We start from the raw sequence: 144,179 nt of genomic DNA, 5'->3' as shown, positions 1-144,179 counted from the left end.
CCTGTCTATGAGTGTTTAGTTGCTAGATTTGTATGCTGTTTATAAAGTTAGAACAAAAAAACTCTCCAGAGGCCCACAAAGGGAGAGCATGTGACTGTATTTCCTGTTTTTCCTGTGTCTGTATAGGAAAGATGAAGCAGCCTGCTGTAAATACTGCACATATAGAGACACACAAGTGATTTATTCCTGATCTATTAAGCTTATCATATATTGTTCCTGTTTGTTCCTGAATAAAGGAGCTCTGATGTCACACACTTGGAAAGTATCCTGAATTATCCGCTGCCAACGGGTTATGGGCCCAGAGTGACACAGAACCGCAGAGTAGCACAGCAACAGAAGCCCAGAGCAAAAGCAGCACAGAGCAACAGAGGAGATGTCCACTAGCAGCAATCCTGTCAAGTTCTCAGTGCTAAGCCTCACTAACCAGAACTACGAGTCCTGGAAATTCAAGGTGAAGATACTGCTCATAAGAGACGGTATGTGGAAATATACTCAGGAACAAGTGCCTTTTCCATAACCAGATGATTGGCTAGAGAAGGATCAGAAAGCACAAACCACGATCTCCCTCAGTGTAGATGATAATCAAGTATGCAAGTATGCAACTGCAAAGGAGATGTGGGATGAGTTGCAGAAAGTGCATGAAAGCTCAAATCTCAGCAATAAGCTTTTTCAGTCTAAGCTAATTGATGGACAGAATATGCAGGACTATATAAGAAACACCCTAGAGATTATGGTGCGTCTCAGGGGTATTGGAGAAGAAATTAAATATTTTCATGGTGCTGCACTTCTATTAAGTGATCTTACGACACACTCGTGACTGCACTAGATGCACGGCCAGATGATGAGCTGAGAATAGAGTATGTTAAAGGCAAACTTGTGGAAGAATTCAAGAGAAAAATGCAGCATGTAAGCAACAGTAATGAATCCAGAGCAAAAAGATCATTAAAGACACAGGATTACCCTCAATATAAGATCAATCTAAGAAAAACTCGTGAATGTTTTGTCTCTAAAAAATCCAGCCACCTTAAAGCAGACAACAGAATTGGGAAAGCAAGAATGATTAAGCTTAAAAAGAACAGTTATCAAAGGGTTGAAACAGCTGTAAAGGAAGATTCTGTATGTGTTGAAGCTGCATTTAATGCGAGTACAGGCCCATCTGCAAATCATATATGGTGTATAAATTCTGATGCAAGCAGCCATATGAAAAATAACAAAAATTTCTTCCCTGACCTTAATGAAAGCAAGTTAGAAAAGGTCATCTTAGCTAATGGTCACTATATTTCTTCAGAAGGAGTAGGAGACGACTAGCTCTACTGTCCAGTTTCCTCAGCACAAACAAGAAACATCCCAATAAAGGATGTTCTCTATGTTCCCAGCCTTGAAAGCAAGCTTCTGTCAGTAAAGAAGCTCATGCAAAAGGGGAATGTAGTTACTTTTAAAGATAACAGCTGCATCATCTCAAAGAAGGGTCACACTCTTGCAGAAGGAAAAATCCATGATTAACTTTATCAGCTAAAATGCAAAGAGAGTGTACAATGCAAGACAAGATCTGCATAAGAACTGTATCCATGTATGGCCCAGATGTCTTGGGTACAGAGACCCAGAAGCAGTAAGGAAGCTATCTCAACTTGCAAATGGCATTGAATGATGAACTGCACTAGCTGTCTTAAAGGGAAAATGTCCAGAAAATCTTTTTCTAAATTAAGCACCACTAGATCTGCACAGCCTCTGGATCTGATACATAAAGATGTATGTGGTCCAATGAGTGTTCAAATTCCAAGCAAGAAGAGATATTTTCTCACATTTATTGATGACTATTCCAGATATACAGTCATTTACCTGCTTCACAGTAAGGATGAAGTTCCACAGAAACTTGAAGAATATCTTGCTGTAGTGTTTAACTAATTTGGAAGAATGCCAAAAGCCCTGCGTGCAGATAATGGAACTGAATATACAAATGGTAAGGTGCTAATCATTTTGAAAAAGGATGGAATTGTGTTCCAGACTACCATTCCATACAACTCAGAACAAAATGCCATTGCAGAGAGAAAGAACTGTGCTCTCTGTGAAAGTGGAAGAAGTATGTTGTTGGATGCAAATCTACCTACAACGTATTGGGGAGAAGCCATCATGACAACTTGCTATCTTCAAAACAGAGTGCCAGATAAAGTCACAAAAAAAACTCCATATGAGCTGTGGAGCTGCGAGAAGCCTACCCTGGAGCACCTCAGGATATTTGGAAGCAAAATGTTTATGTATGTTCCCAAAGAAATACGTTCCGAGTGGGAATCACATGCAAAGCAAGGAGTCCTGGTGGGCTATAGTGAAACTCAAAAGGGATAAAGAATCCTGCACTCAGAGACCAACGCAGTAACAATCAGCAGAGATGTAGTGATTGATGAAAACTCTGTATCGCTCAAATTCCATGAAATTACACCAGTTATTCAACCTAGGAAGCAATAACAAGAATCTCAATCACCAAACCCAGACACCAAAAAGGAAAACACTGAAGTGTGGATAAGCTCTGAAGCCACCAAGGAAGACACAGATGAACCAAGTCAACCTCTAGTCAGACCAGAAAGGCCAAACAAAGGTATCCCAGATAGATGCCTTTCTTATATGGGCAGAACAATTCCTGAACCAGAGCCACAGTCATGGCAAGAGATGTAAAAAGCTGCCTGTCCACGAGAAGCAGAAGTGGATAAATGCTGCTAATGAAGAGATTGAGTCCCTTCACTAACTCCAGACATGGGTGCTTACTGAGCTACGACAAGGAGTAAGAGCTATCGGATGTATGGTAAGTGGGTCTTCAAAAACAAATATGACTCAGAAGGTAAAGTTCAACGGTTTAAGGCAAGATTGGTCGCGAAAGGGTACTCGCAAAAGTATGGTGAAGATTATGATGCTACATTTTCTCCAGTTGTGAAGCAAATCACATTCAGAACTTTAATGTCCAAAGCTGCAGTTCAACAGATGACAGTGAGACATTTTGACATCAAAACGGCCTTTCTACATGGTGACATTGAAGAAGAGCTGTACATGAGCCAACCTGAGGGATATATTAAAAAGGTTGAAAAGCACCTTGTTTGTAAAATGCAAAAATCTCTCTATAAACTTAAACAGTCGGCAAGAGCTTGGAACTTGAAAATGAGCAAACTTTTGATGGATGAAGGATTTAAAAGATCTTAAGCTGATCCATGTTTGTATATGAAAAATGTAGCGAAGGAGTGGATGTATGTTCTCCTATATGTAGACGATGTGATCATGTCTCATCAAGATGAAAAGGAAATTGCAAAGCTAGGAGAAATTCTCAACCAGCACTTTGAGACTAAGAACCTTGGAAATGTAACATATTATTTGGGAATCCAAATCCAGAGAGAGGAAGATGGGAGTTTTCTTCTCAACCAAAGTTATAAAATTTCCGCAACACTAAACCAGCTTGGAAAGTCAGAAGCCAAAGGTGTGTCAACAACAATGGATCCGTCCTACTTAAAGTTGGAAGGAGAAGAAGATCTATTACCCAGCAACGAGAGTTACAGACAAGTAGTGGGGGCGCTACTGTACATGGCAACCACAACTCATCCGGATATCACAGCCACAGTTGGAATTCTCTACCGACGTGTAAGCAAGCCACACCAAAGAGACAGGAATGCAATTAAGAGAATTCTTCAATATCTTAGAGAAACTCAAAGGCTAAATCTTAAGATATCTGCATCAGGAGATCTCACTCTCAGAGGTTATGTGAATGCAGATTGGGCTGGAGATTCAAGTGATCGGAAATCAATAAGTGGTTACTTGTTCAAGTTAGGAGAAAATTAAATTTCTTCATCCAGCAGAAAACAAGTGTCAGTCGCATTATCTTCTATAGAAGCAGAACATATGTCTGCTGCTTATGCAAGTCAAGAAATAATTTGGTTGAAACAACTTTTGGAAGATTTCAGCAAGCCATTAGCTCAACCAACAGTTACCTATGAGGACAACCAAGGATGCATTAAACTTGCCAGCAGTAGAAGATTAGTGCAAGAACTAAGCACATTGAGGTACAACATCACCACTTACGTGACTTAGTGGATTGTCGTGTACTCGAGTTTGTTTATTGCGAGTCTGACAAGATGATAGCTGATGGTATGACAAAGCCATTATCAAGAGCCAAGTTTGTGGACTTCAGAACCGAAATGGGACTAGCAGGATAAATAGTTGTTGAGTGGGGGTGTTGGAATATGTTTGGTGCAACAACTCCATTCCTGTCTAGGAGTGTTTAGTTGCTAGATTTGTATGCTGTTTATAAAGTTAGAACAAAAAACTCCCAGAGGCTCACATAGGGAAAGATGTGACTGTATTTCCTGTTTTTCTGTGTCTGTGTATGAGAGAAGCAGCCTGCAGTAGATGCTGCACAGATAGAGACATACACATGATTTATTCCTGGTCTATTAAGCTTATCATATATTGTTCCTGTTTGTTCCTGAATAAAGAAGCTCTGTTGTCACACGCTTGGAAAGTATCCTGAATAATCCGCTGCCAACAATATTGTTCAATTTACTGCTGAAAGTGCAGAGTTAAAACCACAAGGTTCCTGATACACCCCAGCATCTATTCTTGTAACAATAACATACCATGCCCTAAGCTGTCTTAATTCAGCCCGTCTTCTTCTGTTCCAGTAACCTTTAAGTGTCAAGATGCTTATTCGGTAATATAATTAGTACGAACATTTCTATAGTCCCAGGGAATTAATTAATAACCTGTTTTTTGTTGTGTTCCTTAGGGAACTTTCACTCACAGAATTACAGCCCAATAAATTTATTTGTCTGAAATTCTATTTGTGCCTCTCACGGCAAACTTATCAAAAAGCACCCAATTGCTACTCAGGCATAAAGCTCTCTTTGCATTAACTTCCTCCACTGCTTTCTTGCCAAATGTGCAAATGCAATATATTTTCTCTATGTATTATTAATTATGTGTTTATTAATGCATGAGGCTACAAGCCATTTCAATACAGAACAAAATGATGCATTTTGTACAATACAACACTCCCGCAGAACGTTAGGGAGCTTAATATAACATGAGGGGGTACATGGGAAGGGGGTGGGGGCTGGAAAACAAGGGGAGAACAGCTGTTCTAAATAATGAATCTCTCACTATATACAGGGAAGTGCTGATCAGAAGCTATCAAGCATTTTTATCTATATGACTATTCTATCAACCTGTAGGTAATGAAACGAGGAAATGTAAATAGGTCACAGTGCTACTTAGACTGCCTTTACTCAAGGCTAATCCTGACCATAAGAGTTCACTTGTGTAATGACACATTCACAAGAGACAAAACAGACTGTATGGGGACAGTGCAATCATTAATACAATCGGTCTGTCCCCATTCTGCATGTATATTGTCAGGAAAACATTTCCTGTTCACATGATGCAATATCAACAAAAATAATTTTTATAACTTAATAAACAACCCCTAAATGATCCAGTCCACTAAAAAAATTAGCATATTGCTTAATCATTCTTGTTTGGGCTACTACAACTCTCTACTAATCATTCTCTGTTACACACCTGTTCCGGGGTCTGGATTCTACTCCTTACACCCCCGTCCAATGAACTTTCTTGCGCCCCATGTTGGGCTTTGCAAGATGACCAGAATGCTCCCATGTCTTCAACTTCCTAGGCCTATACCTGTGTTTTGGTATTAAAATTTTCTAGTAATACTTTTAGTTTGTCTGTGCACAGTTTCTATTATCAACAGTCTCCAGGATATCTCCTGGCTTCCTGTGGTTTTCTGTCATAAGCTCCTTGTCTGCAGCCTTCAATATCACTGCTAACTGGCTAGATTCTCCTGGATGTCTCCTATCTGCCTGTGGCTTCCATGTTTATCAGACGTTCTGGTTACTCCGGTTCTGTCTGCTACCTGTCTTCTAGGACCTCTACTGCATGTCCTACGGTGATTTTCATGATATCTCTTAGCCACCTGTGGCTTCCATGGTATTAGACTTTCTTGTTACTTCTGACATTGTCTGCTACTTGTCTGCGGTCTCCATGACGCCTCCTGTCTGCTTGTGGCTTCCATTCCTTGAGTCTACTTTCAGTCTTCAGTTACTCTTCAGTCTGACTGTAGTTTTTCAGAAACTCTGAAGTCTATCTGCAATGAGTCAGCCTCTTCTAGTAACTCTGCTTTTTTGCTGTCTGCGACTTCCAGTCTCTGAGTCCCAGTCATTACACTGGTTATCTATACACTTTTGCCTATACTCTTTTGAATACAATATAAATTTACCCTCTCACCCACAAAGCTCTCCACAGTTTTGCACTACCCTAAGTCTCCTCCCTCATCTCTTTCTACCACCCTACCCGTGCCTTTCGTTCAACTAAGACTAAAATCCTAAATAAGCCGAACCTCTCACACCCATCTCCAAGACATGTCACATGCTGTGCCAATTCTCTAGAATGCCCAACTCTGCAAATTCAATTAATTTCCCATTCCCACAATTTTATCCACTTAGTGACCAAGCCAATTTTGACCTTAATAACCAAGCCAATTTTTACAATATTGACCACTGTCACTTTATGTAATTCTGAGAATGTTTTTTCATGACATATTGCTCTTCCTGACAGTGGTAAAATCTATTTAATATGACTTTTGTTTATATATATATATAAAAAAAAGGAAATTTGGTAAAAATTTTAAAAATTTTGCAATTTTCAAACTTTTAATTTTCATGCCCTAAAATGAGAGAGATATGTCAAACAAAATAGTTCATAAATAACATTTCCCACATGTCTACTTTACATCAGCACAATTTTGGAAACAAAATTCTCATTTTCCAAACAAAATTTACAAAATCATTTTTTTTTTTTAGGTACCACATTACATTTGAAGTGATTTTGAGAGATTTATATGACAGAAAGTAACTAAAATTGACACAATTATAAAATCTGCACCCCTTAATGTCAAAATGCTCAAAACCACAGTCAATAAGTTTATTAACCCTTCAGTTGCTTTACGAGAACTGAAGCAATGTGGAAGGAAAAAATTAACATTTAATTTTTTTCACAAAAAATTTACTTTAGACTCAAACTTTTTTATTTTCACAAGGGTTACAAGAGAAAATGGACCACAAGCAATGCAGGGATCCACGATACTCTGTGCATACCCGAGCACTCTATGCAAACTCGAGTAACGAGCACTTGCGGTCAAAACTAGCCGTCATATCGTCATCATTTTTTTTTACTTTTGAAATCCTCCAATTCTAACTCCAACCCTAACACAACCCTGATGCTAACACTAACCCTAACACAATCTTATCCACAGCCGTACTGCCAATCCTAACCTCAACTCTAACCCTTACCCCAACCCCATCTCTAACTGCAAAGAATGGAAAAACAATTACAATTTTTTTTCATTTTATACATTTTTTCTATCTAAGGGGGTGACAAAGGGGGATTTGATTTACAATGTTTTTATTTTGATCACTTTGATAGGGTCTATCACAGTGACCAAAAGGAACCAATAGGAAAAAGGGATGAGGGCTAGGGGCACCTAATTTCTCTCTTCCCTGGTATTCTAGATCAGGGTTCCCCAACTCCAGTCCTCAAGGTCCAACAACAGGTCATGTTTTCAGGATTTCCCTAGTATTGTACAGGTGATGCAATTATCACCTGTGCAATACTATGGAAATCCTGAAAACATGACCTGTTGGTGGGCCTTGAGGACAGGAATTGGGGAACCCTGTGCTAGATCATATCAGAAGAGAATGAAGTTCATTTTAAATCTGACTTATTTTGTGATCGCTGTTCAGTGAATACGTGACAGGTGACCTTAAAAATGACCCTTGATCATGTTCTCCAGGGTCTCAGCTACTCCTGGTAACCAAAACCCTGGTGGGTGATATACCCTTTTTTCTCTGCGCTGATAAAACGTAGCGATGAGCAATAAGTACGCTTACTGTAACTGCCGTCGGCGGTTGTTAAGAGGTTATGAGTGCCATAAAAACACATTTCTTTAGAATGGGCTATCACCTCACCTCACTTATCTAACTATTCCTGTTTGGCTCTTCCAGAATTTTCCTCCGAATCTGGTCCTTTTTATTACCTATTTGCACACCCTCCACGCACTTGGACTTGTACAGGTATTGGCTTGTGACTAGTTCATGCAACTTTATTTGAATATATTAAAAACATATGTGACATGCACAAGTGTGAACAAGTCGGTAAGACCATGCTCACACCACCCAATTGCTGAAACACAACAAGAAAACACAAAATGACAAATTTGCAAAAAATACTCTGCAGTAAAAAGCATGACAGTAATCAGTAAGTGCTGTATAACAAATACAGGGTATTTAGTCGATCCATTTTTTGCAAAAAATATATACCAAGCCGCTTCACCACGTCACGGTAACCCTTCACGAAGCAGTCCCTATCTAATGTATTTAAAACCTGAACATGTGAACAGTGTCTAAATGAACAGGATACAGACAGGTGCCTCCTAGTGTATGGGCTTGTGGTGTAAGACAACTCATTTATGTGCATGTCACACAGCAGAGGGGTGGGGTCCCCCAAACCATGCTGAGCAAGGAAAAAACGGATTAAAAACATACGCATACTGCGCACGACCTGCACCCCCTGTGATAAAGATAGGGGACGCAGGGCGCATGCAGCGTCATGCGCCGGTGGGCGGAGCTACTGGCGGAGGCGCGGCAGGGGGCGGGGCTTAGCGGCAGCCGTGCGCAGGCCGTCGCTGCGTTCATAAACGCTAGTGTGAAACTAGCCTTAGACAATGTTCACACCACCTAATGGCTGAAACACAACAAGAAAACACAAAATGACAAATTTGCAGAAAATACTCTGCAGTAAAAAGCATGACAGTAATCAGCAAGTGCTGTATAACAAATACAGGGTATTTAGTCAATCCATTTTTTGCAAAAATATATACCAAGCTGCTTCACCACGTCACGGAACCAGTACCTATCTAATGTATTTATAACCTGAACATGTGAACAGTGTCTAAATGGACAGGATACAGACAGGCGCCTCCTAGTACAGTGGGGAAAAAAAGTATTTAGTCAGTCAGCAATAGTGCAAGTTCCACCACTTAAAAAGATGAGAGGCGTCTGTAATTTACATCATAGGTAGACCTCAACTATGGGAGACAAACTGAGAAAAAAAAATCCAGAAAATCACATTGTCTGTTTTTTTTTTCATTTTATTTGCATATTATGGTGGAAAATAAGTATTTGGTCAGAAACAAGCAATCAAGATTTCTGGCTCTCACAGACCTGTAACTTCTTCTTTAAGAGTCTCCTCTTTCCTCCACTCATTACCTGTAGTAATGGCACCTGTTTAAACTTGTTATCAGTATAAAAAGACACCTGTGCACACCCTCAAACAGTCTGACTCCAAACTCCACTATGGTGAAGACCAAAGAGCTGTCAAAGGACACCAGAAACAAAATTGTAGCCCTGCACCAGGCTGGGAAGACTGAATCTGCAATAGCCAACCAGCTTGGAGTGAAGAAATCAACTGTGGGAGCAATAATTAGAAAATGGAAGACATACAAGACCACTGATAATCTCCCTCGATCTGGTGCTCCACGCAAAATCCCACCCCGTGGGGTCAGAATGATCACAAGAACGGTGAGCAAAAATCCCAGAACCACGCGGGGGGACCTAGTGAATGAACTGCAGAGAGCTGGGACCAATGTAACAAGGCCTACCATAAGTAACACACTACGCCACCATGGACTCAGATCCTGCAGTGCCAGACGTGTCCCACTGCTTAAGCCTGTACATGTCCGGGCCCGTCTGAAGTTTGCTAGAGAGCATTTGGATGATCCAGAGGAGTTTTGGGAGAATGTCCTATGGTCTGATGAAACCAAACTGGAACTGTTTGGTAGAAACACAACTTGTCGTGTTTGGAGGAAAAAGAATACTGAGTTGCATCCATCAAACACCATACCTACTGTAAAGCATGGTGGTGGAAACATCATGCTTTGGGGCTGTTTCTCTGCAAAGGGGCCAGGACGACTGATCCGGGTACATGAAAGAATGAATGGGGCCATGTATCGTGAGATTTTGAGTGCAAACCTCCTTCCATCAGCAAGGGCATTGAAGATGAAACGTGGCTGGGTCTTTCAACATGACAATGATCCAAAGCACACCGCCAGGGCAACGAAGGAGTGGCTTCGTAAGAAGCATTTCAAGGTCCTGGAGTGGCCTAGCCAGTCTCCAGATCTCAACCCTATAGAAAACCTTTGGAGGGAGTTGAAAGTCCGTGTTGCCAAGCGAAAAGCCAAAAACATCACTGCTCTAGAGGAGATCTGCATGGAGGAATGGGCCAACATACCAACAACAGTGTGTGGCAACCTTGTGAAGACTTACAGAAAACGTTTGACCTCTGTCATTGCCAACAAAGGATATATCACAAAGTATTGAGATGAAATTTTGTTTCTGACCAAATACTTATTTTCCACTATAATATGCAAATAAAATGAAAAAAAAACAGACAATGTGATTTTCTGGATTTTTTTTTCTCAGTTTGTCTCCCATAGTTGAGGTCTACCTATGATGTAAATTACAGACGCCTCTCATCTTTTTAAGTGGTGGAACTTGCACTATTGCTGACTGACTAAATACTTTTTTTCCCCACTGTATATGGGCTTGTGGTGTAAGATAGCTCATTTATGTGCATGTCACACAGGAGAGGGGTGGGGTCTCCCAAACCATGCTGAGCAAGGAAAAAACGGATTAAAATCATATGTGACATGCACAAGTGTGAACAAGTCGGTAAGACAATGCTCACACCACCCAATGGCTGAAACACAACAAGAAAACACAAAATGACAAATTTGCAAAAAATACTCTGCAGTAAAAAGCATGACAGTAATCAGCAAGTGCTGTATAACAAATACAGGGTATTTAGTCGATCCATTTTTTGCAAAAAATATATACCAAGCCGCTTCACCACGTCATGGTAACCCTTCACGAAGCATTCCCTATCTAATGTATTTAAAACCTGAACCGACTTGTTCACACTTGTGAATGTCACATATGTTTTTAATCCGTTTTTTCCTTGCTCGGCATGGTTTGGGAGACCCCACCCCTCTCCTGTGTGACATGCACATAAATGAGCTGTCTTACACCACAAGCCCATATACTAGGAGGCGCCTGTCTGTATCCTGTTCATTTAGACACTGTTCACATGTTCAGGTTTTAAATACATTAGTTAGGGACTGCTTCGTGAAGGGTTACCGTGACGTGGTGAAGCGGCTTGGTATATATTTTTTGCAAAAAATGGATCGACTAAATACCCTGTATTTGTTATACAGCACTTGCTGATTACTGTTATGCTTTTTACTGCAGAGTATTTTTTGCAAATTTGTCATTTTGTGTTTTCTTGTTGTGTTTCAGCCATTGGGTGGTGTGAGCATTGTCTTACCGACTTGTTCACACTTGTGCATGTCACATGTTTTTAATCTGTTTTTTCCTTGCTCAGCATGGTTTGGGAGACCCCACCCCTCTACTGTGTGACATGCACATAAATGAGCTGTCTTACACCACAAGCCCATATACTAGGAGGCACCTGTCTGTATCCTGTTCATTTAGACACTGTTCACATGTTCAGGTTTTAAATACATTAGATAGGGACTGCGTCGTGAAGGTTTACCGTGACATGGTGAAGCGGCTTGGTATATATTTTTTGCAAAAAATGGATTGACTAAATACCCTGTATTTGTTATACAGCACTTGCTGATTACTGTCATGCTTTTTACTGCAGAGTATTTTTTGCAAATTTGTCATTTTGTGTTTTCTTGTTGTGTTTATTTGAATATGTATTATACTGATGGCTGGACCTTGTAATATAAGCTCATTTTACCATTTACCTTTTGTACCTTCCCTATTTCCTCATTAACTATAAGCTTGTGAACATGACCTCACTCTTCTTGGTGTCTGTTGAATTATGTGTTATTCTGTAATGTCTTTATTTTTTTACATGTCCCCTCTGAATTGTAAAGTACTGCAGAATTTGTTGGCACATTAAAAATAAAATGTATTATTATTTATTTCTGTAATTTCTCATGGGCAGGGACCTCACTGCTATTGTAGCCGCCTGTTACTTACCTTTGTTAAGTGTTACTTGTTTTATTCCTTGTTATGTATTGTTAAATGGTAATTTTGTAATGTAAGTCTAGTTGTAGTATGTACAAAGCCCTAGAATTTATATAGTATTAACGGTTAAGCAGCACCACAAGAATAATGGTGCAATAAAATAAATAAAAGCAATATTGATAGTTTACATGGGCAGATAATCGGGAACAAATGTTTCTATAGATGCTTCTTCACCGATCATTATTCCATGGAACTTTATAAAGAAAGGCCATATCCACTTTATGTACAGAAACTGCTTGACTCCCTAGTACATCTAGTATTGTACCTGGTAGCATATGTATGGATCTCTTTTTTTATTCTCTGTAAGCAAAGCTTCTGGGGAGAACACCCTTGAACAGTGATGTGTTTAAAACAACTGAGAAATAGCTCAGTACACATAATAGCATTTATTTCCACATACACAAAAGCGATTGGAGCACTGCACATTCAGTTCCAAAGGAAAACATGAACAAGATATCAACTTTTAACCCCTTAATGACCGCCAATACGCCATTTAACGGTGGCAGTAAAACGTACCTAAACCACAGGAAAAAATGTATAGCGCCCCCCAGAGTCGGAATTGGTTTTTACCGATCCCGGGGTTGTGATCGCCGTTATTAATGGTATAACAGCGACCGCAAAAAAGTCCAATTTCCCATTTAATTTCTCTCTCCTCTGATGTGATTGCAGAGTGCAATGTGGTCCCAATACTATTATAGTCCATTATGGGCTATAATAGTATTGTGCAGTTTTTAACTGCTATGATTCAAGTTTTTCTGACCATATGATTGGATTGGCAGATTCAGCTGGTTAGATTTGGTTTGACTGTTATACCTTATCTCTTTCCAGCAATACAATAGCCCGTTTTTTACTAGGCTTTATATTAGGGGACATCTGTGCAATTTTATATTGTTATTTTTGTACTTAATAAAAATTATATTTTAATAGGGTTTTTTTCAGTTAGTCGGTTATAGGTAACCCTTGTTCACATTATACTTGTTAGTTGGTACCCTTGGGAAAAAAAAAAAAAATTTGGGGCGAAAGATCATTTTTGTGGAAAAAAAAGATTTTTTTATTTTCACGGCTCTACATTATAAACTTTAGTGAAACACTTGGGGGTTCAAAGTGCTCCACTGTTTAGGCACATCAGGGGCTCTCCAAACATGACATGCCATCAGATCTCAATTCCATCCATATGGATTGAGAAAGTCAAACAATGCTCCTTCCCTTTCGAGGTCTGCCATGTGCCCAAACAGTGGTTTACCCCGACATATGGGGTATCGGTGTATTCAGGAAAAGTTGCACAAATTTTGTGGTTCATTTTCTCTTTTTACATTTGTGAAAATAAAAAACTGGTTCTGAAGTAAAATGTTTGTGAAAAAAAGATAAATGTTAATTTTATCCTTCCACATTGCTTGAGTTCCTGTGAAGCACGTAAAGGATTAATTAACTTCTTGAATGTGGTTTTGAGTAAGTTGAGGAGTGCAGTTTTTAGAATGTTGTCACTTTGAGGTATTTTCTGTCATGTACATCCCTCAAAGTGATTTCAAATGTGACGTGGTCCCTAATAAAATGATTTTGTAAATTTTGTTGTAATGAGAAATCGCTGGTCAACTTTTAACCCTTATAACTTCCTAACAAAAAAAATTTGTTTCCAAAATTGTGCTGATGTAAAGTAGACATGTGGGAAATGTTATTTATTAACTATTTTGTGTGACATATCTCTCTGATTTAAGGGCATAGAAATTAAAACTTTGAAAATTGTGAAAATGTAACATTTTTTGCCATATTTCTGTTTTTTTTCATGAATAAATGCAAGTCATATGGAAGAAATGTTACCACTAACATGAAGTACAATATGTTTTGAAAAAACATTCTCAGAATCAGCGGGATCCGTTAAAGCATTCCTGAGTTATAACCTCATAAAGTGATCGTGGTCAGAATTGTAAAAATGTTCCTGGTCATTAAATAGCAAATTGGTTCTGTCACTATGGGGTTAAACTGACAATGAAGAAAAAGGAATAAGTTGTTAAGAAAAATAGCAGTATCTGCATTTTCATTTACAAACACAAATATTTACTGTATAAACTGACTTTTATTTATAAACTTAGCTTTTCTGTTAATCACTGAACTAATATTTAGTTGCATAAACGTTATTTCTGATAACAGCTTTACATCTGTTTGGCATAGAGTCAACTAATATCTAACAAATATTTCAGCCCAAGATGTCCGGAATACATTTCTATCACGGGGATATCGCGACAGAGTGGGGCCAGGATATCGCGGCATATGGTTACCTGAACACCTGCACTTAATAGAACTGCTTCATAATCCTATTTAACAGTGCAGGTTTACTTGATGTGCCATGGCAAGGGTTAGTCAGTTCATTTGATCTTTTGCAACTCTCCATCCTGAATTGTCTCAGCTGTTCTGTGTTGGCCATTCCCCTCTGGTATATATGCTCTACACCGGCACTTGGGAGTTGCCAGTGATGCCATGTTTTTAAAGGGACCAAAAGTAATTGGACAGATTAAATAATTGAAAATAAAATGTTCATTTCTAGTACTTGGTTGAAAACCCTTTGTTGGCAATGACTGCCTGAAGTCTTGAACTCATGGACATCACCAGACGCTGTGTTTCCTCCTTTTTGATGCTCTGCCAGTGCCTTCACTGCGGTGGTTTTCAGTTGCGGTTTGTTTGTGGACCTTTCTGTCTGAAGTTTAGTCTTTAACAAGTGAAATGCATGCTCAATTGGGTTGAGGTCAGGTGACTGACTTGGCTATTCAAGAATATTCCACTTCTTTGCTTCGCTGAGAGGCGGGACAACTCCGGGGGCCGACAGAAGGTAAGTTTATCTCTATTTTTTATTTTTTTTATTATTTTAAACATTCTTTTACTATTGATGCTGCATAGGCAGTATCAATAGTAAAAAGTTTGTCACACTTGTCAAGCACTATGCTTGACAAGTGTGACCAACCTGTCAATCACTTTTTCAAGCGATGCTTCAAATCGCTTGGAAAAGTGTAAGCATTCTGCAAGCTAAAAACGCTTGCAAAATGCTTGTGTTTTGCGGGAAAACGCATGCTAATTCCGCATGCATTTTACACACAGCAGGGAGTTGCGGAAATGCTGCGGACATTTCCGCAGCATGCAACGTGGGCACATAGCCTAAAGATTGCAGTAAGGCTCAGCGCACATTTATCCTGCGCTCTGCATTGAGTGATTACACCGGGGTTTCCGTGTAAATCTCTGAAATACATGATTCAGACACAACCCCCACTGGAAGATTCCCTATAATGAGGCACATGGAGGCACTGTGGATGCCATCTGACCTGTGATCCAGTGGTGTCCGTCTTTTAGGATTGCATAAAACTACCGTCGGCCACAGTATTGTGCATTTCTCAAAAGAATGACACCACTGAACAGAGGCCAGACAGAGTCCAGAGTAACTATGCTGCCTCCTTATAGTGAATGGATCTCTTGGGGGGTTCATCTGAATTATGTCACTCAGAGATTTAGATGGAAACCCCAAAGTACTGAGCCTAGAGCGCCGGATAAATGTGATCCCTAACGTTATGTAAAATGTTCCCAATAAAAGCTTCAACTAAATACAAAAAAAAGCAAGTCCCCACTCAGATCTGTCATCTGTTAATGGAAATATAGGGGGTTTCCACGTTACTGGTAGCACAAAGGCTCTGGAAAATTCTGCTCTCCCAAATCCAAATGCCCCCCTCCCTTCTGAGCCCCAGTGTACCTAAACAACATTTAGCGACCATGTTTGGCATTTCTGTAGTGATGAGAGCCCACCTAATTTGCAGGTGCGTGATTCCAGAATCATGAGATGGGCATAATGTACTGGTCACTACAATGGCAGTTTGGAATTTTCACTCAGCAACATCCACTGATACCTCTTTCTGGAAAACACCCATGGAGTCAAAATGGTCACTACATCTGTAGATAAATTACCAAAGGGTTAGAATTTCCAAAATGTGGTCACTTGAGGGGGTTTCCACTGTATAGGCACATCAGGGGTACGCCAAACACGACATGGCATCCGCTAATTATTCCAGTAAATGTTATATTCAAAAAGTCAAATGGCGCTCCTTCCCTTGCAAGCCCTGCTGTGCACCCAATTTAACCTGTTACCCTCATCTGACAGCGTGGGAGTTTCAGCACTCTGACCAGTGGTAATGATCTTATCGCCGATCAAAGGGAGTGGTTGCCGTGCTGTCATTTAATGATAGCATGGCAAACAATGGATGGGTCCTGGTTCAGTGTCGGGTACTGTTCTAGTACCCGAGCTGAACTTTTTTTAACTATTGGGCTGAACCCACCGAACTCGAACATCCAGGGATTCAATAGTCACCTGCAGCAGCTATATAGAGAGGGTACGGTATGGATAGTATTCTGACCCCCTTTAAATTTTTCATTCTTTGATTCATTGCAGCCATTTGGTAAATTCAAAAAAGTTCATTTTTTCTCATTAATGTACACTCTGCATGCCATCTTGACTGAAAAAAAACCAGAACGATAGACATTTTTGCAAATTTATTAAAAAAGAAAAACTGACATATCACATGGTTCTAAGTATTCAAACCCTTTGCTCAGTATTGAGTAGAAGCACTCTTTTGAGCTAGTACAGCCATGAGTCTTCTTGGGAATGATGCAACAAGTTTTTCACACCTGGATTTGGGGATCCTCTGCCATTTTTCCTTGCAGATCCTCTCCAGTTCCATCAGGTTGGATGGTTAATGTTGGTGGACAGCCATTTTCAGGCCTCTCCAGAGTTGCTCAATTGGGTTTAGGTCAGGGCTCTGGCTGGGCCAGTCAAGAATGGCCACAGAGATTTTTCTGAAGCCACTCCATTGTTATTTTAGCTGTGTGCTTAGGGTCATTTTCTTTTTGGAAGGTGAAACTTTGGCCAAGTCTGAGGTCCAGAGCACTCTGGAAGGTTTTCATCAAGGATATCTCTGTACTTGGCTGCATTCATGTTTCCTTCAATGGCAACCAGTCATCCTGTCCCTGCAGCTGAAAAACACCACCATAGCATGATGCTGTCACCACCATGTTTCAATGTTGGGATTGTATTGGACAGGGGATGAACAGTGCCTGGTTTTCTCTATACATACCACTTAGAATTATCACCAAAAAGGTCTATCTTCATCTCATCAGACCAGAGAATCTTATTTCTCATAGTATTGGAGTCCTTCATGTGTTTTTTTTAGCAAACTCTATGCGGGCTTTCATATGTCTTGGTCATTCTGCCATAAAGGCCTGACTGGTGGAGGGCTGCAGTGCTAGTTGACTTTGTGGAACTTTCTCCCATCTCCCTACTGCATCTCTGAAGTTCAGCCACAGTGATCTTGGGGTTCTTTTTTTACCTCTCTCACCAAGGCTCTTCTCCCACAATTGCTCAGTTTGGCTGGACGGCCAGGTCTAGGAAGACTTCTGGTGATTCTAAACTTCTTCCATTTAAAGGGAATCTGTCACCTCATTTTTGCCCTAAGAGATGCGGCCACCACCATCAGGGGCTTATCTACAGCATTCTGTAATGCTGTAGATAACATAACATAACATAGTAACATAACATAGTTTTGAAGGCTGAAGGAAGACCTTATGTCCATCTAGTTCAGCCTATTTTTAGTGCAGCTGTTCTGCATTGTTGATCCTGGGGAAGGCAAAAAACCCACAGAGTAGAAGCCAATTTTCTCCATAGGGAAACAAATTCCTTCCCCTAAGCTGGGTCAACCTTCTACCTATAATATTATGTTATTCATAACCTTCTATACTGTTACTCACAAGAAAAGCATCCATTCCTTTCTTAAATTCATTCAGTGAGTTGGCCATCACCACTTCCTCAGGAAGAGAATTCCAGAGCCTCACTGCTCTTACCATGAAGAACCCTCTTCTATGCTGGTGCAGAAATTGTCTTTCCTCCAAACGAAGAGAATGCCCCCTTGTTCTTGTCACAGTCCTTGGTACAAACAGTTCATTGGAGAGATCTCTGTATTGCCCTCTGATATACTTGTACTTATATATTAGGTCTCCCCTAAGTCTTCTGCTTTCTAGAGTAAATAGACCTAATTTTGATAACCTTTCTGGGTATTGAAGTGAACCAACTCCATTTATAATTTTAGTAGCCTGCCTTTGAACCCTTTCAAGTTCAGTAATGTCTTTCTTGAGCACCGGCGTCCAAAATTGCACACAATACTCCAAGTGTGGTCTGACGAGTGATTTGTACAGAGGGAGAATTATGTTTTCATCTCGTGTCCCCAGACCTCTTCTAATGCATCCCATGACCCTATTTGCTTTGGTGGCAGCTGCCTGACACTGGGCACTCCAATTTAGATTCTTACTGACTAAGATGCCTAAATCTTTTTCCATGTCTGATTTCCCCAGCAGATTCCCATTTAGTAAGTAATTGTAGCATCTGTTTTTCCTTCCCATGTGCATAACCTTACACTTAACTGTGTTAAACCTCATTTGCCATTTTTCAGCCCAATTCTCCAATTTACTCAAATCTGTCTGTAGTTGCAAACTGTCCTCCTTTGTGTTAACTACCTTACATAGTTTTGTATCATCTGCAAATACTGATATTTTACTGTGTAAGCCATCCACTAGATCACTACTAAATATATTAAATAGTAGGGGGCCCAATACAGAACCCTGTGGTACCCCACTAGTAACCCTGGCCCAATCTGAGTATGCACCATTAATAACCACTCTTTGTTTTCTATCACTAAGCCAGCTACCTACCCATCTACACACATTTTCCCATAGCCCAAGCTTTCTCATCTTACTTACCAATCTCTTATGTGGGACAGTGTCAAATGCTTTAGAGAAGTCGAGATAAATGACATTCAATGATTCGCCTTGGTCCATTTGAGAGCTTACATCCTCATAGAAGCTGATCAGGTTAGTTTGACAGGAGCGATCCTTCATAAATCCATGTTGATATGGAGTTAAACATTTATTAACCCTTAGAAACCCTTCAAAAATTTTACCCACAACAGATGTTAAGCTTACCGGCCTATAGTTTCCAGGTTCCCTTTTACACGCTTTTTTGAAAATTGGTACCACATTTGCTTGCCGCCAATCAAAAGGAACAGACCCTTTTTCTATAGAGTCTTTAAATATAAGGAATAGAGGCCTGTCTATCACATTACTTAACTCCCTTAATACCCGAAGGTGAATGCCATCAGGGCCTGGTGATTTGTCAATTTTAATCTTACTAAGGCGGTTCTGCACTTCTTCCTGGGTTAGGCAGGTAATACTTAATGGGGAGTTTACATTATCACTCTGCATTTCCCCTGGCAAATCCTTTTCCTGTGTGAACACTGTTGAGAAAAAAGTATTTAAAACATTTGCTTTTCCCACATCGCTCTCTATGATTTCACCCTCATTGTTCTTTAAAGGGCCGACACCATCAATTTTAATCATTTTACTGTTATTTAATTAAAGAATAGCTTGGGGTTTGTTTTACTTTCCTTAGCAATGAGTGTCTCAGTTTCCACTTTTCCTAAATGTATTTGTTTTTTACACATTTTATTTTTTTCTCTATAACTTTTTAATGCTTCTTCATTGCCTTCTTGTTTTATCTTCTTAAATGCCTTGGTCTTGTTATTTATTGCCCTTTTTACATCCTTATTTAGCCACACTGGTGTTTTCCTGTTCCTAGCCCTTTTATTTCTGTACGGTATGGCTAGCTCGAAGTGGGTGTGTAAAACTGATTTAAATATTTCCCATTTATTTTCTGTGCTCCTATTTTTGATGACATTGTCCCAATCAATTCGGCGAAGGTCCTCTCTAAGCTGATCAAACTTTGCCTCCTGAAATTCAGCGTTTTTGTAATCCCCTTCCAGGGCACCTTACTGAAGGACAAGTGGAATTGTATTATATTGTGGTCACTGTTTCCTTGGTGCCCATCGACTCGTACTTCTGTTATTTTATCTGCCTGTTGCTTAAAATTAAGTCCAGAAGGGCTGTCCCTCTAGTTGGGCCCTGCACAAGTTGTGACAGATAATTATCCTTGGTCACTGACAGAAATTAGTTTCCTTTCTGAAATACGCAGGTTTCAGTTTCCCAGTCTATGTTGGGGTAGTTGAAGCATTCTGCAATGCTGTACATAAGCCATCGATGTTACTGAAAGATAAGAAAAATGAGTTAGGTTGTACTCACCCGGGGGTCCAGTCCGGTCCGATGGGTGTTGCGGTCTTGTCCGGCGCCTCCCATCTTCTAGCGATGACGTCCTCCTCCTTATTTCTGCCTCGGCACCTGCGCAGGCATACTATATCTGCCCTATTGAGGGCAGAGTAAAGTACTGTAGTACGCAGGTGCCGGGAAAGGTCAGAGAGGTCCAGCGCCTGCGCACTGCAGTACTTTACTCTGCCCTCAATAGGGCAGATGTAGTACGCCTGAGCAGGAGCCACGGCAGAAGTAAGTAGGAGGACGTCATCACTAGAAGATGGCAAGCGCTGGATCGGACCGCGACACCCATCGGACTGGACCAAACCCCCGGGTGAGTATAATCTAACTCATTTATCCTATCTTTCAGGTTACTTATCTACAGTATTCTAGAATGCTGTAGATAAGCCCCTGATGATGGTAGCCGCATCTCATCGGGCAAAAATCAGATGACAGATGCAAAAATAATTTTTTTTTCTATAAAATATTTTTTATTATATAATACACACCGTGTAAAGTTTAGGGTCACTTAAAAAAATCCTTATTTTTTAAATAAAAGCACAGTTTCTTTCCAATGAAGCTAACATTAAATGATTCAGAAATACACTCTATACATTGTTGGTGAATGACTATTCTAGCTGCAAACGTTTGTAATGCAATATGTTCATAGGTGTACAGAGGCCCATTTCCAACAACCATCAATTCAGTGTTCTTATGGTAAAAATATAGCAAAGTGTTTGCTAACTGTGTAAGAAGGCTAATGGATGGTTAAACTACCCTTGAAAACCCTTGTGCAAGTATGTTAGCAGAGCTGAAAATAGTTTGGCTGATTAGAGAATCTGGAGCATTACATTTGTTGGTTCCATTAAACTCTTAAAATGGCCAGAAAAAAATAACTTTCATGTGAAACTCGACAGTCTATTCTTGTTCTTAGAAATGAAGCCAATTCCATGTGAGAAATTGTCAAGAAACTGAAGATTTCCTACAATGGTGTGTACTACTCCCTTTAGATTAGAGCACAAACAGGCTCTAAAAAGGATTATGGAGGCCACTGTGCTCTTAGGAACCTTGAGTACTGCAGAAATTCTTTTGTAACCTTGGCCAGATCAGTGTCTTTTCACAATTCTGTCTCTGAGCTCCTTGGTCAACTCATTTGACCTCATGATTCTCATTTGGTCTGACATGCACTGTGAGCTGTGAGGTCTTATATAGACAGGTGTGTGCCTTTACAAATCAAAACCTATCAGTTTAATTAAACACAGCTGGACTCCAATGAAGGAGTAGAACCATCTCCAGGAGGATCACAAGGAAATGGACAGCATGTGACTTAAATATGAGTGTTTAAGCAAAGGGTCTGAATACTTATGACAATGTGATATTTCAGTTTTTCTTTTTTATTGAATCTGCAAAAATTTCTACATTTCTATTTTTTTTCAGTCAAGTCATTTCTACATTTCAAAATGAAATGGGGTACATAGTGTACATTAATGAGAAAAAAATGAACTTTTTTGAATTTACCAAATGGCTGCAATGAAGCAAAAGTAAAAACTTTAAAATGGTCTGAATACTTTCCGTACCCACTGTACCTTACTGGCCATGGTGGATAAAAAACAAATCTGAACTGAGAAAAGTAAGTTAATGTGTATGCACAATGTAAGTGCATATTAACACATGACCATCCAATCTGGGAAAGCCATCCAGTCTGGCCTAAGCTGTTACTAGTGGTTCAGCAGCTCGATCCTTATTCACATTCACGTCACTTGGCAAGTGAAAAGGTTTTAAATACTAGAGTAGGGACTGTCCCACAAGGGTTGCCGTGACGTGGCGGGATGGCTTGTACATTATTTTGATCAAAATTAGGTTTACTAAATACCCTTATTATTATTATTACCTTTATGCATTATTTGCAGTATATATTTTTTACTTTTTAGTTCAGGGTATTAGTGTTTTTTGCTTTTTGTTTTCTCTGGTTAATGTTCATGTGTTAATATGCACTTACATTGTGCATACACATTAACTTACTTTTCTCAGTTCAGATTTGTTTTTTATTCATTTCATTGTGCATTCAGTGCATATAGGGGTGTGACCGCCCTTTTTCTGAGCTGGGAAAGCCATCCAGTCTGGCCTAAGCTGTTACTAGTGGTTCAGCCGCTCGATCCTTATTCACATTCACGTCACTTGGCAAGTGAAAAGGTTTTAAATACTAGAGTAGGGACTGTCCCACAAGGGTTGCCGTGACGTGGCGGGATGGCTTGTACATTATTTTGATCAAAATTATGTTTACTAAATACCCTTATTATTATTATTATTACCTTTATGCATTATTTGCAGTATATATTTTTTACTTTTTAGTTCAGGATTTTTGTGTTTTTTGCTTTTTGTTTTCTCTGGTTAATGGTCATGTGTTAATATGCACTTACATTGTGCATACACATTAACTTACTTTTCTCAGTTCAGATTTGTTTTTTATTCATTTCATAGTGCATTCAGTGCATATATGGGTGTGACCGCCCTTTTTCTGAGCTGGGAAAGCCATCCAGTCTGGCCTAAGCTGTTACTAGTGGTTCAGCCGCTCGATCCTTATTCACATTCACGTCACTTGGCAAGTGAAAAGGTTTTAAATACTAGAGTAGGGACTGTCCCACAAGGGTTGCCGTGACGTGGCGGGATGGCTTGTACATTATTTTGATCAAAATTAGGTTTACTAAATACCCTTATTATTATTATTACCTTTATGCATTATTTGCAGTATATATTTTTTACTTTTTAGTTCAGGATATTTGTGTTGTTTGCTTTTTGTTTTCTCTGGTTAATGGTCATGTGTTAATATGCACTTACATTGTGCATACACATTAACTTACTTTTCTCAGTTCAGATTTGTTTTTTATTCATTTCATAGTGCATTCAGTGCATATATGGGTGTGACCGCCCTTTTTCTGAGCTGGGAAAGCCATCCAGTCTGGCCTAAGCTGTTACTAGTGGTTCAGCCGCTCGATCCTTATTCACATTCACGTCACTTGGCAAGTGAAAAGGTTTTAAATACTAGAGTAGGGACTGTCCCACAAGGGTTGCCGTGACGTGGCGGGATGGCTTGTACATTATTTTGATCAAAATTATGTTTACTAAATACCATTATTATTACCTTTATGCATTATTTGCAGTATATATTTTTTACTTTTTAGTTCAGGATATTTGTGTTTTTTGCTTTTCGTTTTCTCTGGCCATGGAGGAGCAGGGTCCCAGGGTCGCTGCTGGAGGAGGCAAGAGTGGAGCATTGCTGCAGACAGCTGGCTGGAATGAGGGGGTATTCCAAAATGCGCCACTGCGGGTGTTCAGTGGTGCGGGGGCTCTGACGATATTTTATTAAAGCCCAGAGCCCCCGCACTTACATGGTTTACTGTGCAGTGGACTCTGGGAAAATGGCTGCTGGGGCATGCGCAGATGGAGATCTCGGCAACAAGATCTCGGGAGAAGAGATCTCAGCGCAGCAGCGATCTCAGATGAGATCTCAGCAACGCTCCACTCTTGCCTCCACCAGCAGTGACCCTGCTTCACCGCAACCACCACCCTCGGTAAGCAATAAGATACATGGATTATAAAAAGCACCACCATTTTATTTAAAAAAAAGTTTTTCCCTTTTTTTCTCCTCAAAATTTGTGGTGCTTCTTATAATCCAAAAATTATGGTGATTTTTACAAAACTCTCAAGAAGACACTGGCATGGTTTAAATCCTTCAGGGGGGTTAATGAATGTAGTGAAGATAGCACCTCCATAACTGGGAAACCGCCATAATACAGTAAAAGTTTAAAGTATACAAAACCAATATGATATATTAAATATGGAAAAGTATAAAGTTGCAAAAAAGAAAGAGGAATTCATCACATGAAAGAATATATACAGTCATGGCCAAAAGTGTTGACACCCTTGAAATTGTTCCAGAAAATTAAGTACTCCAAGAAAATTATTGCAATTACACTCTTTGCTATACACATGTTTTTCCCTTTGTGTGTATTGGAACAACACAAAAATACAGTGGGAAAAAAAGGCAAATTTGACAATTTCACATGAAACCCCCAAAATGAGCTGGATAAAATTGTTGACACCTTTCCAAAAATATGAGTAAACAACTTTGTTTCAGCCATGTGATATTTCGTTCAAACTCACCTGTGGCAAGTAACAGGTGTAAGCAATATGAAAATCACACCTGAAACCAGATAAAAAAGGGAAAAGTTGACTCAATATTTGCATTGTGTGCTAGTGTGTACCTCATTAAGCATGGAGAACAGAAAGAGGAGAAGAAAACTGTCTGAGGACATGAGTAACAAAATTAGTGGAAAAGTATCAACAATTTAAAGGTTACAAGTCCATCTCCAGCGATCGTGACGCTCCTTTGTCCACTGTGTGCAACATAATCAATAAGTTTGCAACCCCTGGCACTATAGTTAAGCCCCCTGGACGTCAGAGAAAAATTGATGAAAGGTTTCAATGCAGGATAATCCGGATGATAGATAAGCAAACCCAATCATGTTCCAAAGAAATTCAAGCTGTCCTGCAGGCTTAGGGTGCATGAGTGTCAGCACAAACTATCCTTCAACATTTGAAGCTATGGCAAGAGACCTAAGAGGACCCCACTGTTGACACAGAGACATAAAAAAGCTGCACTGCAGTTTGCCAAAATTCTTCTCGGAAAGTGTCTTTTGGACAGATGAGACCAAGAGAGAGCCTTTTGGTAAAGCATTTTACTGTTTACCGAAAACAACAAAGAAAAGAACACAGTACCTACAGTCAAAAAGTGGGGGAGGTTCAAAGATGTTTTGTGGCTGTTTGGCTGCCTCTAATGCCAGGTGCCTGGACTGTGTGTAAGGCATCATGAAATCTGAAGATTACCAAAGGATTTTGGGTCATAATATAGTTCCCAGTGTAAGAAAGATGGGTTTGCATCCCAGGCCACGGGTCTTCAAGCATGACAATCATCCCAAACACACTTCAACAAGTACCCAGAAATGGATGGAAACAAAGCACTGCAGAGTTCTGCAATGGGTCCGGATCTAAATCCCATTGAACACCTGTGGAGAGATCTTGAAATTGCTGTCGGGAGAAGGCACCCTTCAGATATGAGAGACCTGGAGCAGTTTTCAAAAGATGAGTGGTCCAAACCTCAGCTGCTCAAAGAGGTAGTCACAGGAAGACTTTCATTTTAAGTTAACAATTGGTTTATTAAAATGTACTGCATAAACCAGTGCAAAGTTAAGTAAATAAACACAGCCCTTCTGACATAACTGGAAAAAAAATAGCATATAGTACAGTGTGAGTGGCTGTGGTGGTCTGCCTTCCCAAGGGAAAAAAACACACGTTTCAGTTCTTTTTAACACGTTGCACAGCTCTGGAAATCTGGCTTACAAACACAAGAAACACTCAATATTTACCTTCTGGATGATACCCTGGGGTGGAGATATTGTGAAAAACCTTCCACCAACTCTTCAACTGTTCACAAAAACGTAGCCCTTAATATGGCCTATTAACACCTCTCAGCACTGGATGCTGGAGCACTTTTCATATCACTGAGGTTAACATCCTGAGTAACACATATCACCCCTCCAGTATTTTACCACTGACTTTCTCACACATCCCCCTATGCCCAAAGCTGGGGGGTTTGACACCTTTACTCACTAAACAGGGAAGTCTAGACAGGGCATCTGTGTTATCGGGTAGCTTCCCAGGCCTATGCTGCACATGGAAGCTCAAGTTCACGAGCCCTTGAAACCACCTATTCAACCGGGCATTTCCCCTTCCTTTCCCTCATCCATCTCAGGGGCTGATACTGCCCTGAACTTTTTGCCCAGAATGTAGTACCTCAGAGGGTCAAATACCCATTTAATGGCCAAGGATTCTTCTTCTATGATAACATAATTCTTTTCACATGAAGAAATTTTCCTACTTAGGTACAGGATTAGATGTTATTCACTATTTATTTCCTGGAACAACACAGCTCCCAACCCAACCTCTGAGGCGTCTATCTCGACCACAAACTCCTGACTGAAGTCATGTGCGACCAAGACTGCCTGTTTACACAGGGCAAGCTTCAACTCTTGGATTGACATATCTGCTTAGGAAGACCACTTGGCCAACAACATCTTTGTGACCTTATGGAGGTGGCTAAAGACAAAAAACTGACTGGCACATCCAGACTAGTGTGAATAGGTGTATACCAGGAGGAGCTACCTCCATATACAATATACAAAATAAGGTTGCACTCTATCATGCTAAGGTATGTCAATATGGAATATGTGAAATTTGAATAGCAATACGGCTATGAAGTATTAGGAAAAAATATGAGATGCTTATCATACAACTTGGCCAAATTATATCCGCCCATCAACCATCGTCAAAGTCTTATGGGTCCCTGACCTGTGTTAGCTTACTGACCGAGCACTCCGCCCTTCACCAGGTGGTGATTTTAATTACAGCAGGTCCCTACTTACTTATAAATCCAGGCATTGCTAACAGAGGTGTCCACATTCACCCAGGAATTCAGACATCAGCCTTACAGAGGTATTCACACAGGTCAGGGACCCATCAGACTTTGAGACCACCTTGACGATGGTTGATGGGCAGATATAATTTGGCCAAGTTGTATGCTAAGCGACTCATATTTTTTCCTAATACTTCGTAGCCTTATGTAGGTGGCTATCTTGGCAAAAATTCAGGATACACCACCAATAGTATCTCACAATTCCCAGAAACACCCTAACCTGTTTCTTTTTGATTGGTTGTGGCCAATTTTGTGTCGCCTCTACTTTGTTCATTTGCGGCTTTATTTCGCCCCTCCAGACAATATAGCCCAAGTATTTTGCTTAGTCATTCCCCATGGTGCACTTTTTTGAGTTTATGGTAAACAACGCCTTCCTCAGTGCATTCAATACCACCTGCAGATGTTTTCCCCAATCTGGGCTGAAGATCACAATATCCTCCAGGTAAGGCTTGTTTCACATTTGCGTCTGTTTGCGCAACATTTCATCCGCAGAAATCCATATGCATCATGTTTCCCTATCTTTAACATGGTGTACGCAGGGGCATGCATTTGCATCAGTTCGCATGCATCAGTGTACGCATGCATTGTTTTCCTGTGTGCGACAGGGTCCGGCGAACGCAACATGCTGGATTTTTGGAAACTGCAAAAATCCGTCAAATATGCAGATTTATGCATATGGATGAGTGTGTCAAATAAACGCATTACTGTCTATGGGAACGCATGTGTACGCAAAGACATGCGTACGCACATGCGTTCTATATGCATGTGTCTTTTTAATGAGTTGGTCCAGGAAATGATTCAACCACCAGATAAATGAGAGCTCTATAAAAGAAGGTGTGGACACAGCAAGGCCATAACTCTCTGGACTCTGGACAATACCACAACACTGGCTATGTAAGTATAGAACCTTAGAAAATCTCATCCTCCCTCACTGTTGTTTGTACTTTGTAGTAAAAAAATTTTCTGTTTACTTTTAGACGTGTCGACTGGCCTGGTACAGTGGCTGGCTCCTGGTGCAGCGGGTTTCTCCAGTTTGTCTCCTGGTGCTGCTTTCTGTCGTGGTGAGGACAACACTGTCTATGTAAGTATAGACCAAGAAAAGTGGAAGACAGTCAGTTAGGAGCGCCAGCCATGCGTGAATTAGGGTGTGAGATGCAGCTCCAGCTGGGTGCCTCAGAAGAGGAAAAAAAAAAAAGGGTTGCAGTGCTTGGTAACCCGGTCCAAAGGATCGCAAAACAAGGGGGATGAGAATATTAGCAATTCTTATTTTTATTAGATAGTCCACAACGCGTTTTGACAGACAAGTTCTGTCTTCCTCAGGTGGCAATATGAACAGCATACAGGGCGCAGATATTTGAACAGGCAATAACCAATGGGAAACCACGAACAATTAATGACATCATGCATAATTACAACAAAGTAGTGCAGATAAAAGCAATAAAAATGATAAAAATCATTGCGCAAAGTGATTGTCTAAGTGATGGACTTAGACATTTGCAGGTTTTGAAATTATTCAAATTTCAATGGTATTATACTTGGCAAAGGGTGAGTGATCACCCATCTGCACTATTCCTATACTTACCTTATTGGTGAGGCTTTCAGAACTTTTCTTTGATGTAACGATTATATTGGCCTAGGACATAATCTCCTTTTGAATCTCTCACATCCTCATCTGATTAACATCTTATTGGGTAGAATTCTAGTCCTCCGTGTTGCTTTTTAATATTGACCGTCATTTTATATGCTTTACTTGTCTTCTAGGTTTTTTGGACTACTTCCATACAGTATATATTAAAACCCACTGTATAAGTCGATGTATACGTCTCCTTGATGAAATACTGTATTGTAATCCAAACACCTATTTGTAAACTTTTTAGGTATTACTGTTTTAGATAAAGGGTGATATTTTCAATCATACCAAGTGACTAACCTTTATTTGGCAGAGGGTAGAGCCTGAGTGGCTCTGTTTGACCATAACCCTCTTCCATCCGGAGTGGCACCAAATACAGCTTTACCCTAGCCGGAATTGCACTATGTTAAGATACAATAAGTATTTAGACAGTGAATCCTTTTTTTGAGGCTGTTTTCACGTACTTATAACTGGTGAAGAATTTAGGTCATTTACCGTATAGATTTGAGTCAACTGCGTCTTCTGAATATCTGTATGAGACTTTTGTCTCTCTCTTCATTTTTTTTTTGAACTATGTGAATACGTGCTCATTGTGGTGATTTAAGCACTATGAGAATTTTGTGGTAACCATTTAATGGCTTTTTTATGATATCGGAGAGTCAATTCCTCTATTTTGATATCAATATGAGAAGGAATATATCAATTGGGGGCTATTACATGCAATGTAATATGGTTGAAATTATTAGGTGAACAGTATTAATATCAGTTCATTAGCATAACTGTTCTATATTGATTTAAACATCTTTCTCCTCTAGCCACCTCTTGGAGATACATATATATATTTTTAAGAACAAATGTAATCTCGTAACATCGTTTTTAATACTGCTAAGAACTTTTATTGTTATATCCTTTTGTAACCATATTCTGTTTCTTTTGAACCAGTTCATATCCCACGTTTTGTGGGTGATATGGGTTGTCATGATGTACTATTTTGGTATAACAGCATAAGAATATATATTTAAAAAACTAGTGTGTTTAAAACACCTTATTCTCCATCTGAGTGTTTTCTTTTGTGTAAACATCAATAATAAGACAGAAACTATGCTGGAATAATGCTGTTATACTTTGTGAGAATTATATTTTCTCCTTGCACCATGTGATCGCATCTTTCAATGTAACCACCTTTGACTACTGCAGGTCATAAATGTGAGAAGCATGTCCCCATATGATATAAAAAGTTAATCTCTATGGATGTATTTTTACAACTGATTGCTGTCTACTTCTGTTTACATCTTGACACCGTTGGGTGATATTGGCTCCTTTACGACTTTAGACTTATTATTCCTGCATTGTTATATAATACGAATTGGCTAAACTTTATCAACGGGCTTATTAGCTTTATTCTATTTCTCGGTGCTTGCTAATAATAACTTTAATAATGACTTTGCCTCATTTTTCAAGCAGAAAATTGATAACATCAGGGACAGTTTTGGTCAACAACCCCCAGAGCCCTTCCTCCCGACTTCCCAGCCCTCCACCTTCAAAACCAACTTCTCCACCATTACAGAAGATCGACTCTCCACTCTACTCTCAAGATCACATCTCACCACCTGTGCACTCGACCCGATCCCATCCCACTTCATCCCAAACCTCACCACAGTCTTCATCCCAACCCTAACCCATCTCTTCAACCTATCACTAACAACTGGTGTTTTCCCCTCAAGCTTTAAACATGCCTCCATCACACCTATCCTCAAAAAGCCCTCTCTTGACCCATCCTCTGTATCTAGCTATCGCCCTATATCACTTCTCCCATACGCCTCCAAGCTACTGGAACAACACGTCTACCTTGAACTGTCCTCCCATCTCTCTTCTTGCTCCCTCTTCGACCGCTTACAATCTGGCTTCCGGTCACACCACTCCACTGAAACTGCCCTTACTAAGGTCACCAATGACCTCTTAACTGCGAAGAGCAAGCGACACTACTCTGTCCTCCTCCTCCTGGACCTGTCGGCTGCCTTTGACACAGTGGACCATTCCCTATTATTACAGACCCTCTCATCCCTCGGCATCACAGACTTGGCCCTCTCCTGGATCTCATCATACCTAACAGACCGGACATTCAGCGTCTCCCACTCACACACCACCTCCTCACCTCGCCCCCTATCTGTCGGAGTCCCACAAGGTTCAGTCCTAGGGCCCCTGCTGTTCTCTATTTACACCTTTGGCCTGGGACAGCTCATAGAATCTCATGGCTTTCAGTATCATCTTTATGCTGATGACACACAGATCTACATCTCTGGACCAGATATCACCTCCCTACTAACCAGAATCCCTCAATGTCTGTCCACTATTTCATCCTTCTTCTCCACTAGATATCTGAAACTCAACATGGACAAAACAGAATTCATCATCTTTCCCCCATCTCACGTGACCCCCCCTACGAACCTATCAATTACAGTAAATGACTGCCCACTCTCCCCAGTCCCACAAGCTCGCTGCCTCGGAGTAATCCTTGATGCTGATCTCTCCTTCAAACCACATATTCAAACCCTTTCCACTTCCTGCCGACTTCAACTCAAAAATATTTCACGCATCCGTTCATTCCTCACCCAAGAATCTGCAAAAACCCTAGTCCATGCCCTCATCATCTCTCGCCTTGACTACTGCAACCTCATGCTCTGCGGCCTCCCCTCAAACACTCTCGCACCCCTCCAATCTATTCTAAACTCTGCTGCCCGACTAATCCACCTGTCCCCCCGCTATTCCCCAGCTTCTCCCCTCTGTCAATCCCTTCACTGGCTCCCAATTGCCCAGAGACTCCATTACAAAACCCTAACCATGACATACAAAGCCATCCACAACTTGTCTCCTCCATACATCTGTGACCTCGTCTCCCGGTACTTTCCTGCACGCAACCTCCGATCCTCACAAGATCTCCTTCTCTACTCCCCTCTTATCTCCTCTTCCCACAATCGCATACAAGATTTCTCTCGCGCATCACCCCTACTCTGGAACTCTCTACCACAACATATCAGACTCTCACCTACCATCGAAACCTTCAAAAAGAGCCTGAAGACCCACCTCTTCCGACAAGCCTATAACCTGCAGTAACCACCGATCGACCAAACCGCTGCACGACCAGCTCTACCCTCGCCTACTGTATTATCACCCATCCCTTGAAGATTGTGAGCCCTCGCGGGCAGGGTCCTCTCTCCTCCTGTACCAGTTATGACTTGTATTGTTTAAGATTATTGTACTTGTTTTTATGTATACCCCCCTCACATGTAAAGCGCCATGGAATAAATGGCGCTATAACAATAAATAATAATAATAATAATAATAATAATAAGACAGAAACCGCTTTTAAATAGCACCGTGAGTTATTGTGAAATTGCAAGGACCTTACATCACATGACTGTATTGACTACAGGGACAGGACCTGCAGACACTTTGCGCAGGCGCACTGTCTAGATGCCTTTAGTATCTAGGTTACTGGTTTGGCACATGTGCCCTTGATATCCTTGGGCTGGCGCTCATTGTATCTATGCTGTTTCCATGACATCTGTCCCGCTCATGCGCTCCTGCTGTTTCCGGCACAGCGGCCACATGCTGAGACCGGACGCTGACTCCATGCGTTGAGTCTGTACAGCTGCTGTGAAATCGGTAATTATGCTTTGGTATACTTATACTGAGTGGACGTACAAGCCTCCTTATTCCTTCTTGCCCCTGATGAAGTCACATTCGTGACGATACGCGTTGGGTGATGGGAGCAGCACTGCATATCTCATAACGGCTTAACTTCAATGGCTTTCCATGTTCAGTTAGCATTTTCTTCCCAGCCTCCAGTCTTTGGTGGCTCAGCTATAGAGGAGGGGATCTACTCTTTTCTTTCTCTATCCACATTTTTATGTGCTATCTCAGATGCTTTGTCCCTTACCTCCCCTGCACCGTGAACTTTACGTGGGGTAACATTGTCTATTGATTAGGCTATCATTTTAGTCTTTATATTTGCAGGCTGTTATTTGGTGCCATCTCCTATTATGCTTAAAAGGCTGTTTTCAGTTTTATCCAGGACCTCCTATTTGTTAAATATATTGCCATATAGCTATTAACTAAAGGCATATTTATTCTGTATATGACGTATATTATATTTGGTCTGAATTAGGATTTAACGTGACATGCAGACATGGTATAAGGCCAGCTAATATTTGTCCTTTATATATGTGTATCTTTGAATAAGCTGTATATTTTCTTGATTCTACAATTGGAAGCATTAACTTGTCATAAATACTATTTGGTGATATTTGCTGCTCCCATAGTTATTAGTTATGATTGGTAACTATTTTTAAGTGGTTTTATACTTGTGGTGTTCTTGTATGTTCTACTAAATAAAATTGTGATTTTTTTCTGAGGTGATCCCTATTGCAATGTATGTCCTCTTTTCTCTTGTTTATTGAAAAGTAAAAACAAACACACTATAATAAAAAATACAAGATAAAACCCAAAAAACAAATGAAATTTGACATTTATCATAAAATGAAATGACCCTAGAAATCCAGCAGACCTTAATTAGTTTTCTCAATTGTGAGATTTAACCCCTCTGGAGCCAAAGTGCCGAGTTTAAAGATCCAAAAACTCTCTCTTCTGATTAGATTGTCATAACGGTTTGCTACGTCATCACGAATGTGATCTATGATCGTGAGTTTCAATGAACTTGGATTTTTATTATGTACTAAAAGGAAGCGTTTAGAGAGGCTATGAAGTAAAAATCCATTTTTTATATTCTGACGATGTTTGTTGAGTCTATTGTGCATAGCCTGTATCGTCCTACCCACGTACTGAAACCCACAGTCACATTCGATCAGATAGACAATGTAACTTGATTGACAAGTAACCCGGCAGTTAATTTTAAACATTGTACCAGTGGTACAAGATTTTAAATGTTGCACTCTATCCAGAATGGATGTGCAACAAAGGCACTTTGGGGCCCTGCATGCAAAGCACCCTGGGTTGGGAGAAATCTGGGTGGTTGGAGAAGGTGAATACCTAACAGAGGTGTTACTAGGAGCCACAATATTCTGGAGGGTTCGTTTTTTCCTAAAAATGGTGATAGGCTGCGCCGGCAAATGTACCGACAGAACCGGATCACCCTTCAGGATAAACCAGTGCTTCTTAAGTAGATTGCATATAGAAGCATGAGATTGATTGAAAGTCGTGATGAGGCTCCATTTGGCCAAATCAGAAGATTCATCATTCCTTTGCGGATCAGTTGTGCTTATGCTTCTGTTCTTAATTTTCTCACTACAACTTTTTTGTGAGAACCTGTTGGCCCTAGTGAAAGCATCCTGTAGTAATTTCTTAGGGTAATCCTTGTTTAAGAATCGATCCTTCAAAATTTTGTCCTCTTTTAGGAAGTCAGTGTCGTTAGTGCAGTTCTTCCGGACCCTCCAATATTGCCCATAGGGAATATTGGAAATCCATTTCGGGAGATGGTCACTTGAGAAACTGAGATAACTATTGACATCCACTTTCTTGAAGAAAGTGGAGGTGGAGATTCGACCATGGTGATCAACGTTGATCATGAGGTCCAAGAATTGAATACCTGTTTTGGATACGTTGGAGGAAAATTTTAGACCCCAATTGTTCAGGTTCAAGGAGTTTGTAAATTCACGTGCTTCTAACTCCGAACCGGTCCGGTCTCACAATTGAGAAAACTAATTAAGGTCTGCTGTATTTCTAGGGTCATTTCATTTTATGATAAATTTCTAATTTTATATGCTTTTTGGGTATTAACCACTTTTATCTTGTATCTTTTATTATAGTGTGTTTGTTTTTACTTTTTGTGCAATGATTTTTATCATTTTTATTGCTTTTATCTGCACTACTTTGTTGCAATTATGCATGATGTCATTAATTGTTCGCTGTTTCCCATTGGTTATTGCCCCTTTAAATATCTGCCCCCTGTACACGGTTCATATTGCCACCTGAGGAAGACAGAACTTGTCTGTTGAAATGCGTTGTGGACTATCTAATAAAAATAAGAATTGCTAATATTCTCATCCCCCTTGTTTTGCGCTCCTTTGGACCGGGTCACAAAGCTCTGCAACCCTTTTTATGTAAGTATAGAAGCTTTGGAAATGTCTCTTTCTCTGAATGCTTTTTCTGTTCCTTTTAGACTGGCCGATTCTCTCTGGCGCAGTGGGTGTCTCCTGTTGCAGAGGTTTTCTCCATTTCATCTCCTGGTGCTGCTTTCTGTCGTGGTAAGGACAACACTCTCTATGTAAGTATAGAAGCTTTGGAAATGGCTGTCTCTCTGAATGCTTTTTCTGTTCCTTGTAGACTGGCTGATTCTCTCTGGCGCAGTGGGTATCTCCTGGTTGTTTTCTGGTGCAGCGGTTTTCTACTGGTCGCTTCCTGGTGCTGCGGTTGTCTCTTGTTGCTGCTGTCTGTCCCTGGCCTGTGCTGACTGCTGTAGTGTTGGACTACTGCCTGTAATGTAAGTATTGTTGTACTTTTTTTTTGGTCTACATTGTTTTTTGGATCTTTACAAGTTTAATTTTTCTTCTGTTCTTTTCTGTAGTGTTTCATTTGACTGCTGCCTGCTCTTCAAAATGTCCTCAAGTGAAGAACAGACTTCTTCCCAGGGTGGACAGGACAAAGATTATGTAATCACATTTGCTATACTGATTGGTATGCATTGACTGGCAATACTATACATGTGTTAAATCATTTAATTTCTTTACAGGTACCTGACAGTGATGAATAGCAGGAGCAGTCCAGTGGAGAGGATTCTTTTCAGGGTCGTCGGGTTCATGTGTCTCAGGAGGAAAGACGGGGTGTAAGTATTCCTTTCATCAGAGTTGTAATACAATTTTTTTTCAGTTTTACTTAAAATTCTTTTTTTCTATTGTATCTATAGGTTTCACAACGGGATGAATCCAAGCTCGACATAGACAACAAGCAACTTATTCAACTTGTGCAAGAGCGAGTACCACTGTGGGACACCCGTGACTGTCAGCACTCTGACAATGTGGTGATTCGATGGCTCTGGGAAGAAGTGGCAACATCGCTGCTGCCTGTTTGGGACCGCAGCACTCCGCAAGCCAGAAGTGATTTTGGTAAGTAATGCAATGTGGTCTGGACCGGAAGTGAACCTGTGAATGGATGTGCATTGTTTTATAATTTTTTTTCCCCTTCACAGTGAAGCGAATCAAAATCCATTGGCACTCAATGAAGGACTGCTTCAAAAAGGACATGAGAAAGGAGGTTCGGGTTCGAAGTGGTTCTCCTGCAAGGTTTCCAAAATACAAGTACCACCGGGACCTTGCCTTTCTGAGGCCTGCGCTTTCTCAAAGAATGCAAGTATATAATTTTTTTTCTTTTTACTAATGTTTAATTTTTTTCCACACACAACCAGGAGCAGCACAATACAACCTTGATTTTTACACTAATGATTTTCTCTCTTCCACGCAGAACCTGGTGAAGCACCACTCAACCAGGATCATCCTTGGTTGAAGCGGCCCCTCATCTACCAGCCACTGAACAGGCACAGTCCCAGTCATCCACCAGTGATGGAGCAACCTTGCAGGCTTCACAGGCTGGGGAAGAGGCAGCTGTTCTGTCAGGTTTTCCCCTCTCCCAGCCTTCTGCCTATGCTTTTGCTGGGTCTTCTCATCAGCGGAAGAGGGCCTGGCAGAGGTCAGGCATGCACGAGTTTCTGCAATTAAGCTCGGTCTTCCAGGATGGGATTAGGTTGATTGCTGACAGAGTGAAGAGTGGGTTCAAGAAAGTCAACAAATGCTTTGACCACCTAGAAGCCAACCTTGAGAGACCGACATGACATTTTTTTTTCCTGCAATTGAGTAGAGCGTGTTGGAAAACCTTACACCTCAACTCCAGCTGAATGTCATTCAGGCCTGCCAGGTTGCTTACAACCACACATTACAGCAGCAGCAGTCCCAGCAGCAGTCACAATCCTACAATCAACAGACCAGAGGATATTACCAGCAGCCAATGTACTTTCCAGCTCACACAGCAATCCGCTGACAACAACTGCCTCCAGTTCACCAAGTGACCACGCTGCCAAGTTCATCAACCCTGCAGCCGGCAGCATCCACCATGCTCAAGAGTCCAGCACCCATGCAGCCAGCAGTATCAAAGATGCTGCCCATTCCAGCACCCCTGCAGCCAGCTGTATCCACAATGCAGCCCAGTCCAGCACCATGCCAGATGATTGCTACAGAGCCCAGCACTCCAAGTTGGCCAAGAAAAGCGATGTCCAAAAAAAAAATCTTGGCATTAGGACCAAAACCAGGAGCCAAAAAAATATGCCCACCTTGAACCCACCACCTCCACCTCAACGACCAATTTGTCACTACCTTCCCTTGTGTCTCTGTTCCTTCCGGTCTGTCTATCGATTCCCATAATTCTACTTTGTCATCTATCCCCAATGTCTCCACTGCCATCCCTGATCCAATTCTTCATTTTTTTTACCCTTTCCCCTGTAGACCCTTCCCCTGCAACCCCTTCCTCATCAACTACCACCCAATCCTCACAGCTCCACACCCCCAAGGTCCTTCCCATTTCACCCTCACGTAAACCCCAAAAAAGAAACAAATCACCCCAACATTAACCATTTTTTTGTAAAAGTGTTGAAAATAAAAGTTGTATTTTGTTAGCACTATATCTTGTGGGGTTTTTTATCTTTATGCGCCACCGCTGACACAAACACACTTTATTTTTAAGGTAAGGTACAACACAAACACACTTTATTTTTGAGGGAAGGTAGTTTATATTTAACTCAGTAAACATTAGGTTTAAATTTTTATATTACATGTACATGTTAACATCACAGGTACAAGTAAACATAACAGGTATGTAATATATGACATTACCGGTATGTTTTAAACAAAACAGGTACAAAACATAACCGGTACATTTAACTTAGCGGCTTAAATCTTTTTGTCTTGCCATGCCACACGTCCATTATCTGAAGCAAAGTAAGCGGCAAACTTATCCCTCATCTGGGCAACTTCCACTGTGGTTCTCAGAGGGTGAAATTGGTAATCATGCAATGTAACAGGTTCCTCAGGTTGTAAGCTTGGTCGCTCTTTTACCATATTGTAGTTGTGCAGAACAACACATGCTATCACAACCTCATCAATAGGTTGATTATCCACTCCTGATGATCCGAATAGGAGAAACGCGTTGACTTAAGGGATAGCCGTCGTGGAGCGGGGGTGCCATTCCGCTGACCAGTAGGGTGCCAACCTCTGCTGGCAGGAAGATGTTCAGTCACAGGGAACAGTACAGTCAGGTACTCATTTGTCTGCACATGTCACTTTATGTCTTGTGTTTACATCACCTTGTTTGCAATTTTTCTATTGTTGCCTAATAACCTACTCATATTGACGACACCTTTACACTCCCTTCCTGGTTAAATGGGTGACTGTGTCCTGCACCAGTCCAGGGTCATTCAGGAGTAATAGGGTCAGCCATCGTGGAACGAGGGCGCCAATCTCAATTGTGTGTAGGGTGCCAACCTCCCCTGGTAGGTAGCTGCTATCAGGGCCCCAGTGTAGGGCCAAAATAGGTGACACGGTTATTTGTTGGTTTTCTGTGTGGTTGTCCTGTTTTTAGATAAGCTTCAGTAAAGGTTGTATTCTATTTATGATTGGTTTAGTAATGCTCCCTTCAAACGCAAATGTGAACCTAGCCTAAGCTGCGGCTAGGATCCGGTCAATGGCCCTCTGGAAGGTGGCTGGGGCTCAGTACAGTCTGAAAGCCATTGTGGTGTATTGCAAGTAACTATCAGGTGTGGAGAAGGCCATCTTCTCCTTGGCACTTTGGGACAAGAGAATTTACCAGTATCCTTTTGTTAGGTCAAGGGTGGTGATGTTTCTGGCTGACCCTAGCCTCTCAATGAGTTAATTGACCCGGGGCATCGGATATGCATTGAACTTGGACACCTCATTCTGCTTAGTATAATCATTACAAAAGCACCATTCTCCAATGAGCTTCGGCACAAGGACAATGGGGCTGAATTAGCTGCTCTTTGATTGCTCAATGACGCCCAGGCTGAACATTCTCCTCATCTTCTTCAAAATCATCTTGCAACGAGATTTAGAGATTCTGTATGGCTTTAGGATTCCCCACACATGCAGTTCCGTCAGGATTTTTTTTTATCAACGATATGTGTACATCCTGCCAACCCTGAAAATATGTCTCAGTTCTGCTGAAATGGTTTCCAAAATTGTTATTTCTGAGCTGGTGATAGTGTTTCTGCCACTTTTAAGTCCTCGACCTTGGCTTAGGGATTGTTTCCCAGACACTTAGCTTCCACTGGTTGCCTAACTCACCATGGCTTAAGCAGGTTGACGTGGTACACCTGGTACGGTTTACTTCTCTCTAGCTAGTAGACCTTATTAGTTGATGATGACCAGCTTTTCGACCACTTCCCTTCTTCTTGGCCAGAAATGTACTTTTGACAATGGGAAGCAGCACTAACACCAGATCTCCAGGGCTATATTGTCTCAGTCTCGCCGACCAATGTAGATGCTTGCCTGGGCCTCTTGTGCTTGAAGGAGGTTCTCTCAATTTCAAAAGCAATTTAAGCGGGCACCATCAATAAATAGTACAAAAGGAGGTTCTCTGTCACAATCGGTATCACCTTCACAATCTTTCTTGCATTTGGGCCACATGCTCCATGATGCTCCGGTGGGGTATAGCTTCTCCTTCCCAGGTCTCATTTGCAATATCCAGAAGTCCACCAGGGTGCCAGCTGTATGAAAGCTTGAATGGAAAAAACCATATAGGCCTGTGGGACTTCCCTAACGGGAAAAAAAGCAGATATGGGAGTAGGCAATCCCAGTTTTGGTCATACTTCTCCACGACCTTTTTAATCACTGACTTCAAAGTTTTGATGAACCTCTCCACCAGTCTGTGGATGGTTCACCGATGTCCTGAGTTGCACAATATGGAGGGCCTTACACAACTCCCTCATCACTTCAGACACAAAAACAGTTTCTTGGTCCATCAGGATCTCCTTTAGCTGGCCCGTTTGGGAAAAAATATGGATTAATTCTCAGACTATACTCTGAACAGAGAAGTTTCACAGTGGTGCCACCTCCAGGTACTGTGTTGCATAGTCCATGACCACCAGGATATTTTAGTGCCCTCTGGTTGACTTAACTAGAGGTTTGACAAGATCAATAGCAATGTGATCATATGGGACCTCTATAATGGGTATTGGCTCTAAGAGACTATGTAAGTGAGAGATGGTGCAGTTAGCTGACAGGCGGGACAGGATTTGTAATAGTTAACAATCTCTAGGTGACATTCAGACCAGTAGAACCTCTGAAGGACCTGCTTTTATATTTTGTCTATGCCCTCCCAAGACATGAGAATGGGCCAAGCCTAACACCCTACACCTTTAGAGTCCTGTTACTATTCATTGCTCTATTACCTCTGCCCTCAGTTTAGTAACTTGGTATAGCAAGTTTTCATTTACTGCAAAGTATGAAAACCTGGTGTCGGTCCTCGGCTCTTGTGCGACCCCATTTAGAACAGCAACATTATCAAATTAAAAGCAATCAAACTCTGTCTCCTTACCCCACATGTCCCAAAATAAACCAAAGTCCTGGGTTATGATAATGGAGTCCAATAAGATTTTGATCACGACGACCTCGTGAGACTTAGTTCCTTGGGCCAATTCAATGTCCTTTATGTCCACTGGATAGTCTTAAACATCTCAGCGGATGCCAACCTTTTTCCCAGGGATCAGATCGAGAGAAATTGTGGCCCTCACGAAGGTCACTAAACTGCTGAATCTAGCAATCCTGTTACTTTCAGAACATTCACCTTTACGGGACAAGCTTGTGACCCCTTGCTTGATGAAATGTCCACACTGCAGGCCAGATACGATATGCAGTATGCAGGATGCAGTATGAGTAGCGGCGACCCAGCCTACAGTCCATCTTTTCGGGGGTCAGAGGACAGCGAGTGGCAGTATGGCCTGGACTGTGATATTTCCAGCATATAATATAGCCAACAGGGAACTTTGGCACTTCCTTCTTCTGCCACTTTTGACTTTGGAAGCCCCACCCCCTTTTGGGCCTCCGCCCCCTGTTGGGACCCCCAGTATGTCCACCTGATACCTTTCGACCAATTTTGCAAGGTCATTGGCATTCTGGAGATCACCCTGGGTAACCCAAGTCTGCATTGACCTCAGAAGGAAGTGCACAAACTGGTCCATCACCACACGCTCTATAGTCATCACCCGGGGTCATTTTCTGCAGGGTCCTACTTGCCACCTTCTGCATGGAAAAATCATCAGCTGACCTTGAAGGAGGAGCTGCCACCGAACCACAAACTGCCTCTGTGAGCAACCTAATCTCTGCTCCTGTTGTCAGTACTGAATTTGTTGCTGCTGCTGTTCCTGGAGCTGCTGTTGCTCGATCTGCTGAATAAACAGCTTACTTGTCTCCTGTTGTGATAGCTGTTGTTGGTGCTGGGCTTGTAACAGGTGTTTAATCAAGTCCTCCATGCTGTCTGATGATGCTTGCTGGCTGTATGGCTGCATTCATGGAAACAAATGAAAAATAATGTTGGGTTCCTCCAATTTTAATAACCAGCCAAGGGAAAGCAGACAGCTGGGGGCTGGCATTATTCTAGGAAGGGGACAATATCCATATAGTTTCCCAGCCAATTAATAACAGCTCATAGCTGTCTCCGTAGCCTTAACTGGTTCTTAAATTGTGAGGACCCTCCAAAAATTGCATGGGTCCTCCCTATGTTTAATAATCAGCAAAGGCTAAACAGACAGTTGCAGGCTGATATTAATAGGTTGGGAAGGGGCCATGGATATTTTACACTTTCAGACTAAAAAAATTGCCCCCAGCCACCACACAGAAATGACACATCCATTAGAATTCCCAATTATGGCTCTTAGCCTACGCTCTTCATACTTGCCCTGGTGCAGTGGCAAGTGGGGTAATAATTGTGGGGTTGATGTAAGCTGTAGAGATGATTGAACCAGTTTGGTTCGATTCTTCGAACGTTTAGATGTTCGCAGAACATGTTTGCTGAACGGTTCAATGAACATACCCGAACCCCATTAGATTTAATGGGAGGCCAAACCAAACACACAGACAACACCTTTGGGGGGCATAAAGCTGCCTGAAAAGTTTAAATCAGGGGCAGACACCCGTAAAAGTGGCATCCATTTATTCACAGTAAAAATTTTATAATGGCACAGCAGCAGGCAGCCATGGGCCATGCATAAGGTACAGTATCAAGATCTGGGCCAGCATATACAGCTTTGAATTTAAGTTTAAATTAAGACCAGGTGGGTGAGGGACCAGTGCAAGCCTGCTGTGCTGACTGTGAGCCATGATACCACATGCAACAGCCTAAACATAATTTTTGATCAGCCACACTCAGGCGGCTCAAATATCAGCTTGGTATGTCAAAATGTAGTTGACTAAAAGTAATTACAGGCCTGCCGGTCTGGGAGCCCTACTGCTACAGGAAGCACAGATGAAGGAGACCTTGGAGTACAAACATTTCACAAAATTATGAAAGTTGTCATCAATTTCCTAGAGTAGAAATATTACAATTGGGCAGTTTTTTAAACTCATTCTATGGTGCTACTCATATGTCCGATTTTTTTTTTCCTTAGACCAAGTGAAAAACATCAAACTGCCTCCAAATTACATTCGACTGTGGTCTGATTTTTACAAACTGACATAATGGAGAAGGTGGAGAAACTTTTTTTTTCTCTCCAACTCCAAGAAACTAATTCCACTCTGATCAAACTCTTATCAAACTCTGATCAGAGTCTAATCAGAAAAATGGGACCGTTTTTCTCGAATCGAGAGAAAACAATTGTGTACACTAATCCTGAGGGTATGTGCACACGCTGCGGATTGGGGTGCGGATTTGAACGCGCGGATTTTGTAAAATCCGCAGGTAAATCTGCAGGTCAAAAGACCTGCGATTTTACCTGTGGATTAGCCTGCAGTTTTGCCCTGCGTTTTTTCATCTCCACAATGGAGGAGATGGCAAACCGCAGCGGAATCCGCAAAAAGAATTGACATGTCAATTCTTTCTGTGGTTTTGAAACTGCAGGAAAACCGCACGGAAAAATCAGCACCGTCAAAAACTGCTGCGGATCCGCAGTAGAATCCGCAGCGTGTGCACACAGCCTAAGAGCATTGTACTGCTTCACCTCCAATTTTTTATGTCAATTACTTAGGAATAAAATAATTCTAAATCTAAATAGGGTTAATTCATCTGAAACAACCTCCCAGGTGTGACATCATGATGAATAAGGCTGTGTGCACACACAGCGTTTTTTTATAGCGGATTTACCAATAAATCCGCTATAAAAACGCTAAAAATAAGCTTCCCGTTCATTTCTATGCATTTTACACTTTTTGTACATATTGATGCGTTTTTTACCATGAAAAAACGCATCGCGGTAAAAAAATGCAGCATGCTCATTAATTTCGCGGATTTTTCTGCATTTCTGGCCATTTCTATGGGTCTGGAACCGCGCGGAAAAAAACGCATTAAAAAATGTGCGCTTTTTGAGCAAAAAATGTGCGGAAAACGCGCGGTTTCTGGGAAGGGAGTCCGGTTTTTAAGCAGAAATTTTCTGCTATGTGTGCACATAGCCTCAAAGAAGCTGGCGCTAAAAATGAAGAGATAGCTTGTAAGTGTTTAGAACAGAGGATTCAGGGACTGTTGCACCCCTTCCGGGTATAAGCCTAATGTCCAGAGAGAACTTCTCCCTTTGTCTGAACCTTGCTGTACTGATGGAGTGTATTATTTCAGAAGTCCACTTTTTTTAAATGCAAGAGATGCAGGACATTTCTATAGTGATTAACTAAGCATGACAGTCACTGTCACAATGCAATTTGTCACCCTGGAAATGTCTTCATGCTCTTATAAACTAGCAGTGCTGCAAGTAATTTCCTCTTTAACTCTGCCTCTGCTGCAAGAACCTGTTCTATGATTTAACAAGTGCAAAAATCTGAGCATAAATTGTGTTGCTAAATTTCATACAAGAAGAATACTTAGAATGGTTAAACATTTTGTAACATGAGTTAAATGTTACTAATTATGTTATTAAATTAATAAGTACTCAGTAAATCACTGAGTAAAGTGTGCAAAGATGTTTTAGTATGTATTTTCTGTTACATTTTCTCCAAATTGGCTTCAAGATTGACACAAAAATTCATGTAAATTGTGTTTTTAAGTGCTGAATTCCAGCCTTTCACCACTAACAACACACACAAAAATGTTGTTCTAAATCCACCAAAATACATCAATAACAGTAATTTGGCATTTTTATAAGGTTTTTTTTATTTATTTTCCTATTTACTATTAGATTACTATTGCTTATTTTGGTGCAGACACATGTAGAAATAAAGCAGTGAAAAAACACTGCATTTTCACACGTGGAAACATGGCCTAAGAGTCCATCAATTATCACATTTAATAAACATTGACAACTAATTGGCTCAGCAATATTAGTCAGGCGAAGGCAAGAGAAACCTTGACCCCATTGCCGAATGACATTGTGATACCTCTGAGGGAGTCTAGTGGCGGGGCTATAAGGTAAATTCCTGTTTGTGCAGTATCACACTCATTTTGTATTTCATGAAACCTCAGAAAGTATCCTCTTCAGAGAGAAAGAGGACTTGAACTCAAGTGCCACCTACTGGAAGTAACAATCCTAAAAGTAAATATTAACCCTTTAACAAGCCTTGTCACATCACTTAGGAAAAGATGCTAAATCACAAATTCCATTTTCAGACACGTGTTTTGCGAGTCCTTGCCCCTCAAACTCCTTAGACCTGAGGAATCCTAACAATTTTTTCTCTGTGTTTTGTTCTCAACTCTAAGGCTATGTGCCCACGTAGCGTTTAAAACCTTCCGCGTGTTTTCTGCGCGATCTTTTCGTGATTTTTTCGCAGTTATCGCGTTTTTCCCGCGATTTTCGTGTGCGGAATTCAAGCACTTTCCAAGCGATTTGAAGCATCTCTTGGAATGTGATTGACAGGTTGGTCACACCCGTCAAACATAGTGTTTGACAAGTGTGACCAACTTTTTACTATTGAGGCCGCCTATGCGGCATCAATCGTAAAAGATAGAATGTTAAAAATACTAAAAAATAAAAAATCGTGATATTCTCACCTTCCGACGTCCCATGCAGCCTTCCCGGGCCTCAGCAATGCTCCCGTTCCCAGTAATGCCTTGCGAGACCATTGATGACATGAGGTCTTGCGTTACTGTAGTGGTCTCACGAGGAATAGGGACCGCTACAGTATCGCAGGACCGTGACGTCATCAAAGGACTCGCAAAGCATTACTGGGAACGTGAGCATCGCTGAGGCCCGGGAAGGCTGCGTGGGATGCCGGAAGGTGAATAAAACCCAATTTTTTATTTTTAATTCTTCTCTTTACAGGGATATGGTACCCACAGCCTGGAGGACAGTTTCCTCTCCTCCAGGCCGTGGGTACCATCCGCACATGGGTCGCTCACTTTGCGCATGGTGAGCATAGCCACATGCGGGAAGTAAGCGGATCTCATGCATTCCTATGGGTGCGGAATCGCGGCAATTCTTTGCAGAATTGCGGCGATTCCGTAAAAAGAATGAGCATGCTGCATTTTTTTCTGCGATGCGATTCCGCTGCGGAAAAAAACGCATCATTAGCACAGCATGTGCGGAATGCCATAGGGAATGCATGGGGTACGTTCAATATGAGTTTTTTTTAAGTGTTTTTGCAGCATTTTCACGCTGAAAATCGCGGCAAAAACGCAACGTGGGCATACAGCCTAAAAGTTCTAAGCCTAAATCTTTCTATCTATGTATCTATAGTCTTAAGCTTATGCATCATGCAAAGGATCCAGTCATGTGTAAGCTGCCATTTATAGGCAAATGCAGCATTGTGGCACATTATAGGGGTCCAAAGAAACACAGCGTAGTTTTTCCGTCAGATTCATATGAACCTCTACAGAGCCATATACTCATATGCTCATGTTGCCCTAGGCACTAAGCTTAAATGTACACCTTTAAATTAACATTTACACTTGCCAATTATAACTATGATTTGAAAATTTCAGAGTAATCATACAGTATTTTGCAGATTATTTTATACTCCTGATTATAAAAGGCACCCCTAATTTTGGGGTCGAAAATAGGAAAAAAATATGCTTCAATAAAATGGTGCATTTTACTGCTTTTACAGTAGCTTACCTGGGGGGCGTAAGTGATGGAGTGAGGTCATAGGTGGCAGGGTTACAGGAATCTGGTGGCGCCGAGGCAGGAGATGTTGCAGGCCCTAGGCTGGTAGAAGGTGATGTTTGGTGGTGCAGGGGTTTTGCCAACATTTTGTTAAGTCACGGAACCCCCCGATTTCCATGTTTTTCAATGCTGTGGACTCAGGGAAAATGGCCGTCGGAGGCGGAGCATGCACAATTGAGATCTCGGGAGCCTCCGATGGCCAATTTCCCACCACAAAGAACTGAATGGGAAAGGGGATTCAGCTCACCGGCACTAGCATCTAATGAGCACCCAGACACCGCAGCATCACCACACTCCTGCTGCCGCCTGCCTCCTTGAGCAGTGACCCTGCCTCCTGTGACCCAGCGTCTTACAGTGCGTCTTACAGTATCATCCGCAAATTACGGTAAATACCAGCAGTGAATGAAACATTTGTCATGAGTGAATAAAATGTGTACAAACAGTGAATAAATTGTGTGTGTGTATATATATATATATATATATATATATATATATATATATACACTGTATACAGTACAGACCAAAAGTTTGGATACGCCTTCTCATTCAAAAAGTTTTCTTTGTTTTCATGACTATGAAAATTGTAGATTCACTCTGAAGGCATCAAAACTATGAATTAACACATGTGGAATTATATCATTAACAAAAAAGTGTGAAACAACTGAAAATATGTCTTATATTCTAGGTTCTTCAAAGTAGCCACCTTTTCCTTTGATTACTGCTTTGCACACACTTGGCATTCTCTTGATGAGCTTCAAGAGGTAGTGACCGGAAATGGTCTTCCAACAGTCTTGAAGGAGTTCCCAGAGATGCTTAGCACTTGTTGGCCCTTTTGCCTTCACTCTGCGGTCCAGCTCACCCCAAACCATCTCAATTGGGTTCAGGTCTGGTGACTGTGGAGGCCAGGTCATCTGGCATAGCACCCCATCAATCTCCTTCTTGGTCAAATAGCCCTTACACAGCCTGGAGGTGTGTTTGGGGTCATTGTGCTGTTGAAAAATAAATGATGGTCCAACTAAACGCAAACCGGATGGAATAGCATGCCGCTGCAAAATGCTGTGATAGCCATGCTGGTTCAGTATGCCTTCAATTTTGAATAAACCCCCAACAGTGTCACCAGCAAAGCACCCCCACACCATCACACCTCCTCCTCCATGCTTCACGGTGGGAACCAGGCATGTAGAGTCCATCCATTCACCCTTTCTGCGTCGCACAAAGACACGGTGGTTGGAACCAAAGATCTCAAATTTGGACTCATCAGTCCAAAGCACAGATTTCCACTGGTCTAATGTCCATTCCTTGTGTTCTTTAGCCTAAACAAGTCTCTTCTGCTTGTTGTCTGTCCTTAGTAGTGGTTTCCTAGCAGCTATTTTACCATGAAGTCCTGTTGCACAAAGTCTCCTCTTAACAGTTGTTGTAGAGATGCGTCTGCTGCTAGAACTCTGTGTGGCATTGACCTGGTCTCTAATCTGAGCTGCTGTTAACCTGCGATTTCTGAAGCTGGTGGCTCAGATGAAATTATCCTCCGCAGCAGAGGTGACTCTTGGTCTTCCTTTCCTGGGGAATTCCTCATGTGAGCCAGTTTCTTTGTAGCGATTGATGGTTTTTGCCACTGCACTTGGGGACACTTTCAAAGTTTTCCCAATTTTTCGGACTGACTGACCTTCATTTCTTAAAGTAATGATGGCCACTCATTTTTCTTTACTGCTGCTTTTTTCTTGCCATAATACAAATTCTAACAGTCTATTCAGTAGGACTATCAGCTGTGTATCCACCAGACTTCTGCACAACACAACTGATTGTCCCAACCCCATTTATAAGGCAGGAAATCCCACTTATTAAACCTTACAGGGCACACCTGTGAAGTGAAAACCATTTCCGGTGACTACCTCTTGAAGCTCATCAAGACAATGCCAAGAGTGTGCAAAGCAGTAATCAAAGCAAAAGGTGGCTACTTTGAAGAACCTAGAATATAAGACATATTTTCACTTGTTTCACACTTTTTTGTTAATTATATAATTTCACATGTGTTCATAGTATTGATGCCTTCAGAGTGAATCTACAATTTTCATAGTCAAGAAAATAAAGAAAACTCTTTGAATGAGAAGGTGTGTTCAAACTTTTGGTCTGTACTGTGTATATATATATATATATATATATATATATATATATATATATATATACATACACACACACACACAGTATTTACAGTAAATATACAATATACATAAATAATAAGATATATTCCACCAGTGGATAAAACATATCAATGCATATTTATTAGCATTGAATAAACAGTATACAGTGCTCAGTATAAATGAGTATATCTTCTTTAAACAGTAAGATTTTAATCAATCTCTCAATGAACACAAGAACAATTTCCAAAATTTTGACAAGAGTGCATTTCATAGGACATTTTTTAACCCATGGCATGAAAGTTAGTTAATATAAATTTCATAAAATCTCACTTTTACTCAAATTAGTAAATGCAAAAATGAATATTCCCTATATTAAAAACTACTGCATGTAGTATTTTGTATGACCTCCATGATTTTTAAAGACTACACAAAGTTTTCTAGGCATGGAATTAACAAGTTAGCAACATATTGCAACATTAATCTTTTTCTTTTCTTCAACAATGACCTCTTTTAGAGCTTTTGCAAAAAAAAAGGGGGAAGACAAAAAGCGCAATAGGGTCTTATTCACGTTACAAAGGATAGAGTATATCATGAAATTTTCTCACCTGGTTAGGATGAGATAAGAGCATGAAGGTAGCGGCTGCTGCAGATCCACAGGTCTTTAGTGACCAGAAGAAATGATATATCCAAAGGGATTCCGTGCTGACGCTGAGACAAATTCCAGGAGAATGCTGTATGATTGCAGTGGTTTTATTCAAAGCGTTTCAGGGGTCTCATGCCCCCTTCTTCAGGAAATACCACCTAGCGGGCATGAAGGGGGCATGAGACCCCTGAAATGCGTTGAATAAAACCACTGCAATAGTACAGCATTCGCCTGGAATTTGTCTCAGCGGCAGCGCGGAATATAACTACAAATTCCCTTTGGATATATCATCTCTTTTAGAGCTTGAATACCGGACGATGCTCCACTTGTCTCTTCAGAATTACCTATAGGTGCTACAGTATTCTGACTGATAAGTAAAGCTTTGCTGATCTTCTTGTAGCTTTACTTTTGTAAAGAAATTATTTTCTTTCTCAGGTCTTGTGACATTTCTCTTCTATGTGGTGCCATTGCTGACAGCACGAAATGGGAATTTGTTAAGCAACACACTTTTATAGTCACTTGTTTGTTAGACACCTGTTTGCTAATTGGACTTACCTGTGATTGAACTCTTGTTAACCCTTTCGCACCACAGCCTGCTTTTGCCTTTGTGACTGGGCCAAATTTTAAAATTCTTATCACTGTCACTTTATGAGGTTACAACTCTGCAACGCTTCAACGTATCCCACTGATTCTGAGAATGCTATTTTGTGACATATTATACTTCATGATAGTGGTAAAATTTGTTCAATATAACTGTTGTTTATTTGTGAAAATATCTGAAATTTGGTGAAACTTTTGAAAATTTCACAACTTTTAAATTTTTAATCTTTATGTCCTTAAACCAAAGAGTTATGTCATACAAAACAGTTAATAAATAACATTTCCCACATGTCTACTTTACATCAGCAAATTTTTTTAAACATAATTTTTTTGTTGCGACATTATAAGGGTTAAAAGTTGATCAGCGATTTCTAATTTTTCCATATAATTTACAAAACCATTTTTTTTAGGAAATACATCACGTTTGGAGTGACTTGAAGGGACCATATTACAGAAAATACCGAAAAGTGATACCATTCTAAAAACTACACCACTCAAGGTGCTCAAAACCACATTCAAGAAGTTTATTAACCCTTCAGGTGCTTCACAAGAATTAATGGAATGTGGTAGGAAAAAATGAACATTTAACTTTCTCCCAGAAAAATGTTTCTTTAGCGCCATATTTTCCATTTTCACAAGGGTAACAGAAGAACATGCACCATAAAAATTGTTGTGCGGCTTCCCCTGAGTATGACAATACCACATATGTGGAGGAAAACTATTGTTCGTGAGCATGGCAGGGCTTGGAAGGGAAGGAGCGCCATTTGACTTTTGGAATATAAAATTGTCTTGAATCAATAGCCGATGTCATGTTGCGTTTGGAGACCCCTGAGGTGCCTAAACAGTAGAAACCCTCCATAAATGACCCCATTTTGGAAACTAGACCCCTCAAGGACTTTATCTAGATGTGTGGTGAGCACCTTGAAACCACAGGGGCTTCACAGAATTTTATGTTGAGCCGTGAAAATTAAAAAACAAATTTTTTCCACAAAAATGTTATTTTAGCCTCAATTTTTTGCTATTTTCACAATGGTAGCAAGAAAAAAATGGTCCTCTAAATTTGTTGTGCAATTTCTCCCGAGTATGCCAATACCACATATGTGGAGTAAAACTATTGTTTGGGCCCATGGCAGGGCTTGGAAGGGAAGGAGTGCCATTTGACTTTTGGAATACAAAATTGACTTCAATCATGTCGGGATTGGAGAGCCCCTCAGGTGCCTAAAAAGTAGAAACCCGCCACAAATTACCCCATTTTGGAAACTAGATGCCTCAAGGACTTTATTTAGATGTGTGTTGAGCACTTTGAACCCTCAGGTGCGTCACAGAATTGACGTGAAAACGTGAAAATTAAAAAACACATTTAACTAACAAAAATGTTGTTTCAGCCCCATTTTTTTAATTTTCACAATGGTAGCAGGAGAAAAGGGATGCCAAAATTTGTAGTTTAATTTTTCCAAAGTACACAGGTACCCCATATTTGTTGAAAAACAATTGCTGCGCGCATGGTAGGGCTGGAAAGAGAATGACCGCTATTTTGGCTGCAATAGGTTGCGGATACCATGTCACATTTGAAGTGCCCCTGATATACCAAAACAGCAGGAACCCCCACAAGTGATCCCATTTTGTAAACTACACCTCTCACGGAATTGATCTAGAGGAGGAGTGAGTTTGTTTAACCATCAGGTGATTCACAAACTTGTATAAAATTGGGCTGAGGAAATGAAATATTACTATTTTTTCCACTAAAATGCCTCTTTGACCCAAAATTTGCAATTTTCAAAAGGGGTAATAGGAGAAAACGAACAGTACAATTTGTTATGCAATTTCTCCTGAGTACATCAATACCAAAAAAGTGGTCAAAAACTACTTTTGAGGCACAGTGCAAAGTTCAAAAGGCAAGGAGCACCATATTATAGTGCAGATTTTGCAGCACTGGTTTGAAGGGGCCTTGTCACATTGGCAACTGAGGTGCCAGAACAGCAGAAAGCACCGTAAGTGACCCCATTTTACAAACTACACCTCTCAATGAGTTCATATAGGGGTGCAGTGATCATATTGACATCACAAGTGTATCACAGAATTTTATAACATTGGACAGTGAAGAAAAAATGAGTGTGGGAGCGAGGGTGCACACTCAGCTCACCCGTTTGGATCACTGGCCACCTATTTCCAGGTAGTTGTTCTATTTTACCTATATACGGGGGTTATGTGTTTTATGTATATACTATTAGGCTGCACAATCTCTTTGGAGAATTTTCAGTACCCATCCTATCAGTGGCATTTGCCAGTTTACTATAACCTCCCTTTCTGTGTACTTAGCAGTTGATTCCAAGGTATATGACCTGGATATATTATACCTTTACTGTTGGTGTGCATATATTGAGTTTTTTTCTGCTTAACTGCCATGTTTTGGTTGGATATATTCATTTGCATTGGGTGTTAAGCTAGTGCCCTCTTCTGGTGGTTTTCCTGTGAATATGTTCTGTGCCTAAAAAATTTAAAAAAAAATATTTTAACATGATATTAATAAAAAAATAATTTTTAATATTAATTTTTGAGAATCTCTTCGTTGGGTCTGATGTTTAATTGCACCAGAACCTGCTTTTGTATTTGTGATGGTTTTTGAAGTGCCACTTGTTTACATTGTTTTGGGACTAATTTTGTGCTAATATGTATTTAATTAATAAAATATTACTTTTCAGAAAAAAATGGCGTGGGCTCCGGCGCAATTTTCGTAACCAGCAGAGGGAAAGCCGATGGCTGGGGGCTGATGTTTATTGCCTGGGAAGGGGAAAATACTCATGGAGATTTCCAGGCTATCAATATCAGCTGACAACTGTATACTTAGCCTTTAATGGCTATTAAAATGGGGGACTCTTAAAAAAATGATGTAGGGTCCCCCTATAATTCATAATCAGCAAAGGCTATGCAGACAGCTGTGGACTGATATTAATAGCTCAGAAAGGGGCCATGGATACTGCCCCCCAGGTTAAAACCAGCTCTCAGCCACCCCAGAAAAGGCGCATCTCTAAGATGCACTTAGTCTCGCTCTTTCCATTTGCCCTGTAGCGGTGACAAGTGGGTTGATAGTTTGGGGGGTTGATGTCACCTTTGTGTTGTCAGGTGACATCAAGCCCTGAGGTTAGTAATGGAGAGGAGTCAATAAAATGCCCCCATTACTAACCCCATAGTCACATTGTATGAAAATACAGACACCCAGAAAAAAGTCCTTTAAGTGAAAGAATGACAGAGACTCCTTTAATAATCTTAATTAAACCATACTTACAACCTCACCCATTTCCCCGATGCCCTCGTCATCTGCAAAAGAGTTAAAAAAGCAAACAACAATATTCCTCACCTCTCCGCAGAGTTGCTGCTAATCCATTTAACCCACGACAGGCCCAGCTCTGCTATATCTCGATGTCAGGCTGCATGGATGCATGATGTGACCATACAGTCTGTCATCCAGCAGAGATACTAAGCACTGTGTGCTCAGTGTCTCCCTGTGAACTCTTATTCCCTGTCTGAGGGCACCACAAGCATGAGAAAGTTCTCCTGCTCGCGGTGCCATCAGACAGGTCCTGCGAATTCACAGCCAATGAACTCACTTCACCTTTCTGACGTCAGTGTGAGTGTCGAGGATAGCTTTCTCATGATCTTGGGTTTTTCAACTCTTTTGCAGATGATGAAGGCATTGGGGGAATGGGCTAGGTCGTAAGTATGGTTTAATTAAGATTATAGCCTTTGTTGGTTATTAATTATAGGGGGGCCCTACGTCATTTTTTAGGGTCCCCCATTTTAATAACCAGTAAAGGCTAAGTATACAGTTGCGAGTTGATATTAATAGTCTGGGAAGATCCATGTGTATTACCCCATTCACAGGCAATAAACATCTGCCTCCAGCCATCGGCTTTCCCTCTGCTGGTTACGAAAATTGCACGGGAGCCCATGCCTTTTTTCTGAAAAATAATCTTTTACTCATTAAATACATGTACAGTAAGCTGCACACACACTGTACTAATTGTATATGTCACTGACATCTGTATATCTATATCTTTGTGGTATTTACTGTATGTAATCCTTCTCTTCTATCCTGTTGACTCGTGAATTGATTTTAGAGTATATGGCAGATGAATTGCTGGCTTTTCTTCTATGTAATATAAATACGATATGTATATATACTGTACAGATATATATATATATATGTGTCACTGACAGCTTTATATCTATGTATTCTATGTGTATATATCTATTCTACTGTATCTATTCTAACCTGTCAGTGTGATTTCACTGAGCGCCGCACATGAATTGCTGGCTTCTCAACGGACACTGATGCATAAAAATGAGAAAGCACTCGCATAGTCTGAGTGCTGTGTGATTTTTATTCTCGCACCCATAGGCTAGCATTGGCGAGTCTTGGCCGAGTCTCGGTGACCATCGCAGCATGCTGCGATTTTACACGCTCGCTAAATACGCCCAATAAAATAAATGGTGATGTGAGATCCCCCATAGATTAATACTGGGCCGAGTGCTGTGTGACCTTTTTTCTCGCACCCATAGGCTAGCATTGGCGAGTCTCGGTCGAGTCTCAGTGACAATCGTAGCATGCTGCGATTTTACACGCTCGCTAAATACGCCCAATAAAATAAATGGTGATGTGAGATGCCCCATAGATTAACACTGGGCAGAGTGCTGTGCAATATTTTCTCGCATAGCACTCGCCCGTATTCTACGGTAGTGTGATGCCGGCCTAACAAGGCACTGCAGCAGTCAGACCCAGAAGTCATCACTTGACCTCTGGCTGCCGGGACAATGCGGGATCCCCCATGATGTGATCAGATCTCATCACGGTTGGCATCGGAGAGGTTAGTGCAGCAGTGGTCTCCCTCTGCTATCTTATAAATGCTGTGAAGGGTTAACATCACTGGGACTTGATCTAATCACAGGAATCAAAGCGCTTGCAGGACCCTGGTGGTCCTGAGCGCTGAGAGACCACTAAATGACCACATAAATGTTGGTGCTGCACAGAGCCCAACAAATCCAGATGTTTATGGACCGTTGGCAGTTGGGAAGTGGTTAAATATAATTTTGAAGTCTTAATGCTCGATTTGCTCATAAAACTTTCTTTGGGGTGTGCGCATTTTTACAACCTGGTCTACAATGCATTTGTTACGAAAAAATTTTTTGGCGTGAGTAAAATAATCATTTTTGCAATCTATGGCCTATACACCAACTAATCAGAGTATTTTGTAGTGTGGTATCTCAGAGAAAATATACATTCTTTAAGGAAAAGGTTTTCTGACAAATCTGTTCAGGTATACTCATTTATTCTGTGCACTGTATACGAATATATGCCACCAGTGCATAAATGGTATACATATATACCACATAGGATTAAAACATATATATTATATATGTACAGTATATATACATATATATACACCACTAGTGAATAAATGTATACGTAAATACTGTATATACCATATGTGAAAATAAAACAGGTCACCCACTCATATCTGATTGCTATGCTATTGGTTAAAAACACCTGACTATTTTCACCTTCAAATTATCTACTGATCCTTCAAATACTTTTGGCCCTCACCGACATGATTATTGCATCATTTTCCCCATTTAAAAAATGTCAAAGCCTATGTCAAATATTTTTGACCCAATAGTTTCATTTGTTTTTCTTGTGTGACGCTGCTGACGTCGGCCTGACCCCGGATGAGCCACTGGTCCCGAGATTCATTTATACTCATGCCTGAGAGACGCGAGTGCAGTTAAGTGCAGGGATTTGGCATGTTACATGTGTTAAACTGACTGCTGGTACTGGAGGATAGACAAGTCCTTCGTCTGGGAGGGGGAGGCAGTAAAATGCCTCTATATAATGGAAAGGTGCATATACACATGGGATGGAGTGGGTGGTTGCAGATAGGCATCCTGTAGGTGACCCAGACCATCTGAAATTGGTTGAGGTGCAAAAGTGACCCTTATATTCCTTAGCTCACTGGGTGTGGGAACCCCATTAAATTTGTTACATTTGCACAGCACCTCACTTTTATTTGTTTGAACAACATACATCTTTCTTGCTAGGTACAGGAGTTTTATAATACTGGCCAGATGTGATGACTATTTTACACAGTGTAAATTTTATTTATTTCATTTTTATTTCACTTGTGTGTTAACTTTGTACATATGTTTGTCACAAACAGGATGTGATGCTCTTGGGAGTATTCCTTCAGATGGTCAATGGGTGTTGTATGTGTCCATCAGGTGATGCAACCAGCTTCACTCTTTATTCAGAAGGAGAGAAGATCTAAACTGAGCTCTTATGTCCAGGTACCGTGGCAACCCAAGTGGAGCTGGGAGTAAAACTGTGCTCTCCGTCAGTGAGGGAAGCCCGCCTATCACCCACCTTTGCTGTGGCTTTAAGGAGAGACTGGGCAGCATTTATTGGGGTTCCTTCTTTTCTGGAAGACGGCTTGCAATAGACTGCATCCTTGAGCATGCTTCTTGCAGTTTTTTTTATCTATTGGATGAAGGGTACACAAACTACATTGAGAAAAACAAACTGAAAAAATACATATTTGAAAATGCATAAATAAGACAAAAGCTAACATCAGGAAAGCCGAGGATTTACTAAAAAACAAAGTATGTGAACTCAACAGCTATGCTTTGGAAATACATTCAAAATGAAGTTAAAAAATTGGGAATATGATAAAACGAGCATACAGTTTCCTCTATGTCTCGTTAATATTTATGTATTCATTGTTTCACATCTATAATACAAGATCATGCGATTCGGAACACTTGGGTATGCAATGTGTATAATTATACAAATGAAATGTTTTCATTTCTTACGTATTACAAGCCATCCATGCATAGGGGGCAGCAATTATGATCACTTTGTAGAGCTGTGGGAAGTAAGGTATAATTTCCCACCTTTACCTTACAAGTGGTATAAAGAGATCATAGTCACCATTTACAGAATGAAGCTTTCACGGGGCCATTTATGATGCCCATATCCAATGCAACAAGCCATATCAGCCATTATCTAGTATTGGAGTTTGCTTCCAACTAAAGCTTCATGTACACCTTCCCTTCTGGATGATTTTGTATACTTTTATTTACCGCTAGATGGGAAACTTCAACACATAGCATAAGCAATCACTGCATACTTTATAGTAGGAAAATATTGAATTGATAACACTGTATGTAATGAAATGTAGTAATAACTTTCAATATACTGTTTAGTTTAAAGTTGTTGTTTTTTTCTAAGTTAAATCTGCTTCTTTCGTCCATTTTAGCTTTAATCCCCTTTTCCTCTAGACGTGCCCTGATGTGAATTCAATGTGACACACACCAAACTCCACATGTCCCGAAGCTAGCATGGATGGCTCCGCTAATGTCATGTCCTAGTACATCACGCTGCACTGTCTCAATGGCTGAGCCCCTGACACATGTCAGAAACTTTTAAATATCTGCTCTTTCCTTACTAACCTCCCCCTTCAGCATACACACATACTTCTTTTCATTGCCACCCACACTAATCAGGATACACTTACAGGGCAGAGAAGGACTTGAGTGGGGGAGTTGGCATTTTATGACGGGCAGGGGCATTGCTGTCCATATCTTCCTTCCATCCCTTTGCCTGTCAAACACACTTTCTTCGAAACATGTCAGGCCACCAGCCAATCTGTTTGGTCAGGTCCGAACCCACGTACTAGTCAATTGCTTCCGACCTTAAGAAGAACAAGAAAAAAATTAAAGAAAAAGACAGTGATTTATTTATTTTGCGGTGAGGGAGGAGGAAGGGGTCTGTAAGATAAACACGGAATTGGAAAAATTGCTATAAACAGCCGGCTATAGATGACCTTTTAGGAATCACTGCTTTGAAAATTGATGCTTACAGTGCCATGCACAGAAGACCCCACAATTTCCGTCTTCTCATCAAACTAGAATGATTTGGCATATAGAGCACACTGGGGGTTCGGTAAAATTGCTGTGGATATTTGAAAGACAACATTTTTAGAGGTTAAATAAAAATGCTCAAACACAAAAAACACTGTGAAACTCTAAGATGGTAATTATGATAACTTGCTTGTATTTAAAGACCCAGTGTTGAACAATAGTATTTACCCACATGTACACACATACCCCAGAACTTACCGTACCTAAAAACTGACGCTCCTGAGAAATTTTGAGGCTGCTTAAACCTTAGACCTCATGCATTTGGCTGGAAAATAGTTTGTAAAACCATCAACTAGTACAAAGCTGTAAGATGAATGTATGCTATACAGACGTATGGAGCCTTAGTACATGAAGGGAGTTTCCTTTGGTTTCTGAGTGCCTTAGAGAGCCATATTACAAAGTATTTCTCACTTGCTCTGAAATACACTGTCAAACCGAGTGCCTACAGCACTATCATAAGAAGCCACAGGGAATCCATGTATCTTTGCACATCCTTCTGCCCATTGCTCTGCTATGTTAATGAAGAACAAGCTTCAACTAACAAATTATGTTTTCTCAGGTTGATCCCCCACAATTGTGCAGCAAAAACCGAACTTGCAATTGCTGTCCATTCAAATGTTGAAGAAATCACATTGATGTGATATACAAGTTCTTCTCACTAATTTAGAATAGCATCAAAAAATATTGTTTTTCAGTTCTTCAAAACAAAAGTATATAGAGTCATTACAGAGTGATCTATTTCAAGTGTTTATCTCTGTTAATGTTGATGAGTATTGTGTGCAACTGTAGGGAAGGTGACCTGACGGACGGACGGACATGCCAGAATAGAGAAAGGAAGGTTTGCACAGTCTAGACAGGTGTCAGTTACTACAGTGGGGAAACAGCTGAGAAAGTGTAGTGGACGTGCAGTACCTTGGGTTGACCATTAGAGGGCAGGGAGGAGTGTGAGCAAAGGACTTGATATCAGCTTAGGGCTTAGGAAACCGTTGGTCATGGGGGGCGGAGTTACAGGGAACCGGGAAAGATATAAATTTGAAGGAGGGTTCCAGAAAGTTCCAGTCCCAAGGGGGAGCTCCAGTGACAGGAGGACTACGACAATCTGTGCACTGTGATGAAAACCAAACCAGGGGGACTGAGGAGAGAGAACGTCAGGGGGGTGGTCCTGACAGGAAGAACCACAGTAGAGATGAGGCTCTGGGTGTAGGACACCGTATTTGTAACGACGAAACTGACCAGTAAAGTGCTGATGGTGTATGGGCCTAAGGTGGCCACAGTGACTGAGCTGACAGGATCGCCACAGAGTGAAAAGGGGCGGTACGTATAAATACGTCCCTGGTGTAAAGTACGGTGTGTGAAGCGGCCCTGGACATGGAGGGCCTTGAGAAAGAGATATTGTGGTGTGCTGTGAGGGCCGTCAGTCGGGCGGTGGACAATAAACTTGGACCTGTTGCACCCAGAACCTGTCTCCATCTTGTCTCTGTTTTGTCTCTGCGCGGTAAGAAGAGGGACCACCCCCCAGCTCGGCCCACCAACCCTACACTTGGCGTAGTCAGCAGGATCGTCGCCGCTAATATGTCATCTTCTGCGGCAGGCCTGCCCTAAAGAATGGAGAAAGACTTGGACTATACTGCTTGGATTACAATCACCTGTGGAATACAAATTGCCCACCTGTGGATTACAAATTGGAAGCTCTGTGGCGTATTTGTGTCACTTGCAGAAGATCCGGGGAGGTACCAGGACTGGTGCATGATGGCGGTGCTGCATCAGCGCAGAGGAGAGATCCAGGTGTTTGCTGTAGTTCCCAATGTACTGGGACCCCCTCCTACGTACCCTGGGGGCCAGCGCTATGTACCGGGAGGCTGATGCTCCCACAGACTGGACCCTGACAAGTGGGTGGAAAGGCCTGCCATTGCCCCACCCAGCTGTCACGGGGGCTTAGTTCAACTAAGGCTGAAATACCCGGGGCCCCTGTGGTGTCCCTTTTACTAGGGGAAACCCTGTCTGACCCTCAACCCAGGGTTTTTGCTGAAGGTGCAAATGCCTGAGCCTCCGACCTTTCCTTATCTCCTGCTCAGCCCTGCACTTAACCCTCCACCCTCCACCCAGTGAGGAGTCACACCACCAAAGCTCCCACACAAATAATGACAGACAGGGAGAACTTAAACTGCACTGCGCCGCACACACACAGGAATAAACAGTAATGTGAACAGGGCACAACTAAACACAAATATGGGAAGGAGAAAGGATAACGACGGATCATACGACACCAGATATGAATCTCTCTCTCTTGAACACCTCCACTCCAGACGGGAACCACTTGGTATGAAACACAAGCTATAATCGGCGACGCCCATATGCCAGTATGACTATTTAAAGACCGTGGGCGTGACTAACCTTCCAACCTGGTCTCCAGCAGGATTAACCCCCGAGAGCCTGAAGATCAAACCGGCGCCACTGAAGCTATAGTGGCTGGAGGTGGAACTACCTCTGCCTGCCGGATGCTGTGGTGTGAACAGCGTCCGACATGACAGTACCCCGTCTTCTACGAGGGACCCCAGGGCCCTCAAGACTCATAGGACCCGGCTTGTCCGGATGACGACGGTGAAAAGAACTGACCAGCCGATCCGCATGTATGTCTGAGGCTGGAACCCAAGACCTCTCCTCTGGACCATACCCCCGCCAGTGCACCAAATACTGAAGAGTACGGCGTACTACTCGAGAGTCCACCACCTTGGCGACCTCGAACTCTAACTCGCCATCCACCATGACTGGAGGTGGCATCGGCGTCGTGTCCACCAAGCCTACCACCTTTTTCAATAAAGCCCTGTGAAAAACGTTATGTATTCTGTACACCGCAGGAAGTTCCAACCGATAAGCCACTGGGTTAATGATGGCAGAAATCCTAAAAGGCCCAATAAACCTTGGACCCAGTTTTAAAGATGGGATTTTGAGTTTTATGTTCTTCGTAGCTAACCACACCCATTCACCCACACACAGGTCCGGACCTGGCACGCGTCTACTGTCAGCCACCCGTTTGTACCTGGCACTCATGCTCAACAAACGCTGTTTCACCCGCCTCCAGACTGATGACAATTGGGCTCCTAGCTGATCCTCCTCCGGGACACCCCCGGAGTCACCCTGACGTAAGGTACAAAACTGAGGATGTTGACCGTACACACAAAAGAATGGAGACTCTCCTGATGACTCTTGGCGGTGATTATTTAATGCGAATTCGGCCAGAGGAAGGAAAGTAGACCACTCCTCCTGGTTGTCGGACACAAAGCATCGTAAATACTGTTCTAGATTTTGGTTCATGCGCTCAGTTTGTCCATTAGACTGTGGATGAAACGCCGATGAATGTGACAACTTGATCCCCAACCTAGAGCAAAAAGCTTTCCAAAACCTCGCCACAAATTGCGTACCCCTATCAGATACTATGTCAGACGGTACTCCGTGGAGTCTGACCACCTCCTTCACAAATACCTGAGCCAACGTCTTAGCATTGGGCAAAGAGGACAACGCCACAAAATGCGCCATCTTTGAAAAACGGTCAACCACCACCAGGATGACCGTGTTCCCTGCCGAGGCTGGCAAGTCAGTGATAAAATCCATGGAGATTTCTGTCCATGGCCTATTGGGTACCCCCAGAGGCTGTAGCGTGCCAGCAGGATGGGTTCGGGGTGACTTAGCCCTAGCGCACGTGATGCAAGCTGCCACGTACGAGACCACGTCCTGCCGGATTTTGGGCCACCAGAAACGACGCGATACCAGCTCTAAGGTGCCCTTCACCCCTGGGTGACCAGCCAGTACCGAATCGTGGTGTTCCTTCAACACCTTAGGCCGAAGATGCAGGGGTACAAATGATTTGTTGGCGGGAAGTCCTGGTGGTACCTCCTCTTGGGCCTCGGCAATCTCCGCCTCTACCTCAGTCGAGAGAGCCGAGACCACTACCCCTTTCTGGAGGATGGGTACCGGCTCTTCCCGAGGTTCTCCCCCCGGAAAACACCTAGACAAAGCATCCGCCTTGGTGTTTTTAGCCCCGGGACGGTACATCACAAGAAAATTGAAACGAGTAAAAAACAATGCCCAGCGAGCCTGCCTAGGAGACAGACGCTTGGCCGACTCCAGGTAGAGCAGATTCTTATGGTCGGTGATAACTGTGACCTGGTGAGCCGCCCCCTCCAAGAAGTGTCGCCATTCCTCAAAAGCCAGTTTGATGGCCAACAACTCCCTGTTGCCGATATCATAATTCCGTTCGGCCGGCGACAGCTTCTTGGAGAAGTAGGCGCATGGATGCATCTCGCTCAAGGACGAGCCTTGAGACAGTACTGCCCCCACTCCCACCTCCGACGCATCAACCTCTACCACAAAAGGTTTAGACACGTCTGGTTGCACCAGAATGGGGGCTGAAGCAAAACTATTCTTCAGACGCTCAAATGCACGTATAGCCACCTCAGGCCAGTTCGCCAGATCGGCACCCTTCTTTGTCATGTCCGTGAGCGGTTTGGCGACAGTCGAAAAGTGTTTTATAAATTTCCTATAATAATTCGCAAACCCAAGGAACCGCTGGAGTGCTTTCAGACTCTCCGGCCTCTCCCATTGCAACACCGCTTGCACCTTAGCGGTGTCCATTTTAAAACCGGCTGCAGACACAATATATCCCAAAAAGGGCAACTCCTGGACAAAAAATAAACATTTTTCCAGCTTAGCATAGAGCTGGTTCTCCCGGATCAACTGTAACACCTGCCTAACATGCTCCAAATGAGTGTCCCGATCGCTAGAATAAATGAGGATATCATCCAGGTATACAATCACAAATCTCCCCAGGACATGAGCAAATACATCATTAATAAAATGTTGGAAAACGGCAGGCGCGGTGGTCAACCCAAACGGCTTAACCAGACTCTCAAAATGACCCTCAGGAGTGTTAAACGCCGTCTTCCACTCATCCCCCTGACGGACCCTTATGAGGTTATACGCCCCCCTGAGGTCCAGCTTGGAAAACCATTTCGCCCCCGCTACCTGGTTGAACAAATCCGGGATCAACGGCATTGGGTAGGGATCACGGATAGTAATCTGGTTTAACTCTCGGAAATCCAGACACGGGCGTAACCCCCCATCTTTCTTCTTAATGAAGAAAAACCCCACGGCTACAGGCGAGGACGAAGGCCGGATGTGACCTTTGCTCAGACTCTCCGCGATGTAGTCTTTCAGAGCTTGTCTCTCAGGACCAGAAATATTAAACATCCTGGCCTTAGGTAATTTGGCCCCAGGTTTTAACCTAATAGCACAGTCATAGGCTCTATGTGGAGGCAGTTCTGAGCAACCCTTCTCAGAGAAAACATCCGCGAAATCCTGCAAAGCCTCCGGCAGGCTGGGCGTCACGGCGGACACACATGTGGCCAAGCAATTGTCTTGGCAGAAACCACTCCATTGTACTATGTCCTGAGTTTTCCAATCAATTACCGGGTTGTGCCTGGACAGCCATGGAAAACCCAGGACCATTTGAGCTGAGAGATTACGGAGGACCCTACATGTAACCGACTCAGAATGTAGGACCCCAATGTGGAGTTTCACCTCTGCCACAAACTCAGTAATCTCCCCTTGAGGGAGGGGAACAGCATTAATGGTCACCACCTGTATGGGGTGAGGAAGTTTTTCGATCTTAAACCCGGTGGTGTGTGCAAACTCCTCATCTATGAGATTGGTGGCGGAACCGCTATCCACAAACACTGATATAGGTAGCTCTCTGCCGGCGATAATAACCTTGGCAGGGAGCATACATTGATATACCATCATGGAGGATATGCATACGCTCAGTTGGGTCTCCTCCATACCCTCTGAGCTTAACAGTTTTCCGCCGGTGTGACCCTCTTAGGTAGTACCGGGCAAACGTTAACATAATGACCTCCTTTACCACAGTAGAAACATGCTCCGGGCTTCCGGAATCCCGGAGCGCGAGGCTGAACCTGTGCCACGCCAGCAATCTGCATAGGTTCAGGGGACTCATCTACTTCAACCACACCTGCACCTCTGTTTTCCCCCAGAGGTAGCGTCTCCTGTGCCCCCTGACGAAAACGGCGATCAATACGTATCACCAAACTCATGGCAGACTCCAATGATGCCGGAGTCTCATACATCAGGAGGGCTTGTTTCACCCTCCCTGATACCCCATGAATAAACTGGCTCCGCAGTGCTGGGTCATTCCACTGTGTGTCTACAGCCCAGCGGCGAAATTCCGAACAATAGTCTTCTGCCAAGCGCTCCCCCTGGCGGAGGGCGCGGATTTTAGATTCCGCTAGAGCCAGTCGGTCAGGGTCATCGTAAATGAGCCCGAGGGCAGAAAAAACATTATCGACCGAATGAAATGTAGCAGAGTCAGCTGGTAAGGAAAATGCCCATGCTTGGGGGTCACCACTCAGTAATGACAACACCAGCCCTACTCGCTGGGCCTCATTACCTGAGGATATTGGCCGCATGCGGAAGTATAATTTGCAGGCCTCCCGAAATACGACAAATTTGCTGCGATCGCTTGAAAATCGCTCTGGCAGCGGAAACTTCGGCTCTGCACCGATACCTGCAGATGCCGTTTGCACCTTTGCTACTACCAGGCCCTGCTGCTGAACTGCCCCTTTCAACTCGGAGACCTGTATGGACAGCGCCGCCAACTGGCGGGTTATGGAATCTAATGGATCCATGGACTCCTGAAAAAATGTGGGCCGATTATAATGTCACGGGGGCTTAGTTCAACTAAGGCTGAAATACCCGGGGCCCCTGTGGTGTCCCTTTTACTAGGGGAAACCCTGTCTGACCCTCAACCCAGGGTTTTTGCTGAAGGTGCAAATGCCTGAGCCTCCGACCTTTCCTTATCTCCTGCTCAGCCCTGCACTTAACCCTCCACCCTCCACCCAGTGAGGAGTCACACCACCAAAGCTCCCACACAAATAATGACAGACAGGGAGAACTTAAACTGCACTGCGCCGCACACACACAGGAATAAACAGTAATGTGAACAGGGCACAACTAAACACAAATATGGGAAGGAGAAAGGATAACGACGGATCATACGACACCAGATATGAATCTCTCTCTCTTGAACACCTCCACTCCAGACGGGAACCACTTGGTATGAAACACAAGCTATAATCGGCGACGCCCATATGCCAGTATGACTATTTAAAGACCGTGGGCGTGACTAACCTTCCAACCTGGTCTCCAGCAGGATTAACCCCCGAGAGCCTGAAGATCAAACCGGCGCCACTGAGGCTATAGTGGCTGGAGGTGGAACTACCTCTGCCTGCCGGATGCTGTGGTGTGAACAGCGTCCGACATGACACCAGCAGAGGGAGTGACACAGGGAAAAAGTTTGGCTGCGGCTGTCTGGCGCCATTCGAGTGCTGCCCATCAGACTATATGAGACGCTGTGGATGTCGGGGCATGGGGCGCCTGGAGTGGCGGTGGCGCCAGGAGGTCGAGTCACGCCAGGAAATGTTCCCTTCAGAGTCACGAGCAGACAGCAGGACGGTGAGCGGGAAAGCCGAGCCGGTGCAGAACTAGTGGGAGCGGCTACAGAAGTTGCCTCCCTGTGGAACACCTGGGCCCGGAGGTTAGCCCCGCCGGACGGTGGCGTGAATAGAGGAAACTGTGGAAGGAGCCGCGTGATGACGTAACGGAGGCCGCGGCACCGGGGAAGGTGAGAGTTCCTCCGGCCCCGACAATGGCTCTGCAAGCGGCCCCCACCATTCGGCTGCAGCATGCGGCAGCCTGTGTACCTGAGAGACCGGTCACCAGAGGCCCTCCCTTCTATGCTGAATTGAGCGGGACCCCCGCTCTGAGTCCTGCACCACCCCACCCAGAGACACCACGCACGATGCCGCCGGAGCGGAGCCTGATCCCAGAGGGCGCTGTTGCGCTTCCCCTGCCGCTGGTGACCCCATCTCTAAAATCGGTCACTACCCCAGCCCCAGCTGAAACGTCAGGTGTGTGGCCTACCCGGCAGCCACGGTTATGCCAGTGCTAGAACCGGCTGCGTCCTATTTGGCCGGCCCTGTGACCCTGCCTACTGAGAACTCGGCTGTTCCCATCCGCCATTCGGCTCCAGCGGCTGCTGGGCGGCAGAAATCATCAGCTGCCTCTGCCCTGCTCTCTTCTTCGGCGGAGCCCCGCCCATCGGACTCTAGAGCCTGCGCTGTACCTTCCGTTTGGGTTGCGGAGGTTATTAAGAGGAAGAAGGCATGGGAGCAAGAGATATGGAACCTGCTTCATGAAAAGGGAGCGGCAGATATGGTGGCTAAGAGATCGAGGGGATGGCTGGTGTACACCAACATTGCAAAAGGTTACGGGCTTCATCCGGGATGAGACTGGTCAAAAAGTCTATATACTGTAAATGTGACCTCCGTATGTCACGGCCGGGCTCTGCATGAAGGAGACATTGTGTCTTATTACAAAGAATACTGCCCCCGCGGTTATTATGCGGTGGCTGTAATTGCAGAGCCCGAAGAATGCGAACCCCCGTAGAAGAGGACTTGCGTGGACACCCTCGGTATTCCAGGAGCTCCGCGGCTGTGGAGCCCCTCACTTCTGACCACCAAAAGTGGATTAGACTGTCGGGAGTTTAAGGCACCGTTGTGCAGTTCACAGGACAGTTCTACGTCCATGTTAATAGAAAATGTGTTTTTTTTAAATATTATATCCTGACAGAGCGAGGATACGAAGAGCAGAGGGAGTGTCCATGTTCAAGGAAGGGGGAGGATAACATGTGTAGTTTCATTCTTGTATGTTGATTTTTTTCGTGAAGCAAGAGAAAAAGAAAAAAAAAATATGAAAATGGGGTATTTGTGATATTATAAAGTTGTTTTGTTGTATAATATGCACAAGAAAAATGCAACAGGTCCGGGTAAGGGAAGGTCTGTGTGACCAAAGGGAAGTGTGAGATCCGAAAGGGGTCTATGTGTGGGGAAGGTCAGGGAGACCGAGACGCTGACCATGACATGTAACTGAAAGAAAGGCAAAAGAGGTGGAAGATGTGAGAAAGACAGCCGTCCTAGGTCAGGTCTCCAACACCACGGACACCCCTGAAGGAGGAAGGTGGATGCCGGTAATGATCTGGTAGGTGTGAGGCCTCGATCATGGCGTACCGGACAGTGGAAGGTAACAGAAGGGGAGAGTAGGGGAAGGTACACGCCATAGAGAGAATATGGGTGTACCTAGCCCAATTTGAAAGACGCTGTCATGTGGCGTGCGCGCTGGTGAGTAGCAGTAGGCTGCTCAGAGCATGGTGCTCCCAGTATGGTTCGACCCCCACAGGTAGTGGGTTTGGCTCAACAACTGGTCCGACAACAGAGTGTAGGTGAAGCTTCAGAACGACGAAGGCAGGGATTACGATTGTCGAGGACGACAATAGACAAAGGAAGAGGGAGTGTAGGGAAGGTGATCTGATGGACGGACAGACTTGTCAGACTAGAGAAAGGAAGGTTTGCACAATTTAGACAGGTGTCAGTTACTACAGTGGGGAAACAGCTGAGAAAGTGTAGTGGACATGCAGTACCTTGGGTTGACCATTAGAGGGCATGGAGGAGTGTGAGCAAAGGACTTGACATCAGCTTAGGGCTTAGGAAACCGTTGGTTATGGGGGCGGAGTTACAGGGAACCGGGAAAGATATCAATTTGAAGGAGGGCTCCAGAAAGTTCCAGTCCCCAGGGGGAGCTCCAATGACAGGAGGACTATGACAGTTTGTGCACTGTGATGAAAGCCAAACCAGGGGGACTGAGGAGAGAGAACGTCGGCGGGGTGGTCCTGACAGGAAGAACCGCAGTAGAGACGAGACTCTGGGTGTAGGACACCGTATTTGTAACGACGAAACTGACCAGTAAAGTGCTGATGGTCTACAGGCCTAAGGCGGCCACAGTGACTGAGCTGACAGGATCATCACAGAGTGAAAAGGGGCGGAACGTATAAATACGTCCCTGGTGTAAAGTACGGTGTGTGACGCGGCCCTGGACACGGAGGGCCGTGAGAAAGAGATATTGCGGTGTGCTGTGAGGGCCGTCAGTCGGGCGGTGGACAATAAACTTGGACCTGTTGCACCCAGACCCTGTCTCCATCTTGTCTCTGTTTTGTCTCTGCGTGGTAAGAAGAGGGACCACCCCCCAGCTCGGCCCACCAAACCTACACAGCCAACGAAAACCCAAAAGTCATTATCGCAGTAAATTAGAATAATTTGCAAAAAATACCTGCAAAGGCATCCTAAGCATTTAAAAAGGTTCCTTAGTCTGTTTCAGTAGGCTCCACAATACATGGGGAAGAATGCAGACTTGACAATTGTCCAGAAGGCAGTCATTGACACACTCCACAAGGAGGGTAAGCCACAAAAGGTCATTGCTAAAGAAGCTGGCTATTCACAGAGTGCTGTATCCAAGCAAATTAATGGAAAGGTGAGTGGAAGGAAAAAGTGTGGTAGGAAAAGGTGCACAAGCAACCGGATTAACCGCAGCCTTGAAAGAATTGTTAACAAAAGGTCTTTCAAAAATCTGGTTGAGATTCACAAGGAGTGGAATACTGCTGGAGTCAATGCTTCAAGAGCCACCACACACAGACGTATCCAGGACATCGGCTACAAGTGTCGCATTCCTTGTGTCAGCCACTCATGACCAATAGACAATGCCAGAAGCGTCTTACCTGGGCCAAAGAGAAAAAGAACTGGACTGTTGCTCAGTGGTCCAAGGTGTTGTTTTCAGATGAAAGAAAAATATTGCATTTCATTTGGAAATCAAGGTCCCAGAGTCTGGAGGAAGAGTGGAGAGGCACACAATACAACCTGCTTGAGGTCTAGTGTAAAGTTTCCACAATCAGTGATGGTTTGGGGATCCATTTCATCTGCTGGTGTAGGTCCACTTTGTTTTATCAAGACCAAAGTCAGCGCAGCCGTCTACCAGGAAATTTTAAACCACTTCATGCTTCCCTCGGCCGACAAGCTTTTTGGAGATGGAAATTTCATTCACCAGCAGGACTTAGCACATGTTCACACTGCCAAAAGTACCAATATATGGTTTACAAACAACAGTATCACTGTGCTTGATTGGCCAACAAACTCGCCTGACCTAAACCGGTATTGTCAAGAGGAAGATGAGAGACACCAGACCCAACAATGCAGACGAGTTGAAGGCTGCTATCAAAGCAACCTGGGCTTCCATAACACCTCAGCAGTGCCACAGGCTGATCGCCTATATGCCATGCCGCATTGATGCAGTAACTAATGTAAAAGGAGATCCGACCAAGTATTAAGTGCATTTACTGGACATACAGTACATTTCAGTAGGCCAACATTTTGGTTTTAAAATCATTTTTCAAGCTGGTGTTATAAAGTATTCTAATTTACTGAGATAATGACTTTTGCGTTTTCATTTGCTGTAAGCCATAATCATCAACATGAACAAAAAAATACGTAAAAGAGATCACTCTGCTTGTAATGACTATATAATATATAAGTTTCACTTTTTGTATTGAAGAAATGAAATAAATTAACTTTTTGATTATATTCTAATTTAGTGAGAAACACTTCTAGTTTATAACCCCTTTTTGTGGGCTGAGTTGTAGTCGGGAATGGCACCATTCACTTTACCATATAATTTGCAGATTTTTTTTTTTAAATTCTGTTATAGCTTGCTTTGTGTTCTTTGTATAGTATTACTGTAATTGTGCAACCAAAATGACATAGCAGCATGATTGTCCCTCTCATGATTATCCTGTCTTTTTGAAATTATTTTAGTGATCTAAAAATTTCTGAACTTTGCAAATAAAACAAATTATAACTTTTTTATTTTTAAATCAATGACCATGTATGAGGGCTCTTTTCTTGTGTGTTCAGCTATACACTGGCTTGTGAAAGTATTCACCTCCTTGGCTTTTTACCTATCTTGTTACTCTAAAACCTGTGTTTAAATAGTTTTTTAAACTGATTTGTGTGTGATGCATTAGAACTAAATAGTCTAAGTTGGTGAAGAGAAGTAAGAAAAATATAGGCCTAAATTAAATTAGTGGGTCAATTAATTAAAAATTGGCATGTGGATATGTATTCACCTCTTTTGCAATGAAGCCCCTAAAAATTTCTAATGCAAGCAATTACCACCATAAGTGTCATGCTTAGTAAAAGGAAGTCACTCTGTGTGCAAACTAGGTGTCACATGGTCTGTCAGTTTATACACACCTATTCTGAAATGCCACAGAGGCTGCAACACTATTAAGAAAAAGGCACCACTAACCAACCAACACCATGAAGACCAAGGAGATGTCCAAACAAAGTTGTTGAGAAGTACAAGTCAGGGTTGGCTTATAAAAAATCTCCCTCCCACATGATTCCTCGGAGCACCATTTTAATCCATTATCAACGGAAAGAACATGGTACCACAACAAACCTGCCAAGAAATGGCCTCCCACCAAAACTCTCAGCCCAGTCAAGGAACACATTACTCAAAGAGGTAGCATAGAGACCAAAGATAATTCTGAAGGAGACTGAAGTATCTATCCATACAACCACAATAAGCCATCCACTCCACAGATGTGGCCTTTATAGAAAAGTGGGCAGAAAAAAGTCTTTATTTATACACAAAAATTGTAAGGCTTGTTTTGAGTTTGTCAAAAGACAAATGGGAGACTCCCAAATAAATGGAGGAAGGTGCTGTATTCCGATAAGCCAAAATTGAATTTTTTGGTCACTACTGTAAATGCTATATCTAGCGCCACAATTCATCACCCTAAGAACACCATGTCCACAGTGAAACATGGTGGTGGCATATTGTGGGGTTGTTTTTTGGCAGCAGGGACAGGAAAAATGGTCTTTTTGAGGGGAAGATTAATGGTGCGAAATACAGGGATATTCTTGAGCAAAACCTGTTTCAGTATGTCAGTGATTTGAGACTGGGACAGTGGTTCACCTTCTAATAAGACAATGACCCAAAGCATACTGCTAAAGCAGCACTCAAGTGGTTTAAGGGGAAACATGTAAATGTTTTGAAGTGGCCTAGTCTAAGCCCAGACCTTAGTCTAATTGAGAATCTGTGGTCAGACTTTAAGATGCTCACCAGAGGAAACCATCTAACTTGAAGAAGCTGTAGCAGTTTTGCTTGGCCAAAAATCCCAGCGGCAAAATATAGAAAGCTCATAGAGTCTTATACAAAACGTCTTGCATCTGTAATTGCCGTAAAAGGAAGCTTTACAAAGTGCTGACTTTAGGGGGGTAAATAGTTATGCATACTTAAGATTATTGGTTATTTTACACTTATTGTTTGCTTCTCAAAAAAAACAAATGTTCACAGTTGGAGGTATGTTCTTTACATGAACTGATGCAAACCCTCAAATAAGTGACATCCCAGGTTTTGAGGCAGCAAGCCATCGAATACTTTCGCAAGCCACTGTACTTTTAATGTTATTATTTTGAGGTACATATAACAGACATAGAATTTTAGTTTTTTTATGGGATTCTTTAGGACATGTGGTGACCGAAATCTAGCTTTTTCATTTTCTTTCTTTAGGGCGTTTACTATGTGAGTTAAATAACTTTTATGTTCTGACCAGCACGGAAATACTGAATATGCTTTAATTTATATGTATTTCTTTATTTTAAGCTGGGAGAAAATTGTTCAAATTTTTAATGTGATACCTTATTTTTAGTCCCTGCGGTTGACTTGAACCTGAAGACCTGAGGTATAGTATTGAAATATATAGTGAAAATCATGGCTTTTGCCTGGATTCACAGGAATGTCGAGATGGAGAGAATGGGCCATAGCAACATGTTGTATCCTCAAATTATGAACAGGTGATGTGAGGATAGGGGCAGTACAGCAGGGTTGATTGTGCTAGTGTAGGGGATTGAAGTAGAATATGCCACTGCCCCTTTAAAGAGTTCTAATATTAATATATTGCAAATGTTGTGTAGATATAATTATGCTCGGTACTGCTACACTGTTGTGTATTACCGCCGTTCTAATTGGTACTGCCACATTATATATGTGTTAGCATGCTGTATAGATTGTATTATATTATGTTTTGCATATTGATATATAAATTTAGGGTAAGCTAATGCATCCTTTGGGTTCAATAGTGGAGGGCACTATTAGTATAGAGTTCATAGATATGGCTAGGCATAGTTCTGTTGTGGGCCACTAGATGGGGTATACTAGTGGGCTTTCTTAGGTATAGCTGAAAGGAAGTTCACATAATGGTTAACTCTAGGAGGAGCTACTTTGGGTTAAGTGTAGGCTATAGGATTAAGGGAGAAGGGTGAGCACTCCCGACAAGTCCACAAGGGCTCTAAGTCCAGGACAACATAGCAGCTATGCAGCGTTGGTGAAAAGAAGAAAAAGCACGGGCACATTCAGATGGGTGCTGAATAAGACAGGAACACCAGGGGAAATTGCAGTTTATGACAGCAGCAGGAACAGAAAGAAATACATGGTCCAAAAGTCCTGAAGGGTGCAGTATATTCACCATGTGGCAGATCTTAAATAGGGCTGAAGCTTGCAAATCTGAGGCAAAGTGTATGCACGCCAATTTTTGGGGAAGAAGAAAAAATGTTTTTTATTTTAATAAAATGGTGCGTGCTATAATCCGCTTTCATAGTGGTCAGCAGTAGTGTTAAGCTTTCCGATACCGCAAGTATCGGGTATCGGCCGATATTTGCCGTATCGGAATTCCGATACCGAGTACCGATACTTTTTTCGTATCGGATACCGGAATCGGAAGTCCAAAATGCAATGAGCCACAAAAGTGGCTCTGATTGGCTGCCGAAATGACGTCATCATGATGCGCTGTCTGTGCGCATCATGATGCGCCGTCAGTTCGGGCCTTCGGGGGGGCTGTGCCGACTGTCCGGGGGTGTGTACCGGCCTGCCGGTGGTCTGTGCAGGCTCCGGTGGTCTGTGCCGGCCTGCCGGGGGGCTGTGCCGGCCTGCCGGTGGTCTGTGCAGGCTCCGGGGGTCTGTGCAGGCATCGTCCGATGGGACTACAAGTCCCATCGGGCGATGCCTGCTACCATGACAGTGATTGACACATTAGCCAATGATGGGACAGTAGTAGTCCCATCATCCGGCTAATGTGTTGAATGTAAAAAAAAATAAATAAATAAATTACATGCTACATACATGCTACATACATACAACATGCATACTACATATATACTACATGCAACATGCATACTACATACATGCTACATACTACATGCATGCTACATACATGCTACATACTACATACATGCTACATATATACTACATGCATGCAACATGCATACTACATATATACTACATGCATGCAACATGCATACTACATATATACTACATGTAACATACATACTACATATATACTACATGCAACATGCATACTACATACATGCTACATACTACATGCATGCTACATACATGCTACATACTACATACATGCTACATACATGCTACATACTACATACATGCTACATACATACTACATATATACTACATGCATGCAACATACATACTACATATATACTACATGCATGCAACATACATACTACATATATACTACATGCATGCAACATGCATACTACATATATACTACATGTAACATACATACTACATATATACTACATGCAACATGCATACTACATACATGCTACATACTACATGCATGCTACATACTACATACATGCTAGATACTACATACATGCTACATACATACTACATACATAATACATATATACTACATGCATGCAACATGCATACTACATATATACTATATATACTACATGTAACATACATACTACATATATACTACATGCTACATACATGCAACATACACACTACATGCTACATACATACTACATACATGCTACATACATACACACTACATGCTACATACATGCAACATACATACTACATACATGCTACATACATACTACATACATACCACATGCATGCAACATGCATACTACATATATACTGCATATATACTACATGCATGCAACATACATATATACTACATACAATACATACATATAGACATACAGTACATATAACATAGAGTACATACTCACCGTCACTTGTCACTTTGATCCCCGAAGCCATTGTCACCTGAGGGATAAATATCAAAATAAAAAAACACCAATATACTTACCCCGATCCGCAGAAGTCCATGAGGGTCCCACGTCCATCTTGCGTGGAGAACAGCAGCATCAGCTGATGCTACCGTTCTCTACCAGCTCCAGGAATACAATGACGGAAATTCCCACGCAGCAATGGCATAAAGTGAGACTAGGGACTTTTTTTTTTTTTTTTAAAGTGGTGGAGGAATACAGTGCGGAAGGATACCTACCTTTCGTGAAACCCGACTTTTCCAAAAGTCGGGTCGAGCAAGATCGTCCGATTATAGGGAAAAGTCGGGGTTGTCCCGAAACACGAAACCCAATGTAAGTCAATGGGGAATAAAAGTCGGCAGTGAGAGGAGGACAGGAAACACACCTACAGTGCCCATTTGAATGCCAAAAGCATCAATTCTTCTTACTTAAGCTTGTCAACCTTAATTAACTTCATAATACAAGTTACGCACTGAAAAATGGGGGTTATTTGGCTAAATTTGTGGGGGGGGAGGGCTGGCTGAAGGTTTTCATGTGCCCTGGGCGAAAGAGCGCCCCTTTAACACATACCACAACTCATCATGCTCCGATACGGCAGAGAAATAGCGGTATAGTACAATGAAAAATACCTCACTTTTTACATCTCATGACGAGGCCCATCTATTTCTCCATACAAAATCATTGGTCCCATATAATGTTTGAAACAGTATATGATGAGCTCCACATAATGCTACAGTATATGTTGGTCCCCATGGATGAAGCTCCACTGTCTTATGGGCCCAAATAATGCTCCAAACATAATGGGCCCCATTTCTAATGCTCTAGTGTATAATGGGCCCTGTAAATGCTGCTCCAGTGTCTGATGTCCACCTTTGGAATGTTCCAGTGTATGGTGGGCCCCATCTATCATTCTCCAGAGTATAGTGCTCCCCAAAAATTGCTGTCCCAACATAGAAAACAATCAAATAAGTCTCCTCGCTAGGGAATCCCTGTACTTGTCTGGACAGGTGCTGTAGCTTGCTTAACAGCTCGCCAGCCGTTCTCACGCCCAGTATGGATTGCACGTGATTGCACAAAGGTTAGAAAGGGTACCGTATCCCTGGATAACATGTATGGATAGCGTACACATTCAAAATATATGTCTATACAGCATGAGGCAGGCTCAGACGGTGTTAGGCCCAGTATGGATTGCACGTCATTGCACAAAGGTTAGAAAGGGTACCGTATCCCCGGATAACATGTATGGATAGCGTACACATTCAAAATATATGTCTATACAGCATGAGGCAGGCTCAGACGGTGTTAGGCCCAGTATGGATTGCACGTCATTGCACAAAGGTTAGAAAGGGTACCGTATCCCTGGATAACATGTATGGATAGCGTACACATTCAAAATATATGTCTATACAGCATGAGGCAGGCTCAGACGGTGTTAGGCCCAGTATGGATTGCACGTCATTGCACAAAGGTTAGAAGGGGTACCGTATCCCCGGATAACATGTATGGATAGCGTACACATTCAAAATATATGTCTATACAGCATGAGGCAGGCTCAGACGGTGTTAGGCCCAGTATGGATTGCACGTCATTGCACAAAGGTTAGAAGGGGTACCATATCCCCGGATAACATGTATGGATAGCGTACACATTCAAAATATATGTCTATACAGCATGAGGCAGGCTCAGACGGTGTTAGGCCCAGTATGGATTGCACGTCATTGCACAAAGGTTAGAAGGGGTACCGTATCCCCGGATAACATGTATGGATAGCGTACACATTCAAAATATATGTCTATACAGCATGAGGCAGGCTCAGACGGTGTTAGGCCCAGTATGGATTGCACGTCATTGCACAAAGGTTAGAAAGGGTACCGTATCCCCGGATAACATGTATGGAAAGCGTACACATTCAAAATATATGTCTATACAGCATGAGGCAGGCTCAGACGGTGTTAGGCCCAGTATGGATTGCACGTCATTGCACAAAGGTTAGAAAGGGTACCGTATCCCCGGATAACATGTATGGATAGCGTACACATTCAAAATATATGTCTATACAGCATGAGGCAGGCTCAGACGGTGTTAGGCCCAGTATGGATTGCACGTCATTGCACAAAGGTTAGAAAGGGTACCGTATCCCCGGATAACATGTATGGATAGCGTACACATTCAAAATATATGTCTATACAGCATGAGGCAGGCTCAGACGGTGTTAGGCCCAGTATGGATTGCACGTCATTGCACAAAGGTTAGAAAGGGTACCGTATCCCTGGATAACATGTATGGATAGCGTACACATTCAAAATATATGTCTATACAGCATGAGGCAGGCTCAGACGGTGTTAGGCCCAGTATAGATTGCACGTCATTGCACAAAGGTTAGAAGGGGTACCGTATCCCCGGATAACATGTATGGATAGCGTACACATTCAAAATATATGTCTATACAGCATGAGGCAGGCTCAGACGGTGTTAGGCCCAGTATGGATTGCACGTCATTGCACAAAGGTTAGAAGGGGTACCGTATCCCCGGATAACATGTATGGATAGCGTACACATTCAAAATATATGTCTATACAGCATGAGGCAGGCTCAGACGGTGTTAGGCCCAGTATGGATTGCACGTCATTGCACAAAGGTTAGAAGGGGTACCGTATCCCCGGATAACATGTATGGATAGCGTACACATTCAAAATATATGTCTATACAGCATGAGGCAGGCTCAGACGGTGTTAGGCCCAGTATGGATTGCACGTCATTGCACAAAGGTTAGAAAGGGTACCGTATCCCCGGATAACATGTATGGATAGCGTACACATTCAAAATATATGTCTATACAGCATGAGGCAGGCTCAGACGGTGTTAGGCCCAGTATGGATTGCACGTCATTGCACAAAGGTTAGAAAGGGTACCGTATCCCCGGATAACATGTATGGATAGCGTACACATTCAAAATATATGTCTATACATCAGGAGGCAGGCTCAGACGGTGTCAGGCACAGTATGGATTTGATGGCCCAGATTACACAGCGGAGGAGCAGGGAGAGGTAAAGATTGCAAATGCTGGGGCCCTGGCCAAGCAAGGGGGGCACACTCGTGGGCGTCGGTACTGGCACTGGGCCCCTCATAGTACAGCGGTGTGTCTGACGGTGGGTGTGCACCACCACCTTCAGAGACACTTGATTGCACTATGAGGGACCCTGTGCCAGTGCCCGCGCCCAAGAGTCGGCCTACCCACCTGTCCAGGGCAACGGCACTCGCACGGTGTCGTGCGCTAGATGGTGACCCCGGCCATGGGGGGGGAGGCAGCACAGTTAGGGAGTTTTAGAAAGTGGCATATGTTGATGTTGGACATTCAACTGATGCAAAAGGCGAAATAGGTGAAGTACCAGGAAGAGGTGGACCAAAGCAAGCCATTTTTCTGTCACCCTATGTGTCATCAGGGGAAGGTGGGACAAAATCCTTGGAAACCCATGCGTGGTTCATTTTAATGAAGGTTAGATCATCCACATTTTGGGTTGACAGACGGGTCCTTTTTTCTGTCAGGATTGATCCAGCTGCACTGAAGACTCTTTCCGATAGCACACTTGCAGCTGGGCAAGCGAGCTCCTGTAAGGCATATTGGGCCAATTCAGGCCAGGTGTCCAGTTTAGCGGCCCAATAGTCAAAGGGGCATGACCTGTGTGGGAGAACATCGATATGGGAGGAAAAGTAGTTTGTAACCATAGTTGACAACTGCTGTCTCCTGTCACTTTCCATCGATGCAGTATTACCAGTTGTGTGAGCGGTATTTGAAAAATCAGTCCACAACATTGTCATGAAACCCCTGTCTCCAACGCCACTTCTGCTGTGTGCACCACGAACACCTCTGCCAAGCTGCCCCCGGCCCGTACGGCTCGTGTGAGAACCATCACCGCTGCTGTGTGCTGGGAATGCCTCAAGCAACCGATTTACCAGAGTTGCTTGTTTATTAGCCAATATTAGGTCAAGGTTCTCCTGTGGCATGATGTTTTGTAATTTGCCTTTATAGCGTGGATCCAGGATGCTGGCCAACCAGTAGTCGTCATCGTTCATCATTTTGGCAATGCGGGGGTCCCTTTTTAGGATCCGCAAGGCATAATCTGACATGTGGGCCAATGTTCCCGGTGTCAATGATGCACTGCGAGTGCTGGGTGGAGGAGCACTTTCTGGCAAATCCACATCCCTCCAGCCACGCACAAACCCTGTACCAGACCTTGCCACGCCAACATTTTCACTTGCCCCACGAGATGCATCCTCCTCCCCTAAGTAATCATCCCCATCATCCTCCTCCTCCTCCTCCTCTTCTTCCTCCACCTCGTCCAGGAGAGGTCCCTGAGCAGACAATGGCTGAATGTCATCAAGGATTCCCTCCTCCTCTTCCTCCTCATCAACATTGGCTGCAGACGCCTGCTCCTTAAGGTGCGTCAAAGTTTGCATGAGCAGACGCATAAGTGGGATGCTCATGCTTAGGATGGCGTCGTCTGCGCTTACCAGCCGTGTGCATTCCTCAAAACACTGAAGGACTTTACAAAGGTCTTTCAGCTTCGACCACTGCACGCCTGTCAACTCCATGTCTGCTCTCAAAGTGCCTGGCCGTGTATCCTCCCACAAATGCATTATGGCCTGCCTCTGCTCGCACAGCCGCTCCACCATGTGCAGGGTGGAGTTCCACCTTGTTGCAATGTCGATAATGAGGCGGTGGTTGGGAAGGTGGAGCAATCGCTGCAGCTTCTGCATACGAACGGAGTGTACAGGCGACCGGTGGATGTGCGCGCACAATCTTCGCACCTTCTGGAGCAGGGCTGTTAACTCCGGATAATTTTTGAGGAAGCACTGCACCACCAGGTTCAAGGTGTGAGCCAAGCAAGGTATGTGGCTGAGTTTTGAAAGGGCTATGGCTGCCACAAAATTACGGCCGTTATCACTAACTACCTTGCCTGCCTCAAGATGTACACTGCCCAGCCATGACTCAGTTTGTCGCTTCAAGTACTCGGCCAGCACCTCGGCGGTGTGTCTGTCGCCCAAACACATCATCTGCAACACAGCCTGCTGACGCTTTCCACTAGCTGCTCGATAGGGGGACACATCGTGTGCAACAGTGGCAGCTGCAGATGGAGTGCTCGTACGACTGCGCTCTGTGGACGAGCTGTCGCTTCTGGAGGAGGAGGAGGAGGAGGAGGGTCGAACGCCTACAGCCAACTGTTTCCTAGACCGTGGGCTAGGCAGCACTGTCCCACCACCGCTGTCCCCTGTGGACCCTGCATCCACCACATTAACCCAGTGCGCAGTGATGGACACGTAACGGCCCTGGCCATGCCGACTGGACCATGCATCAGTTGTGAGGTGCACCTTTCCGCTCACTGACTGCTTGAGTGCATGGACAATGCGGTCTTTCACATGATGGTGGAGGGCTGGGATAGCTTTGCGAGAGAAGAAGTGGCGACTGGGTAGGTCATAGCATGGTACTGCATAGGCCACGAGTTCGCGGAAAGCTGTGCTTTCCACCAACCGAAAGGGCATCATCTCAAACGAGATTAGTTTGGCAATGTGGGCGTTCAAACCCAGTGTACGCGGATGAGAGACTGAGTACTTTCTTGACCTACTCATAGTGTCTGGGAGGGTGAGCTGGACTTGAGAGCTGCATATGGTGGAAGTAGCGGTGGACAGGGCGGACTGAGAGAGGGTTGATGATGGTGATGGAGTTGGTGTTCTTTCTGATGGCCTAGAATCAGTCTTTCGTTGATATAACAGTGGGATTCCCTGACTGCTGTGGCCTTGCAACGACACCTCAACATTTGCTGCTGTGCTAACCGGTGTGCTTACAGTGGGGGAAACAATGTAGCGTTGATGACTACCTTCGTTGTGATCAGTTGCACATGTGGCACTTGAGGTTTGGTGTTGTGTGCACGCTTGCAAGTGCATGCTGGTTAAATGTCTAAGCATGCAACTGGTATTTAAATTTTTCAGATTTTTCCCTCGGCTAAAGGTCTTTGCGCACTTCTTACAGATAACCTTGGCCTGATCATGAGGATTTTGTTCAAAAAACTGCCACACTGCACTCTTCCTACTTTGGCAGACATTTTGCGGCCTAGCACGCTGTGATCTTTTGACCCTCTGGACAAGATGTCCAGCAACTCTTTTGATGTTTGGAACCTGTCTTTGGAGTGCTCCGGGCCTGCCAGATAACAGCTGTTGCGATGTCGATGTCTGCTGTGGATGCTCCTCATCTGAGCTATTGGAAGCAGCACCCTCTTCCCCCAATGGATGCCAATCTGGGTCAACAACTGGGTCATCCATCACCTCCTCTTCTATGTCATGTGCACCTTTCTCTGTGTCACCGTGTATGGTGGTATAGTGTGCGGGAAGGGGCACCTGAGTCTCATCAGGGTCAAAATCTGGCTCTGTACACTGCGAGGACAATGTAGTGCTCTGAGTGAATGTACCAGCAGAATCATCCATCAGCGGCTGTGCATCAGTGCACTCCATGTCAGATTCATTTTGGCCTGGGTAATTCACCATTTGACTTGATAATCCAGGCATGGTATGTGAAAACAACTCCATGGAGTAATCAGTAGTATGGCGTGCATCATCCTTCAATCTTGGTTGGGGTGAAGGACACAAGGAAAGGTGTGGTTCATGAACATGAGCCTCCAATGACGACTCAGTGCTTTAACTTTTTACAACTGAAGAAGAGGAGGCAATAGAGCTGGAGGCTGAGTCAGCAATGTAAGACAAAACTTTTTCCTGATGCTCTGCCTTTAAAAGCAGTTTGCCAACTCCTAGAAAACTAAGCGTTCGAGGTCTTATGTAGACAGACGATGACGCAGGGTCAGCACCTCCTGCATTTGGTCCTATTTTGCTCTTGCCACTACCATCAGATCCACCACCAACACCATCAATACCATTGCCAACCCCCGCCCAATTCCACGGCCTCTTCCACCAGCCTTCCTCATTTTTGGTAGAAATGTAGACAAAATCCAACAAACTATATAGTAATGTAAAACAAGGTACAAGGTGTCTATAGTACAGGGGAGTTTTAGAATTTCTGCACACACTTGTGGACAGTGGACACTTGTGGATTGTGTGCGGCCCACTGATATCTGAGCGCTATGTGACACGCTCGATGGCACAGCTGCCTGTGACCAAAGTGACGAGAGGATAATGGAGATTTTGAATCTCTGCGTACACTTGTGGACAGTGGACACTTGTGGATTGTGTGCGGCCCACTGATATCTGAGCGCTATGTGACACGCTCGATGGCACAGCTGCCTGTGACCAAAGTGACGAGAGGATAATGGAGATTTTGAATCTCTGCGTACACTTGTGGACAGTGGACACTTGTGGATTGTGTGCGGCCCACTGATATCTGAGCGCTATGTGACACGCTCGATGGCACAGCTGCCTGTGACCAAAGTGACGAGAGGATAATGGAGATTTTGAATCTCTGCGTACACTTTTGGACACTGGACACTGGTGGATTGTGTGCGGCCCACTGATATCTGAGCGCTATGTGACACGCTCGATGGCACAGCTGCCTGTGACCAAAGTGACGAGAGGATAATGGAGATTTTGAATCTCTGCGTCCACTTTTGGACACTGGACACTTGTGGATTGTGTGCGGCCCACTGATATCTGAGCGCTATGTGACACGCTCGATGGCACAGCTGCCTGTGACCAAAGTGACGAGAGGATAATGGAGATTTTGAATCTCTGCGTACACTTTTGGACACTGGACACTTGTGGATTGTGTGCGGCCCACTGATATCTGAGCGCTATGTGACACGCTCGATGGCACAGCTGCCTGTGACCAAAGTGACGAGAGGATAATGGAGATTTTGAATCTCTGCGTACACTTTTGGACACTGGACACTTGTGGATTGTGTGCGGCCCACTGATATCTGAGCGCTATGTGACACGCTCGATGGCACAGCTGCCTGTGACCAAAGTGACGAGAGGATAATGGAGATTTTGAATCTCTGGGTACACTTTTGGACACTGGACACTTGTGGATTGTGTGCGGCCCACTGATATCTGAGCGCTATGTGACACGCTCGATGGCACAGCTGCCTGTGACCAAAGTGACGAGAGGATAATGGAGATTTTGAATCTCTGCGTACACTTGTGGACAGTGGACACTTGTGGATTGTGTGCGGCCCACTGATATCTGAGAGCTATGTGACACGCTCGATGGCACAGCTGCCTGTGACCAAAGTGACGAGAGGATAATGGAGATTTTGAATCTCTGCGTACACTTTTGGACAGTGGACACTTGTGGATTGTGTGCGGCCCACTGATATCTGAGCGCTATGTGACACGCTCGATGGCACAGCTGCCTGCGACCAAAGTGACGAGAGGATAATGGAGATTTTGAATCTCTGCGTACACTTTTGGACACTGGACACTTGTGGATTGTGTGCGGCCCACTGATATCTGAGCGCTATATGACACGCTCGATGGCACAGCTGCCTGTGACCAAAGTGACGAGAGGATAATGGAGATTTTGAATCTCTGCGTACACTTGTGGACAGTGGACACTTGTGGATTGTGTGCGGCCCACTGATATCTGAGCGCTATGTGACACGCTCGATGGCACAGCTGCCTGTGACCAAAGTGACGAGAGGATAATGGAGATTTTGAATCTCTGCGTACACTTTTGGACACTGGACACTTGTGGATTGTGTGCGGCCCACTGATATCTGAGCGCTATGTGACACGCTCGATGGCACAGCTGCCTGTGACCAAAGTGACGAGAGGATAATGGAGATTTTGAATCTCTGCGTACACTTGTGGACAGTGGACACTTGTGGATTGTGTGCGGCCCACTGATATCTGAGCGCTATGTGACACGCTCGATGGCACAGCTGCCTGTGACCAAAGTGACGAGAGGATAATGGAGATTTTGAATCTCTGCGTACACTTGTGGACAGTGGACACTTGTGGATTGTGTGCGGCCCACTGATATCTGAGCGCTATGTGACACGCTCGATGGCACAGCTGCCTGTGACCAAAGTGATGAGAGGATAATGGAGATTTTGAATCTCTGCGTACACTTTTGGACACTGGACACTTGTGGATTGTGTGCGGCCCACTGATATCTGAGCGCTATGTGACACGCTCGATGGCACAGCTGCCTGTGACCAAAGTGACGAGAGGATAATGGAGATTTTGAATCTCTGCGTACACTTTTGGACACTGGACACTTGTGGATTGTGTGCGGCCCACTGATATCTGAGCGCTATGTGACACGCTCGATGGCACAGCTGCCTGTGACCAAAGTGACGAGAGGATAATGGAGATTTTGAATCTCTGCGTACACTTTTGGACACTGGACACTTGTGGATTGTGTGCGGCCCACTGATATCTGAGCGCTATGTGACACGCTCGATGGCACAGCTGCCTGTGACCAAAGTGACGAGAGGATAATGGAGATTTTGAATCTCTGCGTACACTTGTGGACAGTGGACACTTGTGGATTGTGTGCGGCCCACTGATATCTGAGCGCTATGTGACACGCTCGATGGCACAGCTGCCTGTGACCAAAGTGACGAGAGGATAATGGAGATTTTGAATCTCTGCGTACACTTTTGGACACTGGACACTTGTGGATTGTGTGCGGCCCACTGATATCTGAGCGCTATGTGACACGCTCGATGGCACAGCTGCCTGTGACCAAAGTGACGAGAGGATAATGGAGATTTTGAATCTCTGCGTACACTTGTGGACAGTGGACACTTGTGGATTGTGTGCGGCCCACTGATATCTGAGCGCTATGTGACACGCTCGATGGCACAGCTGCCTGTGACCAAAGTGACGAGAGGATAATGGAGATTTTGAATCTCTGCGTACACTTGTGGACAGTGGACACTTGCGGATTGTGTGCGGCCCACTGATATCTGAGCGCTATGTGACACGCTCGATGGCACAGCTGCCTGTGACCAAAGTGACGAGAGGATAATGGAGATTTTGAATCTCTGCGTACACTTTTGGACACTGGACACTTGTGGATTGTGTGCGGCCCACTGATATCTGAGCGCTATGTGACACGCTCGATGGCACAGCTGCCTGTGACCAAAGTGACGAGAGGATAATGGAGATTTTGAATCTCTGCGTACACTTTTGGACACTGGACACTTGTGGATTGTGTGCGGCCCACTGATATCTGAGCGCTATGTGACACGCTCGATGGCACAGCTGCCTGTGACCAAAGTGACAAGAGGATAATGGAGATTTTGAATCTCTGCGTACACTTGTGGACAGTGGACACTTGCGGATTGTGTGCGGCCCACTGATATCTGAGTGCTATGTGACACGCTCGATGGCACAGCTGCCTGTGACCAAAGTGACGAGAGGATAATGGAGATTTTGAATCTCTGCGTACACTTTTGGACACTGGACACTTGTAGATTGTGTGCGGCCCACTGATATCTGAGCGCTATGTGACACGCTCGATGGCACAGCTGCCTGTGACCAAAGTGACGAGAGGATAAGGGAGATTGGATTGCTTTTAAAAAAGCAGTTTGCGGAGCAGTGGGTAAACAGCAATGCCAGCGTGTCAGGAAGCCTTAGAAGGCAGCCCAACAACCAACACCACTGATACACCACAATATAGCCTCCCCTTGCACTGCACACACAGTGACTTGTGTGTTGTGCAGGCCAAATCGCTAGCAGCAGAAGCAGTTTTTTTGTCTTCTTCCCTGCCTAACGCTCTCCCTACAGAATCAGCAGCAACCTCTCCCTATACTAAGATCGGCAGAAGTAAGATGGCGGTCGGCGTGCACGCCCTTTTATGCCCCCTGTGACGCCCACCAAAGCAAGCCAATCACTTGCATGCCCTTCTGAAAGATGGTGGTGACCCGTGCCTATGTCATCACGTTGCCCACAATGTCCGTGGATCCTGATTGGCTGAAAAAGAGCGCAAAACAAACTTTTGAAACGCGACTTTGGCGCGTAAGTCGCCGACCTCGTGGCCGACCTCATCCTAGGGTCGGGTTTCGTTTCATGAAACCCGACTTTGCCAAAAGTCGGCGACTTTTGAATTTTTTCGACCCGTTTCGCTCAACTCTAGTTATCAGTATAAAAAGACACCTGTGCACACCCTCAAACAGTCTGACTCCAAACTCCACTATGGTGAAGACCAAAGAGCTGTCAAAGGACACCAGAAACAAAATTGTAACCCTGCACCAGGCTGGGAAGACTGAATCTGCAATAGCCAACCAGCTTGGAGTGAAGGAATCAACTGTGGGAGCAATAATTAGAAGATGGAAGACATACAAGACCACTGATAATCTCCCTCGATCTGGTGCTCCACGCAAAATCCCACCCCGTGGAGTCAGAATGATCACAAGAACGGTGAGCAAAAATCCCAGAACCACGCGGGGGGACCTAGTGAATGAACTGCAGAGAGCTGTGACCAATGTAACAAGGCCTACCATAAGTAACACACTACGCCACCATGGACTCAGATCCTGCAGTGCCAGACGTGTCCCACTGCTTAAGCCTGTACATGTCCGGGCCCGTCTGAAGTTTGCTAGAGAGCATTTGGATGATCCAGAGGAGTTTTGGGAGAATGTCCTATGGTCTGATGAAACCAAACTGGAACTGTTTGGTAGAGACACAACTTGTCGTGTTTGGAGGAAAAAGAATACTGAGTTGCATCCATCAAACACCATACCTACTGTAAAGCATGGTGGTGGAAACATCATGCTTTGGGGCTGTTTCTCTGCAAAGGGGCCAGGACGACTGATCCGGGTACATGAAAGAATGAATGGGGCCATGTATCGTGAGATTTTGAGTGCAAACCTCCTTCCCACAGCAAGGGCATTGAAGATGAAACGTGGCTGGGTCTTTCAACATGACAATGATCCAAAGCACACCGCCAGGGCAACGAAGGAGTGGCTTCGTAAGAAGCATTTCAAGGTCCTGGAGTGGCCTAGCCAGTCTCCAGATCTCAACCCTATAGAAAACCTTTGGAGGGAGTTGAAAGTCCGTGTTGCCAAGCGAAAAGCCAAAAACATCACTGCTCTAGAGGAGATCTGCATGGAGGAATGGGCCAACATACCAACAACAGTGTGTGGCAACCTTGTGAAGACTTACAGAAAACATTTGACCTCTGTCATTGCCAACAAAGGATATATCACAAAGTATTGAGATGAAATTTTGTTTCTGACCAAATACTTATTTTCCACCATAATATGCAAATAAAATGAAAAAAAAACAGACAATGTGATTTTCTGGATTTTTTTTTCTCAGTTTGTCTCCCATAGTCTACCTATGATGTAAATTACAGATGCCTCTCATCTTTTTAAGTGGTGGAACTTGCACTATTGCTGACTGACTAAATACTTTTTTTCTCCACTGTATGTAGTATGTATGTTACATGTAGTATATATGTAGTATGCATGTTGAATGTATGTAGCATGTAATTTTTTTTTTTTTTTTTTTTACATTCAACACATTAGCCGGATGATGGGACTACTACTGTCCCATCATTGGCTAATGTGTCAATCACTGTCATGGTAGCAGGCATCGCCCGATGGGACTTGTAGTCCCATCGGACGATGCCTGCACAGACCCCCGAAGCCTGCACAGACCACCGGCAGGCCGGCACAGCCCCCCGGCAGGCCGGCACAGACCACCGGAGCCTGCACAGACCACCGGCAGGCCATCACAGCCCCCCGGCAGGCCGGCACAGACCACCGCAGCCTGCACAGACCACCGGCAGGCCGGCACAGCCCCCCGGCAGGCCGGCACAGACCACCGGAGCCTGCACAGACCCCCTGGCAGGCCGGCACAGCCCCCCGAAAGGCCCGTACAGACCCCAGAGAGGCTGTACAAGGCAAAAATAGGGTTTTTCTTATTCCGATACCGGAAGTCCCATAGACTTGAATGGGACTTCCGGTATCGGAATCGGCGATACCGATACTTTTTTTTAAGATCGGCTGATCCATTCCGATCCGATATTTTCAAGTATCGGCTGGTATCGCTCAACTCTAGTCAGCAGTGGTGGAGCAGGGTCCCAGGTGACAGGGTCGCTGCTGGTGTAGGCAGGAGATGCTGTGGGCTCCAGGCTAGTAGGACAGGGTATTTGGCAGCGGTAGGAGTTGGGCTATGGCTTCAGGCCCCAGGTTGGTGTGAAAATGTGATCAGTGACGCGGGGACTCCGCCGACATTTTGTGAAAGCCTGAAGCACCACACCTTCCATACTTTCTAATGTGATGAACACTTGGAAAATGGCCACTGGAGGTGATGCAGGTGCAATTGAGATCTCTGGAGATGTGAATTTGTGCATGTGCCACCTCCTGAGTCCACCACATAGAAGATTATGGAAAGTGCGGGGCTCCGGGCCTTCACAAAATGTCGACGGTGCCACCGCACCACTGAACACCACATCATACCAGCCTGGGACCCAAAGCCATCACCAGACTCCTGCCTCCACCGCCAGAAGCTTACAATCCTGTGGGACTTCAAGATCCAGACAGATAAGCAGATGTTGGCTAAGCAACCAGACACTGTGATAATAGAAAAGGATCATAAGAAAGCAATGATAATAGATGTGGCAGTGCCAAGAGACAGCAACATCAGAAAGAAGGAATATGAGAAGCTGGAGAAATACCAGGGCCTCAAAGGAGAACTGGAGAAGATGTGGACGGTGAAGGCAACAGTGATTCCAGTGGTGATAGGTGCACTTGGAGCAGTGACCCCTAAGTTGGAAGAATGGCTACAACAGATCCCAGGTGTTAGGAACGACGGAACGCACTAAATAAAATAAATAAAAAAGTGCATTCGCCCGTCGAGGTCCACCGTGCAGAGGATGTTATAACTGCTGCTGAGTAATGGCAGACGTGCTTTATGGCAGTATAATGCGCACGGGGTTAAACGTCACCCAGGTTCGCAGAGCAATCACTGTTTAATCACAGAGATGCCAGTAAGAGTAAACACAAAAAGGCTGAGCCTGTTAGCGTCACAGGGCTCAGATAAATGTACACACGGTATCAGGTCACAGGTGCAGGATCAAAAGCGGACGGAACTGCGTCCGTCTAGACCTACCGTGTGTGTGGCGTCGCTACTGCGGGCACCAAAGAGAGCTGCAACTGCAGCGCAGCGTAGGACACTGCCGCAATACGATTGTGCCGTGAGGAGTAGCACAATTGGACGCTAGTGAAGAGGCGCGGTGTGCACAGTGGCCTATATATATATACTGGCCCCTAATAAATAAATAAAAAATAAATGGAACACTTTTTCTGGTGCTGTATTTCTATACTGATTGTGGCTCTGCTGATGTATTCTTGTACTGCTGATGATTCTGGTGATGTATTCCTGTACAGATGGAGGCTCTAGTGATGTATTTTCGTACTGCTTGTGGTTTTGCTGGTTTGTTTCGGCACTATTTCTGGTTCTGGTGCTGTACACCTACATGTTATTGGTAATGATCCTATACACGTGTAGGAATCCATAACTAGTGATAAAATGTGATAAATAGATATGTTAATAAAGTATTGTGCTGTTAAGGATTACTACATCTGTATTTATGTTAGGAACATTAATTAGTGACGGGGCCAATTTCTAAAATTCTGACCAATGTCACTTTATGTGATGACTAGAGTTGAGCGAAACGGGTCGGTCAAATTCAAAAATAGCCAACTTTGGCTAAAGTCGGGTTTTGCCGATTGAGACCTGACCATAGCGTGAGGTCGGCCATGAGGTCACCGATCAGTGCCAAAGTCGCGTTTCAAATAATGCTTCCAGCGCCTTTTCTCAGCCAATGATGGAGGACGCACACTGTGGGCAACGCGATGACATGGGCAGTGGCCACCACCATCTTAGAGAAGGGAATTGAAGTGATTGGTTGGCTTTGTGTGTGTTAGGAATCTGTGTCCTGCCATACTAATGCAGAGATCCAGATCCTCACATTCATCTCCAGAGGCTAAGTCCTTTCAGCCAGATTGTGAGCATGCTCCTGGAATGAGCTCCCATTGGAGTTCAGGAGTCAGGTGCTCAGGTCCAGCTCCTGATTCCATTGGTTCAGCTCAGGTCTCTGGAGATTTCTGGAAGGTCCCGGTCACTATAAAAAGTGCGCATGGCCGTTATGCCATGCGCTAGTATTTTCTGATACTTGCTGCTGTATGTTTGTTGATGGATGCTTGGTCTGGTGAATGACTTATTATGAAACCCCTTCCCTCGATTATTACGAATGTGTGAGTGATTGGGTCAGCCAGTAGCAGCGCTAGCGCCAGCGCACTCAAGCTTCAGCCATCTCAGCAGCAAAGCGTCCTGCATCGCGCTTGCGTTATTGCGGTTGCAGACTTCTGTGGCGTTCGCAGTTGTGACGCCGTGCACACGCTCAATCACGGTAAGTCCGCTTGGTTGTAGTGCCACTTTAACTACTCCTGTGTTCGGCTACCGTACATGTGCCGCTGTGTCCCTGTGCGTTTACCAGGCTCAGCGTTACCTTTTCTTTATTATTTTTCTGTGCAGCTCTGTGTCCCATAACAGAGACTGCCTCTTTTGCACTTGGGTGATTTAGAACCCTGTGCACACTACCGCTGTAGTGCACTGCCTCTTTTAGCAGTGGTTTTGCCATCTGCCGCACGGTGGACCCCGAGTGGCGAAGGCACTTTAATTTTTTTTTTTTTTAGTGCCTTCCGCCACTCATAACATAATACTAGCGCCAGGGTCTGGCTAGAGATGGCAGATCAGCAGCAGCTGTTACAGCTTGTGCGTCAGCTCGAGGCTGGTCTTGCTACCCTTGAGAGGTCTCTCACAGCTGCACAGGCTACAGATGCTGCCGTCCAGGCACTCACGGATGCAGTAGGGCGGATGTCCATGTCCACCCTTGCGCCGACAGTTACCCGCCTCCCGTTGCCGGACAAATATGCTGGGGATGGCGCCTCCTGTAAGGGTTTTATCAGCCAGTGCTCGATACACCTAGAGCTGCTGGCAGCGCAATTTCCTACGGAGCGGGCTAAGGTTGCTTTTGTTATCTCCTTACTGTCGGGCAAGGCGCTGGAATGGGCTACGCCTCTGTGGGAGTGTGGTGACCCCAAGATTCGGTCCGCGGCTAACTTACTAACTGCCATCAGGCAAGTTTTTCTCGGTCCATGGGTCACGCATGATACGTCCCTACAGTTACTCGCCCTTACTCAGGGGTCACTCTCGGTTAGCCAGTATGCCGTCCGTTTTCGGACACTGGCATCCGAGTTGGAATGGTCCGACAAGGCCATAATCCCCGTTTTTTGGCGAGGTCTAGCGGAGCATGTGAAGGATGCTCTCTCTACTAGAGAGATTCCCACTAGCTTGGAAGAGCTAATCTCAGTCTCCTCACGTATCGATCTCCGTTTTTCGGAGCGCGGTATGGAGCGGGCTCACTCCAAGCGCAAATCCGTTTTGGTTCCCAAATATTTTGTACCCCTTGAGCTAGACGAGCCAGAGGTTCTACCTCCTGAGCCCATGGAGGTGTCTCGCACCAACGTTAATACAGACTCTGACCAGGAAACCATCTGCGGCTGTCATCATGTCTGTGCGGTTTCTCCGGAAGCCGGCTCCCCGCAAAAGTTGGAGTCTAACCGGTTATAGAGACCTTTGTTTCTCCTCATCTTAGGGCTCAGGTGCTCGCCTGGGCGCATGCGCCTAACACGCACCACCATTGGGGCTATATGCAGGTCTCAAAACTGTTGGCTGGTGTGTATTGGTGGCCCCATAGAGCTCTGGACATAAAAAAATTTATTCAGGCTTGCACCTTATGTGCTCAGCCTAACCCTCCTAGACAGAGGGTGGCGACATCTGCCGACACGCGGCAGCGTGCCTCTGTCACTCCCGCTCCTACTATCTCCCAAGTGTCCCTCTTGAAACCTGGTGACCTCGGTTCCTCTGATGCCTTCCAGGTGTCTCAGGTTACTGTAACTCCTACCTGGACACCAAGCTCGCCCTCGGACAAGTTTGAGCCCTATGCCGCCGTAGGACACAGGGTATTCACACAGAGGGCTCGGGGAGGAGGGGGCCTTAGGAGGGGGGTAATGTTAGGAATCTGTGTCCTGCCATACTAATGCAGAGATCCAGATCCTCACATTCATCTCCAGAGGCTAAGTCCTTTCAGCCAGCTTGTGAGCATGCTCCTGGAATGAGCTCCCATTGGAGTTCAGGAGTCAGGTGCTCAGGTCCTGCTCCTGATTCCATTGGTTCAGCTCAGGTCTCTGGAGATTTCCGGAAGGTCCCGGTCACTATAAAAAGTGCGCATGGCCGTTATGCCATGCGCTAGTATTTTCTGATACTTGCTGCTGTATGTTTGTTGATGGATGCTTGGTCTGGTGAATGACTTATTATGAAACCCCTTCCCTCGGTTATTACGAATGTGTGAGTGATTGGGTCAGCCAGTAGCAGCGCTAGCGCCAGCGCACTCAAGCTTCAGCCATCTCAGCAGCAAAGCGTCCTGCATCGCGCTTGCGTTATTGCAGTTGCAGACTTCTGTGGCGTTCGCAGTTGCGACGCCGTGCACACGCTCATTCACGGTAAGTCCGTTTGGTTGTAGTGCCACTTTAACTACTCCTGTGTTCGGCTACCGTACGTGTGCCGCTGTGTCCCTGTGCGTTTAACAGGCTCAGTGTTACCTTTTCTTTATTATTTTTCTGTGCAGCTCTGTATCCCATAACAGAGACTGCCTCTTTTGCACTTGGGTGATTTAGAACCCTGTGCACACTACCGCTGTAGTGCACTGCCTCTTTTAGCAGCGGTTTTGCCATCTGCCGCACGGTGGACCCCGAGTGGCGAAGGCACTTTAATTATTTTTTTTTTTAGTGCCTTTTAGAGCTTTAGGCAGGGAAGAAGAAAAAAAAGCTGCATCTGCTGATAGCGCTTTTCACTGACCAGTTAGTGTGCAGTGAAAGGGGAGGATTTTTCCTTTTGTGCAGCAGCACTGGTGGTGACTAAGCTGCCTTTTAAGGCTACCTGCTAGCTGCATTGCTGTGTGCACACTGCTGTTCAAACTGCTTTTTTCAAAGCACTCCAACTTTTATTATTTTGTCCTGGTGAGTTAATGAGCGTTCATTTTTTCACACACCGTATAGCGGTGAACGCTCCTCACACACTACCGTGTACCGGCGGCTGGTATCACGGACAAATAGAAGCTATCTGGGTGTGACTCTGGAATAAAAAGCCGAGGAGTTTGTCCGTTTTTCCAGACCTACACCTTAGTGTGCTGTCCACTTTTCAAACAGTTTCGCATATCTGCTGTTTAATTATGGTCAAAACTAGTCAGAGACAGCTTGTCACTCCGGATACAAATAGAAGGAGACTGACAATTTTCCATACAGACACCGTATAGCGGTGTACGCTCCTCACACACTACCGTGTACCACCTTGTATCACGGACAAATAGAAACTATTTGTGTGTGACTCTGGAAAAATAAGCCGAGGAGTTTTTCCAGACCTACACCTTAGAGTGAGTGCTGTCCGCTTTTCAAACAAATCTGTATATCTGCTGTTTGATGACGGTCAAAACTAGACAGAGACAGCGTGTGTCAGTCCCTATACAAATAGATGGAGATTGACAATTTTCCATACAGACACCGTATAGCGGTGTACGCTCTTCACACACTACCGTGTACCGGCTGGTATCACGGACAAATTGAAGTTATCTGTGTGTGACTCTGGAAAAAAAAGCCGAGGAGTTTTTCTGTTTTTCCAGACCTACACCATAGAGTGAGTGCTGTCCGGTTTTCAAACAGTTTTGTATATCTGCTGTTTGATGAGTCAAAACTAGACAGAGACAGCGTGTGTCAGTCTCTATACAAATAGATGGAGATTGGCAATTTTCAATACACACACCGTATAGAGCTGTCTGATTCTCAAATAGTATTGTATATCTGCCATTCGCATTGCAGTCACATCTATACAGAGTCAGCGTGTGTGTGTGACACTCTGTAAATACATATACGGAGATTGTTAGTTACACAAAAAACCTATACAGCTGTACACTTCTGATACAGTTCTGTATATCTGCTTGTTGGATTACAGTCCAATAAATACTGTGAGAGCGTCTGTGACTAACAAAATATATACGTAGATTTAATTTTTTCAATACACCTTACACAGCTGGACGCTACTCATACAGTACCATCTCTCTGCTGGTATTTTTGGTACATTTTCCCAAACATGAGGAGGTATGGTGGAAGAGTTCTCGGACGTGGGCAGGGGGGGTGCAGCTGGTACTGATGGTGGTGGTACATCGGCTGGTTCTGGCAAAAGCACAATAGCAGCTAAGGCAGGAGGTGTTGAGCCTGCATCATCCTCTGGCCCAAGAAGGCCTGTAAGGTTGCCTTTTATTGGAGTAGGAAAACTGCTTTTAAAGCCGGAGCATCAGGAACAGGTTTTGGCGTACATTGCCGAAACAGCCAACAGCTCTATTGCCTCCTCTTCTGAACATTCAAAACCTGCAAGCACGGAGTCGTCAGTGCAGGGTTCTGGTCAGGAAAAACACCTTTCCTTGTGTCCTTCACCCCCACCAAAAGTTAAGGATGCGGCAGCCCACACTTCAGATTACTCTATGGAGCTCTTTTCACATACCATGCCTGGGTTATCCAGTCAAATCCAGAATTCCCCAGTCCAAGATGAATCTGACATGGAGTGCACTGATGCACAGCTACTGCTAGATGATTCTGCTGGTACATCGACCCAGAGCACTACATTGCCCTCGCAGTCTATTGAGCCAGAATCTGACGCTGATGAAATGCAGGTGCCCCTTCCCGCATACTATACCACCTTACACAGTGATACAGAGGAAGGTAAAGAGGAAGGTGCAGATGACTTTGAAGAGGAGGTGATGGATGACCCAGTTCTTGACCCGGATTGGCATCCATTGGGGGAGGAGGGTGGCGCTGGCAATAGTTCACATAAGGAGAAGGATCCGCAGCAGGTATTGACATCGCAGCAGCGGTTATCTGGCAGGCCCATAGCTGTCCAAAAACGTGGACCAAAAACTAAAAGAGTTGCAGGACAGCTTGGCCAGATGGTCAACTTAGCACAGCGTGCAAGGCCAGAAAATGTATACCATAGTAGGAAGAGTGCAGTGTGGCACTTCTTTGTCCAAAATCCTACTGATGAGGCAAAGGTTACCTGTATGAAGTGTGGAAGGACCTTTAGCCGAGATAAACAACTCAGAAATTTGAATACCAGTTGCATGCTTAGACATTTAATCAACATGCACTTGCAAGCGTGGACGGACTACAAAACCTCAGGTAGCACATGTGCACCTGCTCCGACTGAAGGTAGCCAGCAACGCTCCATCGCTTCCCCCACTGTAAGACCACCGCCACCGTTAAGCACACCACCAGCACTAAATGTGGAGGTGTTGTCGCAAGGCCAAAGCACTCAGGGAATCACAATGGTTTTGCAACACAACACTGAATCTAGGCCATCACTAACCCCCTCTCACTCTGTCCAGTCCACCGCTACTTCCCCCCATATGCAGCTCTCCAGTCCAGCTCACCCTAACAGACACTCTGAGCACGACAAGAAAGTACTCATCCTCTCATCCCAGTACACTTTGAATGCCTAGATTGCCAAACTAATCTCATTAGAGATGATGCCCTACCGTTTGGTTGAAAGCGAAACTTTCCGCAACCTCATTGCCTACGCTGTCCCACGCTTTGATCTACCCAGTCGGCTCTTCTTTTCTTGAAAAGCCATCCTTGCCCTCCACCGGCATGTGAAAGACCTCATTGTCCATGCACTAAAACAGTCAGTGAGTGGAAAGGTGCATCTCACAACAGATGCATGGACCAGTAGGCATGGCCAGGGCCGTTACTTGTCCATCACTGCACCCTGGGTTAATGTGGTGGATGCAGGCTCCACTGGGGACAGCGGCGGTGGAACAGTGCTGCCTAGCCCACGGTATAGGAAACAGTTGGCTGTGGGCTTTCGATCCTCCTCCTCCACCTCCTCTATCAGCAAAAGCTCGTCCACAGAGTGCAGTTGCATGAGCACTCCATTCGCAGCTGGCAGTGTTGCACATGAGGTGTCCCACTATGGAACAGCTAGTGGTAAGCGTCAGCAGGCTGTGTTACAGATGATGTCTCGGGGCGACAACAGACACACCGCGGAGGTACTGGCCAACTACTTGCAGCGACAAACAGAGTCATGACTGGGCAATCCACATCTTGAGGCAGGCAAGGTAGTCAGTGATAGCAGCTGTAATTTTGTGGCAGCCATAGCTAGTGCAAAACTCACACACATACCTTGCCTGGCTCACACTTTGAACCTGGTGGTGCAGTGCTTCCTTAATAATTATCCGGAGTTAACATCCCTGCTCCATAAGGTGCGAAGACTGTGCTCGCACATCCGTTGCTCGGCCGTACACTCCACCTCCCCAAGCACCGCCTAATCATAGACATTGCAACAAGGTGGAATTCCACCCTGCACATGGTTGAGAGGCTGTGCGAACAGAGGCAGGCTGTAATGCATTTGTGGGAGGATACATTGGCAGGCAGTTTGAGGGAAGACATGGAATTGTCTGGTGTGCAGTGGTCAAAGCTGAAAGACCTCTGCAAAGTCCTTCAGTGTTTTGAGGAATGCACACGGCTGGTAAGCACAGATGACACCATCATAAGCATGAGCATCCAACTTATGCGTCTGCTCATGCAAAGTTTGACGCACATTAAGGATCAGGCGTCTGCAGCGGAGGAGGAGGAGGAGGAGGGAAGCCTTGATGACAGACAGCCATTGTCTGCTCAGGGAAATGTCCTGGAGGAGGTGGAGGAAGAAGAGGAAAAGAAGGAGGAGGATGAGGGAGATGATTATTTTGGGCAGGAGGATGCTTCTCAGGGGGCAAGAGAAAATGTTGGCGTTCCAAGGTCAGGTACAGTATTTGTGCGTGACTGTAGGGATGTGGATTTGCCAGAAAGTGCTCCTCCACCCACCACTGGCAGTGCATCATTGACACCTGGAACATTGGCCCACATGTGCGATTATGCCTTGCGGATCCTAAAAAGGGACCCCCGCATTGCCAAAATGATGAGAGATGACGAATGCTGGCTGGCCAGCATCCTCGATCCATGCTACAAAGGCAAATTACACAACATCATGCCACAGGAGAACCTAGAGATAATATTGGCTAACAAACAAGCAACTCTGGTAAACAGGTTGTTTTAGGCTTTCCCAGCACACAGCAGCAGTGCTGTTTCTCCCATGAGCCGTAGTGGGCACAATGGAAGAGGTGTTCTGGGTGCACACAGCCGAGGTGGCGTTGGAGACAGGGGTTTAATGACCATGTTGTGGAATGATTTCTCAAGTACCGCTCACACAATTTCTAATACTCCATCGATTAAAAGTGACAGGAGACAGCAGTTGTCAACTATGGTTACAAACTACTTCTCCTCCCATATCGATGTTCTCCCTCACAAGTCATTCCCCTTTGACTATTGGGCCTCTAAACTGGACGCCTGGCCTGAATTGGTACAATATGCCTTACAGGAGTTCGCTTGCCTTGCTGCTAGTGTGTTATCTGAAAGAGTCTTCAGTGCTGCTAGATCAATCCTGACAGAAAAAAGGACCCGTCTGTCTACCCAAAATGTTGATGATCTAACCTTCATTAAAATGAACCATGCATGGGTTTCAAAGGATTTTGTCCCACCTTCCCCTGATGACACATAGGTTGCCAGAAAAATGCCTCGCTTTTGTTCTCCTCTTCCTCGACTTGCCCAATTCCGCCCTTTGCAGCAGCTGAATGTCCAGCCAACACATCAACATATGCCATTTTTTAAACCTCCCTAACTGGGCTGCTCACCTGCCAATGGCTGGGGTCAACACCTGGCGCACGCGGGCAAGTTCCGTTGCTCAGAACAGGTGGATGGGCCTACAGATGGCCAACGGCACTGTCACTGGGCCCCTCATAGTACAATACAGTGTCTTGGACGGTGGGGGTCCCACTTGCCGTCAGACACACCAGCGTACTATGAGGGGCCCTGTGCCAGTACCGTCGACCATGAGTGTGCCCCCCCTGCTTGGTCATGGCCACAGCACTTGCAAGTTGCAATACTTACCTCTTCCTGCTCCACCGCTGTGTAGTCTGGGCAGTTAAATCCTTCACAGGGATGGCCACTAAAAATTTGGTGTATTGATCGATGATGGTTAAGATGTAGCTATGCCCTGTCCTGCTGGCCTCTACCTTCAGATGATCAATGGCTACCATTTGTAATGGACATCAATTTACAAGCAGATGCAGTGGTGCTTTATGATCACTTTTCACAGTGGTGAAAGTCACAGGCGTGTGACATTCCTGCCACCATTTTTCAATGTCTCCTCTCATGCCAATCCAATATAATCGCCTACGGCCTGTGGCTTCTGTCTTTGGCATTCCAAAATGACCAGACACATCATGATAGGCAGTGAGGACCATGTCTACATCTCTCCCTATGATCACAGTTTGATGGAGACGAGTAATGGTGATGTGATCCACGCTACTGCGATAAACCAATCCTTACTTCACAAAGAACCGTTTTCACTGTCTCCACAGACACAGTAATTGAGGGTCTGCATCGCCTCTGCTACATCTACCGGGAGGTTTTCCCGCAATGAGTAATTCCCAAATTTCTGCTAACACTCGACTTTCCGTCTGTACTTGTATCCATGTAGTTTCCAGTAGCGGAGAGTCTGGACTGGCTTACTGAGATTGAAATATATACGAAGATTTAAAAGTACCACAACACTGTATACTGTTGTACGCTTCAGCTACCTTTCCCTTTTTCTACTTGTTAAATTCTGGTGTAATACATACTGAGCCTGGGAGTGTCTGTTTCTGACTCCGGAAGTATAGACGGAAATTAACAATTACCCCTAGACTAGATACACCTGGTATGTGCTGATACAGTACCTTTGTTCCAAATTTTGTATTGCGCTATCATCCATAGTGAGTGAGCGTGTGTGAGCATGTTTGGTTTACGCCTTCTATATATATGGTGAACTGGAGATAACACTTTTTACCCTATACTCGATACAGTTTGTATCTTGTTATACAGTACCTTTGTACGACATTTAGTATTACGGTCAAATCCTTTTCTGAGTAAGCGTCTGAGACTGACTACGGGACTATGTATACGGAGATTTCAATTGTACCCTTTAATATATATATACTTGCTATCTTGTTATCCAGTACCTTTTTTTACAACATTTTTTTTTATGGTCAAACCCAGACTGAGTGAACGTCTGAGGGTGACTCCGGAAATATATACGGAGATTTCAAATTTGGCCAACACTGTATACATCTGTACGCTTGTGTTACATTACCCATTTACAGCTTTTCATATTCTTGTGTAATCCATACTGGGCCTGAGAGCGTTTGTGTCTGCCTCCTGAAATGTATACGGAGATTCAGAATGTTTACACTATACTATATATACCTTGTATCTGGTGATACTGTACCCTGTTTCACCATTTTATTTTATTGGGTAATCCATACTGAGCCTGTGAGCGTCTGTGTATGACTCATGAAATATTTAGGGAGATTTACTGTTATCCCTAGACTGTATAGAGCTGTACGCTTCTGATACAGTACCATATATCTGCTGGTATTTTGGGTCAATTTTCTAATACATGAGGAAGTATGGTGGAAGAGGACACGGACGTGGGCGGGCACCTGGTACTGATGGTGGTGGTGGTGCATCTGCTGGTAGTGCGAAAAACACAATAGCAGCTAAGACAGGAGGTGTTGAGCCTGCGTCATGGTGTAGCTCTGGAAGGCCTGTAAGGCTCCGTTTTCTGGGAGTAGGTAGACTGCTTTTAAAGCCGGAGCATCAGGAACTGTTTTTGGCTTACATTGCTGAAACAGCCTCCACCTCTATCGCCTCCTCTTCTGAAGTTTAAAAAAATGCAAGCACTGAGTCGTCAGTGCAGGCTTCTGGTCAGGAGCAACCACTTTCCTTGTGTCCTTTACCCACACTAAAAGTGAAGGATGCGACAGCACACACTTCAGATTACTCCATGGAGCTCTTTTCACATACCATGCCTGGGTTAATTAAAAATGGGGCCCATCATATACTGGAGCATTCCATATGGGGGACATCAGACACTGGAGCAGCATTTACGGGGCCCTTTATACACTGGAGAATTACAAATGGAGCCCCTTATATATTGAGCATTATTAGGGCCCATCATACAGTGGAGCATCATCCATGAGGCCCATCATATACTGAAGCATTCCAGATTGGGGACATCAGACACTGGATCAGCATTTAAGGGGTCCATTATGCACTGGAGAATTAGAAATGGAGCCCATTATTTGTGGAGCATTATTTGGGCCCATAACACTCTGGAGCATCGTCCATGGGGACCATCATATACTGTAGCATTATGTGGAGCTCATCATATATTGTATGGAACATTATATGTGGTCAATTATTCTGTATGGAGAAATATATGGGGCTCATTATTCTGTATGGCGCACAATGTGGTGGCCATAATACTATATGGTGTAATATACTGTCCTTTTTTTGAACTATTGTACAATTTAAAATAGATAAGTCATGTCATGTAAGCAGTGAAGTATTTGTCATTGTACTATACCTATATTTCTGTGCCATATCGGAGCATCATGAGTTGTGGTATGTGTTAATGGGCGCACTGACACTCTTTGGCCCAGGGCACACGAAAACCTGGAGCCAGCCCTACCCCTCCACAACTTTAGCCTAATAACCCCCTGTTTTCAATGCGTAACTATTATTATGAAGTAAATTAAGGTTGACAATCTTCAGTAATAAGAATTGATGTTTTTGGCATTGAAATGGGCACTGTAGATGTGTTTACTGTCCTCCACTCCCTGCTGACTTTGCTTCCCCATTGACTTGCATTGGGTTTCGTGTTTCATTCGGCCGATTTCGTTCGACCCGACTTAAGTAGGGTTTCATGAAACCCGACTCGACCCGAAAAAAGGAAAAGTCGCTCATCTCTAGTGATGACTAGCTGAAGAGCCTGGTGTTGTCTGGGCATAGTAACCAACTCTGGTTAGTTATAACAAATTATAATGATTATATTGCACATAAAAACATTTCACATCATATATTCAACACTACAGATTTGCAACACAAACTAACTAAACGATTACCCAAGTATTGATTGTATTTTATTTTCAACTCATTCAAGAGCCTTTTGATAAACAACATGTTTGGTTTTTCCTTTTGGTTGAAAGATGAACAGATTTTTGGCAGTTCCAACTCTTGAACAGATCATGTAAAGTTGACCATGAGAAAAACATGGAGATTGCAAATCGATCCCTACTACTTTCAAGGACTGTCCCTGAGCATTGTTAATGGACATTGCAAATAGCAGTTGAACGAGAAACTGGAGGCGTTTAAAATCAAAAACAAATCAGATGAAATGAGTGGAATTCTTGGAATGAAAATGTCCTCTCCTTTGGCACATCCTGTTTCTGAGCTGTGTATCAAACCCTATCCTGTGTGATAATGTCTGCTGAGGTGTGTACCTAATCCTCTCCTGCGTGATACTTTCTGCTGAGCTGTGTATCTAATCCTATTGTGTGTTACTGACTGCTCAACCGTGTATCTAATCCTATCCTATGTGATACTGACTGCTGAGCAGTGTATCTAACCCTATCCTGTGTGATACTGACTGCTGAGCTGTGTACCTAATCCTATCATGTGTGTTACTGACTGCTCAGCCGTGTATCTAATCCTTTCCATTGTGATACTGACTGCTGAGCCATGTATCTAATCCTATCCTGTGTGATACTGACTGCTGAGTCATGTATCTAATCCAATTCTGTGTGACACTGTCTGCTGAGCCGTGTATCTAATACTTTTCTGTGTGATACTGTGTGTTTAGCTGTGTATTTAATCCTATCCTGTGTGATACTGTCTGCTGAGCCATGTATCTTTTCCTATCCTGTGTGATACTGACTGCTGAGCTGTGTATCTAATCCTATCCTGTGTGATTCTGACTGCTGAGCTGTGTATCTAATCCTATCCTGTGTGATACTGACTGCTGAGCCTTGTGTCTAATCTTTTCCTGTGTGATACTGGCTGCTGAGCTGTGTATCTAATCCTATCCTGTGTGATACTGACTGCTGAGTCGTGTATCTAATCCTATCCGGTGTGATACTGGGCTCCCCCTGCAGTCTGTGTCAGAGGGTGGTCTGTGTTGGCACGGTAGTAAATTGTGTTATTTCCAGGTTTTACAGAAGGACGATAACACCATAGAAATGATAAGAATAATAGACCTCAGTTACCACAACTGTCTACAAAGAAAACTGTTGCTGATAGCAACCAATCATAGCTCATTTTTCATCTTTTAAACAGCTCTGGGACAGCGTGGTGAGTTTTGAGTGGCGACTTTTGTGTTTCGACTTTTATGTGGCGAGGTTGGTGTATGTGTGGTGAAATGTGTGCTGAGGGTGGTATATGTGTTGAAGCACGTGATAGTGGGTAGCCCATTTTGTGTGTGTGTTCATATACCCATGTGTGGTGAGTATCTCTTGTCAGGGCCCCACCTTAGCACCTGTATGGTATACACTCTTTGGCGCCATCGCTCTCATTCTTTAAGTCCCCCTTGTTCACATCTAGCTGCTGTCAATTTGCCTCCAACACTTTTCCTTTCACTTTTTCCCCATTATGTAGCTAGGGGCAAAATTGTTTGGTGAATTGGAACGCGCGGAATTAAATTTCGCCTCACAACATAGCCTATGATGCTCTCGGGGTCCAGACGTGTGACTGTGCAAAATTTTGTGGCTGTAGCTACGACGGTGCAGATGCCAATCCCAGACCCTCTCCAATCCGGCTTCCGCTCATTACACTCTACTGAAACTGCCCTCACTAAAGTCTCTAATGATCTACTAACAGCGAAATCTAATGGTCATTACTCCATGCTAATTCTCTTGGATCTCTCTGCAGCATTCGACACTGTGGATCATCAGCTCCACCTCACTGTGCTCCGTTCCATTGGCCTCAAGGACACCGTTCTCTCCTGGTTCTCCTCCTATCTCTCTGACCGCTCCTTTACTGTATCTTTTGCCGGTTCCTCCTCCTCTCACCTTCCCCTTACTGTTGGGGTTCCTCAAGGATCAGTCCTAGGCCCCCTCCTCTTCTCATTGTACACTGCCCCTATTGGTCAAACAATCAGTAGATTTGGTTGCAAGTACCATCTCTATGCTGATGACACCCAATTATGCACTTCTTCTCCTGACATAACGCCAGCCTTTCTAGAAAACACCGGTGATTGTCTAAACGCTGTGCCTAACATCATGTCCTCACTATATCTGAAACTGAGCCTGTCAAAGACTGAACTCCTTGTGTTTCCTCCCTCTACTAATGTACCTATACCCAACATTGCCATTTCTGTGTGTGGCTCCACTATTACTCCCCAGCAACATGGCCGCTGTCTTGGGGTCATACTTGATTCCGAGCTTTCCTTTGCCCCCACATTTGATCACTGGCTCGCTCTTGTCATCTGCACCCCAAAAACGTTTCTAGAATTCAACCTTTTCTTACTTTTGAGTCTGCAAAAACTCTTACTGTTTCTCTTATTCATTCTCATCTCGACTATTGTAACTCTCTTCTAATTGGTCTCCCTCTTACCAAACTCTCCCCTCTCCAATCTGTCTTGAATGCTGCAGCCAGGATCATATTCCTCACCAATCGTTACACCGATGCCTCTACCTTGTGTCAGTCATTACACTGGCTACCCATCCACTCCAGAATTCAGTATAAACTTATTACCCTCACCCACAGAGCCCTCCATTGCTCAGCACCACCCTACATCTCCTCCCTTGTTTCAGTATACCACCCTACCCGCGCCCTCTGTTCTGCTGATGACCTGAGGTTAGCATCCTCAATAATCAGAACCTCCCACTCCTGTCTCCAAGACTTTACACGTGCTGCGCCAATTCTTTGGAATGCCCTTGCCAGGTCAATACGATTAGTCCCCAATCCCCATAATTTTAAGCGTACCCTGAAAACGCATTTATTCAGACTGGGCTATCGCCTCAACATATTAACCTAATCTATCCCTATGTGGCACAGCCAAAAGTTTTAACATAACCAGGTTCCCCGCATCATCTTCCCACATGCTTTACGCATCCATTAGCCCTCTGTGTCTGTACTGATACACACTTAACATTATGGCTGGTCCATACAATCAGGGCAACTGTTACCACCCATCTTTCGTGTTTCCCTTTTTTTCCTCATAGATTGTAAGCTTGCGAGCAGGGCCCTCATTCCTCTTGGTGTTTGTTATAATCTTTGAGATTATTGTTATGCTGTAATGTCTATTGTCTGTACAAATCCCCTCCGAAATGTAAAGTGCTGTGGAATATGTCGGCGCTATAGAAATAAAATTTATTATTATTACATACATACATACATACACTTTTTTCCCCATTATGTACCTAGGGGCAAAATTGTTTGGTGAATTGGAACGCGCGGGGTTAAAATTTCACCTCACAACATAGCCTATGACGCTCTCCGAGTCCAGACGTGTGACTGTGCCAAATTTTGTGGCTGTAGCTGCGTCAGTGCGGATGCCAATCCCGGACATACACACATACATACAAACATACACACACACACACACATTGAGCTTTATATATTAGATAACTCTGGAACGTTTCAATAAATCCCATTGATTCTGAGATTGTTTTTTTCGTGGCACATTATAATTTATGATAATGGTAAATTTAGGTTGATTTGTTTTGTGTTTAGTTACAAAAATAATCAGAATTTTGACAAAAATGTAAAAAATGCAATTTTCAAACTTTGAATGATTATCCCTTTAATCCAGATAGTCATACCAAAACAAAAGCATTAAGGAATAACATTTACCACATGTCTGCCTTACATCAGCCCCATTTTTAAAATGCTAATTGATTTTGTTAGCCTTTTAGGAGGCTTAAAAATGTAGCCGTAATTTTTAATTTTTTTTCAAGGAAATTTACAAAATTTATTTTTTTGAGGGACCTATCCAGGTTTGAAGTGACTTTGGGAGTGCTATATATTGGAGAACCCCCAAAAGTGATACCATTTTAAAAACAGCACCCCATCGACGTATTGGAAACTTTTGTCGGATAGATTATTAACCCTTCAGGTGATTTTCTGGAATTAATGTAAAGTGGTATAGCACAAATGAAAAAGTGTTTGTTTACCACCTAGTCAGAGACCCTAAGGCCGCTATTTGGCCATGAACTGCTATGGCAAACATCAGGACCACACAATCATGATCTCGGTGCGTGAATTAGATTAAATCGGAAGCCCCCACAATCTATTAACCATTTATTTGATGTAGTCACTTTTGACAGTAGCAACTAATGGGTTAAACAGATATGAATGGTGTCAACACTGATCATTTGTGATACAGCAAGTTGTCAGCTATAGTGGACAGCCGACAGCTGCTGGATTGTCACCTGTATGGGGATGCTATTCTATTATGTCTCAGGTAAGTAAAAAGACGTATTGGCTGTCATTAGGGGGTTAATTATAAAGTTCTCAGTGTAGTATGTACAATCTTAATAGCTTGTAATATACTCACTGTCAGGATTCAGCCCTGCTTGCTGGTTCCAGGGGTCATTACATGACCACTCATATGACATTTTCATACTTACAGTTATGTGCTAACAAGTTCCTCTTCCTGCTTCTCTTAGAAAAAACAAGGGCTGTGGTTTATTGCTGAACATTGAGAAAATTGGAAAGAGCTGCTAGTCAGCATGTGTCTATGCGTAGGCAAACTGCACATGAGAAGTTATATGATGAGATGAGTACACAAACCGATTAAGCTGTGTATGGGGGATGGGGAATGCGCCAAACTGATTTTTTTTGTCCCTGGTACCGGAAAACTTAGATTCGCCTCTGCGTTGCGTACTTGTTTTGCCAATTTTAAGTACCCCAAGCTCTGCATGTGTAGGCTCTAGATTTTTTCAAGATACAACGACAGCTTCCATAAGCTTCTATGGCTAAGCATATGACAGGCAGGATAATTAAGTAACGCAGCATCTTGGTTACCGGCAAACATACCTGCAAGCGATCGTTGTTTGTTAAGAATATTCTTCACTGCTGCAAGTTGGTTATGTAAAGGATTAGCACATTACATGACATAGGATGGTTGAGCCCTTCTGACCATATTCTCTGTCCTCCCTTAATCTCCCTGACAGTGTGACCAGAACTGTGGGATCAGCCTTTTCACAAGCTTTCAAAGAGCGTATATTTCTGTGGGCAAAGTAAGTCCCAGTCATATTTGTTTCACAAGAAATCACCATCACATTGACAAACCCTGTTCTCATCACAGTCTCCTTTATAGGCACAGTTTCCTCCTATATGGCATGACTGGGACAAACCTATGATTAAACAATGAACAAGCCTTTGTATACCAGTACTTTCTGGCAATTGCGTGACCAACATATATATTTATATAGGCAGATTATCTAAAAATAAATAAAATCAAATTCATATGCGACTTAACAGCTATCTTGATTGTATGCAAAAGTTAGGATAATCCATCACTATAGGGTTAGGTAGGGTCCAACTCCTGATGCCCCTGCCCTTAGTATCAGGGCCTTTTCAAATATTTTTCCTGCATGGCACCACTAGTTTAAGCCCTAGCTGTTGGACCCCAAGACGCGATGGTGATTACAAGAGACCTTATCAACTGGATGCCAGTCAGTGATACCAGTTATTATGAAGCATTTGAACTTTTTTTTATATAATACTAGATAGAGGCCCGATGCGGTAATGGCACAATGTGGGCAGGCTTTGCAGCATTGAGAATCTCTCCCCTCATGTGCCCACCCACCTATCCACTCTCTCTTTCCCCATGTGCTGACTTCTCCCATCTGTGCTTTCTTCTTTGACCTGTCTACCCCATGTGCTATCCCCCTTGTCTGCTGTCTCTCCTTCCTGTGCTGTGTTCTCCCCTCATGTGCTGTCCTGTTTGAGCTGTCTCCCTCCTGTGCTTTGTATGTCTCACTCCTGTGTCTGACCGTGTACAGGACAAACCACAGCTCCTGGGCAGGGGAGGAATCAAAAGACAATACTGACATTACAGTAGGAGATCGCAGAGGATACATTTTGTGAAGTAAAATATTGTTTAAAAACAGTCAGTGAAATATTTTAACTCTCAAAATTAATCCTCTATGATACCCTGCTGTAATGTCAGTATTGTCTTTTGCTTCCTCTCCTGCCCAGGAGATGTGGTATGCACCATACACGGTCAGACACAGACAATTTTTAAAATGAGCTTTCGTTCGTGGGAAAACCCCTTCAATGTGATCGGCTTCCTCTGCCTGTAGACACGCCGCGCGTCTGCTGTCGGGATCAGCCGAATGATTCACTGCGCCTGCGCAGAATTCGCGCAAGTGCAGTGCGACGGTGACCCGCTGGTGGTACCGCGCAAGAGGCTGCATGAGTGTGTGTGCATGTAAGTGTGTGAGCATGTGAGTGGTGTGTATGGCGTATAGTGTGTGTGTGGTGTGACGGTGTTCCGCTGGTGGTACCGTACAGTAGGTTGGTGCCAGCAGCAGTTTCCATATTGAGTAACCCATCACTTGGGTGTCCCAATATGGCGGTCAGTGAACTTCCTCCACTTGGAATTCTGGGATACGGTGACATCTGGACAGAACAGGAAATGAAAACATTACAAGGCATTTATATAAATAGATTTTGCCATTGCCATTGTTTTCTTAAAATACATGCCTGAACAAAAGCAAAGAATTAAAAAATAATCACCAACACATAATGAATCAATGCAACTTCCTTTTGTGTTTTTTTATCAGACACTTTTTATTGGAATTGTGAAAAACGTAATACAGTACATAGAAGTTATCCACCCTCCAACCATCCCCCTCCAAATAAAAAAAATCCGCAAATCCCTCCTTGCCATCCATGAAGAAAATGCACTGCAGCAATACAAAAAATTAGAACGTTCAATGAACCAGTGAAAGGTGTAGCCTCATCGTCACCATTCTACTTACTGTTACTTCTCCTAGACTGGTCAACCAGTGTAGGAGAAGCAACTGAGAAGTTGAATGGCGAGCACAAGACTCCTCAGCAAATTGTCCAAAAGAGTACAAGAGAACTTTGTTTCAACTAAGAATCTATGTGAATGGATGGTCCAAAAAATAATATATGTATTGGGACATCTACATAGTACACTGATGAGAGCTTTTCTGACAGCTTTGTGCAACCACTTAAGTTGTTCCACAACAAACTATCCAAACTATGCATTTATTGACTTTGCTTTGTGCACTGGGACATTGTCATGATGTTAGAAAACGGCCCTTCCCAAACTGTTCTTACAAAGTTTATAGCATGCAATTGTTCTAAATGTTTTTATATGCTGAAGCATTAAGATTTCCCTTCATTACAACTACAGGACCTATGCCAACCCCTGCTAAACAACCCCACAAAATTATTGTATTTTTGGACTATAAGTTGCACCGGACCATAAATCGCACCAAGGTTTTAGAGGAGGAAAAAAAAAAGGTCGGAGGGACTATGGGCATGTAGAGCAGTGAATATTCATTCTCTTTAAAAGTGGGCACAAGTGTTCACCCAGCAGCTGCATGAGCCAGCAGCTACAGCTAACAGTGTGCCTGCTATTAAACAGAATGAATATTCCCTTCTCTCCAAGCATATAGGTTCATTGCATAGAGGTGGGAGGGACTATGGGCATGGGGAGCAGTGCATATTCATTTCTCTCTAACAACGGCCACAGTGCTAGCTGCAGCTCCTGCCTCCTGTGACTCATTGCTCTGATGCTCCACTCCCACTCATCCATAGACACACTAAAGGGACATCCAGACTATATGATGCATCCCCCTCTTTCCTCCAAAATTTTGGAGGAAAAAAGTGTGTATTATAGTCCGAAAAATACATTATCTCTAGGGATGAGCGAGAATACTCGTTAGGATTCGGTACTCGGCAAGTAATGCGGTACTCGCGGTACTCGAATCCTGGCGAGTATTTCACTTCTTGCCTCGCAGAATTCGATACAGCCCGCATATCCCAGCACAGTCCCCACACAGCCCAGCACAGTCCCGCACAGGCCAGCACAGTCCCGCACAGCCCAGCACAGTACCTGCACAGTACCTGCACAGTCCCACACAGCCCGGCATAGTCCCCGCACAGTCCCGTACAGTCCGAATACTTTACTACTCGCTCATCCCTAATTATCTCTCCTCCACAAAACTTTACAGCTAGCACAATGCAGTCAAGGAGGTAGCATTATCTTGACATTCACCAAATCCAAACTGGTCCATTGGACGGCCAAATGCAGAAGTGTAATTTTTGACTCCACAGAACATGTCTCAGCAGCTTCAGTGTCCTGCAGTGATATCCTTTACACCACTTCATCCCATGACTTGGCAATGTGCTTAGGAATTTAAGGCTTATATGTAGCTGTTTAGCCATGGAAACCCATGTTATTAACCCCTTAAGGACAAGCCACTTTGTAGGTTAATGACCAGGCTTCTTTAATTTTGAAATCTGACCACTGTCGCTTTATGTGGTTATAATTCTGAAATGCTTCAACGGATCCCACTAATTCTGAGATTTTTCTTTCATGATTATTTGTTAGGTGCCAGGATTCTCATGCTGCACTCGATAGATCCCAAGCCTTCTCTGGTGCAGCAGTCTCCCATTCAGGCTCGGCCACTGGGATGACTACTCAGCACAGACTCCAGACCCAGTGCCTTGCCCAAGCTCTTGCTGTATGTGTAGTTGCTGCTGGCTCTCCAGCTGAGCCTATGGTAACTACTGGTATACACATGCAGCATTGTGCTCTGGAGACCAAGTCTGGATTTCAACCTACTGAGCATGTCCATGATGTGGCGCTCTCTGTCAGCTGCTCTGGTGAGGTGGAAGCTTCTGATTGGTCCACAGCCAAGGTCCTGTCTGTCTGGACTTGAGCTAAAGGTATAAAAGGCTCTCAAAGGCACACGCCAGTGAGCTAGTGTCATGCTTATTTGCTATGTGTGTGTAGGTGGGACGCTACCACCCTGTGTGCATGTGTGCTGCTAATAGCACTGTGAGTGTGTTTCTAAATAGGCAGTGTAGGGTGGGAACTCCCACTTAAACTTAGCGGCTGCACCGGGCATCCTCAGGCGAGGGCTCAAAAGCCACCGTGTGTTAGTGCAGATTCAATCACCAGCGTAGTGGGGGGTGAGTTATAGGGACCCAAGTAGCGTCAATCCCTCTATGCTCCTAGTTTAGAGTGCTCTCAGTTTCCACACTGCTCTGTGGAGTAACAGAGTCAGGCGCTTTGCACTCTGTTCAAACCGAGTGACGTTTAACTCGGTGTGTTTACGGTGCTTACTCGTGACTACGCTCCGCCATTGTCCTCTAGCTGCGGTTTCGTCTTCATCGCACAGTGGACCCCGGGTTGCGAACGCACCTTATTATAATTTACATTTGGTGCATTCCACCAATCCTAACAATATTGTACTTTATGATAGCGGTAAAATTTCTTCAAAATTTCTTGTGTTTATTTGTGGAAAAATGTAAAATTTGGCAAAAATTTTGAAAACATCACAATTTTCAATAAATTTATTTTTATGCCCCTTAATCAGAGCATTATGTCACACAAAATAGTTAATAAGTAACATTTCTCACATGTCTACATTACATAAACACAATTTTTGAAACCTAATATCTTTTTTGTTAGGAAGTTATAATGGTTAAAAGTTGACCAGCGATTTCTCATTTTTCCAACAAAATTTACAAAACCATTATTTTTAGGAACCACCTCACATTTGAAGTGACTTTGGAGGCCTATATGAAAGAAAATACCCAAGAGTGACACCATTCTAAAAACTGCATCCCTCAATGTGTTCAAAACCACATTAAAGAAGTTTATTAACCCTTCAGGTGCTTCACAAGACCTGAAGCAATGTGGAAGGAATAAATGAACATTTAGCTTTTTTTCCACTAAAATTTTACTTCAGACCTCTCTCTCAAGGGTATCAGGAGAAACTAAACCACAATATTTGTTGTGCAATTTCTCCTGAGTACACTAATACTAGGCTATGTGTGGGGTAGGACCACTCTTTAAGCTCATGGCAGGGCCTGGAGGGGAGGGACGCTTTGAACGTAAAATTGAACGTAAAATTGAAGGAGGTTTTGAACGTAAAATTGGCTGGAATCGAGAGTGGACGACATGTTGCGTTTGGAGAGCCCTTGATGTGTCTAAGCAGTGGAAAACCCCTACAAGTGACCCCATTATGGAAACTAGACCCCTCAAGGGACTTATCTGGATGTTTGATGAGCGCCTTGAACCCCCAAATGCTTCACATAAGTCCCATAGAGCAGTGAAAATTAAAAATCAAATTTTTTCCACAAAAATCATCTTTTAGCACCAAATTTTTTATTTTAACAAAGGTAGGAGGAGAAAAAGGAACCCCAAAAATCATTGTGCAATTTCTCCTGAGTACGCCCATGTAAGAAGGATGACCACTGTTTGGGAAAATGGAAGGACCCAGAGGGGAAGGAGCAAGGTTTGAGTTTTTGAACACAAAATTGGCTGGAATCAAGAGCAGATGCCATGCCACTTTTAGAGGGCCACTGATGTGCCTAACAGTGGAAATCCCCCACAAGTGATATCATTTTGGAAACTAGACCCCTCAAGGAACTTATCTAGAAGTATGGTGAGCATCTTGAACTATCAAGTGCTTTACAGAAGCTTATACAGAGCTAAGAAAATTTTAAAAAATCACATTTTTCCACAAAAATGTTCATTTTAGCCCCAAATTTTATTTTCTCAAGGGTAGCAGGAGAAAATTGACCCCAAAATTTATTGTGCAATTTCTCTGGAGTATGCCAATTGCTAATACCCCATGTGTGGTTAAAAACTACTTTTGAGGCACAGTGCAAAGCTCAAAAGGAAAGGAGCGCCATATTATAGTGCAGATTTGACTATTATGGTTTTAGTGTGCCATGACCCATTGCAAGAGCCCCTGAGGAGCCAGAACAGCAGGGTTCCTCATAAGTGACCCCAATTTATAAAATACATCTCTTGATGAATTAATCTAGGGGTGCAGTAATCATTTTGACACCATCATTGGATCACAGAGTTTTATACCATTGGGCAGTGAAGAAAAAATAATTACATTTTTACCACAAAAATTTAGTTTTAGCCCCAGATTTAACACTGAAGAAATGGTTGAAATTGGCACCAGAATTTGTCCCACAATTTCTGCTGTATATACAAATACCCCATATGTGGCTGTACAGTACTGCTTAGCCATACAGAGAGTCTCGGTAGGGATGGAGCGCTATTTGCCTCCTGGAGCACAGATTTTCTTAGCATAGTTTGCGGACTACATAAACAGAACCCCATAAGTGCTAAAGAGCAGAATTCTCCACCCAAGTGACACCATTTTGAAAATTATATCCCTGCCAAATATGAACGCTAAAAGTGGTTTATGCACATTGGGGCTCAGAAGGAGGGGGGCATTTGGAATTGGGAGTGGAGAATTTGCTTAATTTCTTTAGGGGTGTGAGGTGCCATTTTGCTTTTCCAGAGCCTTTGTTCTACCAGTAACGTGGAAGCCCCCTATATTTCCGTTAACAAATGACAGATCTGAGTGGTTTCTTGCTTTTTTTGTGGATTGTGTTGAAGCTTTTATTGGGAACATTTTAAATAACGTTTTGGATCACAGTTATCTGGCGCTCTACACTGAGCACTTACTTTGTGGTTTCCATCTAAATCTCCAAGTGACGTTACAAATGAAACCCTCGAGGGATCCAATCACTATAATGAGGCAGCAGAGATACTCTGGACTCTGTCTAGCCTCTGTTCAGCATTGTCCATCCTTTCAGAGGTGCACAAAACTATGGTGGAACATGTTTTTATGCACGCCTAAAAAGTCAGACACCGCTGGATCACAGATCCTATGGCATTCAGAGTGCCTCTATCTGCCTCATTATAGGGAATCTTCTGCTGGCAGTTCTGTATGAATCACGTGTTTCAGAAATGGAGACCCCAGTGTGCACAGGATAAATGTAAGCCGACCCTAAAGGTCCCGTTACACATAGCAATGCACCAGCGATCCCGACAATGATAAGACCTGGTAAAGATCGCTGGTGCGTCGCTACATAGTCGCTAGTAAGCTGTCAAACAGGCAGACCTACTCAATGACGCAGCAACGATACAGCGATCCGTATAACGACCTTGGCGGTCATTGGGACCTTGTCACACAGCATCTATTGTGACGACACAGACCTCGATAGGCGTGCTTCAGCATTGCCTTTTCCACACCCCTCTGCTCCGATTAATGTCCACTACTGCACTATCATTCTCTGATTGGGCGATCTCATCATAAAAGACAATGTAGTAGCGCTTCCATCCTTTGTTCCTAAGCGTTGTGGATCGTATTATACGGTTTTCCTTCAGCGTTCCCATGTGAGTCGCTAGTGCGTTATTATTCATGGATTTCACTACGCGGTTTGCTTCAGCGTCCCTATTATTTGCTTCCGTCTAAAAAGTATTTAAAGGGAACCTGTCACCCCCTAGGGTGTTTTTAAGTTAAAGAGCCACCTTCAGCAGCACTAAGGCTGCATTCTGTGAAGGTGACTCTTCTGTTTCTGATCCCTAGTAACGGTGAAATTTAAACTTTTATAAATAGCTCCTCATACCTGTAATGTGTCCCATAGGTATGGTGTGTGTCCCTGCATTAGCCACCTACCATCCACCCATCATGCCTCTGTCCTGTGTCTGGGCGCCGCCCACCATCAGTCCATCATGATGCCCCTGTGCGTCGCTGCCTCCTGTTTTGAATGCCGGCGCCTCCTCTGTGACAAGAGTTCTCGAGCATGCGCAGTGGGCTCTGCCCGAGAATAGACATCAGGCTATTGCGCCTGCGTGCTGCGGAGGCCCCAGCTCTGCAGTGTCAATACATAACACACTGCGGGGCAGGATCTGAGGCCTCTGCAACATGCAGGCGCAATAGCCTGATGTCGGTTCTCGGGCAGCGCGCATTCGAAACGCATCGCTTCCTCGATACAGCGTCTATGGTCAGACGGGAACGCTAGTGTGTGCACCGTAGCTGTTTTGTTTGGATATCTATACATCTGATTGTTAACATAGGTGTTTAGACATTAAAATAGGAATATATTTGTATGCATATTGGTATGTACACCATGTTCCTAATTATTATGCAATTGTTCTTTTTCTCTGTTTTTCCTAAAGGGTTGGTGCAAATGACAGTCAGTGTAATAAAAGTCATCACGTGTTGGAGTATATATCGAATTTTATTGAAGAAACCTCCCAATGAAAACAGTCTAATCTTAAAAAATATAAAAAAAAATGCACTGTTCCAAATTATTAGGCACAGTAGAGTTTATAAAAATGTGATATGTTTTAAAGAAATGAAAGTGCTCATTTGTTGAATTTGCAGCATTAGGAGGTCACCTCGGAGCAGCTGCTAAAAAGCTAAATATATATCTATATATATATATATACAGAGAGAGAGAGGAGAGAGAGAGAGTGTACAAAGGACTGCATATGTGTACGGCCCTATTAAAATCAATGTGGCTGCCACACGTATGCGCATAGGGGACCGCTGCGTGCTCAGGCCCTTATTAGTGAAAGAACGACAAAGCTTTTGTAAAGTAAAATGTAAAGTTTATTACAAAAATCATTACAGATAATCAAAAATAAATGTATAAATGTGATCAGTAGCCCACTATAAGATCTGATGCTGCCAAGTAACAGCACCAGGACCGTGAAAATATTGGCAGTAGTTGTCTCGGCAGGCCTTCGCATCATCCTTGGTTCTGCCGTGTACGACTGGTTGAAGTCCTGCAATTGCGGGGTCGTTTGAACGCCAGTCACCGAGCACCACTTCACCATTTGTTTGGTCGACAGAGTCCACGAAGCCATGCGGACTGTACGCAATTGCATCGTGCCGCCGAAGGAAGTTGTGCAGCATGCAACAGGCCAAAACTACAGAGTTTATTGATTCGAGTTTCAGGTTAATAGGCATGTGGAAAACTCTGAAGTGGTTGGCCATGATGCCAAATGCATTTTCTACAACCCGTTGTGCCCTTGACTACCGGTAATTGAAAATTCGTCTTTCCTCCATACGACTTTTTTGGGGGAACGGTTTGCGAAGATTGGCATGAAGGAGGAAGGCTTCATCGCCGACAAAAGCAAAATTAAGGTTGCCTGTTTGGGAGGCAAGTGCAGGTCACAGTTGTTCAATCGCTCTCCAAAACGTGTGTGCTCTAAAACACCACCATCAGAAACCCTGCCGTTCATGCCAACATCAAGATTTATAAATTCATAATTGGCGTTTACAAGGGCCATCAGGATGATGCTGAAATAGCCCTTATAATTGTAGAAATAGGATCCGCTGTTCGGTGGTTGATTGATCCGCACATGTTTCCCGTCCAAAGCCACATCACAGTTAGGGAACTGCCAAAGCTGCTCAAAATCTGAGCCAATATTTTTCAATTCTGCCTCCGTTTTGGCAAACTGAATGTAGCTCCGTTGACTGTGGACAATCGCATTACATGTCTCCGGAATTAAAACGCTGAGCAGGGACCTTGAAACAGATGCAGAAAATTGTAAGTCTTGCAGTGAGCGTCCCGTGGCCAGGAATCGCAGCGTGACTGCCAATCTTTCATCTGCCAGGACAGCAGCACACATTGCTGTATCCTTCCGTTGAATAAGTGGCATAACACTTTCCAGTAATAGTTTGAAGGATTCCTCTGACATCTGCAGATAGTTGCGGAAATCATGAGGATTCTTCTCCTGAAGCTCTCTTACAAGTTGCATGTGGGAGAATTTGGACCTCTGCTCCAGCCATTCTCTGGTCCACATGCGAAGCTTTTGTTTGGAATGCCTCTCTAGCATCTGTGCCTCATCTTGTTGCCAAGCTCCCTCAACCAGCAATGCAGCAACCACAACAGCATGCTCCGCGTCATTCATGATGTGCAAACTGCAAACTAAAAGGTAAAGATGAGAGACGTTTCAACAAAACAATAACGTGATTATTATAACTGTACATGTTAAATGTTATGATTGCATATAATTGATAGCTGATGTATAAGGCTAGGTTCACATTGCGTTAGAGCATCCGTTTAACGGATCCATTAAACAGATGCGCTAACGCTAATGTGACTTTTGTGTACTTTAGCGCCATAGCGCTAACGGTATGCGTTAACGCATGATAGCGCTACGGTACCAAGCGCTACCATGCGTAGCCCATACAATACTATCCATAGCGAACGTGTCCGATTTTGGCATACATTGGTTTTGCGCTATTTGCATTGCGGTCAATGGGTGCGCTAACGTATCTGTTAGATAGCGTTAATGGTGCTATCTAACGGATAGCGCTAGCGGATTCACCCTAACGCAATGTGAACCCAGCTTAAGTAATAGAAACGCTACAAAGATCCTACAATGGTGGAGGTGGGCGGGGCAGGAAAACTAAAATGGCTGCCCATGGCAAAGTGTATGTACACAGATAGAAGCCAAGCAGCCCTCCATTTGCTTGCAAGTGCAAAATCATGACCACAATGTAGAATAGAGTTATGATTAAATATAATAGATAGCTGACCTAAAAAAGAAACACAACAAAGATCCTAATTTGAGACCCCATACGATGCCTACTTTGCAGACAGAGCAACCAGAAGGTGTAGTAAGATCCACAAATAGTTGCGCACTAGCGACTCAGACTGGGGCGCTGAAGCAAACCGCGTATTAAAATCCACGTATAATAACGCACTAGCGACTCACACGGGGACGCTGAAGGAAAACCGTATAATACGATCAACAGCGCTCAGGAACAAAGCATGGAAGCGCTACTACGTTGTCTTATTTTATGACGAGATCGCCCAATCAGAGAATGATAGCGCAGTGGTGGTCACCAATTGGAGCTGAGGGGGCATTGAAAAGAAAAAGCAAAATCACACCTGCGTCGCTGAGTTCTGAGTTGCCATCGAGGTCGCTCGTCGTTGTTATGACGTCAAACACAGTGATTCATGCTGGCCAGCGGGACTATCAAAAAATGGCCTAGGACATTCGAGCACAATCAGCGACATCGCAGCTGGGGCTCGGTCGCTGCTATGTGTCACATGTCGCGAGATCGCTGGCGAGGTCGCTGTTGCGTCACAAAATCTGTGACGTTTCAGCGATCTCGCTATGTGAGATGGGGCCTTTATTGCCATGTTTGGAAGAGAAAATTAACAAATTCACAGCAGGTGAAGAATTGGTTTTATTTATTTTTTACGTCATTCCTCATGTGGTATAAGTGATTAGGCAACTTTATTCTTCAAGTCGGTGCGATTACAACGATCCCAAATTTACATCGGGTTTTTATGTTAGACTGCTGTTTTTGCATTGCCATAATTTGAGAGCTATAATTTTTTCCATATTTTATCCCACAAAGACATGTGGGGGCTTGTTTTTTCAGGACAAGCTAACCTTTTTATTGGTACAATTTTCAGGCACATGACATTTTTTGATCGCTTTCTATTCCAATTTTTGTGGAGTCAGAATGAACAAAAACCAGCAATTCAGGAACTATTTTTTTTCTTTTTTTTCTCCCTTCTGCATGTGGTAAAATGAATAAGGCAATTTTATCCTTCGGGTCAGTACTATTACATACAGCGATGCGACATTTATATAGTTTTTTTATGTTTTGGCTCTTTTACACAATAAAAAATTTTAGAGAAAAAATAATTATTTTTGCATTGCCTTATTCTGAGAGCTATAACTTTTTTACTTTTCTGCTGATAGAGCTGTATGGGGGCTTGTTTTTTGTGGGACAAGATGGCATTTTCACTGATGCCTTTTTATTTACATTCGTCTTTTTGATTCCATTTTGTTCCACTTTTTCTAAGCGGTATGATGATAAAGCAAAATTTGCTACTTTTTTGTGTGTTTGTATGGCATTCACTGAAGGGTTAAACTAGCATGCCACTTTTATAGATTGGATTGTTCCAAACGTGGTGATACCAAACGTGTACTTTTTTTGTTTATTTAATTTAAAAAAATATGTATTTATTAGTGGATTATTATTATTATTTTGTAATTTCTTTTTACATATTTTTTTTCATTTTTTTTACCTAGTCCCTTAATGGGACTTTCACTTTTTTTCCTTTGACTGTAAGTATAATGCAGGCAGGAGTCCACATTTCAGAATATAAATCATTTGTGCTAATAGTGTGGTCCAGACACCAGGCCATATTTCTTAATCTAAATCCTTTCTGCTACTATTGTGATCCCAAAAATTCTTCATTTATTAAAGAAACAAATCGAATTTAAAAGAGTCCACAACGCGTTTCAGCAGAATAGATTTGCCTTCCTCGGGTGGCATTATGAACGGATCTATTCCGTTGAAACGGTTGTGGACTCTTAAATTCCAATTGTTTCTTTAATAAATGAAGAATTTTTTGCATCAATAGAATCCTGTCCTTTGCGCCCTGCAGACCGGGTCTTTCAGCAACTTTCCTATAATTGTTCCTCTTTTGAGGCACCTGGCTGGAGCAGCATCAGATCCCCATCTGTATACCAATACCCACGCATAGCTGGCGCTCCTACTGACCGTTCCATCTGACGTTCTTGCACTATTGTGATCAAGACACCAGGACACATTTCTCAATACAAATCCTTTCTGCTAATAGTGTGATCCAGACACCAGGCCACATTTCTGAATGTATACTCTTTCTGCTAATAGTACAGTCATGGCCAAAAGTTTAGAGAATGACACAAATATTAATTTTTACAAAGTCTACTGCTTCATTTTTTCTAGTGGCAATTTGCATATACTCCAGAATGTTATAAAGAGTGATCAGCTTAACAGCAATTACTTGCAAAGTCAATATTTGCCTAGAAAATGAACTTTATCCCCAAAACACATTTCAAAATCAATGCAGCCCTGCCTTAAAAGGACCAGCTAACATCGTTTCAGTGATTGCTCCATTAACACAGGTGTGGGTGTTGATGAGGACAGGGCTGGAGATCAATCTGTCATGATTAAGTAAGAATGACACCACTGGACACTTTAAAAGGAGGATGGTGCTTGGCATCATTGTTTCTCTTTTGTTAACCATGGTTATCTCTAAAGAAACACGTGCAGTCATCATTGCACTGCACAAAAATGGCCTAACAGGGAAGAGAATCGCAGCTAGAAAGATTGAACCTCAGTCAACAATCTATCGCATCATCAAGAACTTCAAGGAGAGAGGTTCCCTTGTTGCCAAAAAGGCTCCAGGGCGCCCAAGAAAGACCAGCAAGCGCCAGGACCGTCTCTTAAAAGTGTTTCAGCTGCGGGATCGGGCTACCAGCAGTGCAGAGCTTGCTCAGGAATGGCAGCAGGCAGGTGTGAGTGCATCTGCATGCACTGTGAGGCGGAGACTCTTGGAGCAAGGCCTGGTCTCAAGGAGGGCAGCAAAGAAGCCACTTCTCTCCAGAAAAAACATCATGGACAGACTGATATTCTGCAAGAGGTACAGAGAGTGGACTGCTGAGGACTGGGGTAAAGTCATTTTCTCTGATGAATCCCCTTTTCGATTGTTTGGGACATCTGGAAAACGGCTTATTCGGAGAAGACCAGGTGAGCGCTACCACCAGTCTTGTCTCATGCCAACTGTCAAGCATCCTGAAACCATTCATGTGTGGGGTTGCTTCTCAGCCAAGGGAATGGGCTCTCTCTCAGTCTTGCCTAAAAACACAGCCATGAATAAAGAATGGTACCAGAATGTCCTCCAAGAGCAACTTCTCCCAACCATCCAAGAGCAGTTTGGCGATCAACAATGCCTTTTTCAGCATGATGGAGCACCTTGCCATAAACCAAAGGTGATAACTAAATGGCTCAGGGAACAAAACATAGAGATTTTGGGACCATGGCCTGGAAACTCCCCAGATCTTAATCCCATTGAGAACTTGTGGTCAATCATCAAGAGACGGGTGGACAAACAAAAACCTTCAAATTCAGACAAAATAAAAGCATTGATTTTGCAAGAATGGACTGCTATCAGTCAGGATTTGATCCAGAAGTTGAGCAGAGAGCATGCCAGGGAGAATTGCTGAGGTCCTGAAGAAGAAGGGTCAACACTGCAAATATTGACTTGCTGCATTAACTCATTCTAACTGTCAATATAACCTTTTGCTACTCATAATATGATTGCAATTATATTTCTGTATGTGATAAAAACATCTGACAAACACATAAAAACCAGAGGCCAGCAGATCATGTGAAAATATAATATTTGTGTCATTCTCTAAACTTTTGGCCATGACTGTATGGTCCATCCAGACACCAGGACACAATTCAGAATCTAAATTCTTTCGGCTAATAGTGTGGTCCAGAAACCAGGCCACATTTTAGAATCTAAATTGTTTGTACTAATAATATGGTGTAGGCAAGAGTCCACATTTCAGAATCTAATTCTTTTGTGCTAATAATGTGGTGCAGACAGTCAGTATTTCATAATTTAAGTAGTTTTTGCTAATAGTGTGGTGTAGACACCATACCATATTTCTGAATCTAAATTCTGTCTGCTAATAGTGTGGTGTAGACACCAGGCCACATTTCAGAATCTGAATCGTTTGTGCTAATACTGTGATACAGGCAGGAGTCCACATTTCAAAATCCAAATAGTTTGTGCTAATATTGTGGTCAAGCAAGGAGTCTACCTTTCAGAATCTAAATCCTTTTTTGCTAATAGTGTGGTCCAGACACCAGGCAACATTTCTGAATTTAAATCATTTGTGCTAAAAGTGTGGTGCTTTCAGGAATCCACATTTCAGAATATAAATCATTTCTGCTAATATGTGGTGCTTTCAGGAATTCACATTTCGGAATATAAATAATTTGTGCTAATGTGTGGTGCAGCCATGAGTCTGCATTTCAGAATCTAAATCATTTGTACTAATAGTGTGGTATAGCCAGGAATCCATGTTTCAGAATCTAAATCTGATAATAGTGTGGTCCAGATACCAGACCACATTTCTGAATCTAATTATTTTCTGCTAATAGTGTGGTCTAGAAACCAGGCCACATTTCAGAATCTGTAGGACCATGAGCTGTATAAGGAAGTGGTCCCTGACTGTGGGTAAAGTACGAGATAACCCCCCTTTCCCTCAGTTCTCTTATAAGTGGAGGTATGCGATGAGTTAAATTGGGAAAGTTCATCTGTGTAAAGGTGGGGGAGGAGACAGAGTTACTGGGTGGTATGTTATTATAGGATTGATGCCCCCTTTTGTTTCTCCTCCCCTTTTTATACCCCTGCCTACTTAAGTATATGGAATATTTTGGGGTATAAGGTTCTTCTCATCCCTGTGCCTTTCCTCTTCACCGGATAGCGCTGACAGCGTTTCCCTCCTACCCTCCCTAACAAATATAAGTCATGATTTTCTTTTGGTTCATTTTCTTCTGTGTCAATTGTGAAATAATAAGGAAAGAAGAGATGGACAAATGTGAAGTCATGGCTGGCGGTCAAAAAGTACAAGTTCCGAGTTTGTTCCAACGACGTACTTGTCCTCCGGGAGTCTGGAGGTACATACCGTGTTGGAGAGTTTTAAAAATTGATGGAAATATTAGAGAACGGTTAAAAGTTTGTTGATAAACAAAGAGAATAATAAAAGCCATGGCCGACCTCGTCCACAAAAAGGTCAAATTGTTGGTGTTTTTAATTGTATTGATTAAGAGGGAAAGGTTATGTTTAAGCTATGGATATAACAGTAGTCTAAATAGTTTATGCTAATAGTGTGGTGCATGCAGGAGTCCACATTTCAGAATCTAATTAGTTTATGCTAATAATGTTTTCGAGGCTACATTTCAGAATCTAAATATTTTCTGCAAATAGTGTGGTCTAGACCCAAGGACACTTTTCTGAATCTAAAGCCCCCATTACACACTGCGATATCGCTAGCAATATCGCTGTAAAATCACCGATTTTGTGACGTTGCAGCGAAATTGCTAGCGATATCGCTGCATGTGATACTTACCTCCGACCGGCTCCCCCGCTGGTTATCGCTGATCACGCGAGAAGCTCCTGGACCATTTCTCGTCGGCCGCTTCCTGCGGCGCCTCCTGCTGTGACGATGAGCGACGCGTGGAGCCGGGCGGGAGGATGCAGGATCGCCGCGTCTGACAGGTAAGTAGCGATCCCCGTCCCCAGTGATGTCGCTAGTGAGATCTGCCTGTGTGGCAGCTCACTAGCGACCACTTAGCGATGCACCAGCGATCCTGACCGCGTCATATCACTGGTCGGGATCGCTGGTGAGTCGCTAGGTGTATCGGTACCCTAAATCATTTCTGCTAAAAGTGTGGTGCAGACTCCAGGCCACATTTCCGAAAATAAATCCTTTCTGCTAATAGTGTGGTGTAGATACCAGGCCAGATTTCAGAATCTAAATCCTTTCTGCTAATAGTGTTGCCCAAACACCAGGCCACATTTCTGAATCTAAGGATACCGTTACACTAAGCGATGCACCAGCGATCCCGACAACGATATGGATCGCTGGTGCATCGCTAAGTGGTCGCTAGTGAGCTTCCACACAGACAGATCTCACCAGCGACATAGCAGCGGTCGGTGGTCGCTACTTACCTGTCAGACGAGGCGATCTTGACATCCTCCTGCACGCGTCCACGCGTCGCTCGTCGGCGCCACAGGAAGCCCAGCAGGAAGCGCCCAATGAGAAATGGTCCAGGACGTTCTCGCGCGATCAGCGATAACCAGCGGGGGAGCCGGTCGGAGGTAAGTATCAGACATAGCGATATCGCTGCTGCGTCACAAAACCTGTGACGTTTCAGCGATATTGCTAGCGATCTCGCTGTGTGTAATGGGGGCTTTAATCCTTTCTGCTAATAGAGTTTCCCAGACACAAGGACACATTTCTGAATCTATATCGTTTGTGCTAATAGCGTGGTGCAGTCAGGATAGTCCACATTTCTGAATGTAAATAGTTTGTGCTAATTCTGTGGTCCAGTCAGCAGTATACATTTCGGCTTCTAAATTCTTTGCCCTAATTGTGTTGTCCATCCAGGTGTCCACATTTCAGCATACAAATACTGTACTTTGTGCTAATTGAGTGATCCAGACATCAGTCCACATTTCCACATCTAAATCTTTTGTGCTAATTCTGTGGTCCATCCATACTATCTGAGCAAGTAAATACAGAATGTTAATTTACTGACAAGTGACTGTCAACGGTGCAGGATGGTAGTGTTGAAGTTCTAAAAAAAATACTTTATCTAAAAAACTAATTAAAGGTGCCAAAAAGGAAGCAGAGAAGCACACTGCTAAGAAGAGTAAAACTAATCCCAAACTGTTCTTCAACTATATCAATAGTAAAAAAATCAAAATTGAAAGTGTAGGTCCCTTACAAAAAATTGTGATGAAAGAATGGTTGTAGATGATGAGGAAAAAGCTAATATATTAAACACCTTCTTCTCCACGGTATTCACAATGTAAAATAATTTGCTAGGTGAAATGCCGAGAGACAAAGAAAACCCTATATTAAGGGTTACCAATCTATAACCCAAGAAGAGGAGCGAAACCAGCTAAATAAGATTGGAATTGATAAATCTACGGGTTTGAATGGCATACACCCACGAATACTAAGAGAACTAAGTAATGTAATAGTCAAACCACTCTTTCTTATATTTATGGACTCTATAGCAACAGGGCCTGTTCCACAGGACTGTCGCATAGCAAATGTGGTACTAATATTCAAAAAGGGCTCTAAAAGTGAACCTGGAAATGTTAGGCCAGTAAGTCTAACCTCTATTGTTGGTAAAATATTTGAAGGGTTTCTGAGTGATGTTATTCTGGATTATTTCAATGAGAATAACTGTTTATCTGCAAATCAGCATGGGTTTATGAGGAATCGTTCCTGTCAAACCAATTTAATCAGTTTTTATGAAGAAGTAAGCTATAGACTGGACTAAGGTGAGTCATTGGAAGTAGTATATCTTAATTTTTCCAAAGCGTTTGATACCGTGCCACACAAGAGGTTGGTACACAAAGTGAGAATGTGAGAATGCTGGGTCTGGGGGAAAATGTGTGTAAATGGGTAAGTAACTGGCTTAGTGATAGAAAGCAGAGGGTGGTTAAAAATGGTATATTCTCTAACTGGGTCACTGTGACCAGTGGGGTCCTGCAGGGGTCGGTGTTGGGGCCTATTCTCTCCATCATATTTATTAACAATCTGGTAGAACGTTTACACAGTAAAATATCGATATTTGCAGATGATACAAAACTATGTAAAAGAGTCAATACAAGAGAAGATAGTATTCTGCTACAGATGGAGCTGGATAAGTTGGTAACTTGAGCCAAAAGGTGGTGTTGATAAATGTAAGGTTATACACATGGGAAGAAGGAATCAATATCACCCTTACACACTGAACGGTTTTGGTCAGAGCTAATGTCACGACTCTGTTGTTGGGTGTTCCAGGATCAGGGCCTCCTTCCCTGTCCCTAATACTAGAGGCACACTAGCTCGCCCTGTTCCCTGCATTACTTCTGATGGTGAACACGACGGGGCCACGTACCTTGCCTTAGCTCCTGAATCCGCCATCAGTCCATACCCTTCTCCCACTCAGGGAAGAGGGGATTAGTAGTATACCTTAATGATATATAGTCCCCCCCTCTAGGTTTTTATGACATACTCTGACCCAAAAATATGTCATCCCGAAAGGATTAGTTATGTTTAGTTAAAATATGACGGAATAAAGGATGTCCCTTAAATCCTCTTTTTATGTTGTAAATGTGTTCCCTAATACACTCTGAGAAGGCTCTTTAATGCAGCCCACATAAATCTTCGTGTGACACATAATACGGTCATCTTAAAAAGGAGAAAACGGAGTAACGGATCCAAAATATATGCAAAAGTATAAATTTTATTAGTACTCACATCAAGTGCTGACAAGTATACAAGTTGACTAAAATAGGGGGGATAAGCCCCAATGATACAACAATCAGAACAGACAAGGACAGGGTAAATAAAATGATACCAGTGCTCGAAATCTACATGGCACAACGTTCAGTCAGCCCATGGGCATTGCACATAACAAACATATGTCTAATGGTAAAAGATAGTCAAATATGGCATACTCAATTGAATGTGTATTGTACATGTCTAGAGCGCCAAAAAAAAACCAAACCATCCAGAGGGGACAATGTGCAAGTCCAATGGACACTGAACATAAATGAATCAATGACATGTGAAAGGATTCTTAAATAGTTAATAACATATGTATCAGCATATCAAAAATGCGCAATTGTGCCAGAGAGAACCCGGGAGACGACCCGCCCAACGGTCCAAATGACCGAAGTGTGGAAACAAGTAAAGGCAGGCTGCTTACCGGGGAGCAGAGGAGGTGAAGGCCCATGCAACGACCCCCGACGTACGTTTCGCGCCCGCCACAGGCGCTTTATCAAGGGATATCATTTGGACCGCTGGGCGGGTCGTCTCCCGGGTTCTCTCTGGCACAATTGCGCAGTTTTGATATGCTGATACATATGTTATTAACTATTTAAGAATCCTTTCACATGTCATTGATTCATTTATGTTCAGTGTCCATTGGACTTGCACATTGACCCCTCTGGATGTTTTTTTTTTTTTTTGGCGCTCTAGACATGTACAATACACATTCAATTGAGTATGCCATATTTGACTATCTTTTACCATTAGACATATGTCTGTTATGTGCAATGCCCATGGGCTGACTGAACGTTGTGCCATGTAGATTTCGAGCACTGGTATCATTTTATTTACCCTGTCCTTGTCTGTCCTGATTGTTGTATCATTGGGGCTTATCCCCCCTATTTTAGTCAACTTGTATACTTGTCAGCACTTGATGTGAGTACTAATAAAATTTATACTTTTGCATATATTTTGGATCCGTTACTCCGTTTTCTCCTTTTTAAGATTAGCATATGGAGTGGTAATCCATGCACAAGGCGTTTTTGGACCATGGTCACCGCCTTGTCTCGTTCTCTGATACTGGGCATTATCATATACATAATACGGTCAGTAATACGGAAGGTTTCAGTGCCTACTGAATTAAGTATTTCTTTTAAATTTTTGTATTTATTTGATGTATTTTTACATCCATAAAAATGAGTGCAACGAAAGTAAACTATAGACATATATAAAAAATTCTCAATACTATTCATATTGATTTTGTTCATATTTTTATTTTTGTCACAATTTTATTTTGAATAGTTTGGACTATGAGATTTCTCGTATTTTGCAGAAAACAAATTTAGGTTTATCTGGATTATATTGCCATTTTATGGGATCTTGACTTAATAAAGGCCAAAATTTCATTATAATATTTTTGAAAAGACCAGTTTGCATGATGATCTGCGTGATAATGGGAATATTGGTCATTTTTCCCTGTAATGTTGTCGTGATTAAATTAGCAAAATTTTGAACTAAGTTAAAAAGTATGAATTTTTAGTTAACATATTGGCCACACATTTCTCCTGGTTGGGATAGCACATTCTGAATTGTATCATTTAAAAATCCTTGTTTAAATCCTCTATTTAAGACAGAGGTCTCAAATACGCAGGCCGCGGGCGGCCCCTGAGGCAGGCATCTGCGGCCCGTGGTGCACCACATGTCTCACTCCAGTCCCTGAGGCAGGGGGAAGGTGCGCATTCAGGAGCCCGCAATGGCTGTTCTGTGTGCACACACTGCACAGGACCTGTGATGAGGTCACAGAAGGGGAGGAGTCAGGGGTCACATGATCAGGGGCCTCAGTGTATGCAGGATGCCGCTGTCTGTGCAGGTTGTCATGGTGCTGGATGAAGGTAAGTTTATGTGTGGGGTCAGAAGGGGTTTACAGGGTGGATGTAGCAGAGCCGTGTGTGTACGAGGTGTACAGAGCAGAGCCGCGTGTGTACGAGGTGTGCGGAGCGGAGCCATGTGTATATGAAGTGTACGGAGTGGCGCCGCATGTGTACGGAGCGGGTTGTATGGAGAAGAGCCATGTGTGTACAGAGTGGAGCCGCGTGTGTACGAGGTGTACAGAGCACAGCCATGTGTGTACTAGGTGTACGGAGTGGAGCCGTGTGTGTACGAGGTGTACGGAGTGGAGCCGTGTGTACGAGGTGTACGGAGTGGAGCCATGTGTGTACGAGGTGTACGGAGCGGAGTTGTGTGTGTACGAGGTGTACGGAGAGGAGCTGTGTGTGTATGAGGTGTACGTAGCGCAGCCGTGTGTGTACTAGGTGTACGGAGCGGAGCCATGTGTGTACGAGGTGTACGGAGTGGAGCTGTGTGTGTACGAGGTGTACGGAGAGGGGCTGTGTGTATGAGGTGTACGGAACGCAGCTGTGTGTGTACTAGGTGTACGGAGCGGAGCAGTGTGTGTACGAGGTGTACGGAGTGTAGCCGTGTGTGTACGAGGTGTACGGAGTGGAGCCGTGTGTGTACGAGGTGTACGGAGTGGAGCCGTGTATGTACGAGGTGTACGGAGTGGAGCCGTGTGTGTACGAGGTGTACGGAGAGGGGCTGTGTTTGTATGAGGTGTACGGATCGCAGCCGTGTGTGTACTAGGTGTATGGAGCGGAGCAGTGTGTGTACGAGGTGTACGGAGTGGAGCCGTGTGTGTACGAGGTGTACGGAGTGGAGCCGTGTGTGTACGAGGTGTACAGAGCGGAGCCGTGTGTACGAGGTGTATGGAGGGGTGCTGCGTGTGTATGAGGTGTATTAAGTTTGAAAGGAATGCGGCCCGCCAGCTCAAATTTTTTTTTTATGTGCAGCCCATTTACTCTGCCGAATTTGAGACCCCTGATTTAAGAATTGTTTTATTTTAATAGCTGCTTCTTCCAAAAAGTCTTTGGGATGCATACAAGTTACGCCATATTCTGGTGAACTGGCCTTTTGGTGTGTTCACCAACCAGATCGGTAGATGGCAACTTGTCATGGCAGTATAACTGTTTGAATCAATCGGCTTAGGATAGCATTTATCAATAAAAATATTTAGATCCAAAAAATTGATATTTGAAGAACTATAAGTTGGCGTAAATTTCAAATGGAAATAATTTATAATAATCTCATTAAATAATCTTTTAAAGGAGTCCTTCAATCCTTTCCAAATGAAGATGATGTCGTCAATGAAGCAGCGTTATAGGACTAGGTTGTCCTGCAGTACGCCTCCTGAGTAGATGGTACTTTGTTGCCACCCACCCATACAGATTTCTAATAAATCATATTGGTACAAACTGAGCTATTTGTACCTAAGAACTAAAATGAAGTCCAATAGTTTTCCAGCAGTCCCATAAAGTCCTATATCCTTCTTCTTCTTGCACTCAAGAAGACCAAGAGGAAGGAGTGGGTAGTTAGTCTGCGGAGGGTGAAGTGGGCAGACGTGTAAAGAGAACCTGGAGGTTGAGCTGGGAAAGGAGAGCTCCCTCACAGTGAGCACATGAACTGGAGCCTGGTCTCCATGGTTGTACGGATACTAACGGTCCTGCAACAGATACCAGAGGAGTAGGAGGCTGTAAATGCCCTGCTCGCATCTAAGACTTGAGGGCACAACAGCAGCTTGGATAGTGAGCCAGGACTCAAGAGAGAGGAGTCCCCGAGAGAGGCTACAGCTGTCTGCCATGCCAGTAAGGTTCTTGAGAACATCTGACAGGAGGAACTTCAGTGTAACTCAGTACTAGGAGTACTTCATTCAAACAAGTGCTTGGAAGGCGACTGCACAGCCCATCTGCTGAGAGAGAATCCCTGAATTGCTTCCGGGCTAGCCTGCTCCGTTACCATCTGTAATCAGGACCCTGGACTTCAGTTATCAAGTAAAGGTACAGAAATTGCACCCCGCTGTGTCTTGTCTGCTTCCTACCCTTACGGCACTCCTACATCCCCATGCCAACCACCTCTGCACTGCCCTGGGACTATAGCTTCACCTATGGGGAACTTTTACATCCTTGCTGCACCCTACCATCAGTCCCAGCGGATCTGCATGCAGCGTCGGCTTAACACCTACCTTGCAGAGAACCACAGGTGGCTGTTGTGAGTTCATTTTCCCCTTCACTACTGAGGCCTGAGGAACTCCCTCTTCTGGTAAAGAAAGGTAGTGAGCCTGATTATCAAACACCTGAGGCTGATGATGATGACTGGCTGAGTGGAGTTACTGACTGGATATAAGGCTGCCGACGCCCTTCTGCCCTGCGGGTGATTTCTCTGTGGGATCCTTGGAGACCAGTCTGAATTCCTGCTCCTCTGAAGCTAAGTTTGCTGCTCGGCTTTTTGCATTTGTGCTTTGACTTTGTTTTGCTTTGTTTTTCTGGATTTCTGCCATTCCCTGCTGGGGTGTGCTGAATTCCTTTAGCTCTGTCTTCTGAAAATACCTGAGTGCTGATTAAGTTTTTGAAGCCTAGCTGCTTCAGGGTCTTTTTCATATCAGCTTGTTGGCTTATGTCTTTGATAGGGTTTTGGCAGATTGCAGACAGCAGCCTTCCTGTCCTTTCCTATCTAGGTAGTTTTGGGCCCCGACTTTGCTCAGTCTATCTTTCTGTCTGTGTTAGTGTTTTCATCTTGCTTCACCGTCATTATATGTTGGGGGCTGCCTATTGCTTTGGGGTCTGCTCTGGGGCAGTTTAGATTTCCCCTTTCTTTCTTTAGGCCTATTTAATTCTCCGGCTGTGATCGAGGGGTCTAGGGCATCGTAGGAACCCCCCATGGCTACTGCTAGTTGTGTTGATAGGTTCAGGGGTCTGCAATCTGATAGTTGCCAACTTCTCTGGTTTTCTGGACTTAGCTTGTATTTCTGTTTTTGCCTCCTATGGTGACTCAATCATAACAGAATCACCCGCCATACCGCAGATCCTAGGGTACTCAATAGCAGGAAAGAATTGTAAAAAAAAAAAAAAAAAAAAAAGGTGTGTATATTTTTTCCTCTATATCTCTGAGGCCGTAGGGGGAATTTTTTTTCTCTCAATGGAGATAAAGCAATTGTCTGATCGTGTGGAGCAGCTCGCTGCGGAAGTGCGGGGAATTTCCGCCTACCTTGCTCATTCACATGCTGCTGAACCAAAGATTCCTACACCTGATGTATTTTTTGGGGATCGGTCTAAATTTTTGAATTTCAAAAATAATTGTAAATTATTTTTTGCCTTGAAGCCTAACTCATCAGGGAGCTCTGCGCAGCAGGTTAAAATCGTCATCTCTTTGCTGCGTGGCGATCCCCAGGATTGGGCGTTTTCTTTGAAACCAGATGATCCTATTCTGACTAATGTGAACGCATTTTTTCAGGCCTTGGGGGTTGTTGTATGACGAACCTAATGCCATTGATCAGGCTGAAAAGACCCTGCTGGCATTGAACCAGGGTCGTGATTCTGCAGAATTGTACTGTCAAAAATTCCAAAAGTGGGCAGTACTTACTACCTGGAATGATAATGCCTTGGCTGCTCTCTTTCGGAAGGGGTTGTCAGAAGCCGTAAAAGATACTATGGTGGGATTTCCTGTTCCCTCTGGTCTTGACGATTCTATGTCATTGGCCATTCAGGTTGATCTGCGTTTGCGCGAACGCAAAGCTGCACGAGAGGTGTTGCCACCTGTTGAACAAATGTCTGAACCTATGCAATGTGATAGTTTTTTCCAGAGAGCAGCGCCAGGAGTTCAGAAGGCGTAATAAGTTGTGTTTTTTCTGTGGAGATGCCTCGCATATTATTTCTGTCTGTCCTAAACGAGAGAAATGCTTTGCACACACGTTTTCTGTTGGGGGTGTTCAACCTAAGTTTCTTCTGGCTATTACTCTGATCTGCTCCCTGTCCACATTTTCCGCCAAGGCTTTTGTGGATTCGGGAGCAGCCCTAAACCTAATGGACTTGGATTTTGCTAAACATTGTGGATTTCCGATGACACCTCTGCAGACGCCTATCCCTTTGAGGGGGATTGATGCTACTCCTTTGGCTAAAAATAAACCTCAGTTTTGGACCCAGGTGGTAATGCAGGTCGCCCCAGACCATCAAGAAAATTGCAGATTTTTGGTGTTGCATAATCTGCATGATACTATTGTTCTGGGGTTTCCCTGGTTACAAATTCATAATCCAGTTTTGGATTGGAAATCTGTGTCTGTGGTGAGTTGGGGTTGTCGGTGTGCCTTTAGTGAGGCTCCGGTGTTTTCCACCTCTCCTCAGTCGCATGATGTTCCTGATTATTTGGTGGACTTTTATGATGTATTTAGTGAGAATGAGTCTGCGTCTCTGCCTCCTCATAGGAGTTATGACTGTGCAATTGAACTGAGCCCGGGGTGTAAATTTCCCAAGGGTCGGCTCTTCAATTTATCTGTACCCGAGCACGAGGCTATGCGATCCTATATTAAGGAGGCGTTGGAGAAGGGTCATATTAGACCATTCTCATCACCCTTAGGTGCCGTTTTTTTTGTTTGTAGCCAAAAAGGATGGATCATTAAGACCTTGTATTGATTATCGTGCCCTCAACAAAATTACTGTTAAATATTAGTATCCGTTACCCCTGATTTCTGATCTATTCTCCAGAGTTAAAGGTGCTTGCTGGTTTACCAAGCTTGACCTCAAGGGGGCGTATAATCTTATTCGCATTAAGCATGGGGATGAATGGAAGACGGCGTTTAATATTCCGGAGGGACATTTTGAGTACCTGGTGATGCCTTTTGGGCTCACTAATGCCCCTTCTGTCTTCCAGTGCTTCATGAACGATATTTTCCGAGATTTTGTCGATACATTTTTGATTATCTATCTGGATGATATTTTGATCTTCTCCAAGGATTGGGATTCTCATGTGGAACATATTCGGACTGTGTTCCGGATCTTGAGGGAGAATTCCCTGTATGTCAAAGGATCTAAATGCCTTTTTGGAGTACAGAGGATTTCTTTTTTGGGATTTATTTTGTCCCTGTCAACTATTGAAATGGACCCGGCCAAGGTACAGGCCATTTACGATTGGGTTCAGCCCACTTCTTTGAAGGCCCTCCAGAAGTTTTTGGGTTTTGCTAATTTTTATCGGAAATTTATAGCAAAATTTTCTAGTATTGCCAAGCCATTGACTGATTTGACTAAGAAGGGTGCTGATGTGTTAAATTGGTCTCCGGAGGCTGTTTCTTCCTTTCAGGAGCTGAAGCGAAGATTCACCTCCGCCCCGGTTTTGCGGCAACCTGATGTCTCACTTCTGTTCCAGGTAGAGGTGGATGCTTCTGAGATTGGTGCAGGAGCTGTTTTGTCCCAAAAGGATCCAGTAACATCTAAAATGAATCCCTGTGCTTTCTTTTCCCGAAAGTTCTCTCCATCTGAATGTAACTATGATGTGGGGAATAGGGAACTGTTGGCCATGAAATGGGCATTTGAGGAGTGGAGACATTGGTTGGAGGGAGCTAAGCATCAAGTCGTGGTCCTCACTGACCACAAGAATTTGATTTACCTAGAGTCGGCTAAGCCCTTGAACCCTAGACAGGCTAGGTGGGCCTTGTTTTTTACACGTTTTGATTTTGTGGTTTCTTTTCTTCCTGGAACGAAGAATGTCAAGGCAGACGCCCTCTCTAGGAGCTTCTTTGCTGATTCTCCTGTGGTGACCAAGCCTGCTACCATCTTAGGCGAAGGGGTAGTTCTTTCTGCCATCTCGCCCGATTTGAGACGTGCTCTGGAAGAGTTCCAGGAGGACAAACCTGAGCATTGTCCCAGTGGAAAGTTGTATGTTCCTGACCAGTGGAAGAAGAGAGTGATGTCTGAAGTTCATTGCTCTGCTTTGGCTGGTCATCCAGGTATTTTTGGTACTAGAGATCTGGTGAGTCGGTTTTTTTGGTGGCCCTCCTTGTCTTGTGATGTCAGGAATTTTGTGCAGTCCTGTGGGACGTGCTCCCGGTCTAAATCGTGTTCTCGCTCTAGTGGGTTGTTGATGCCTTTGCCTGTCCCCAAGAGGCCATGGACCCATATTTCAATGGATTTCATCTCTGATATGCCTGTCTCTCAAAGGATGACTGTTATTTGGGTGATTTGTGATAGGTTCTCTAAGATGGTTCATCTTGTACCACTCCCTAAGTTGCCGTCTTCCTCTGAGTTGGTGCCCCTGTTTTTACAACAGGTGGTTCGTTTGCATGGGATTCCTGAGAACATTGTATCTGACAGAGGAGTCCAATTTGTGTCTAGATTTTGGAGAACTTTCTGTTCCAGGCTGGGAATTCAGTTGTCCTTCTCCTCTGCTTTTCACCCTCAGACCAATGGGCAGACAGAGAGAACAAACCGGACCTTGGAGTCATATTTGAGATGTTTTATTTCTGCTGATCAGTATGATTGGGTTTCATTTTTGCCCTTGGCCGAATTTGTTTTAAATAATAGAGCTAGTTCTGCCACTTTGATGTCACCTTTTTTTGTAACTTTGGGTTTCATCCTCGATTTTCTTCAGGGCAGGTGGAGCCCTCTGCCTGCCCAGGTGTTGACACTGTGGTGGAGAGAATGCACCAGATCTGGGACCAAGTGGTGGATAAGTTATCTCTCTCCCAGGAAAAGGCCCAGTGGTTTTCCAACCGACATAGGACCATTGGTCCCCAGTTTAAGGTTGGTGATATGGTGTGGTTATCATCAAAAAATATTGCTATGAAGGTGGCTTCTCCTAAGTTTAAGCCTAGATTTATTGGACCTTACAAGATTGTGGAGATTATTAATCCGGTCTCTTTTCGTTTGGCTCTTCCTGTCCCATTTAAAATCCATAATGTGTTCCATAAATCTTTGTTGAAGAGGTTTGTTGAACCTGTTGTTCCGGGGGTGGCACCTCCAGACCCTGTATTGGTTGAAGGTAACATGGAATATGAGGTAGAGAAAGTACTGGATTCCCGTCTGTCTAGACGGAGACTCCAGTATTTGGTTAAGTGGAAGGGTTATGGTCAGGAGGATAATTCCTGGGTCTCTGCCTCTGATATTCATGCCAAAAGATTGGTGCGTGCCTTTCATCAGGCTCACCCTGATCGCCCTGGTGGCGTGGTTGAGGGTTCGGTGACCCCTCCTCAAGGGGGAGGTACTGTTGTGAGTTCATTTTCCCCTTCACTACTGAGGCCCGAGGAACTCCCTCTTCTGGTAAAGAAAGGTAGTGAGCCTGATTATCAAACACCTGAGGCTGATGATGATGACTGGCTGAGTGGAGTTACTGACTGGATATAAGGCTGCCGACGCCCTTCTGCCCTGCGGGTGATTTCTCTGTGGGATCCTTGGAGACCAGTCTGAATTCCTGCTCCTCTGAAGCTAAGTTTGCTGCTCGGCTTTTTGCATTTGTGCTTTGACTTTGTTTTGCTTTGTTTTTCTGGATTTCTGCCATTCCCTGCTGGGGTGAGCTGAATTCCTTTAGCTCTGTCTTCTGAAAATACCTGAGTGCTGATTTAGTTTTTGAAGCCTAGCTGCTTCAGGGTCTTTTTCATATCAGCTTGTTGGCTTATGTCTTTGATAGGGTTTTGGCAGATTGCAGACAGCAGCCTTCCTGTCCTTTCCTATCTAGGTAGTTTTGGGCCCCGGCTTTGCTCAGTCTATCTTTCTGTCTGTGTTAGTGTTTTCATCTTGCTTCACCGTCATTATATGTTGGGGGCTGCCTATTGCTTTGGGGTCTGCTCTGGGGCAGTTTAGATTTCCCCTTTCTTTCTTTAGGCCTATTTAATTCTCCGGCTGTGATCGAGGGGTCTAGGGCATCGTAGGAACCCCCCACGGCTACTGCTAGTTGGGTTGATAGGTTCAGGGGTCTGCAATCTGATAGTTGCCAACTTCTCTGGTTTTCTGGACTTAGCTTGTATTTCTGTTTTTGCCTCCTACAGTGACTCAATCATAACAGGTGGCGTCACGAACTATTCCACTCCATTAGCTACATTCAAACAACCAATATACTCCCTGATCTGCAGAAATCCACGAGTGTCCCACGCCGATCTCCCGTGGAGAACAGCAGCATCAGCTGATGCGACCGCTCTCTAGGGACTCCAGGAATCCAATGACGGGAGGTAGGTATCATTCCGCACTGTATTCCTCCGCCACTGTAAAAAAATAGTCCCTAGTCTCACTTTTGGCATTGCTGTGTGAGAAAGTTCCCACGCAGCTTTTGCTATAAAGTGAGACCAGTGAACGATAGTAACCTCTCAGTGATGCAGTGCAGCAGATCGTCGTGGGACACTCGTGGATTTCTGCGGATCAGGGAGTATATTGCTTGTATGTTTTTTTCTAATTTTTTCATAGATGACACTGGCTTCGGGGATCAAAGTGACAAGTGATGGTGAGTATGTGCTCTATGTTATATGTACTGTATGTCTATATGTATGTATTGTATGAATGCATTGTATGTAGTATGTATGTTGTATGTCTGTAGCATGTTGTATGTATGTTGTATATATGTAGTATGTATGTAGTATGTATGTTGTATGAATGTAGTATATATGTAGTATGTATGTAGTATGCATGTATGTATGTTGCATGAATGTAGTATATATGAAGTATGTATGTAGTATGCATGTATGTTGTATGAATGTAGTATATATGAAGTATGTATGTAGTATGTATGTTGCATGAATGTTGTATATATGTAGTATGTATGTTGTATGAATGTTGTATATATGTAGTATGTATGTAGTATGTATGTTGTATGAATGTATTATATATGTAGCATGTATGTAGTATGTATGTACGTTGTATGAATGTAGTATATATGAAGTATGTATGTAGTATGTATGTATGTTGTATGAATGTTCTATATATGTAGTATGTATGTAGTATGTATATATATTTTTTTTTTTACATTCAACACATTAGCCGGATGATGGGACTACTACTGTCCCATCATTGGCTAATGTGTCAATCACTGTCATTGTAGCAGGCATAGCCCGATGGGATTTGTAGTCCCATCGGACGATGCCTGCACACACACAAGACCCCCGGCAGGCCCGCACAGACCCCCGTCAGCCGGCACAGGCCCGTACAGACCCCCGACAGCCGGCACAGGCCCCCAGCAGGCACGTACAGACCCCCGACAGCCGGCACAGGCCCCCGGCAGGCCCGTACAGACCCCCGGCAGCCGGCACAGGCCCCCGGCAGGCCCGAACAGACCCCCGACAGCCGGCACAGGCCCCCGGCAGCTGGCACAGGCCCCCGGCAGGCCCGTACAAACCCCCCCGCAGTCGGCACAGACCGCGCATCATGATGACAATTTCAGCAGCCAATCACAGCCACAACAGTGGCTCATTGCATTATGGGAACTTCCGATTCCGGTATCCGATATTGAAAAAATATCGGTACTCGGTATCGGAATTCCGATACAGCGAATATCGGCCGATACCCGATATTTGCAGTATCAGAATGCTCAACACTACCTGTGGCATGATGTTTAGGAATTTGCCTTTATAGCGTGGATCCAGGATGCTGGCCAACCAGTAGTCATCATCATTTTGGCAATGCAGGGGTCCCTTTTTAGGATCTGCAAGGCATAATCAGACATGTGGGCCAATGTTCCAGGTGTCAATGATGCACTGCGAGTGCTGGGTGGAGGAGCACTTTCTGGCAAATCAACATCCCTCCAGTCACGCACAAACCATGTACCTGACCTTGCCACGCCAACATTTTTTCTTGCCCCCTGAGAAGCATCCTCCTCCCCAAAATAATCATCCTCATTATCCTCCTCTTCCTCTTCTTCCTCCACCTCTTCCCTGAGCAGACAATGGCTGACTGTCATCATGGCTTCCCTCCTCCTCTTCCTCCTCGGCTGCAGACGCCTGCTCCTTAATGTGCGTCAAAGTTTGCATGAGCAGACGCATAAGTGGGATACTCAAGCTTATGATGGCGTCGTCTGCGCTTGCTAGCCGTGTGCATTCCTCAAAACACTGAAGGACTTTACAGAGGTCTTTCAGCTTCGACCACTGCACACCAGACAACTACATGTTTGCCTGCAAACTGCCTGCCCGTGTAGCCTCCCTCAAATGAATTACAGCCTGCCTCTGTTCGCACAGCCTCTGAACCATGTGCAGGGTGGAGTTCCACCTTGTTGCAACGTCGATAATTAGGCGGTGCTTGGGAAGGTTTTGCAATCGCTGCAGCTTCTGCATACGACTGGAGTGTACGGGCGACCGGCGGATGTGCGAGCACAGTCTTCACACCTTATGGAGCAGGGGTGTTAACTCCGGATAATTATTGAGGAAGCACTGCACCACCAGGTTCAAGGTGTGAGCCAAGCAAGGTATGTGGCTGAGTTTTGAAAGGGCTATGGCTGCCACAAAATTCCGGCTGTTATCACTAACTACCTTGCCTGCCTCAAGATGTAGACTGCCCAGCCATGACTCAGTTTGTCGCTGCAAGTAGTCGGCCAGTATCTCTGCGGTGTGTCTGTTGTCGCCCAAACACAATATCTTCAACACAGCCTGCTGACGCTTATCACTAGCTTTTCGATAGTGGGACAACTCATGTGCAATACTGGCAGCTGCGAATGGAGTGCTCGTGCGACTGCACTCTGTGGACGAGCTTTCGCTTCTGGAGGAGGAGGAGGGTCGAATGCCTACAGCCAACTGTTTCCTATACCGTGGGCTATGCAGCACTGTCCCATCGCCGCTGTCCCCTGTGAACCCTGCATCCACCACATTAACCCAGTGCGCAGTGATGGACACGTAACAGCCCTGGCCATGCCTACTGGACCATGCATCTGTTGTGAGGAGCACCTTTCCACTCACTGATTGCTTGAGTGCATGGACAATGCGGTCTTTCACATGCACGTGGAGGGCTGGGATGGCTTTTCGTGAAAAGAAGTGCCGACTGGGTAGGTCATAGCGTGGTACTGCGTAGGCCACGAGCTCGCGGAAAGCTTTGCTTTCAACCAACCGGTAGGGCATCATCTCTAACGAGATTAGTTTGGCAATGTGGACGTTCAAAGCCAGTGTACGCGGATGAGAGGATGAGTACTTTCTTGTCCTACTCAGAGTCTCTGGTAGGGTGAGCTGGACTTGAGAGCTGCATATTGTGGAACTAGCGGTGGACATGGCGGACTGAGAGAGGGTTGGTGATGGTGATGGTGTTGGTGGTCTTGCTGATGGCCTAGATTCAGTCTTTCGTAGCAATAACATTGTGATTCCATGACTGATTTGCCCTTGCGACGACACCTCGACATTTGCTGCTTGTGGTGTGTTAACCGGTGGGCTTACAGTGGGGGAAACGATGTAGCGTTGCTGACTACCTTCATTCGGAGCAGGTGCACTTGTGGTGCATGAGGTTTGGTAGTCCGTCACCCTTGAAAGTGCATGGTGGTTAAATGTCTAAGCATGCAACTGGTATTCAAATTTCTCAGATTTTTCCCTCAGCTAAAGGTCTTTGCGCACTTCTTACAGATAACTTTTGCCTGATCATTAGGATTTTGTTCAAAAACGTGCCACACTGCATTCTTCCTACTATGGAAGACATTTTGAGGCCTTGCATGCTTTGCTAATTTGACGGTCTGGCCAAGCTGTCCTGCATCTCTTTTTGGTTTTAGTAACACGTTTTTGGACTGCTCCGGTCATGCCAGATAACAGCTGTTGCGATGTCGTTGCCTCCTGCGGATCCTCCTCCTCTTCTGAGCTATTGGCAGAGGCACCCTCTTCCCCCAATGGATGCCAATCTGGGTCAACAACTGGGTCATCCATCACCTCCTCTTTAATTTCATGTGCACCTTCCTCTGTGTCACCGTGTAAGGTGGTCTAGTATGTGGGAAGGGGCACCTGAGTTTCATCAGGGTCTGATTCTGCCTCAGTACACTGCGAGGACAATGTAGTGCTCTGAGTGAATGTACCAGCAGAAAAATTTAGCAATGGCTGTGCATCAGTGCACTCCATGTCAGATTCAACTTGGACTGGGGAATTCACTATTTGACTTGCTAACCCAGGCATGGGATGTGAAAAGAGCTCCATGGAGTAATCGGTAGTGTGGCCTGCCACATCTTTCACTTTTGTTAGGGGTGAAGGACACAAGGAAAGGTGTTGTTCCTGACCAGGTGCCTCCACTGACGACTCAGTGCTTTTATTTTTTGAAACTTCAGAAGAAGAGGCGAGAGAGCTGGAGGCTGTGTCAGCAATGTAAGCCAAAACTTGTTCCTGAAGCTGTTGCTTTAAAAGTGGTTTACCTATTCCCAGAAAAGAGCCTTCGAGGCCTTGTGGAGCCAGACGATGATGCAGGCTCAACACCTCCTGCCTTAGGTGCTATTGTGCTTTTGCCACTACCAACAGATGCAACACCACCACCATCGGGACCAGCTGGCAACCCCCGCCCACTTCCATGGCGTTTTCCACCATACTTCCTCATTTTTGTGAAAATGTACTGTAAAACAAGGTAGAAGGTGTATCTACTATTGGTGAGAATTTGAATCTCACTATAGATTTGAGGATGCAGAACTATTGTCTCAGGCCCAGTAGAGATTACACCTCAATGTAACAGGCTGAAATTGGATGGTGTATGACAAGGTGGAGGGTGTCTATAGGATTGATGAGAATTTGAATCTCACTATAGATTTGAGGACGCAGAACTATTGTCTCAGGCCCAGGAGAGATTACACCTCAATGTAACAGGCTGAAATTGGATGGTGTATGACAAGGTGGAGGGTGTCTATAGGATTGGTGAGAATTTGAATCTCACTATAGATTTGAGGACACTGAACTATTGTCTCAGGCCCAGTAGAGATTACACCTCAATGTAACAGGCTGAAATTGGATGGTGTATGACAAGGTGGAGGGTGTCTATAGGATTGATGAGAATTTGAATCTCACTATAGATTTGAGGATGCAGAACTATTGTCTCAGGCCCAGGAGAGATTACACCTCAATGTAACAGGCTGAAATTGGATGGTGTATGACAAGGTGGAGGGTGTCTATAGGATTGGTGAGATTTTGAATCTCACTATATATTTGAGGACGCAGAACTATTGTCTCAGGCCCAGGAGAGATTACACCTCAATGTAACAGGCTGAAATTGGATGGTGTATGACAAGGTGGAGGGTGTCTATAGGATTGGTGAGAATTTGGATCTCACTAGAGATTTGAGGAAGCTGACAATGATGCTCTCAGTCCAAGTATGGACGAAGGCAGCCTAATAAACAGGACTGCTGCACACACAAAAGGGTGGAAAAATGAACGCTTGGTAACTGTGCAGAAAAGAGGAAGAAAAGTATTTTTGCTTTTAAAAAAGCAGTTTGCACAGCAGTGTGCAAACAGCAATGCAGCTATCAGGGACCCTTATAAGGCAGCATAATAACCAACAGAGCTGATGCACAAAAAAAAGAGCCTCCCCTGTCACTGCACACAAAGTGTTGTGTTGAAAGTGGAAACCGCTAACACCAGAAGCAGTTCTTTGGTTCTTCTTCCCTGCCTAACGCTCTCCCTTATTCTGAATCAGCAGCAGCCTCTCCCTAATGCTAATATTGGCAGAAGTATGATGGCGGTCGGCGTTCACGCCCTTTTGTAGCCCCTGTGACGCCACACAAAGCCAGCCAATCATTTGCATGCCCTTCTCAAAGATGGTGGTGACCGATGCCTATGTCATTGCATTGCCCACAGTGTGCGTCCTCTATCATTGGCTGAAAAAGGGCGCTGGAAGCGTCTTTTGAAACGCGTCTTTGGCGCTCTGGTCGCCGACCTCGTGGCCAACCTCACGCTATGGTCGGGTTTCGTTTCATGAAACCCGACTTCAGCGAAAGTCACCGACTTTTGAATATGACCGACGCATTTTGCTCAACTCTAGTCCTCAGTGGTTGATACCTTTTAATGGCTAACTGAAAAGATGGTATGCAAGTTTTCGAGACTACTCAGGTCTCTTCATGAGCTATTGACTAATACAAAATCTGATGAGTCACATATTTATGCACAATACAGCACAGAAAAAATGCAATATATAAGACAAGTGACGTGAAGCAGATCTATCATTATGGGAAAGGGAAAAACATAAATATTGGACCAGTTCATAAATAAGGAGTCTGGATGTTTTATTGTCCTCTGATTGGGGTCTCCTAATGTGTTGTGACGCCCCCACAAGGTCTTGGGAGCAAATTCCTTAATTGATGTAAAAAAGACATAAATCCATGCGACACATTCTTGCCAGCATTGAGAGTGTCAAAGGTCATCATGAGCTTGTACTCACAGACCCTCCTGGCTCTCTGAGATGCGAAGTTACTTTTCAATACTAGTAATTTCATATCCATGGTGTCATGATCAGGCATACAAAAATGTTTTGCCACAGGTAGATCCATTCTCTTTTATCTTATTGTGTGGCGATGAGAATTCATCTTTGTTCTCAGTTTTTGCCAGGTCTCCCCCACATACAGACACCCAGTTGGACATTTAGTACAAATAATTAAGTACACCACATTAGATGTGATGCAGCTGAATGTACCTGGGATCTTGTAGTCCTGATGTGAGTTGGGGATCTTTACCTTGTCCGTGGTCAATATAAATGGACAGGTTTTACATTTTTTCTGGTTGCAAGGAAAGGTTCCTGCAGCTGTTGGAGAGGACAGGGAGCTTCTGACAATGATGCTTCTTAGATTTGGGGGCTGCCTAAAGCACAGCAGAGGTGGGTCTTGAAAAATGGATTTTAATCGGGCATCTTTTTGTAGTTAAGGTTGTAATTTCCGTGCAGCTCCCCTTAGCACTTCCAGATTTGGGTTGTAGGTGACTACTAGAGGCACTCGGTTATTCTCTTCCTTAACTTTGTAATGTAGCAGGTGATTCCTTGACATTCTGGTGGCTCTTGTAATATGGTTTTCAATTGTTCTTGGATGGTAGCTGATTCAAAAATGTCTTTTTGAGGCAGCCAAGGTGTTCATCTCTATCCATGGGATTGGAACATATACAATTGTATCTGATGGCTTGGCTATAGATAATAGAGATCTTTGTGTGTTTTGGATGGAAACTGTCCCATTTAAGGTATGTTGGATGGTCGATTGGCTTCTGATACAGGGATGTCTCTATTTCATTGTTTTTTAGCTTAATGATGGTGTCCAAAAAGTTAATATCAGTGCTGGAGTAGTTGAGTGTTAAGTTGATGGTGGGATGAAATTGATTAAACTGTTCGTGGAACATCTTTAGCTGTTGCTCAGACTTCATCTAGATGATTAAAATATCATCAATGAAGCAGTAGTAGGCCAGAGGCCTGATGGGACATGAGGACAGAGTGTCACTTTCAAGCTTGGCCATGAAAAGATTTGTATATTGTGGAGCCATTTTACTTCCCATAGCTGTGCCAGTCTCCTGTAGATAGATCTTGTTGTCAAATTCAAAGCAATTGTGAGTGAGGATGAATTTTATAAGTTTCACCACAGCATTTGTTCAGCACACCACTTTCATTTGTTCATTTTCAAGTTATTTCTGTGACCATTGTGGGTTTTTCTGTCATTACACGAGGGGTTCCAACAATTTGACCATGTGTGTTTCTGTTGAAGATATGAACTTTTGAGAGCCCGTTATTGCATTTTAATGCAATCTTGAGGTGACCAAAAAAATGTAATTCTGGCGTTTTGATGTTTTTTTCTTGTTACACCATTTAGTGGTCAGGTTAATTTTTTCTTATATTGATAGATTGGGTGATTCTGAACGTGGCGATTCCAAATATGTGTAAGTTGGATTTTGTTATTGTTTTAGTTTGAATGGGGCGAAAAGGGGGCGATTTGAAATTTTATATATTTTTTAAAAACATTTTTTTTACTTTTGGCACGCTTTAATAGTCTCCATGGGAGACTAGAAGTTTCCATAACCCGATTGGCTCTGCTACATACAAGCGATGATCAGATCGCCTGTATGTAGCAGAATTTCTGACTTGCTATGAGCAATCCGGCAGTGACAACCATAAAGATTTGCTGGAGTCCTCTGGTTGTCATGCCAACCCATTGCGACCCACTGTCATTTGACATGGGCGCCGATGGGTGGGATTTCTGGCGCGCTTGCCGGAATCACGTGTAAAATGCCGCTGTCAGAGTATTACAGTGACATTTAACTAGTTAACAGCTGCGGGTGGATCACGATTCCACCCATGGCTGTAAGTTGCACATGTCAGCTGTCAGAGCCGGAGCCCTCATCAAAGGGAAGGAGTCCGATATCGGCGTACTATTACTCCTGATGTTGGAAATGGGTTAAGGACTTTGCTGAGATGCATCTGCCAAACTAAAGGCCTTGAGAACCTGTTTTAGTCTGCCAGTTCTGCCCTGCTACTGACTCAGTTTGTGACCCATGATGATCTCACCATATGCCTTCATACCAACATGATTTGTTTCTTCTATGAAAATTGTACTGTAAGTGCCAATCGTCTTGATGGACAACACAATTTTAAAAGAATTTAAATGTATAACCAAGTATAGGCATTTTTTAAAGCAAACACTTATTCTGTTTTAAAAAAGTAGATTTTATTTTCTGATATACGAAAAGTAGAGCATTTTTAGAAATTTTGATAACCCAATCTCAAGATACCAGCCCAAGTAGAGAAGTTAAATTATTGACCTTCCCAATAAACTGCAGTAATTCCTAACAGTGGGAATGGGAAGATCTCCATTTCACTCTGGTTAGAGTTGGTCATCACGAATGAATCTGTTGCCTTCAGAATGTTTTCCATAGTAAATGTAGCGGCATTTCCCTGCAACTCCTAAAATACAAAAGAAAAGAGTGGTGGTTATTTCTCATTATGATAATAAAAATTAAAATTCCAATTTTCAAGGTATAATTTAGAGTAATCCACTCCAAACCAGGGACTGCTGACGATGATCACCTAAAAACTTGGTTTATGTAGTTTATATACTGGGATTGTAAGATGTTTCATTTCCTGAATGAACATACACATGAATATTCACAAAGACTCGTCCCTGTTTGTGTTATCAAGTCATAGAATCCTATAGAGGCTTATGTCTGTCACTCTATAGGAGAAACTGTGAATGACAATGTATGTGGAGTTTGTAGAAAACACAATATTTTGGGGAAAACCTGTGATTGAGCCTTTACACCAAGATAGTGGGAAGGGATTGCAGTGGAGTGGCTGTCTTTGGATGATTGTAACCTTCATGGTGTAAATTGAACAAGTCATTCTACAATGGGAGTATATATGACTTTCACAGATAGATCATGTACTGATTACACTCACTGGCCACTTTATTAGGTACACCATGCTAGTAAGGGGTTGGACCCCCTTTTGCCTTCAGAACTGCCTCAATTCTTCGTGGCAGAGATTCAACAAGGTGCTGGAAGCATTCCTCAGAGATTTTGGACCATATTGACATGATGGCATCACACAGTTGGCGCAGATTTGTCGGCTGCACATCCCTGATGCGAATCTCCCGTTCCACCACATCCCAAAGATGCTCTATTGGATTGAGATCTGGTGACTGAGGAGGCCATTTGAGTACAGTAAACTCATTGTCATGTTCAAGAAACCAATCTGAGATGATTCGAGCTTTATGACATGGCGCATTATCCTGCTGAAAGTAGCCATCAGATGTTGGGTACATTGTGGTCATAAAGGGATGGACATCGTCAGCAACAATACTCAGGTAGGCTGTGGCGTTGCAACGATGCTCAATTGGTACCAAGGGGCCCAAAGAGTGCCCAGAAAAAATTCCCCACACCATGACACCACCACCACCAGCCTGAACCGTTGATACAAGGCAGGATGTATCCATGCTTTCATGTTGTTTACGCCAAATTCTGACCCTACCATCCGAATGTCGCAGCAGAAATCGAGACTCATCAGACCAGGCAACGTTTTTCCAATCTTCTACTGTCCAATTTCGATGAGCTTGTGCAAATTGTAGCCTCAGTTTCCTGTTCTTAGCTGAGAGGAGTGGTACCCAGTGTGGTCTTCTGCTGCTGTAGCCCATCTGCCTCAAAGTTCGACGCACTGTGCGTTCAGAGATGCTCTTCTGCCTACCTTGGTTGTAACGGGTGGCAATTTGAGTCACTGTTGCCTTTCTATCAGCTCGAACCAGTCTGCCCATTCTCCTCTGACCTCTGGCATCAACATGGCATTTCCGGCCACAGAACTGCCGCTCACTGGATTTTTTTTCTTTTTCGGACCATTCTCTGTAAACCCTAGAGATGGTTGTGCGTGAAAATCCCAGTAGATCAGCAGTTTCTGAAATTCTCAGACCAGCCCTTCTGGCACCAACAATCATGCCACGTTCAAAGGCACTCAAATCACCTTTCTTCCCCATACTGATGCTCGGTTTGAACTGCAGGAGATTGTCTTGACCATGTCTACATGCCTAAATGCACTGAGTTGCCGCCATGTGATTGGCTGATTAGAAATTAAGTCTTAACACACAGTTGGACAGGTGTACCTAATAAAGTGGCCAGTGAGTGTATAGTAATTGAATCATAGAATGTTAGAGTCGGAAAGAACTACCAGGGTCATCATGTCCAACCCCGTTCAATGCAGTATTCACTAAACCATCCCAGACAGATGTCTGTCCAGCCTCTGTTTGAATACTTCCATTGAAGAAGAACTCACCACCTCTCATGACAGCCTGTTCCACTCATTGATCACACTCACTTTTAACACGTTTTTTCTAATATGCAATCTGTACCTTCTTGCTTTCAGTTTCATTCCATAACTTCTCCTATTTGCATGTGCACATTAGAATAAGTATGATCCCTCTAAACTGTGACATCCCTTCAGATATTTGTAGACAGCTATTAGATCTCCTCTTATCCTTCTTTTCTGCAAGCTAAACATTAACAGATCATTTAACTGTTCCTCATAGGACATACTTTGGAGTCCACTCACCATCCTGGTAGCTCTTCTCTTTACTTCTCCGGGTTTTTTTATGTTTTTTGAAAAATGTGGTGCCCAGAACTGGACACAGTATTTCAGATGAGGTCTGACCAAGGAGGAGAGTAGAGTGGGTAATTACTTCACGTAGTCTAGACTCTATGCTTTTTTTAATACATCCCAGAACTGTGTTTGCCTTATGTGCTGCTGCATCGCACTGTTAACTCGTGTAATCTGTAATCTATTTCTATAATAAAGTTATTTTCACACAT

General features: G+C 43.8%; 1 protein-coding gene, 1 long non-coding RNA gene and 1 pseudogene across 2 annotated transcripts in view; 1 reads left to right on the top strand and 2 right to left on the bottom strand.

Annotated features, from left to right (window-relative positions):
- The first annotated feature begins 1,939 nt into the window (after nt 1-1,939).
- LOC141085021 (uncharacterized) lies at nt 1,940-4,068 on the top strand (annotated as a pseudogene).
- A 51,247-nt stretch (nt 4,069-55,315) lies between these two features.
- LOC141084974 (uncharacterized) lies at nt 55,316-103,896 on the bottom strand. The gene is made up of 3 exons (XR_012231196.1): nt 103,860-103,896; nt 56,744-56,920; nt 55,316-55,707 (listed from the first exon to the last, which is right to left on the bottom strand). It is a non-coding gene; the product is annotated as an uncharacterized lncRNA (long non-coding RNA).
- Nucleotides 103,897-141,550: 37,654 nt separating this feature from the next.
- The window catches only part of LRMDA (leucine rich melanocyte differentiation associated), a 1,311,384-nt gene continuing 1,308,755 nt past the window's right edge, over nt 141,551-144,179 (bottom strand). Inside the window, exon 7 of the mRNA XM_073571197.1 lies at nt 141,551-141,792. Within this exon, the coding sequence (XP_073427298.1) occupies nt 141,713-141,792 (80 nt within the window). The 3' untranslated portion in view covers nt 141,551-141,712. The remainder of the gene's footprint in view (nt 141,793-144,179) is intronic.

Source organism: Dendrobates tinctorius, unplaced genomic scaffold (assembly GCF_039654945.1).
Source record: "Dendrobates tinctorius isolate UK_male_01 unplaced genomic scaffold, ASM3965494v1 ptg000028l, whole genome shotgun sequence".
NCBI lineage: Eukaryota > Metazoa > Chordata > Amphibia > Anura > Dendrobatidae > Dendrobates > Dendrobates tinctorius.
This window is presented reverse-complemented; position numbering and strand designations above follow the sequence as displayed.